A 141,484-nucleotide genomic window follows, 5' to 3' on the forward strand; every position below is an offset into this window, starting at 1 on the left:
GGAGGGTGCCAAGGCTTCAACTGACTATTGGAGGAAGCGGAGAAGGAGGGGCATCCTGGAGTCCTTCAGGTGAGATGCTTTGCTGTGACCCGTGGAGGGATCGCTGGAGGCCAGAACAGCCCTTCTGGGCACGTCACATTTTGGAAGGCAGAGAGTGAACCCAGGGAGGCTGCACCTCTGTCTGCTCCCGAGACTGGATTCACACATCAGACGTTGCGGAAAAGCTCACATTTTCCCGGCTTTTCTCAAGCAGAATCACCGCCTTTGTTTAGAGGAGGGGATGGGGGAGGAGACAGAGGGCCAGGAGGGAGGGGCCCGCGGGTGCAGCCGCCGCCCCCGCCCCCTCTGGGTGTGCGGAGCAGGATTGTCACTCAGCTCCCGCACCGGGGGCGACGGAGGTGCAGGGTGCCGGAGTAGAGTCCCAGCCAGCTGCCATCCCTCTGGACCTGACGGGCTGGTCCTGGATTCTCCAGGCATCCCCAGAGCGAGCGCCTGCTGAAGGCGTAGAGCGGGGAGGGCGCCTGGACAGACAGAGCCGTTCAGGTGGCTGGGAGCTCTGCCAGCTTTGGTGACCTTGGGTAAGTCTGTGCCTCAGTTCGCCTCCGGGACGTCTCGGTGGGGATGCAGCAAAGGGTTGAAAGAGGAAACCAGATTGCTCCCTTGGGGCGGGTGTGTGCGAGGGTCCCCGCAGAGCTGGACCGAGACCTGGGACTTCCAGAAAGCGGGCGCCAGCAGTGTGTCAGGTGGGCGGGCGCAGGGCACGTGTGGGCTGCACGCCGGGGAGGGGGACCCCGCGCCCTGGCCCGGTGCTGGGCTCAGTCCCCCAGACCCACGTCTGCCAGTCCGGTCCCAGGTGCGAAACAGGGGCACTACCTCTTTAAAAGCGTCCGGGCTGAGCCTCTGCCGCACCATGTGATTGCCTGAAAGGCCGGGCCGGGAGCGCTGCGGCGGGAGCCCAGAGGACCGAGAGCTGCCGCGCGCGGTGCCCAGAGCCCAGCCCTGCCTGGCGCGGCCTCGAGCCACCGGGCGGGCGGCACCAGGTGCCCGGAACTTTGGGCGCCGCCGCTGGGACCCCCCTAGCCACCGGCAGACAGGATGGTGAGCTCCCCGCATCCTGTTCTGTGGGCAGAGGTGGGCAGAGCCAGGCACGGGGGACCCCTGTGGGCTGTGTGTGTGCTGGGATCTGCCTCACACCTGATAAAAAAGCCAGCGGAGGAGCGAGTGCTGCTATTTTAAGTTGTTGAATGGATCCTCTGGGGATGATAAGGGGAGGGGACAAAGATTAGGCAGAGAAAGGGCCAGGGTACCCCACCAGCTTCGGCAGGCACTACATGTGCCAAGTGGGGCACCTCTCCAAAGGGCAGCTGGAGCTCCAGAGCTGCCTGGGCTCCCCTCCCCCTCCCAGGCAGGCCTTCCCAGCCCAGGCTTCCGTGACCACAGGTGCTTGCCTCCTGCCCCTTGGTGCCTGTCTGCTGATGTGCCCAGCCCGTGCCTACCATGCCGCCCTCCATCTCGGCCTTCCAGGCCGCCTATATTGGCATCGAGGTGCTCATCGCCCTGGTCTCCGTGCCTGGGAACGTGCTGGTGATCTGGGCAGTGAAGGTGAACCAGGCACTGCGGGATGCCACCTTCTGCTTCATCGTGTCACTGGCGGTGGCTGATGTGGCAGTGGGCGCTCTGGTCATCCCACTTGCCATCCTCATCAACATTGGGCCACAGACCTACTTCCACACCTGCCTCATGGTCGCCTGCCCTGTCCTCATCCTCACTCAGAGCTCCATCCTGGCCCTGCTGGCAATTGCTGTGGACCGCTACCTCCGTGTCAAGATCCCACTCAGGTGAGTCCAGAGCAGCTGAAGGTCCCCACTGCACCCCATCTTGGGTGGCCTGAAAGCCATCTAGAGAGGGTAAAAGGTAGAGCCTGAGACTCCAAGTGAGCCAGATATTCTCCGGGCCATTGTGCCCCAGCCCTCACTCTGCCATCCTGCCCTCTGCTCTGCAGGACTAGGCAGAACTGCAGTTGAAGCAGGACGGGGCTGGTTGGCTGGAGGAATGGGGTCCTGGGCATTGCCTGAACAGCGCTGAAACTGCTGTTGTTCTCCTGACGTGATCAGGGAACCTGAGGCTGCCTGTCCAGCCTAGAGTGGATTTGGTGGGGCCACTGAGACCAGAGCAGCGAGCCCTGGGTGGGAATGAGCTGAGCTCCACCAGTTGGAGGGAAGTGGGAGGGGCGGAGCAGATTGTTAGGCGGGGCTGAGGGCGTCACACCATGGGCAGGAGCGGTGCTCCTCCAGCCAGACCTGGGCAGGCTTCCTGAGGACACTCCTTAGCTCTTTTGTTCTCCAGACACCCTGTGCTAGCCAGCTCCGTGCTCCAGGGCTGTCCTGCTGAACCCAAGCAGTCTGATGACCTCTGCCCAGTTCCCACCTACGGGATCTCTGTTGCAGGCAGGAGGAGGGAGAAATACAGGCTCCCACTCTTAATGATTCTGTTCTGTTGCAAAAACCACAATGTCTTCCCAGTCACAGCAGAGATGCTTATGCTATGTCCAGGCAGCACCAGGGTGAGTGGCATAGGGGCAGTCCCCTCATGCAGGTGTCCAGTCCACACTGGGGCTCCTTCACTGGGTCTGCCAGGCCATAGTCTCATCACCAGGCAGTGCCTGGGCCACCAAGTGCCAGCAAATGCCTGGGCGCACTGCCAGGGCCAGCCTCACTGGGACAGTCTTGTGAGGCGTGCTTGCCTCCTCTTTAAATCTTCTCACCAGTAGATCCCCTTTCTCCTGGGGAGTTCTGGCCCCACTGGGGCATGGGGCCTCTGGCCCCACTGGGCATCTTGCCTGGGCAGGCCGAGTCACCCACGTTTCTCCTCTCTGCCTTACATTTGTGCACATTTAGTTTTTCAAAGCTTTTTAATGCACCCTCCCCTTCCCTTTCACCATGATCCTGCGAGCAATGTGAAGTAGGAGCTGGTAGAGGAGAAGCAGATCCAGAGAGTCTCCTAAAGCAGAGCCTTGATTCCACTGCCCTCTTCCTTCCGGATTCCCCCGTGTCCCGGCCCTGGATGCCAGTCTCTCCATCCTGTTTACCTCCCTCACAACTTCTAGGTTTCCCAGGGGAGGGGAGGTGAAGGCTGCTGGTAGGGGGAGAAGGGAAGGTAGGGGAGGCAGCCCAGAAGCCCTGTAACCTCAGCCACTGAGCGGCCTTCATGCTGCCATTAGTCCCGGGTCATGCCTGGGTTGTGCCGGTGAAGCCGGTTTCAGCCCATTAGAGTGGGCTGGGCCTCTGAGCCTGACCATTAGGCCACATTAGGAAATTCACTGCAGATATGTGGATACAGGAAGGCTGCTTAAGAAATTCAGTCTCCTGAGTGTGTGCCAAGGCGAACCAAAGGCCTGGTTATGATGTAACAGAGACCATAGGCCCACAGAATGTGCCCTGCTTGCCCTGTGGGGATGGAGGTGGCTGTGCTGGCAGGACCTGGAGGCTCATTCCTCCAGAAGCCAGCTTCTGTTGCTCCTTGCTCCAGTCTGGAGGAGCTAGGGGTCTTGAGGAGCTGTCTCTGGAGGGCCAAGGGTGTGCGTAGGGGCTGAGAGAACAGGCCGGGGTTCACATCCTTGCTATGAATTCCTAGCTGTAGGTCCTTGAGAAAATCACTTATTAACCTCCTTCAGTTTTCATTTCCACATCAATAAAAGGAGACATTACTTTCTTTCTAGGATGATTGGAAGATTATAATAAACTCCTGCATAAAAGCACTTAGTAATGTATAATACACTTAGTACTTTATGTAAGCCATAAATAGTAGGTTTATGTTTGTAGTCTTATTATCATTATTAATGTATTGCTCAGAGAGGGTCTGAATATGCAAGTCCTGCACCCCCACCCTACGCATACTCATTCTCTCATGTAGCCACACATATGCCCACACACACGTGCACAGCCCCCGTGGGCACACACAACACACCACATTTCCAGGGACACTGTTAAATCGTATTTATACATGTTTTTTCTCCCTTGCTGGATTGTCATGCCTCAAGGGCAGTGACCACATTTTGTTTGTTTCTGCAAATTCTTCAGAATGCCTAGTGTAGTGTCTGGCACATAGCAGACCCTTGGTAAATGTTGATTGAATTGGATGAGTCTTCAGAGCTCACACAGCTGAGCCTCAGGCGGGCCTTCCAGGAGTCTAACTTCCATCCATCCTGCTGTGGCCGATGCCTTCCCAGCATTCTACATCAGCGGCCCCCATCAGCTCAGGCCACACGTTGGCAGTGCCTGCGAGAGGAGGCTTTCTCCTGAGTCAGAGAAAGGTTCCTGGGACCTAGTTCCAAAGCTGGACTCCTGGAGGCTGGGCTGAGGTGATGGGCCGCCCCAAGCCCTTGCTGGTCACTGCCCAGGTGGCCCCTCAGGGGGAACAGCATGCATTGCTCCCCTCTGGGCTGCCAGAGTCAGCAGGCTGCTGGGTCTGGGAGAACACCTTTCAGCCAGAGGTCCCCAGGTGCCTGGCTCCTGGCCTTGACAAGCCAGTCAGGGATGGATGCAGCCCTGGGCACCAGGGAGTAACACTGATGAAGCATTGGTGAGACATAGGTGGGGCCTTCAGTGACAGGAGTCTGCTGGGCCCCTCACCAAGCAAGGCATCCTTTGGTCAGTCAACCACAAATTTTACTTCCTTCCACTTGGCAGACAGCCAAGAGGAAAAAAAGGTTGACATCATGTAGCGTGATCCAGTTACCAAAAACCCAAAAGCTTAAACTGTTGGTTAGTTCCATGTATTTTGCAGGTTACTTGCACAGCACCTCTGCGTGTTTGGTAATTGACACCCTGTTCCCCTCAGTGTCTACTCCTAGGGAATCTCCAGTGTTCATTGCATCACACCTCTCGCCCTGGGTCTTCATGGTGGCACCTACTCCAGGGGACTCATTATGAGAAAGGGTGCCCACAGTGGGCTCCCTGACCAAAGCCCACCCTGTGGGAAAGAGACCCCTGAGTAAGATCTGTCTGTAGCCAGATGGGTTGGGGTGGGGTGAAGGGGTGATGGGTATCGGGGAGTCAGGTCCAGGTCTGTCTAACAGATGCCTTTAACCAGTGAGCCCGTGTGCGTTTTAAATCAGCCCCAAGAAGCTGAATGGAGGAGTTTCCTTAAGACTGTCAGTGGGGGTGATCTTCTCTGACTTCTGCCAGTGGTGTCTGCGCTCTGCTCCAGCCCACGCTTGGTGCCTCTCCCTCCCTCCTCACCTTCCCTCCAGTGGGCATTTGAGCCACTGGCAGCCCTGCCTCTGTCCACAGCTGGAGGCCTGCCCAACTGGGCTGCTGACCAGGGAAGCAGAGCAGGGCGTGGGCGAGGCTGGCCTGCTGGACCAGAGCTCTGGCTGGGAAAGAAATCTGGTAGATTAAGATGTGTTTGCTTTTAGGCATCAATTTGGCCCCCCCTTAAACCTCATCCCCCCCCCCCCCCGCCAACTAGCCTGGGCTTTCCTTGACAACTAAAGTACTGGTACCCCAGCAGGTGACCGTCTGTGGCCTCAGGGTCCCAGAACATTTGCTCTCTGGTGGTGCCGTCTGCTTCCAGCAGAGGTAGGCCGTCTCTAGCTCCTCTGTCTAAGGATGGAGTGGTCATCCGCCTGGGGTGTCTGAGACAGGAGTGGTAGCCAGCCCTGAAGCCCAGCTCCCTCGCACCTGCAGGAGAGGAAGCAGGCCCAGGGTTCCAGCATGATCAAGGCCACTCCGCCACAGGCCCTTTCCTTCTCCCAGTTCTGACTCTTGCTCCCTAGCCTCCGATGTAACACCCCTCCGGGAACAGAGCAGGGAAATGCCGCCTCCGGAGGTTAAGTCAGCAAATTAGTGATGGGCTTGGAGGGGGAAGTGATGGAAGGATGTCAGCTTTGTGATTAAAAAGGTAACTTCTTGGTTTGAATTAGGGACGGCTTTCAGGTGGCTTATGGTAAAGAGTGCACCGAGCAATCTGGGTTAGTGTCAGCGGTGAAATCTCCCGGTTGGCACTGGAATGGCTTCCAGGAAGCCTCCAAGGGCTTGAGGAGCAAGATACCAGGTGTGAGTGCTGCCTGGAAGCAGGGAAATGGCCCGGACACCTGTCTGGAGAGCCCCTCTACTCAGAGATCATGGGGTGGGGCCGTAGAGGCTGTACCCCGACATTTGATATTTGTTTCTGAGTGTGAAAGCAGTCCAAGTTTATTGCTAAAAATTTGAGAAATATAGAAAAGAATAAAGATGGCAGAATCACCACTAATTCTATCGCCTGCAGATAACTACTGTTAACATTCTGGTGTTCCAGAAAAATTTTCCCAGATAGATAGATAAATTATTTTTACATAGTTGAATGCATCTATGATTTTTATATACCATTTTATAATACAACATAATTCACTCATGTTATATTATAAACATTTTCCCCCATGTCAATAAAAAATATTTCGTAAGGATTTTTATAATGGTATAATATTGGATTGTATTTTAAATTCATCTGTTAGGTCTGAGCTAAAACAGCCCCTTTTCAGGAGGCCTTCTGTGCCCCCCCTCCCCACCTGGACTAGGTTCATGTCCCGTGTTAAGTGCTCCAGTTGGATCTGTTTCTCCTTCCCCATCTCTCCTGGCCCAGGTGCATTTTTTTGGGCTTGGTGAACACTGAAAGGGCCAGGATCACACCTGCTCAGATACCTGCCCCCCAGGCCTGGCACAGAGTAGGCATGCTACAAACATTTTTTTTTTTTAAAGAAAAGATTACCATATTTTATTGACTCATACATCTTGACTGTTTAGAGTGTTACTAATTTTCAATTTTTATAAATAACACAGCAATGATTCCCACAATTAACATTAATTTGTAGGCTCAGGGCCAAGTCTGGATCTCTGGGTTGTGCCTCTTGGTAAACAGCACAGCTTCTATCTGTAAGGATTGTCTTATAAGGTTAAATATTTCCCAACTCCCTTTCCTCCAACTCTCCCTGCTCCTCCTGCCCAATTTCACCCGAACTGCAAACCCCAAGAGGTGCACCTGGCATCCCCCTGCCCATCTGCCCTGCTGGGCTAGGTAGGGCAGGGCTGTCTGGGCCCCAAGTCTAGTCCACACTGCCTCGTCTCTCTTCTCTGAGGCCTGAACATCCTATTTCTTTGCCTCTAAGTGAGGGGAGCAGTCCCCAGGGTAGGGAGCTTGGAGTGTGGGACTTCCTGATTGGCCCCACTTGGCAGGGTGAACACAGAACAGAGAGGAAGGCAGACACGCAGCTCCTTGAGCTGCATGAATTACCCCTTCAGCCTCAGCCTCCTTAACTCAAGCCCAAAGGAGGCTACCAGCCCCTTAGAACAAAGAAAATGCTGGCAGCCGGTGGTGGGAAGGGACAGGCAGAGGAGGGAGGGGGCTGAGCCTTGGCATTCATGTCCTTTTGGAAATACTGGCTTTGGGGGTGGGCAAGGAGATGGGGGCAGCTGGCAAGGGGCTTCCCTGCCCCCAAAGAAAAGGAGGTCGATCGGGCGTCTTGTCATGCAGTGCTCCTCACAGGTTTTTCTTCAGCAGGATTTAGTGGGGTTAGGGAGCTGGAGACATCTGTTTATCTATTTCATAAACTTGCTTTGAGCATTGATCGTGTCCCAGGCACTTTGTGGGGCCTGGGGATACAGAGATGGGCCGGCTGCTCTGGGCTCTGCCTCTGTCTGGGAGTTCTTAGCCACTGTTGAGATTGTGGATTCCTGCAGACCGAGGTGGCCAAGTATAAACCCCTAACCTGCCCCCGGTGGGAGAAAGGGTGGCCGGAGGTGCATCTGACACCTTATGGTACTTGGGCTGAGCAGCTGGCCCCAACTCCACACCCACTCTCTGCAGCCCTGGCTGTGTGGGAGAGGGCCTTTGGGACTGTCTTCTTGCCACCTGTCCCTTGGGAGAGGAGGGTAAGGAGTCACCCTGACTTGTCCCCACACAGGGCCCTAATATAGAAGATGCGTCCCTTCGGTCATGCAGCAGGACTCACTGAGTGCCTCCCACGTGCCAGGCATCGCTGCGGGTGCTTGGGGTACATTCAGTAGCAAGCAAAGATGTTCGCAGAGTCTGCGTGCTAACTGGCTGGCAGACAGACGCTAGCTAACAGACATGATGCCTAATACGTAGAGTATTTGAATGTAAGAAGAGCAGGGCACATGGGACTGGAAATGCCAGGAGAGGGTGGGGAGAAAGGTTTGCAATTTTCAGTGGGATAGTCAGTGAGGCTTCCTTGAGAAGTTGCCATTTGAGCAAAATCTTGGGGGTGAGGAGCTTTGCCATGCAGATACTGGGAGGACATTCCACACAGAAGGAACTCGCAGTGTGTGAGGACTAGCGAGGAGGTTTGTGTGGCTGGGATAAAGGGGGAGAGTGGTCGGAGACAGGCCTGGAAAGATAATGAGCTGCTGGCTTGGAGGCCACGGGAAGGACACTGGCTTTTACTTTGAGGAAAGTGGGGAGCCATTGCAGAGTTTAGAGCAAAGAAGTGGCGTGATCTGACTTAGGTTTTAAAGGCTCACTGTGGCTGCTGTGCTGACAATGTGCTGTAGGGGCAAGCAGAGGACTAGTTAGGAGCTGTGGCAGTAATTCAGGCAGGAGAAGAGGGAAGTGGCTTGAATCAGAAAGACAGCAAGCAGAGGAGGTGGTGAGACGTGATTAATTCTAGAAGTGCGTTTTCAAATGTTAACTTTTTATATCCTTTTAATGATGTAAAATGTTCATACAGTAAAGTGCGTAAGCCTTAAGTGTATATAGTTGAATAAATATTTGCACATGGGTGTATCTATGCCACCACCACCCAGATCAATATTTGGAACATGTTCAGCGCCCCAGAAGGCTCCCCTCTGTCTGTCTCCGTCAGTACTTTCCAAAAGGTAACCATTCTGACCTTTATCCCCTTAGATAGATTTTGCCTGTTCTTGAACTTTTATAAAGAGAATTGAGTAGTATGCGCTCTTTTGTGTCTGGCTCCTGAAGCTTAAAATTATGCCTGAGACTCATCCCTGTTATTGAGTGAAATAATAGGTTTTGTTTGTTTTTATTCTTTTCCTAATTGCTGTTAGAATTCATTCTATTGTATGAATGTGCCATGATTTTTTAAAATTTCAGATGTGTTTTGAAGAAAGAAAAAAATTGCTTATAGATTGGATGTAGGGTGTGGGAGAAAGAAGAGTCAAGTATGACCAAACTTTTAGTTCTAAGCAGCTGGAAGTGCAGAGTGGGCATTTCCCAAGGTTAGAAAGGCTGCAGGTGATACAAGCTTTGGGAGAAATAAAAGGAGTTGAGGTTTAGACACACTGAGTCTGGAGTATCTATTATATACCTCCATGGAATGTTGAGCAGGCAGTTGGATGGATACACAAGGATGGTGTTCAGGAGAGAGATCTGGGCAGGGGTTATAAATGTGAGAGCCACTGGCATGTAGATGGGGTTTCAATCCACAAGGTCAGATGAGATCCCCAAGAGAGAAAGTAGAAATAAAGCAGAGGATGCAGATGACACGATACTACACGTAGAAAATCCTAAAGACACCACCAAAAAACTGTTAGAGCTCATCAATGAATTTGGGAAAGTTGCAGGATACAGAATTAATATACAGAAATCTGTCACATTTCTATATATTAACAACGAAGTATCAGAAAGGAAAATTAAGAAAACAATCCCATTTACCATCACATCAAAAAGAATAAAACACCTGGGAATAAACCCAAGAAGGCAAAAGACCTGTACTCTGAAAACTGTAAGACATTGATCAAAGAAATTGAAGATAACACAAATGGATGGAAAAATATAGCCTGTTCTTGGATTCGAAGAATTAATATTGTTAAAACAACCATACTACCGAAGGCAATCTACAGATTCAATATAATTGCTATCAAAATACCAATGGCATTTTTCACAGACCTATGGCCAATAATTTTAAAATTTGTATGGAAATGCAAAAGACCCTGAATAATCAAAACAATCTTGAGAAAGAAGTAGAGAGCTAGAGGAATCACGCTTCCTGACTTCAGACTATACTACAAAACTACAGCAATCAAAACAGTATGGTTCTGGCACAAAAAAACAGACACATAGATCAATGGAACAGGATAGAGAGCCCAGAAATAAACCCACACACTTATGGTCAATTAACCTACAACTCAGAGGGCAAGAATACACAGTGGAAAAAAGACAGTCTCTTCATTAAGTGATGCTGGGAAAACTGGACAGCTACACCTGAAAAAAACGAAATTAGAACATTCTCTAACACCATACACAAACATAAACTCAAAATGGAGTGGAGAGGGTATAGCTCAAGTGGTAGAGCACATGTTTAGCATGCGTGAGGTCCTGGGTTCAATCCCCAGTACCTCCTCTAAAAATGGATAAACCTAATTACTCCCCTCCCACCAAAATAAAATAATACAATAGCAAAATGGATTAAAGACCTAAATGTAAGACTGGATATTAAAAAACTCCTTGAGGAAAGCTCAAGAATGCAGAATGCTCTTTGACATAAATTGCAGCAATATCTTTTTGGATCTGTCTCCTAAAGTAAAGGAAATTAAAGCAAAAATAAACAAATGGGACCTAATTAAACTTGAAAGCTTTTGTGCTGCAGAAGAAACCATTAACAAAATGAAAAGACAAGCACTGAATGGGAGAAAATATCTGCGAATGACGTGACTGATAAGGGATTAATACCCAACATATGTAAATAGCTCATGCAACTCAACATCAAAAACCAAGCAACCTCATTAAAAAAAAATAGAAGAACTGAACAGACATTTTCCCCGAGAGGAACTGCAGGTGGCCAACAGGCACATGAAAAGATGCTCGACATCACTCATCATCAGGGACATGCAAGTCAAAACCACAATGAGATATCACCTCACACCCATCCAAATGGTAGCATCAGAAAGAACACAAATAACAAATGCTCGAAAGGATGTGGAGAGAAAGGAACCTCACCCTGTACACTGTTGGTGGGAATGAAAATTGATACAGCCTCTGTTGAAAACAGTATGGAGGGTTCTCAAAAAATAAAAAATTGAACTACTGTATGAGCCAGCAATTCCAGTTCTAGGTATATATCCGGAAGAAAGACAAAACTGCTAATTCAAAAAGGTACATGCATCCCATTGTCTGTAGCAGCACTGTCTACAATTGCCAAGAATATGGAAACAACTTAAGTGTTCATCAACAGATGAATGGATAAAGAAGATGCAGTGTTATGTAGACAATGGAATACTTCTCAGCCATAAAAAAAGAGCAAAATTTTGCCATTTGCAGCAGCCTGGATGGACTTGGGGGGTCTTATGCTAAGTGAAATAAGTCAGGCAGAGAAAATTGTATGATGTCACTAATATGTGGAATCTAAAAAATACAACAGACTAGTGAATATAACAAAAAAGAAGAAGTCTCACAGAGTCACAGAGAATAAACTAGTGTTTACCAGTTATGGGGGGCAATATAGGGATGGGAGGGTGGGAGGTACAGACCAGTGGGTGTAAGATGGGTTTAGGGGTGTCTTACACAACACACGGAATATAGCCAATATTTTGTAGTAACTGTAAGTGGAAAATAACCTTTCAAAATTCTATAATTATTTTCACTTAAAAAAAGAAAGGAGAGGACCAAGGACTGAGCACTGAGGTCGGGGAAGAGGTGAGGCATTAGCCAGACGGACTGAAGGAGAGCCACAGGTACAGGAGGCACCCAGAGCCCATGTGTGGTGGCCTGGGAGCCAAGCACAGAGACCGGCGAGGAGAACCAGAGACTGCCCGTCACATGCTTCCAGCGGGTCAGGTGGACTGAGAATTCCCACTGGATTTAGCAAGAGCGATGTTAATGGGGTGGTGGGAGCAGAGAGCCTGATTGGAGGGGCTCAAGAGGGCGGAGGAGTGGACCTGAAGGCAGCTCTGGCGTAGATGACCCTTTTGAGGAATTTTGTGGCAGAGCGCAGTCACTGGGCAGGAGCTGTCAGGAGAAGTGGGCGCAGGGCATTTCGTTTTGTGTCGTTTGCTAAGTTAGGAAGGACATTGGTATGTCTGTGTGCTGACTGGGACTGCGTAGAGAGGGCAAAACCAATGATGGGGCAGAGGAGAGAACTTCTGGATTGACATCCTTGTTCAGGCACGCAGGGCAGGGACCTAGGACAAACGCGGAGGGACTTGCTTTGGAGGGCGTGGAGATCATCTCACAGGCAGGCAAGCAGAAGGTGTGGATGCAGAGGCTGGAAGGTGAAGTTCTCTTCCGAGTGTTTCGGTTTTCTTAGTGAAGTGGGAAGCAGGGTCATCAGCTGAGCGGGAGGAGGCGATAAGAGTAGCAGGTGTGAAATAAATCTTCAGGAAGTGGGAGAATGACTGCACTCAGAAAGGCGAGTGTAGCTGGCAGCACTGAGGACCCCCCTGAAGTTCATGGTGATAAACTTGAGTGTTCAACTGCAGGGTCGCAGGCACGGAGGAGGCGGAGAGTTCATTTCTTCACTAACTCAGAAGGGCCAGATTCTGTGCCAGGCGTTAGGGATCTCATCATGGTCAAGAAGGTGGCCCTGGTCCCTGCCCTCATGGAATTTAGAGAGTGGAAGTGAGCCAAGACATGGATAAACAAGCAGGTAGCTACAATTACAACTTCAGAAGAAGTCAAGGAAGGAAGCCATCCTGTCGTTCGCTGTGGCTGCCCCTTGTTGGCTCCTCCAGCCCCCTGTCCGTGTCCAGAGAGACCTGTGTGGCCCGAGGGCTATGGGAGGGCCTGTAAGCCTTGTTGTTAGCGGTGCTCAGTGAGGCCTTTGAGCATTTTAAGCAGGGAATGACACCATCGGAATTACATTTTAAAAATGTCAAATGTGCTTAACAAAATGTTAGCAAATCCAATACTGTGATACATAAAAAGGATAAAACCATCACAAAATAGGATTTATTCCATATATGCAAGTGTGGCTTTAACATTAAAAAAAAAAATCAAATCGGTGTATTCACCCCATTCACATAAGAGGGTCACCCTGCCTGCTGTGTGGAGGATGGCTTGGAGGGGGTAAGAGAAGACAGCAGGAGAGCGTGGCAGAGGCGGGGGCTGGGGCAGGCTGGGAGCTGAGGGAGGAGGCGGTGGAGATGGGGAGAACGGGAAAGATTCAGGTATGTAGAGGTAGAGCTAGCTGGTAACGAACTGGATGTGCCAAGTGGGAGAAGGACCAAGTGTGACTCCCCAGGATTAAGGCTGATGCTACGGGATGGATGGCGGTGCTGTTCTGGGGGACAGGGAAGGCTGGGGAAGGGAGGAATGGGGGAGATTCAGATCCTAGTAGGTACTTGAGTGGAAGTGATGTATTGGTAGCTCCACTGGTGGTCTTTCTCTTTTTAAAAAAAAAAATTTTTAGAGAGGAGGTAATTATGTTCATTTATTTATTATTGTTAATACTGTTTTTTAAAATGGAGGGACTGGGGATTGAACCCAGGACCTTGTGCATGCTAAGCACACGCTCTACCACTGAGCTACCCCCTTCCCGCAGTATGCCCTACCCTCTCTTACTCATTCCCCAGCTTCCGTCCTTTCATGTGGCCCAGTGGATGGGCCCCTTCTTGCCTCGCACAGCCTCAAGGAAGGAACCCCTCAAATACCCAGCAGGCTCCCTGGGTGCCTCCCGCTGCTCTGTCTGCTGTTCCCACCGCACTTCTCGGGAGGCTGCTGGCTCTCCTGGGCTGAAACCACAGCAGTGAGGACATGTGGCTTTGGGCTCCCCAAAGCTTCCAGAAGGAGACAGCAGAGTTGGGGTTTCGTCCTTCCCGCCAGGCTTTATTCAGAATGAGACACGGTAGCTTCTGTGGTACTAAGGCCCTCGAGTGCCCGCACATGCTCAGTCAGGGGGGCACTCTCCCTGGATTCTCCGTGTGCACCCACAGCCTCGTCTCCCGCCCTCGTTGCTGGGACCCACTGGGGCCTGGCCCTGTGGATTGAGTTAACCCCCAAACGGTGCTCATGCCTCCCCATCTCCTCACAGCTGCTATATTTGGCACCAAGTGGCCCTGTTTCAGCAAATGCAGCAGAGAAGATGGTCAACCAACAAGCAGGCAGTTGTCGGTATGGGCTCCAGCCTCGCCCTGAGGGGCAGAGCGGGCAGGATGGGGGAGCCCAAGGCTGGCACAGGGCACACAGGGACAGGGTCGCGGTTGAATGGGCTGCTTGGAGACACGCTGTCCGCTCTTCTACGCAGAAACAATCTTTCGCCTTGTGTAGCAGAGCACGCTTTGCAGTGCACTTGGCAGGGTTGGCGCCGGCCCTGCGAGCCAGACCTCCCAGTTGTCACCATGCCGCCTGCTCTCAGAGTCCACCGGCTTCCGACTCTGCTTCCAGCCCCTGGGAGAACAGGGGCCTCGACTGCAGCAGGGCAAGAGCTGCTTCTCAGCCCTTTCTTTCTATCCCGGTGTCACCGAGGGCTCTGCTGCACAAGCCACCCAGCTGGCATGGGAACTCAACAGGCGACATTCTCTTGGAAACACAAGAGGGGAAGCTCTATTGGATAAAAGGCCCTTCTGCCCCAGATTTTTTTCTTTTTTTTCTTTTTTAAATTGAAGTATAATTGATTTATAATATTATATTAGTTTTAGGTGTACATCATGGTGATTTGATATTTTTATACATTATAAGATAATCACCAGGATAAAGTCTAGCTATCTGTCACCATACAAAGTTATTACAGTAGTATGGACTGTATTCCCGGACATCCCGTGACTTATTTTCCCCAGATATTTGTAACAATCACCTTTTCAGGCGGCGCCTCTCCCCCTGCCGTTTGGGAGGTATACCAGAAGAATGAAGGGTAAGTGCAGTCTCCCCAGACAGAGCGCTCAGGCGCTTAGAACCGTGTCGTCTCGGAGTAGTTAACCCTTCTGAACTTCCATTTCCTCTTCTGCAGAAAACAGGCTTCTTAATGCCTCCTTTCAAAGGTTGTTAGGAGGCTTAGAGAGGAGGTACATTAAGGGGCTGTCACACGGCAGGCACTCAGTAAATGGGGGTGATTACTGCCATCCGATCATCCAGACTGGGTTTTCGTTTCCCGCTTGACGTTAGGTGGCTGCTGGAGTCCCACTGGGACCAGGTCCTCGTCGAGATGAGCTGCCTGCTCTGTGAAAGCGGGTTCTGCCCATCTGCCTCGCTCATTGGCCTTCAGTTCCTAACGACACACGCCTGGCTGGCACTTAATAGGTGGCCCAGTCAGTGTCTGTGATGGGAAAGAAGCCTTTGTGGGGGAGACTGAGCAGCCAGGCGGGGAAGAAGTCAGTTGCGTATTTCACATGTACCCATAGAGGGCAAACGCAGGTACTGGGCAGTGAAGGGTTAGTTCATCAAAACACCCCCAGGAGCTCAGAGGAGTAAAGGGTCTCACCTAAGCTTACCTGGCAAATTACAGGGGACTATTCTGGTCTCCTGACCCCCAGTTCAGCTCCTGTTGGTCCCTATGACCCTGCTTCTATGAGGAAAGGGTGTGAACAGCTTCTCCTGAGCTCTGCTTGTCCCCCCTGAGGGCCTCATCCTTTGTTCCTGGAGGGCTGGCATCTGAGGGAGCTGAGCAAGGGCTCCCCTGGGGGCTGGCATCTCCATAAATCCTCTCTGGGGAGGAAAACATTCAGTGTGTTTGCGGACTCACTGTGCTCAGGAGAAACACCTGCCACACTGGCCCATCCTCTGCAGAGTAAACACACCACCCCCAACCCCGCAGTACGGGCTCCCAGGGCCGCCTTGACGGGAATGGCCCAGCAAGGGCTGGGAGGGGCACAGGCACCACGCAGAGCCGTGGTGTCAGGCCCAGGGGCTGACCGCCTGGGAGCAGCCAGCAAGCCAGCGAGGGGTGTGACAGCACAGCGCCTTCCCTCTGCCCCCGTCACCTTTAATCATGACAGTGGCTGCGGAGGCCTCAGGCTCCTAGCGGGGGTATGTATGTGTCTGTGTCTGTGTGTGGCGGAAATAGCTTTTAACTTTTAGAAGTCAGAGAATTACATCCTGGGTTTCCCGACCTCCATTCAATTCTGCTTGCTCACGCCCGCCCCTCCCATCCCAGTCGTCCATCCAAGGCCCAGGGAAGAGTCCCGGCCAGGCTGATCTCTTTCCTGTTTGTGCTCCACCCAGTCCTCACGCCCCAGCCCCACCGTCAGTCCTCCTTGACACAGGACCACAGTTTATAAGTGCAAGTTGACAAGTATTTTCTGGCCACACAAGTCCTGCCCTCGAGGGCACAGACCCACAAACTGCTGGGCAAGATTGATGGTTTACCCGCTGCCAAGGAGCAGGAGGCCTGAGCAGGCCTGGCCCACATGCAGGCATGAGGCCAGGGTTACTTCCCCAGCCCGGGATGCTCAGCCCACCCCTCCTGTAACCTGTGCTCACCACTTGCTTTCCCTGCCTTCTGGCCGGTCACATCTTAACCTGTCCAGGCCTTGGAGTTTTGGAGAAGGATGAAAGTAGGCTATTTAACATCTAAGACGGTGTCTTAAACACACACACACCCCACTCAGGAAGCTGTTCCCTTCTTGTATCTAATTCCTATTAGGAATTCCTATTAATTCTTTAATACTCAGTTTAGGTGACACCTCCTCCAGGAAGCCTTCCTTGTTTTGTTGTGTTTACAGCTCCCCCACGCTCCCCTGTAAGACAGCCCTTGTCAGATTGCACTGACATAACCTCCCTCACTGGAGGGAGCAGTGAGCAACTGAAAGGTGAGATCCAAGCCGACTCATCCCTATCTTCACAGTGCCAGCATAGTTTCTGCCCATTTTTGATATCCAATGCCTGACCCAATGACTCAATAAATGAATGGTAATAGTAGCAAGTGACTTCTGAACACCTAAGATTTGCGAGGCCCTGTGCTGAATACTTTGTATGGAGTTTATTTAAATCCTTGCACAATTTTATGAAGAGGCACTCACAGTGTTTTATAGTAATAGTTATATTACTATGTTCTATATTTTCTGAGGAAGCTGAGACTCAGAGAGGACAAACAACTTGTTATTTGTCACACAGCAGCTAAGTATAACTGGAATTGCTGAATGAACAACTGAACGAATGAAAAGACCTGTATTAAAGCCTAGATTCCAACACCTACTGCTGGGCGATTTTTCAGTAAATTGCTTACCTTTTTGGATCTCAGTTTCCACATCTATAGAATGGGCACAATTCTGATCCCTACCGCAAAAGTTGTCTATAAGACAGTGCTCTCAGAACAGAAGAGAAGAATGGCTTCATTGTTTCAGGGTGAGTTGGTTCTGGGCGTGTATGTAGGGGGAGGAGGCAGGTACCCCCCCCCCCCCCGCCACCCCAATCTGTTTTCTGGCCTGTAGTTCAGAGTATGACCCAAGCACTGGCCTGCTCTGGCACTGAGGTGGCAGCAGGAGCTAATTTAGGCTGCAGGGCTGTGGGTATGTGAGTGGAGCAGAGACCGGAGGGACACACACAGCTGCTGCTGGGAGGTGAGAAGGATCGGGAAGTGGGCGCTGCCGCATGTTGGCAGAGCGGCCGAGTTAGCAGTTGGAGCTGACGACTAAGGAGAAAATGTCTTTCTTCTCGGATGTCCTGCCACACTGCCTCCCACCTGCTGGGAGCTGTGGACGGCTCCTGGCTGCGGGGAGAGGAGCGTGAGCCTCCAGGCACGCTCAGCAGGCAGCGGGCTGCCGACAGGATGGGGCCGCGCGCCACCAGCACCTCCCGGCCTCGCCCTGGGCTTGGCGGCGGTGGGCTGGCGGGGGTCGGCCGCGCAGCGGGTGCTGGGCCCAGGCCCTCCGGGGGTCTGCACAGGAGCGGGTGTCGCCTCCCCCCGCTGCAGCCCACGCAGGCGGGAGGGGCGTTCTCTGAGCCGCAGCCTTCCTGCCAGGACATGGCCTGAGTCTGAGCTCAGTCCACTGTCGAGATTTGAAGAAAAAAAAATGTTCCAGGGAAACACCTGGGAGGAGAATCAAGAACAGGGGCGCCCCCTCCCAAACCAGGGAGAAGTGATCCCCCAATTCGCTCAGTACCCAGGGAGGCTCAGAGCTGGGAACCAGGGGGCTGGAATCCGGGGCCTGGGCTGCCACCGTGCACACTGGGACAAGCCAGCTTGCTTCTCTGGCCCTGCGTCCTCATCCGTAAAGGGGACCCATGGTCCCTGCCCGACTTCTCAGGGTCGCTGCAAGGGCCCAGTGAGCGGTGTGCGTGCGGAGTCCGATGAAGGAGGGGACGCTGAGAGGCACGGAACCCCGAGTGCCTCAGGAGTCAGGCTGGCGGGGTTGGTCCCCAGTCCTGGCTCTGCTACTTGTTCTGTGATCTTGGCCCAATTCTCTGAGCCTCGGTTTCTTCATCTGTAAAACGGAAAGAATGATATCTACCTCATGGGATTGTTAAGAGGATTACATGTGAGAATAATGTAAACCTGCCATATATCCTGTATCATGCGATTTTATTTTATTTAAAAATTTTTTGATGTTTTTTCTTTTTTAACCATTTTTATTTACGTATTTTTATTTTACAATGTCATATTTTTAATTGCAGTATAGTTGATATACAATATCATGTTACAGGTGTACAATATAGTGATTCACAATTTTTAAAGGTTATACTCCATTTATAGTTACTGTACAATATTGGCTGTACTCCCCACAGTGTACAATGCATCCTTGTAGCTTACCTTATACCTGATCGTTTGTGCCTCTTCATCCTCCACCTCCGTCTCGCCCCTCCCCCTTCCCTCTCCCCACCAGTAACCACCAGTTCCTTCTCTACGTCTGTGAGTCTGTTTCTTTTCTGTCATATTCGCTAGCTTGTTGTAGTTTTTGAGATTGCACATGTAAGTGATATCTTACAGTAGTTGTCTTTCTCTGTCTGACTTACTTCACTTAGCAGAATGCCCTCCAAGTCCAGCCATGCTGTCCACCAGAAACTAATACATTTTAAGTCAGCTGTACTTCAGTTAAAAAAACAAACAGCCAACCCATTTAAAATATGAGCAGAAGAACTGAACATTTTTCCAAAAGAGGAAATGCAGATGGCCTAGAGGAGCGTGAAAAGCTGCCCCACATCACTAATATCAGGGAAATGCAAATCCAAACCACAACGAGACGCCATCCCACACCTGTCAGAACGGCCATCATCAAAAAGAACACAGATACCACATGTCGGCGAGGACGTGGGAATGGGAAGCCCTGAACACCGCTGGTGGGAATGTAAATTGGAGCAGCCATCATGGAAAATCACATGGAGGTTTCTCCAAAACCCAAAAACAGAGCCACCATATGGCCCAGCACTGCCACTCCTGGGTATATATCTGAGAAAGATTCAGTATCATAGGGTTTTAACTAGTTCTCTGGGGGCAAGGAAGAGTTATTAGCCTTATTTACTTAGTTATTTTTTTTAACTGGAGATATTGGGGACTGAACCCAGGACCTTGTGCCTGCTAGGCATGTGCCCTACCACTGAGCTACACCCTCCTGTCCTCTTCAGTGTCTTAGGGCTCCTTCTTCCCATTTCCTGCTGCTTTGTGGGAGGGAGGAGGGTGGGCGGAGAGCGGTGTGTGCGCATGTCTGGCTGTCTCTTGCGGTTGGGGTGGACAGTTGACACACCCGCCCACCAGTGTGGCTTGAAGGGTTCCTTTACATGCATGCCATGGCCTAATGGTGGCAAACTTGGCCTTGGGGAAGTGGCTGTGGCAGGGCTGGGAGGTGCATAGAGCCCTATACACAGGGACGGGTGTGCTGTGTCACGGGACAGCGCCCAGGGCACCTCCCTCCTGGCTTTAAGCTCCTCCCTTAGCCCAGGGGCTGCTGGCATGAGGGGACCCTGTGGGAGGGGACCCTGTGGGAGGGGACATGTGCTCTGGGCCACATGTAAATACCAGGGACAACTTTGGGGGCTTTCTTTGGTAGCATATTTAATTTTATTTGGCCCTGCGAGGCTAGTGTCAACACCATTTTATAAATAAAAATACAGAGAAACAGTGAGGGGGTTAAGGAACTTGAAAAGCGTCCTCCAGCTAGTTAAGTAGCAAAGCTGGGATTTGAACACCTGCCTGCCAGATACCAAAGTGAATATTGCTTGTGATACACACAGTCCCCTGGCCACTGTCCTCAGGGATTTACAGGCTGTGGGAAGCCACAGCCCTTGTCCTCAGAGAGCTTCTAGGCTGAGATGGAGGCAGAACGCAAGATTTTGGAGGTGAACAGGAGAAATCGACACAGGCCAAGCTAAGAGGGCTGAGACCTGGGGCAGAGGCTGCGGGCGCACACAGCCTGGTCTGCCAGCTGGCTTCCTTCAGGCCCTGCCTTCTTTCTCTTGGGTTCTGGGGCCTGCATGGGCTCATCTGCACATCTACCTCCATCACAGGTGCAGGGAAGCTAAATCAGGAGGTGTTGCTAGCATCACGGCTGCAGAAATAATCCCATGAGGTCCTTGGAAGTGAGAGTGATGAAGATGGGCTGGAGAGGCAGCTCTGCGGGCCCTGCGCTGGGTCCTAGGGCTGCGTGATGTGAGGGGTTCCGGGAGGCCTTCTCTGCCACCCACAGGTAGCATGTGTCCTGTAAAGAGCACTGGGCCAGAGCCAGGAACACTAGTCAGCCAAGCTGTGGCCTTGGGCAGGCACTGAACCTTCCTGGGCCTCAGTTTTCCAGTCTGTAAAATGACAACAAAATCTGCCCTTCCTGTCATGCTGGCTGATGTGTGTGAGAAGAAGGACCCTTGGTTGGAAGTTGGGTAGCGCTGTGCTGAGCCACTGTCGTTTCGCTGAGGTGGGGAGCCTCTCGCCCTCTCCCTTCTCCCATCCTGGCTCCCTGTCTTTCCTCTCTCCATACGGTGGAGATGGCTGTCCATTAAGACAAACAGGTCACACAAGTGGGCTTGCCAGGGACCTGGCACGGACTTGAGTTCTTATTTCCTGCAGAATCTGAGTCAACACCTTTCCTTTATTTCTGGGCTCCTCAGACAGCCTCCTCCCCAAACAAGGGTGGGGAGGGTGACTTTTGCGCCAGCCATCAGGCTGGTTGCCATTGAGCCTTGCCACTCACACACGGCAGTCTGAGAACTTGGACAATAAGGGGTACTGGGGAACGTAAGACTATAGTCCCCATCCTCAAGATCCTCACAGCCTCATGGGAATATCCTTGTGTGAAACACAAAACACTGGCTTGGGAGGTGGCTGACCTGAGTTACAATTCCAATTCCGGCCACCGGCTGTGTGACCTTGAGGGAGTTACCCAGGTTCCTCAACTGTAGAGATGCTGCCTTCCTCCTAGGATGACTGAAAAGAGGGAAGGAGAGACGATGTAAAGCTCAGTGCCAAATGGTTGCTATAGAAACGCCAGGAGGTGGGCTGGACAGACATCAGCTCCACGTTAGATGAGGAAGCTAAGAATCTGAGAAGTGACGCAATCTGCTAACACAGCAAGTTTGTCTAATTCGAACCTGGGGCCTCTAATGCGTGTGGAATGCCTGCCAGTGTTTTGTTCCTGGAGCCTCTTGCTTCCCTGGCCAACTGGTTTGACTCTGTCAGAGACGGCAGGCACCAGCTCTGGCGGCTGGGGGTGGGGAGAGTAGTGGGTGGTCAGGGCTTTGTGGGATTTAAAAGTTGGGGGCCCTTGGGTTGAACCTCCCAAAGATCCCAGATTATTGGTATTAATGTCATCTGGGGCAGGGAAGCCACTTCGATGTCCCTCCCTCCCCAGCTGACTGCAGTGCCCGTCCCACCTGAATGTCCCTCCCTCCCCAGCTGACTGCAGTGCCCGTCCCACCTGAATGTCCCTCCCTCCCCAACTGACAGCAGTGCCCGTCCCACCTGAATGTCCCTCCCTCCCCAGCTGACAGCAGTGCCTGCCCTGCCTGAGCCTTGCCTGGCTGAGTCCCCAAGGCCCATTATTGCCAGCTATCCACATTTTCTTTTTGCAGCTCTGAGCACAGCACTTTGAAGTTTTCGTGAATGGCGGATGGAGACAAAAAAAAAAGGCTTTGATTTAAAAGCTTCCTCCTCTCCCACACACATCATAATGTGAGAGTCCCTCACCCAGTGTTGTGGCAGATGTGAGTGGTTTACAAGGCTGGCAGAAGGGACTGAAAATGAGGTCACTGCTCAACCCTCAGAGAAGCTGCCTTGCCAGGCCCCTGCCCTGGGATTCCAGCAGCGGCTCCACGCTGTTCCATTATCCCGGGGCAAGGCCAGCTCCTTGCCGAGAACGAGACAGGCTGTTCCCTACTCCCACCCAGGGCCAGCAGCGAGGAGAGGGGCTAGGAGGAAGTGTGGAACCACCTAACTAAATGGCTTAATGTACTAAGCTGGGTGACACAAAGGGGCTGGGTGACTGAGGCAGAACCTTAGAATGGATATGAATCTGTTTTCTTTTCTAAAAATGTTATTGTCTGCCTACTGGGTGCCAGGTACCGTGGTAAGGGCTACGAATACAACACTGAATGAGACCCGCCTCCTGCCCTTGGGGAACTTGCAGTTACATGCTCAGGCAGGAAGACAAATAATTTTCCCACGTGTGGACGAGGAGGGCACCAGCCCCCTCCTTGATCCAGGAGAGCCTCCTGCATGCTGTCCCGGGAAGGGGTATCTATGCCTGACCTGCATCTAGCCGGGCAAGCCTGGGTGCTTCCCCACCTTCCTCTGCATCAGGACCCTCCTCCCTCCCAGCCTGTCTCTGGGGCTGGGGCAGAAAAGAGGGGGAAAACATGGAGCAAATGCAGGGGGTTTGAGGGGCAGGGTGGGCGGGGTTCAGGGCTGGCAGTGGTGGCTGAACTCTTCTGTGTGCTGCTGCCTGGGTGGCTGCCCGGTTTCCTGGATTGGGCCTGGCCTGAGGCTTCATGTAAATGTTCCTGCACATCGTGGGGCTCAGTGGATAAGGACATGGTGGACACAAGACAAAGAAACCATCAAGAGACACCAAAAAGGGACGATGGACACCGCTGGGGGCTGGGGCTCTTACCACTGACATTCAGACTCCAGACCACACTGACCTGGATGTGAGGTGGGAAGAAAGGCCAGGACCTAGGAGAATATGACTGCGTCTTCTTCCAGGTCCCAAGAGCAGTACTGCTTTGGGTTGTGATGCAGCAGGAGGGACTGAAGTTAGATCTTGGGTAGGAATTCCTGATGTAAAAGTACAAGCTATGGCATGGAGGCTTGAGGGTAAGGGTGGACCCTTTCTTTGGAAAGACTTCCAAGGTGGAGGAGTCTCCCTGTCCTCTCTGTCCTCCCCCCACATCCTGCCATCTGTTGCTTCTTTTCTATAGCAGAAGGCTAGATGCTCTGAACTTTAGGGAGCCCTGAAAGCCCAGGCAGCAAAAGCAGATAAAGAAGAACTGAAGCCCTGTGAGAGCAGTTGCCTCCTCAGGGCTAGATTCCCCATCTTGCAGAACAGGGAAGGTCTGGGCGGGGCAGTGACTGTGACTCCAGGCTCTGGCCACGACAGCGACAGCGCTGTGTCTGCTGCCTGGGGCTCCCCAGGCTGCTGCCTTTAGGCTGCTCCTGGAGTCTGCGTATTGTCTCTCCAGCAGAGCTGGGTCTTGGTCCCTTGCAGGAAACAGGCCTTTAGGGGGATGCTGAGTACCGGTTCCAGACAGGCCAGAAGATGAGATGCGCAGAAGGGAGGTGGGAGAAAGGTTTCTCCCGAGTCTGCCTCCCCTGTGTCAATGACAATAGTCAATAAACAGTCAGTAACAAGAATAGAACAGAGTTTTATTTGAGCCAAACTGAGGACTATATCCCGGAAGCCCGCTTCCCGGATTACTCTGAGAAACTCCCCCGGAGAAGCAGAGTTTCAGCACAGTTGGATATCTTGTCCGAGCAAAGGACATGAAACAAGTCAGGGATACATTTCCTCAAGGTTTCGAGGGGGGAAAAAAAACCAACCAGACCAGCACATACACTTGCAGCACGAACAGTGTGGCCTTGGCAGCTGGGAAGGGAGTCTTACCATCAAAGGAAGACCACAGTGGGTCCCGATACGAAGGACATTTAATCTTTATTTTTAACACGAGCATCCTTTACTTCTGGTCAGTGTGCCTTTTTCTTTTTCCAGTTAAAAGAATTAGCTATATTCAGGCACTGGAATTCCATGTCCCTATTTATCTATTGTGTGTATAGTAGTGTGTGTCTGTTAATCCCAACGTGCCCTCTTCTTTAATAATTAAAGCAGATGTACAATGCACGTTTAATAGGCCACGAACAGGCTGTTCTAGCTGGCATAAAATTCAAGTTAGCTCATGTATAAGCCAGAATGACTTCCCCATACCTCAATATGTGAAAATTTCTTTTATCATCTGTCTCCAGCCCCCATGCTGGCCACTTAACCCAAGAACGCGTTACTGGGCTTAGCCAGGAAGTGTGGCTTCATCAGGGCCCTGCATGGGGTTTGGTGCTGGCTCAGCAAGCTCCCACATCTTCACCCACACCCCACCTGCACCCCACCGCGGACTCAGACACTAGACATATCAGGGAACGCAGACTAATTCTGTACCGAGGTTGAGTTAGGTGGGAGAGCTGGCTGTAAAACAGATTCTAAAGCCATGTGACCATGTCAAGTGTTTCCAAAGTGAAACAAGTAACTTTTGTTTGTCCCTGCAACCTGTTTTGTATCTTTTCAGGAGCTGACTGTATTTTCTGGTGAAGTCAGGGATGTCCTTGGAGTGTGGGAGGTGGCAGGTGGGTAGATAGGAATGGGCACCAGTTGCCACTATTCACAGAGGGTCCGAGGTAAGTTAATGCACCAGCCTCATGGTCACAGTGAGCCAGCCAGGCAGGGCTTCTCGTCCTGTTGTGCTGAAGACAAAACCAAGGTGCAAAGAGTTGTTCTTGGTGAAAGCCGCAAGGTGTTAACTGGAGTCAGATCTAACTCCAGGGCACTTTTCATTCATTGATTCACTCACTCACTCACAACAAATATTTATGTCTCTTTCCATTCCACGTGGCTCCCCCATCTTCCTCGCCACGGGGTGCACGGCTGGAGTGCACTGTGAGGAGCATGCAGTCCTCAGCGAGGGGGCTCCCTCCTCGGGAGCTGTATGCTCCTCTCAGCTGCTGCCCCTGGGTTCCTCACCCGCAAACTGGTTTTCAGTGCTCCCTCCCTTCTGTTAGTGCCAAGCTTACCTCTCCACCTAAGACGATTTGACACGTTCCAAAAGAGGGGAATCTGACCTTTCAGAGCTCAGGAAACACCTCATTCAGTCTCACATTATCCAGGTGAGGATACAGATGCCCCAAATGGGAGGAGTTCCACGCAAGGCCAGCTCGCTCCCTCCTGGCAAAGCCTGGACCAGAACCTAGGTCTCCTGGCTCCCATCACAATGAGATACTCCAAGGGAGGACTACTTCTCTCCGGGAGGGTGGGGGGGCCTCACATTGCTGCTGTCCACGCAGAAACCTGGATGGGCAGTGGGGGACCCTGTGCTCTCGAGCCCTCACTTCCAGCTTCTCCCTGTTCTCGCCCTCCCAATGTGCCAGCTGGGCTGCAGGACTCCCTGCCACCTCTTGAAAGTGACCGCTCTCTACAAAGGCCAGAGAGGCCTGAGGGGGGTGATTCAGTCAGCTCCCTCCCTTTGTCGTGCCAGGCCTTTCCACTTCATTGGAAAAGGAATTTGACCCCCTTTACCACCACGGTCATCCCATAGGGCTCCACTGCACCAGCGACTCATAGGTCATTAAATCTATACTCAGACAGGAATGGATTTTTTCTGTCCCATCAAATGAGTCAGAAAGTCTCCCACGGCTGGCGGGGTCATTTGGCCGTGGTGTTTCAGCCATCCTGGCCTTACCCCAAGAGCTGGAGAGAATCAGATCTCAGGGCAAGACACGGCCGGGAATGCTGGGGTCTGGGTCCAACTTCCTGAGTTTATGGTTCAAGTCAGACACCCTCCTCCCTGAGGACCAGCCTGTCTCTGGGATGTGGGCTGTCAGAGGGCTGGGGGTGGGGAGGAGGTGGCTGCGTCTTAAAATTCCCCATGGGATTCTGTCAAAGCGCAGCCCCTGGGTCTCCCATTGTCTGTGGGGGGACATTCTGATGTGCTCTGACTGGGTGGAAGATTGAGGGACCAGAGGCAAGTCTACTTTGAAAATATGCCTTCCCCAAACCTGAGAACCTCCCTCCCGACACCCCACCCCTTGTAGCCTCCTGTGGATCAGATTCCCTGAGTAAGTCCCAACCCCCTCTTCGTAAGGATGAGGGACACCCCTGGTGATGAGAGGCACTTTGTCACAGGTGCACAGGCCTATGATGGAACTTGTGAGGTCAGTTACCTGTGCCACCGCTGAGCCTGTGGTGGACGCCAGGAACTTCGGCCTTGTGTGCTGTAGCTCGGGCTGCTCTCCCATCAGACTGGGCGCGCGCGCTGCTCAGGGGCTACACCCTCCCCGCCAGACAGCGCGTCCCTTTAGGGCAGGGGCCGCGTTTCTTCTGCTCACTCCCAGAGGCAAGGTGGGGCTCTGAATCTGAAACGGGGAGGGGAGGGGAGGTTGCTCAGAATACATACATAGACATCATTGTTTTTCTCAACAGGCCGGGGAGCTATTTGTCCTCAGAGCATGACCACGAGTTAATTTCAAGGCTCATTACACTAATAACCTAATTAATCAATCCAGATCTGTTCTTTCAAGGAGTTCAGTATCTGCCCACCCCCATCGCCTGTGGTGCTGCAGACTAGCCCTGAGGGTGTCAGACACACCCCGCTTTGGGGGATTAGGGACACTGATATGCAGAGATGACAGGTGATGCCACGTGGCCTGAAGCAAGCCAGATTCAAGGCAGGGTTATTAGGACCCAGACATCCTGGCCCCTCCCCAGGGGCCCTGATCCAGACTCCCCTGGGCAATGTTACTATTAAATCCGTGGCCTCTGGAGTGTGCCCAGCACCTTTGATTGTATCGTTTCCTGTTCTCCTCTGAGAGGAAGACTTTCTCTGCAGGAAGTAGTTTAATAGTCTGAACGCCTTACTCCCCTGGTCTTGAGATCCAAGTTCCAGTGAAAGTGGCTGAGGTCCTTGATAAGAATCAGGGCCAGGAAGGAGATGGCTAGAGGTGTAGACTATGGCTCCTTCTCAGACGTCAAGGAAGGGGGTAGGGGAGAGAGGAGTCAGCCCCCAAGTCTCCCAACGGCAGGTTGCGGAAAGAGGCAGACCCGCCTTGGGCCCCCACCCAGCCTGCACGCCCAGCACCTTGGCGAGGAGCAGGTGACAGGAGACAGGGACAGCTGGGCCCGAGCACCCTGCCCTGGTCTCAGCAGATCACAGGACACTTCATCACCCCTGCCTTCAAGCAGAACCATATTTAGCCTTTTTCAGACCCGCTCTGATTATCTCTTCCTCTGAGTCAACACATATTTATTGACAGTCTGGTCAGTTCTCTCGTCCCTCTGGCGGGGAGAGGGGGCCGATGAGCTGTGATGACTGACTTCAACTCTTCCTGCTGTAGCTTCACTCCATTGAGTCTAACCAGGAACACAGAAATCACTTAGGTATTTACAACTGAGAGCTTTTAATGCCAGGAATTGGTCACACAGTTGACGAAGCATCTGAGAAGCCAAACGGGATGGTGAGGTAGCTCAGATGGACAGGAAGCCACCCCTAGGCTGAAGGACAAAGGGAGCAGGTCATCCTGGAGCCCAGGGGCTGCAGGGGGCTAGTGAAAGCCGGAGCCATGGTGGGCCTGGCTGGTGGGACGCAAGAGAGGTACCCGCTGTCGGAGACCCACATGCTGCAGAGAGAGAGGGGTGGAAATATTCTTCCATTCTGCACCCCACCACCCCCACACTCCAATGCCTCGCGTGAACCTAGCTGACTCAGGAGCTTGGGAAATGCAGCCAACAGGGGTCGAGGTCAGCCCCCTTCCCAGTTACCCAGAGCAGCGCTGGGAAAGCTGAGGACAGACAGCTTCAGGACCAGCACGTTCCAGTCTTGCTTGTGCAGTGATGGAGCGGCTCCTCTGAGTACCTTCCTCTGTTGGTCAGTTCTCAGTCCACTGAGGAGAGTTTTTTAAGGAGCTCTAGACAGCCCCTTCTCTTTCCTCTGTCAAATGCTTCTTTCCAGCCTAGGTCCCCTGGTCTGTTCATCACCTGATGGCCTTCTGACCTGTTCCTGTTCTAAGGAGGCTTGTTGTTAATGTTCTCAGAGTCAGCCTAAAAATCAGTCCCCAGCGATGTCCGGGAAGGGTGCTCCTCTGAGGCTGTCGGCAAGGGGAGGCCACCCCTCCGTGCACAGTCAGGCCTCCGACTGGGAGTGATCTCATCCATGAAAGGGGCCTATTCATGAGGCCAAGAGCCAACGGAGAGCTCAGGCACACTCATGGCTGCTGCTTGAGTTGGAGACATGGCTTCTCTGGAAGACTCGGGGAGGCTAGTTCTGGCGGGGGGAGCCTCAGCTGGTATCACGGTGTGCAGGGACAGCTCTGGGGCCCAGGGCTGCCGTGGATGTGCTGGAGGCTGGCTGGCGGCCTGGTGGCACTCGCTCATACGCCTCATAAGAGGCCTTCATCAGAGCAACCTAACCTGTCACAGGGAGTAAGCAGGGGACCGGGAGCTGTCTGACTTAGCAGCAGGCGCCCCGCCCCTTCTAACTCAGTGGAGTATGGGCAAGAAAAAACTTTCTCCATCCAGGGCACTGTAATTGGCACTGTAATTGCTTATCTTTATGTATTTTATTTATTTTTATTTTTTATCCTATTGCGTTATAGTCAGATTACAATGTTATGTCAATTTCCAGTGTAGGGCACAATTTTTCAGTTATACATCAACATACATATATTCATTGTCACATAATTTTTCACTGTGAGCCACCACAAGATCTTGTATATATTTCCCTGTGCTATATAGTGTAATCTTGTTTATCTATTCTACATTTTGAAATCCCAGTCTGTCCCTTCCCACCCCCTTCCCCGCTGGCAACCACAAGTTTGTATTCTATGTCTATAAGTCTGTTTCTGTTTTGTATTTATGTTCATTTGTCTTTTTCTTTTCTTTCTTTCTTTTTAGATTCCACATATGAGCGATCTCATATGGTATTTTTCTTTCTCTTTCTGGCTTACTTCACTTACTTCACATTCTCCAGGGACATCCACGTTGCTGCAAATGGCATTATGTTGTCGGTTATTATGGCTGAATAGTATTCCATCATATAAATATACCACCTCTTCTTTATCCAGTCATCTGTTGATGGACATTTAGGCTGTTTCCATGTCTTGGCTATTAGTAAATAGTGCTGCTATGAACACTGGGGTGCAGGTGTCATCTTGAAGTAGGGTTCCTTCTGGATATATGCCCAGGAGTGGGATTCCTGGGTCATATGGTAAGGCTATTCCTAGTCTTTTGAGGAATCTCCACACTGTTTTCCACAGTGGCTGCACCAACCTGCATTCCCATCTGTAATTGCTTCTAAGACTACAGTTATGCCTTTCTAGTTTGACTGTCTCTAACTGAACACCTACCATGTAGTCATTATCTCTGCTTCCTGAGATGTACTCATATGGTAGGTCCTCAATCAGTGATGAGTGACTGAATAAGTCATTTTAATTTATCATTGAATAAAATGTGTTTATCATTGAATAAATAAATGTATGGATTTATGTATCCACTTTCAGATGTATTTATTCATTCATTCAACAAATGATTTTTTTCCTTTTTCAGTTTTATTAGGAAGAATTATTACAGTCTGCACATGCACATTATATTGCATGTAAATACATATACACAGTATACTGCACACTTTTTTTTTAGTTTACATATACGTACTGATCATTGTTTCAAGAACAGATTAGAGCTTTAGAATTTTTTTTTTTTAAATTTACATTAGGTTTACTCCTGATGTGCATTCTATGGGTTTTGGCAAATGCATAATGACATGTAGCCACCACTATGGTCTCATACAGAATAATTTCATTGCCCTAAAAATCCATTTTGCTCCATCTATTCATCCCTCCCTCCCTCCTTCTCCCCAAACCCCTGGAAACCACGACCTTTTTATTGTTTCCGTAGCTGTGCCTTTTCCAGAACGTCATTTGGTTGGAATCGTACAGTTTGTAACCTTTTCAGACTGGCTTCCTTCATTTAGTAGTATGTCTTTTAAGTTTCTTCTGTGTCTTTCATGGCTTGATAGATCGTTTTTCTTTTACTGCATATGTATTCTTAATTTACATATATGTACTCTTCATTGTTTCTAAGAACGTTTAGAGCTTTAGCTTTTTAAACTTACATAGTTATCAAAGAAATAAAGCCAACCACAAAATAAGAATCAACAGAATGCGGTAATCTGGTCATAAAGGACAGTCAAATGTGCTTACACATACTCAAGAGATCAGTCATCTAAGTTATAAATAATAAGTAGTTCATTTGTGTCCTTATTTAAAAAAATTTTTTAGAGTCCACTATAAGTGATATCATATGGCATTTTTCTTTCTCTTTCTGGGCAACTTCACTTAGAATGACGATCTTCAGGTCCATCCATGTTGCTGCAAATGGCATTATTTTATTCTTTTTTATGGCTGAGTAGTGTTCCATTGTATAAATATACCACAACTTCTTTATCCAGTCATCTGTTGATGGACATTTGGGTTCTTTCCATGTCTTGGCTATTGTCAATAGTGCTGCTATAAACATTGGGGTGCCTGTGTCTTTTTGAATTTTATTTTTCTCCAGATATACGCCCAGGAGTGGGATTGCTGGATAACATGGTAAGTCTATTTTCCATTTTTTGAGGAATCTCCATAGTGTCCTCCATAGTGGCTGCACCAATCTACACTCCCACCAACAGTGTAGGAGAGTTCCCTTTTCTCCACACCCTCTCTAACATCTATCGTTTGTAGACTTTTCAGTGATGGCCATTCTGGCTGGTGTGAGGTGATATCTCATTGTAGTTTTGATCTGCATTTCTCTGACAATTAGGGATGCTGAGTACTTTTTCATGTTCCTATTGGCCATTTGTATGTCTTCATTGGAGAATTGCTTATTTAGGTCTTTTGCCCATTTTGGATTGGGTTGCTTGTTTTCTTAATATTAAGGTGTATGAGATGCTTGTATATTTTGGAAATTAGTCCCATCAGTTGCATCATTTGCAAATATTTTCTCCCATTCTGTAGGTTGTCTTTTTGTTTTGTTGATGGTATCCTTAGCTGTGAAAAAGCTTTTAAGTTTAATTAGATCCCACTTGTTTATTTTTGCTTTTATTTCCATTACTCCAGGAGCTGGTTTAAAAAATATATTGCTGTAATGTATGTCCACGAGTGTTCTGCCTATGTTTTCTCCTAGGAGTCTTATGGTATCTGGTCTTACGTTTAGGTCTTTGATCCATTTTGCATTTATTTTTGTACATGGTGTTAGGGAATGTTCTAATTTCAGTCTTTTACAGGTGGCTGTCCCAGTTTTCCCAGCACCACTTATTGAAGAGACTGTCTTTTCTCCCTTGTGCATTCTTGCCTTCTTTGTCGTAGATTAATTGACCATAGTTTATGGGTTTATTTCTGGACTTTCTATCTTGTTCCACTGATCTATGTCTGTTTTTGTGTCAGTACCATACTGTTTTGATTACTGTAGCTTTGTAGTATAGTCTGAAGTCAGGGAGTGTGATTTTCCCCAGCTCTGTTTTTTCAAGATTGTTTTGGCTATTCAGGGTCTTTCGTGTTTCCATACAAATTGTAAAATTTTTTGTTCCAGCTCTGTGAAGAATGTCATTGGTAATTTGATAGGGACTGCATTGACTTTCTATAAATTGCCCTGGGCAGTATGGCCATTTTAACAATATTTATTCTTCCAATCTAAGAACACGGTACATCTTTCCATTTGTTTCTGTTGTCTTCAATTTCCTTCATCAGTGGCTTACAGTTTTCAGCATACAGGTCTTTTGCCTCCTTGGGTAGGTTTGTTCCTAGGTATTTTATTCTTTTTGGTATGATGGTAAATGGTATCGTTTCCTTAATTTCCCTTTCTGCTATTTCATTGTTAGTGTATAGCAATGCAACTGATTTCTGTATGTTAATTTTGTATCCTGCAACTTCCAAATTCATTGATGAGCTCTAGTAGTTTTCTGTCACTTCTTTAGGGTTTCCTATGTATAGTATCATGTCATCTGCAAACAGTGACAGTTTTACTTCTTTGTTTCCAATTTGGATTCCTTTTATTTCTTTTTCTTCTCTGATTGCTATGGCTAAGACTTCCACAACTATGTCAGTCAACAAATAATTATTGGTCACTGTTGTAGGTGTTGGGGATGCAGTGAAGAACTTGCAAAATAAAGCCTCTGTCCTAATGGAGCTTACATTCCACCGGGGAGAAATAGATAATAAATTCATGAAAAGCTGCCTGTCTGTACATACATCTATATAGAGAGAGGAAGAGAATGACAGGTGGATGGATGGATTCAGAGAGTCAAGAAGTGATAAGCTCGCTCAAGAAAATTAGAAACAGCAGGAGGCTACAGAGTGACAAGGGCTCCTTTTGCAGGGTGTTCAAGGCATCTCTGAGGAGGTGATATCTGAGCTGAGATCTGGATGTGGGGGAAGGAGCCTTCCCAGTCATCTCGGAGAGGTGAGCAGGAAGTGCAAAGGCCCTGAGGTGGGAGGTGCCTAGAGATGCACACAAAGGACTGCAGCAGCGCCGGGAGTGAGCTAGTAGGGGTTTGGGAGTAGGGGAAGGGCCCCTGGCAAGGGAGGAGTCAGCTTCCCCTCAGTAGTCAGGATCAAAACCTGAGCATCATCCTTGTGATTCTTTCTCTCACCCAGACATCCAAACTCAGCAGCAGGTCCCCTTGGCTCCGTCCCCAAATACATCTCAAAGCCATGCACTTCTCTCCACTTTCCACTGCCATCAGCCAGAGCAACCACCTTATCTCTTCCCTAAACAGCTGAAATGGGATCCCGTGGTGTTCTCGCTGCCCCTGGTACACACCACGCGTTCTCCACCTGCAGCCCTTTGAAAAACAGAAATTGGATTATATTAACTCCTTTGTTTAGGATGGCTTCCCCTGCACAAGAGTGAACCTTGAAACCTTTTTTTATATATAATTTTTTGTTGTTGCATTTCTGTTTGTTTTGGGGGTGAGGATTAGGTTTATTTATTTATCTTAATGGAGGTACTAGGGACTAAACCCAGGACCTCGTGCATGCTAAGCATGCGCTTTACCACTGAGCTATACCTTCCTCCCAGCCTCACCTCCAGCCTTGGAACTTTTCATGTGACCTGCCCAGCCCTGGGTGGCCGTCCCTGACCACATCTCTGACGGCCCCGCCCTGGCCCTTGCCTTCACTCCCGGGACGTCCCCTCTCGAGCTGCTCTGCTCCTTGAGCTCACACCGGCCTCAGGCTCTCACCTGCCAGTACCTTCCGCCTGGCTGTTCTGAGTGATCATCTCTCAGCTCGGCGTCTCCTGCCCAAAGAGGAGGACTGGTCCCGCCCACCCACCCAGTCCAAGCCAGCGGCACCCGTGCCCAGCCACTCGCTCTCAGGGCATCCTGTTTATTTCACTTGATAGGTCTTTTCACTCTCTGTAACGATCCGTCTGTTGGTTTATGATCTGTTTCCTATCCCCTGCTTCTAGAACATTCCTGTCTTGAAACCCTGTTCTCTTCAATATTCCTGAACCCCAACACTTAGACCTTAGCACGATGACTGAACGGCCAAGCAGACCATGAATAGACCAGTCTAAGGGCTGCAGAGAGGTCGGACTTGGAGGGCACTGGGAGGCTCCCGGGCAGGTCTGCCACCACTTTCAGAACCCGTCAGACTATGGAGGTTTCCTGAAGCAGGTGAGGCCCACCGTGACTCCCTTCCTCTACGCTGGACTCCCACCCTCAGAGCCCCCCTCCTGGACTGGAACAGCTGGGGCCCAGCATGGGCTTTGGATTTGAACAAATCTCAGTTGTAGAAATCCCATCCCTGCCTCTCACTAGCTGAGTGACCTTGGACATGTTTCATAATCTGAGGCTCATTTACTGCGATTTGAAAATGAGAATAATAATCATAATAGTAACTAACTACAGGGCTGTCTGTAAAGTCAGTGCCAGCACACGGAGAGCATCTGTAAATGCCAGCTGTCATTAGTATGGTTATTGTTATCAATCAGTTAACCATGATTTTTGAACCTCCCTCCACCCCTGGGACAGCCCTGCCGGGGTGTCCAGGGAAGTAGCAAAAGCCTCCTCATCTTGCCCTATTTAGGTGCAGGGTTTGTAGCCCCTTTCCTAATTTCTACCTCTAAACCACACTTACTTACTCCTGCTGTTATGTTATGAAATACTTGTCTGTTCGGCTTGGCCACCTCTTGGCAACAGTAGACTTTTCTACCTCTTTCCTTAAGCTCTCCCTTCCCCTCTCGGGGTCTCTGCCACCCCTGCCCTAGGTACCCAGTTTTTTTCACGTTATCATCATCAGTAAGAAGACACTGACTAATAGGGAGAAGGGTACATAGCTCGGTGGTAGAGCGTATGCTTAGCATGCACGAAGTCCTGGGTTCAATCCCCAGAGCCTGCATCTAAAAATAAATAAATAAACCTAATTATCTTACCCCCAAAAAACAAATAAATAAATTGTACAAAAAAAAGTATTCTAAAAAAAATAAAAGAAGATACTGACTAATAAAGTAATTCATACTATGGAGTTAGTGTTATCTTGGCTTTAAAAACAACACAGAGAAGATGATTCTTGACCCACAGGAACAGCTCACCAGTGGCTTGTGCACTGCCAGGGAGGTGTAGGGGGCCAGGGGGTGGGCTCTCCCGGGGCCCTTCCATGACACCTTTAAGGAGCTGCCTACCCTGCCTGCCTGAGGACCAGGCTCCGCTTGGTGTTTTGGTGCCTCCATTCTGTTGCCCGAGACTGCACACTCCTGAGAGCAGCCATCTCTCTGGCTGGTTCTCAGCATCGCCCAGGGAATGATGAGGCCTTAGACCGCGATTTGAGAGGGACATGCATTTAAGGCGCATTCAAGACGCCCTACCCCGTGCACCCCAGAACTGCTTCTCTTCCCCACGTGTAGGGAGAGGTGAGTTTCTCCCCCAGCCCTGGGAGGCAGCCCTTCCTGTGAGAGCCTGCCCCACCTCAGCCAAGGTCCTGGGTCCAGCCCTTTCCCACCATGGAGAAAATAGCAAAAAAAAAAACAAAAAAAAAAAAACAAAAAAAAACCCAACAAACAGATGAGAACTGATACCCTAAGCGGCAGGGTCTGCTGGGACCTGGCCCTGGAGGAGCCCCAGGAAAGCTTTAACCTCAGGGCTCCTGGCTGTTGGGGAGGGTGAGGGGAGGAGGGGAGGGGGGCACCTCTGGCTGCAAGTTGCCTCCTCCTCCTCTCCCACCTGAGACACTGTCAGTATTCGCCTCTTTTCTCGGTGGGTCGTCACGGCGGAGATGTGCGGCCTGGGCTAGGACCCCACTCCCCGCGTCCTCAGGCTGACCGGCAATACCAGAGGTCACCTTGCCCCGTCCCCTTTCTCTGGGCGGTACCACTTTTGTATTCTGACGGGGAGGGAATTAAGTTTCTTCATTGATTTCTGCTTGGAGGAGGTTCGGGGATTGGACCCAGGACCTCTTGCGTGCTGAGCACGCGCTCTCCCGCTTGAGCCGTACCCTCCCCGCGGCGGTACCACTTGCGAACGGGGGGGGGGGGGACTGGACATTCCCGTTTTAAAGCTTGTAAGAAAATGACATTCCTAACCTGCCATCCACCCACACCCGTTATCAGCCCGGGGCCGGAGGAGAGCTGGTCTTGGAGCCAGGAGACCTGGGCACGTTATTGCCCATTTCTGGACCTCACGTTCCTAGTCTGTGAAATGGGGATTCCACGGTGTGCTGTCCTGACCTCGCAGGGGGGCTACAGGGATTACCTGAGCTATGAGTGAAGAAGGGCTTTGTAAATGATAAACATGATGTAAAATACATGAATATGATGGGTCGTGATAGGGGGGTGCCTGGCCTCCCTTTTTCCTTCTGTAGCTGCAGCCCCATTTGGTCCTGCTGAGGCTCATCCTGGGGACGTGCCTTGGGAAGCTATGGCAGTGTGTCCCTTGGCCGTTTTCTCTTTTAACAGAATGAGCTGTGCTCCTTTGGTCTCGCTCCATAGACTCGCCCCGAGCTTCTTCCGCCACAGGACATGTGGGGAGCACTTTGAACTCATCAGAAACAAGCCCTGAGCCAGATGTTTGCAGAACCATTAGGCTGTGTTTGCTGAGCATCCAGAGATACCAGGGTTTCCCAGCTATGAGTGTTTCCCCGGGGCATGGAGGGGTGGGAAGTCAGGAATGTTGGTGGGGTGCTTACAGAGCATTTCACGTATGTTATCTCATCTGAAGTGGGTCCCACAGTCTCATTTTACAGAGGAAAAGCTGACCTCCTAGACTGCAGACCCAGAGCCCAGATATGGGTCTCTGACTCCAAAATATGCACCAGGCTGGCTGTCTTGCTAGGGAGCCAAGAGGCAGGGATGGGCTTTAGTTAGAGCAGGAGAGCAAGGATTAGATCCAAGACAACTTCAGGGAGGCGCAAGCAAACTGGGCAGCTTTCAAGGCTCCTTGGAGCTTTGGGGACACAAGGACCTTGTGATTGCAGAGGAGGGGGTGCACCACACCGAAGGTGCTGGAATCCTCTAGAAGCCTCAGTCTCCTCATGAGAATGCTGTGATTGGAAACACGGTTCCCAATGTCCCTTCTAGTGCTTGCTTTCTAGATGAGGAAGAGGTGGGGTCTGGTTGCTCTCAACCCCCAAGTCGTTCCCCTTCCCACCCCTGTAGAGCCTTCAAAAAGCAGTGGGTTTGAGGGGAGGCATTGAAAGATGTCCAGGATGAGAGGGACCTTAAGTGTTATTGCTGTGAAGGAGAGATCACAACAGATTCTGCAGGCTTGGGACCGAAGAGAACAGAGTCTGAAGGAGGTCTCCCTCTTCACACCCATGGGACTCAGTAGCTGTTTACATGCTTAGGAGGGCACCCATCCATCTCGGAAGCTGCACTGGAAAATAACTCACGGGCAAGCACAGAGCTGGGAGGGCTCTGCCCTTGGCACTCGCTCCAAGGCCAGTGTGTGGGCAGAGGAGTAGCTGGCTGCAGGCTGGATTGGCATAAAGGGAAGCGGGGAGCCCCCCGGGGCACCCCTTCAGCTCTGGGGAGGTGGGTGTGGGTGCCTCACCCCTCGCCCGAGGGCAGCCTCATCCATTCTCTATGTCACCCAAATGTTGTCGTCTTCTGTGTGTGTCATGACATTAGAAAAGATTGGAAGCTCTGTCGCTTGATACTGTCCTGTTTACATCCTTCAAAGGACATTTACCAGTCTCTAATTGTCTTGTTTATTTCTTTCCTTACTTTAGTGTTATCTGTTTTTCCCCCCAAAATGTAAGCTGTGTAGAGGTAGGGATTCTTTATCTTATCCCCAGCACAGAGACCAATGCTTGGCCCAGAAAGCGCTAAAAAACGAAGGAACGGACCCATGCAGGCAGGCATAAACGGGAGTCCCTTATGTGCAGTAAATGCTCAGCGAACGTCGGTTTTCTTTGCTGAGGATAATTTCCAACTAGCTTGGGGGTGGAGAGCTGGTTCTTGAGATGAACCCCTCAGGAGATAAGCACTTTGCAGTGACTGAAGCGGGGAGGGGAGGTGGGGATGGAGGTGGGAGATGGGGGCGCTGGCAGGGCTGGGACAGAGCCAAAGGGAGGAGGCTGTGGGAAGGTGTTTTATGGCAGTGCATTAGCTGGCCCAGGGAGGGGTGGGTTGTGAGTCACCCGGTGGTTGCGGTCACTGTCGACGTGTGCGAGGAAGCACAGGACAGCGTGGCCACCTTCCACGTGGTCTCGGGCAGGACCCGTGACTACGCTGAACCTCCGTCTCCTCAGCTGTCAAATTGGCACTCATTCCGCTGCTGCTTTTCTACCCTGTGGCGACAGTCACAAAGCAATGGTGAGGTCGCCAAATGGGGGTGTGCCAAGCTCACGTGAGGGGTTTGTACTTTGATGGTTTTATGAAAACTCTAAAAGGAGGTCATTGTGTTCATTTCTACTATGATTTTTATTATTAACCAGGCTTCCCACCCCCAGCAGGAGCCATGAGCCAGTGCCTTGCAAGCTCTGGCCTAAATTTTAGACCCCGAAGACTTGGTTCTCTAGTCAAAGACATGCCCCTCCCCACTCACTGGGCCGTGGTTAGGCAGAGGGCCTCCCCTCAGAGACCCCCAGAGGCTGGGTGAATGGAGGAGGGGCCTCACGCTCTGCCCTCCCCTCCGCTCCCCCAGGTACAAGACAGTGGTGACTCCCCGAAGGGCTGCGGTGGCCATCGCTGGCTGCTGGATTCTCTCCTTTGTGGTGGGCTTGACCCCCATGTTTGGCTGGAACAACCTGAATGCAGTGGAGCGGGCCTGGGCGGCCAACGGCAGCGTGGGCGAGCCCGTGATCAAGTGTGAGTTCGAGAAGGTCATTAGCATGGAGTACATGGTCTACTTCAACTTCTTCGTCTGGGTGCTGCCCCCGCTGCTGCTCATGGTCCTCATCTACCTGGAGGTCTTCTACCTGATCCGCAAGCAGCTCAACAAGAAGGTGTCGGCGTCCTCAGGCGACCCCCAGAAGTACTACGGGAAGGAGCTGAAGATCGCCAAGTCTCTGGCCCTCATCCTCTTCCTCTTCGCCCTCAGCTGGCTGCCGCTGCACATCTTTAACTGCATCACCCTCTTCTGCCCTTCCTGCCACAAGCCCACGATCCTCATCTACATCGCCATCTTCCTCACACATGGCAACTCGGCCATGAACCCCATCGTCTACGCCTTCCGCATCCAGAAGTTTCGGGTTACCTTCCTTAAGATTTGGAACAACCATTTCCGCTGCCAACCCGCACCCGCCGTTGACGAGGACCCTCCAGAAGAGAGACCCGATGACTAGACTCCAACTTCTGCTCCCACTGGCCTGCATCCGGGGCGTCATCTCAGCCCAAGTCCTCACCCCCCTGCTGTCCCACCTGTCTCCCTTGTGTCCCTGACCCTTCTCTGCTGGGCTGTGGGCTGGGGGCCCCCTGCCCCTCCGGGTCCTGGAGGACGTTTGGGAGGGCAGTCCACGGGGAGCGAACCGGGCGACCGGAGGGGAGGAGGAGAGAGGCTTGAGCCTCCCCACCTGCCTGCCCATCCCACGGGCAGCCCAGCGCACCAGGCTGGGGTGCCCTGGGAGACTGAGGCTGCCGATGGGCCAGGTAGGCCGGGGGGCAAGCCCAGCTCCCACAGTGGCCAGGGGGGTCTGCACGTCTTAGGTGGTGGTGGTACAGCCCTGGGACCACACTTAAGGAGGGGAGAAGATCCAGTCCGAGATGGAGGGAAGGAAAGAAACTGGCTCTCCTGGCCTTGCTTCCTCTCCTGTTCTGTGGGAGCAGGTGGCCAGAGCCATTGACGGGCAGAAATCAAGGAGCCTCAGTCCGCACCTCGTAGGACCCTATGTTCCCAGCTGTGCTGGGTGTCAGGTGCCTGCTCTCCATGCCCTGGGGACCCCAGGGTTATACTGGGAGAGGCAGAAAGAGCGGGTCCAGAAATAGTTTCCACTACTTGCTTTACTCTCTACTAACCCTTGGACCTTGAGTAGGGGCTCCCAGCCACCTGGGAGCCTGTGTGGAATTGTAGGTGTGGGCCTCAGACGGCCACTAGGCAGCAGCATTGGGCCCTCAGTCTTGTCCTGAGCATCCGAAGCAGGCAACTGGCGTGTAACTAACTACCTGTCATCTGGACCACCAGCTCTGCCAGCCTCCAGTGATGGGACGGTACCCTCCTAGGTGACACCCATCTCTGCTGCTTCTGAGACAGACAGAAAGCAAAAACTCTTGGGAGCGTTCCGCCTGCCTGGGGAGGGGACGGACAGAGGAAGGCGGGCTGCTGTGGGCACTCTGGGATGAGGTGTGGCAGGCTGGTCACGCCAGAGGCGACCCTCCTGTGCGTGGGCAGGAAGGGCTTACTGGCATTTAAGTGCCCTCAGGAGTCCTGGCGCTTAGCACAGTTTTCACGGGCTTTGGGGTTGCAAAGTCTAGGCCTTTAGACCCTTGGGGAAGGGGCCACTCCCTGCTAAGCCCGGAGCTCCAGATACAGAGGGGTGGGGGGCCAGCTTCTCAGTGCAAAGAGCAACTCCAGGCCTCGGTTCCAGGCCCTTCCCACTCTCGGGGGTGGGATGTCCCCTGGCTCCCGGGGAAGGCCACCTGACTAATAAAAATGGCTGTGAACCCTCTCGGAGAACACACCCCATCACTGTCTGAGAGCAGCAGACAACCTTGGCAGAAAAAAAGCAGTGGTGGGGGCGGGGGAGAAGCGAAGCGAGGGGGGCTGTGGAGGCGTTTGGAGCAAGGAGGGCTGCGGAGGAGGCCGTGTCTCTGCCTCGGTTCCCCTCTTGGGGTAGCAAACCCTAAATGTGAAAGCGAGGTCCTGAGAAGTGTCGTGCCGGGAAACCCCGATGCCTCGAGCCCCCTCCACTCGCCCCTTCCTCGGGTGTCATAGGTGGAGACGCCCTCATGGTGACACGTTCGACGCCCCCGGCAGGTGACGCAGTGCCGCCCCCATCTCGATGGTGCTCGCTGGCACAGAGGCCCCTGCACGCTTAACAACACACACCTTTATTCAAGTGTTTCTCGCCCAGCAGGGCACGCCAGTCTTTGTGGTCAGGAAGCCTGGCCTGGAGCCTGGGAAGCCCACCCCCGGGGGAAAGAGGGAGGCTAGGCAGGCACCAAGGAGCAAAGAAAGCCAGCAGCCGTCACTATGGAGACGGAGGTCTGGGGCATCCGCGGAGCTGGATTCTGGGCCCGGCTGCCCTGAAGTCTCAGGCCTATGGCACCTGGCAGAGAGCATGTCTCATGAGCCCCTGGTGTACAGCAGAGCTGGGCCACGCGTGCCCTGCCGAAGGCTGGGGTGGAGCAGCGGAAGCAGACCCGTTTCCCTTCCCAGGCCTCCCTCCCTAAGGGCCCGGTGCCCGGTCTGAGCTCTGCCCCCTGCAGCTCTAGGGTACGTTGTCCCTTATCCAGAGCCTCAGAATCCCCTGGGGAGGGTAGCTAGGGTGTGGTTGTTGTGCCCACCTCTTTGACTGTGGAAACAGGTCCAAAGGAGGGCCCTGGCCCAAGGTCACTCAGCCAGGACTAGACCCCGTCCTGTGTCCATCCTCTGAATCACCCCCTTCCAGGCCTCACCAGCGTCACCTGCCCTGCGGCGTTTCTGGAGCACCCCAGGGCAGTGCGTGTGCATTGCCTGGGACCGGGATTTGTACCGGAGCTGACTGCCACCTTCCCTTCTCCGCCCACCCCCAGGGGCAGCAGAGGGAGTGCACTGGGCCACTTACCTTTCTCCTCATCACAGCCACCTCCAGCCGCCCTTCAGTGTGTCGCTGAGGCTGCGAGAGATCCAAAGGTTAGAGCTCAGGGAGGGGGTGGGTGTCCGCCAGGGACCCGAGTGGGGAATGAAGGTGGGTGAGGGAGGCTGACTCCCTTACCCCAGTGATCCGTCTATCTGCAAGGCAGACTCGACCACCTTTTTTCCTGCACAGTGAGCCATCCTCCCTCTTGGGAAGTCCTTCTGACAGCCTGACCTCAATCTTCACTGTCTTGCTTGTCTTGCCTTGATTTTTCTGAGCTCAGCCTGGTCTAGTCCAGCAGGAGAAGTGGCTTCTGTTTTCCCAAAGGAGTGACCCCTCCCTAGCCCTCACCTTTGACCTCGAGCCGGCAGTCCACGGCTGCCTCCCCCAGCGCATTGACTGCCTTGCAGGTGTAGACTCCGGAGTCGAAGGGGCTGGGCTTCCGGATCTCCAGGGTGCAGACGCCTTGCTCAGAGAGGGCACGGTACCTGGGGTCGCCCTGGATGTCCATCTTGTTCTTCATCCAGATGATCTTGGGCTGGGGGAGCGAGGTCACAAGACAGCTGAGAAGGTTGAAGGCCGTCCTCAGGCATGAGCAGAGACTTCTGGAAAGGTTCTTCAACCCCGCTGCCCCCGCCCAGGGCACGGTAGGACCCTGCCCCTCACCTTGGGCGATGCTCGGACGCTGCAGAAGAGCTGAGTGCTGTAGCCAGGGGTGGAGGTGTGGTCAGCGAGGGGCTGGGTGAATGAGGGGGCTTCGGAGAAGTCTCGCTCAACAAAGCTTTTCGGCTTGGCCACAGTATCTGAGGAGACGATATTCAGGGGAGAAAGTGGGGTGAACTTGAGGTTTATAGGAGGAGGCCTCTTAGGACTGACTGAAATATTTCCCTAAAATAATCACTACAGCTTACACTTGGCTGTCTCATTTAAGCTACACAGCTTTCCTCTGCAAGGGTAGGCTTCTCTTCCCGGCTGACAGATGGGAAAGTGAGGCCCTTCACGGGTGAGTTAATTCCACTTGGTGAGTGTGGGGCGTAAGGTGTGGAAGGTCACATGATGACACAGAGCGGGTGGTCCAGAGGAAGATCTTAGCATCAGGAGGGTGGGTGACACTCCATTTCATCCACACCCCCTCCTCTGGAGCCCCAGGGCAGGACCCGGGGCTCCTGGGGTCTTTGGGAAGTCAGGCACAACCATCCCATGGGAACTTACAGGCAGAATGTCTCAGAGAGGCAGAGGAAAGCCGAGACCATGGCTGGGTGAGTCACGGAGGGGATCAAAGAGAGGAGTGGGCAGGAAAACCAATAGATGAGATGGCCAAGCAGCCGGAGGTACCACATGTCATTTCTGTTTGTCTTTGGAGACCTGGCTGGCTTTCCTCTGTTAAACAAAAATTTCTTCCTAATTCTGTGCAGCTCAGGCTAGCATCAGAAAGAATGTGCCTTCTGGAGCCCACACAGACTGCGTGGGGGAGGGCCTTGGAGACCGCAGGGTGACAGGGAGAAAGGGCCTGGAATTTCACATTTGACGCAAGAGGGTCATGTGCCTGCGTGGAGACAGTAAATACCCATATCTCTCTTGTCCATCTGTGTGGTGTTATTTTAGGGTCCGGAGGTTTGTGCTTTCAGCAAACTCGCCAGTCTACCTCTCCACGCACGTCGCCCTTCAGAGTAGCTCCCGTGGGACACTGCACATGCGAGTCAGTGACCACTGGGATGTTGGCAGCTACCCGACATCTTTAGAATAAGTGCGCAGCCTCCCTAGGGTGCTTCTCACTTGCATAGGTGTGCGCCGGTGTGTTCGTTGCAATCAGTCAACCACATCCATCTCTTTGCAGTCACTCCACATGACCATGTGTGTGTGGCTGTGAAGTTGGGTGTGGAGGGGCAGCAAAGGTTCCATCAAGGGGCCACCCACGAGAAGCCTAAAAGCAGGGATGCTGATGCCCCAAGGACAAGGCAGAGACAGGGAGAAGGGCCAGCTTGGCCAGGCCTGGCTTGGTTTCCGGTCCTGGCCCCGGACTCACCTGTCTTCTGGATGTGGGCCAGCTCCTTGGTGACGGCGGCCGACTCACTGAGTCCACACAGGTTTTCCGAGAAGACCCGGAAGGAGTAGGAGTTGCCCACGATGAGGTCGGAGACGGTGCAGGTGGTCGGGTGGTAGCGCTCCAGCACTGTGAACCATTGCTGCAGGGAGCCTGCCCTGTCAGCCTCACTTCTCGTCCCTGCCCCCATCCCTGCTCCCGTGTGGCCCCTTCCCCGGGGCAGCTTGCTCCATTCCCCGTCCCTGGGAGGCTGAGCCAACGAGTTTTGGGCCTGAGGGCCTTTGAATTGGGAGAAGGAGCCCCTATTGGAGCAGGTGACCTCTGGGGTCCTCAGAGAATTCTAGAGACTTATTGATCAGAGTGTGGCCCGAGGACCTGCAAACTAAGAATCTGGGAACTTCACAGGAAGTGCAGGATCTCAGCCCCCACCCGAGACCTACTGAATTAAGATCTGCATTTTAGCAAGATTCCCAGGTAATTCATATACACGTTACACTTCCAGAAGCACTGCTCTAAAGCGTGAAGGGCCAGAGGGGGAAACTGAAGCCCAGAGAGGAAAAAGATTCGCCAAAAGCCACCCAGGGAGTCAGGCTAGCAGTGGGTAGACCAGAACTCCTTGGTCCCTGCCCAGCCACCCAGGCCACTTCCTCCCACCCCACCCCGTCCACTCAGCCCTTGCTCCTCCCCGCGCTGGCTCCAGCGGGCCTCACCCCTGTCTTTTTGTCTGCCTTCTGCACTGTGTAGCCCAGGAGCTCTGTGCCGCCTGTGTCCTGGGGTGGTGTCCACTCAAGGGCAGCGTTGCAGCCCCAGACGTCCAGGAGCCTGATGGTGCCGGGGCATCCCGGTTTCTCTGCAGGACCAGAGTGTGAGGGAGAGTGAGGGTCGGGGAGGGGGCTGGGCTTGCTGCAAAATCCTCCTACCCACGATCTGGCTCCTGTCCTCCTCCCTCAGCCTGACCCCGCTGGCCATCAGCTCAGGGGTAGCAGGTGGACTCTGGGTCCCCAGCAAGTCAGCTTTGCCTCCCTGACCCCGTACCAATCACCAGGACGTTGATGGCTGCCTTGGCCTCCAGGCCTTCCAGCTGCGCAGTGAGCTCGTAGCAGCCCGAGTCGGAGCGCTGGGCTGAGCGGATGAAAAGGATGGAGTCCTGGTCCCCGGTGCGCACATTTACCCGCTGGCTGTCCAGGGCATGGCCGTTGTGGGTCCACGAGGCCTGAGGCTTAGGATTCCCCTGGGAGGGAGGAGCTGCTCAGGGTGGGTGCAGAAGGTGCCAGCACCCCCAACCCCACACAGATCCAGGGATTTCTGGAGGTGTGCCCAAGGGATCCAGTCCCATCGGCCCTTCCTAGGAGGGGCGTCAGAGGCTAGTGCCACAGGTGCTGCCTTGAACCTGATTTCCCAGGTGTCCATCCAGCCCCGGGACCACCTACTCTGTTCACAGGCTGGAGAATCACAACTGAGTCATGGTCACAACAGAGGAGAGCTGAGCCCATCTTAGTGGGTGGGACCCAGGCAGACCCCCCACAGGGACACTGACATTTCCTGGCTCCTCCAACACACCTCAGATGGGGGCCCTGATTTCCACACAAGCTCTTATCTTGGGCTGGGGGCGTACCCACCTGGAAGGGGATTTGCAGGTTAATCGTCTCTCCCACCTGACGGATGTAGGTCTGACGAAGGTGGCGGGGGACACGGATCTTGGGAGCCTCTGCATTAAAGAGAGAGGCTAGGCTTAGCACAGCAGGGGGAGCTGCGGACTGGAGGCTTCCCGGCAGGGGTAAGGGACAACTGCTGAGGCTGCTGGCTGGGTGGGAGGGCGCCCAGTTGTGCCCCGAGGCTGCCTCCTTGTGGGAAGGGCCAAGCTCACTCCTGAGATCCAGGGGCCCAGATACCCTAAGGCCCTTGGGGACTTGAGAGCCAGGAGGTTCCGGGAGGGCGGGGCCTCCGCGGTGTGAACCGGTAGGCATCCCGGGCACTCCCTTGGCGCCCCGACCCTGCCAGCCTGGGATTTGCCCCGCGGCCCAGGCATTCCTGGGCTCCAGCTGGGCCCCGGCTGGCTCCCTGGCTCCACCTAGCGGGGAGCAGGTGCTGCACCTGTCAGCCTGCATTCCCAGGGAGGGTGGCAAGGCTGTCTTCTTCCTACCCCTCTGCCCGCCTGCCCCGCACCAGGCCCAGGCCTTCAAGAAGCCCCTGGGAGACCCATTTGCCCATTGCTCTGGCTCCAGGCCATATGGGAGGATTGGGGGCTCTCCTTGCCTAAGTGAAGCCAGAGCAGACATATCCCCCTCCTCCTGTCCCCCTTTCCACTACCTTTCAGTCTCGCAGTTGGGAAGTCCTCCCTGACACCTCACTTCAGCCCCATGCTAGGGTAGAGAGCTACCTCCCTGATCATCACCTAGCCAGGTGCAACCGCCGAGGCTGCTGGGTGTTCCAAGGGAAGGGGCCAGAGCGCCTGCACTGTCCCCTGGGCAGGGGCGGGGTAGTGGCGGCTGAGGCTCTTCAGTGGCAAACAGGTGGCAGCAGTTGGTCAGTGGCATGCCGGGCGGAGAGGGAGGAGACAGTGAGAAGGAACACTGTGTCTCCGAGGATTAGCTGGGCAGGCACTTGGCCCTGGGAGCACGGGGCGTGGAATGTTCCAGGGGCAGCTGCGGGGGGCCAGGAATGCTTGGTAGCTCCAGGTGGCTGGGGAGGGACAGCTGAGCAGCCGAGGATTCTGGACAGGGTCCCCACCCTGCCCTGCCCTGAGGAGGGCCTGGCTGCTCCCTGCGTATTCTCGGCCTCCTCCCCATCTTCTCTCCAGGAAGGCCCCTTCTGTCCTGCCAGAGGAATTTTAACAGAGTAGTGGGTGCTGAGTCTGGCTGGCTCCTCCAGTGTGAGGCCTTGAAGCAGAGGCCGGCGCCTGCAGCCTCTCAGAGCCTGTGCTCTCTGTACCCAGGGAAGGTCCAGGATGCCTCCCTCACCAGGAGGACTTCCTGGCGCCTCCAGGCGAGAGTCAATGTGTCCATGTTGAGCTGCCAGGTGGGGCCACTTCTCACCCAGACTCAAAGGATGGGAATGACCCTCTGGTTCTGAAAACCCCCAGAGAAGACACCTCGTCGCCTGGTGGGACATGGACAGTCCTGTGTGGGAGTCAGGTCCTGGGACTGCCGCTAATAGGCTGGGTGACCTCAAGGAGGTCTCGGGGCGCCTTGGGACCTGCCTGGCTTGGACGGCTGAGCCATGACAGTCTACACATCTAAGATCCTAGCCCCGTGGCTCCCACATCTCTCAGGCCTTAGAGTTGAAAAGTATTTCCTTGAATCCAAACTTGACCCCTTCGGTGGCCATGAAACCCCCTTTTACTAGAGGCCTTGTCTGGAGCTTTGAGGTCCCCCTCTGGGTGCTGAGAAGGGGGAACAAGAAGGAAGGTGAAGAAGACCTCAGGCCACCTGCTGGCCTGTGTCTCTCTTCACCCTGGGGCTCTGGGCTGTCCCCAGAGACCTCGGATCAGCCCAAATGACTCATTGCCACTAACAGACTGAAACCTGATCAGTCCTGGGAAGGGAGCAAAGGCAGGCGTGAGGCTAATGCACCCTACAAATAGAAATCTTAGCAAGGGGACAGCAGCTGGTTCCCAGTGCGGCGCTGGCCTCTGGGGATGGAGAAACCTTCACGAGCTTTTGCAGGAATTTGCCTTCCTCCCACTAGGGACATGGGGCAACAGGAGGCAAGCAAAGACTTCTCTGTGTTCCAAAACCTTGGCGAGAATCTGGAAGCCAGGCCACATGAAATGAGCAGAAAATGAGCTGCCATGGCCGCTGGAGGGATTAAGATCAGATGGGAGGAAGGACGGAATGACTCCAAGCATTGGGCCTGAGGCAGGTGACCTGGGGGGCTTGAGCTTTCATTCTGGGGGGTCAGGAAGCCCCTCCCCACTATGCTTGGAGCTGGACCACTCAGGAAAATGGCCTCTTGGACGTCCAGAGGCCCCCTTGCTGCTGAGGAACCTGGACTTTTCTTAAGGCAAGGTGCAGACAGCAAGGTGTCATGTTCACGTGAGTGTGGGATGAGGGGACGACCTGCCCTGTTCGTTCTGCCCTTTGGCTTCCGTTTCTCCATCCATTAGGTAAGGTGCCTGAGGAGGGCTGGGGAGCAGGAGGTGAAGGGACAGGCTTTACCGATGGTCTCTTGGATGTGGACAGGCTGGTCCAGCACAGCTGGTGGGCCAGACCCTGCAGAGTTCACCGCAGCCACACGCACGAAGAACTTGTCACCCAGAGCCAGGTTCCGCACAGTCTGCTGGGTCACCATCATGGGCCGGGCATTCACAGGCACCCACTCCGAGGCTGAGGGAAATGAAGAGAGTACGCGTCCGTGGCCCCATGGCCGGAGGCAACCTTCTCAGCGGGGCTTCCCTGCTCGCTGGTGATCTGAGGAAGCTGACCTCCTTTTCCTGGGTTTTATTTCCCCCTTGCTCTTCCTTCCTGACTTCTCATTGTCAAATGGCATCAAAGACATCTGATGTTTGAGCCCCTGAGCGGTGGCCAAAGATGGGGTTGCTGAAGCCCAGAGAGGGTTGGACACATTTGCCAAGTCACACAGCAAGGTAGAGGCAAAGGCAGAGTCCAGGCTGAATTGGCTGCCATGGAGGTGGACCACAGGACAGTGGCATCAGGAATTTGGCCAGAGTCCTCGTCCCCTATTTCTCTTCACTGTCTCTTGCTCTGACTTACCCGCCACCCCACCTCAGCTTCCTGGCTTTGCACGTCCCCGCTTGCTCTCCCCAGGCAGGGCCCTCTGAGGGTCAGCACCTCCTTCCTTCTCATAGAGCACTGCCCCAGCAACTTCTGCCCTCTGTCCCTCACTCAGGGGCTCTCTGGAGCTGGAGGACAACGGGGCCTCCTGAGGTCACTTGGACCCCCCCTTTTCTCAGAGGGTGTGCTGGTGGAGCAGAAGCTGGGGTGAGTGGGTTGAGGGGGCTGCTTCCACCTCCTCTTTCTGTATATCCCCTTGGACTGAGCCAACTGCAGGGTCTGGGGGCTTGTCCCTGCCACCGTGCAAGCTCCCCTCTCCCTCTCCCCCATGTATATGCAGGGCTCAGCCCAGGGCTCACCTCCCTCTCGGCGGAGCTCCAGCACGTAGCCCTGGAACCCCAGCTTCCCTAGCCTCTCGGGGGGCTCCCAGCTCACAGCCACCGAGCTCTCGCTCACATCCTCCACGGCCAGCAGCAGCGGGGCGCTGGGGACATCTGAGGGAGAAGTAGCAGGAGGTGAAGTTCGGGGTCCATGGTGCAAAGCTCTACCCCGCCACTCCCTGCCGTGCCCACCTCCCTCCTCCACCTGCCCTGCCTCTTGTCACCTTCACTCGGAGGGGCAGGTTTAGTGGCTGCGGGGGCAGGTAGCCTGAGGGGCAGGCTCCTGTGGCTTGGGAGCCTGGTCTCCCCCAGTAGACTCCGGTGCTGCCACCTTTCCAGAGGGCTCTGGGGGGCCCACATCTGCAGACTCAGAGGCGGTCTCCCCCGGACCACGGGCGGGGGCCTCCGAGGTGGCTTTTCCTGTCATTCTGGGCTGGGGGGGTCAGGCTGGAGAGTGCAGGGATTAGCCGTGGAGGGTCTGTGCTGCCAGGGCGCCGGGACACCTAGGTCCTGGCTTATATAGTCAGGGGACTGCCCCACCCTCCCAAGCAAATGATTCCCAGCTGTGCGGTCAGGTCAGGCAGGGGGACTGGGGGGGGGGGCAGGGAGGCGCCTCTGAAGCCAGGAATAGCTCTAGGGGAGGAACTGCAAGGGTCCCTTGAGGAGCATGCAACCTCGTCCATCACCCTGACTGCATCTCAGCAGCCAGTGTTCTGGTGCCCAGATGGGAGGAGGGACAGACGGGAGAGACGGGACATTGCCGGGAGCCTGTGCCAGGGCTCAGAGCTTCCATCTGGAGAGTAAGCCCAGACCAGGCTGCGTGTTTGGTCTTTGTGAGGCCCAGGGCTTTTCAGCTTGGGTGCTGGGGTCCAGACAGCCTGAAACGGCCTTCCCTGGGGAGCACTCCCAGCTCCGTCCCTGAGGTCCCACCATCCCCTGGTCCTCACATTCCCTGGGGATTCTCACTTATGCTGTATGAGGTTGAGGGCCCTAGGGAGAGAGTGAATTGGGCTGCCCAAGATGGGGTTGGTTGGAGAAGGTCTTCCAGCAATGGGACTCCAGGGAGGACATCGAAGACCCCTGTTTACCCAGCTTCCGCAGTCCCTGCTCCGGGCCTCAGTTTCCCCACCTGTTACAGAGAGCACTGCCACAGTCCCCTCGTCCTTGGGGGTCAGATAAAGTCATAAGGCAGATCTGAAAGAGGCTTTGGAGGAGGACATCTCTCTGAGATGTTTAGACTCTTCGAAGTGAGACATGGTATGAATATTTGCTTGCCATGGGGGAAATGAGGCAGATCCAACCAAATTTCTGGCCTTTGATTCGTTCGTCCAATAAAACATTCAGATTGGTAATGACTGAATAAGTCTGAAAATAACATGTGTCAGGGAAGGGGGAAGTCAACAAGAACTCCCGTGGCTGGTGGGAGCATCGACCGGAGAAATCTCTTTGGAAAAAGTGAGACAGTATCTGGTCAAGTTAAAAATGTGCAAACGCTATGACCCAGCACTTACACCCCCAGAAACGCTCTCCGCTGTGCCCCAGGTGACGTGCTTGCCAGCGTTCACCGCAGTGGCGTTTGTAACAGCCGGATATGGAGAACGCAACTCTCCGTCCCCAGGGGACAATGAATAACCGTGGAGTATATACGCACCTATAAACCAAAAATGGAATAAAAGGGACAAGCTTCAGCGGCACAGATGATCCAATAGGCAACGCTGAGCGAAAGGAGGCGGTGGGGTCTCTCATTCGTGTTCAATTCAAACGCGGGCAACACCAGCTTTCTTCTTCCAGGGGCATCTCCAGGTGGCGCGACCACAGAAGAAGGCGGGAAAGTCGGGACAGTGCTTGTCTTCTGGCGGAGGGCCTGGGATGTACGTGACTGTGGAGTTTTGTGGGCACTAGTGAGGTCTCATTTCCTGTCCTGGGGTGGGGGTTGGTGGCTACACAGGCTTTCACTATACAGTAATTCTTTAAATTAAACAAATACATTTTATGCACACTTCAGCATGCATGACGTATCCCACAATTTAAAAATAAATACATGTGTAATCTATTTAGGGCTCACATGCTCACCCTCCCCCTTCCCCGGGGGCCAGGGGCACCACAGCGAGGCCACCTCTCATCCTAACTGTCCTTGTTAGGGAGAGGCAGTGGAAGGCCTGGGGAGCCTCCAGATCCTGCCCTGCTTGGGTGCTGTGCCCTCTGCTGTGTGACTCAGTGTCCTGCCGGGCAAGGGGCCGGCCCTGGAGACCCGATCCCCATCCCTGGCCTCTGACTCTGCAGCTATAAGTGACTGTGACTAAGTCTGCAGGACCCTGAGTCAGCCCTGCAGAACCTGTCCCAGGAGGATGGGGGAAGGGTGGCCAGGGGAGGCGTGATGAGGGTTGGCTGCCCTGGAGGACTCACAGCCCCTGGGGTTTCAAGCAAAGCCTCCTGTGTGGTGAGGTGGGGAGGAAACGCTTGGTCCACTGGCCAGCAGCAAAATGCCAGGTACGCCCCTGAGGCTCTGGCCAAGTTCTCGCTCTCTTTGCCTTTAGCAGGGTTCTGACCTTGGGATCAGCTGCATCTGCCGAGCTCCAGCTGGTTCAGATTTCAGGGACGCCAATAGGTATTTCCTTCCCCACACCTCAAACTAGTGTCACAAACCACTAGGCCAAGTCACAGATAATCCAAACACCAGGGAATCCACAAATAAATTCTCTTTGGGTTTGGAGTGTGCACCTGGACTCGCTTTGGACACACGGCATGTCCGGGGCTCTGGGAATTCACAGGGACTGGTGAGAACAGCTCCACTCCATCAAGGCTGGAAGGCGGGCTGGTCTTCTGAGCCCATCCGTGAGATCCGTCTCATCCCGTCTGCCCTCCACCTCCTGTCCCAGGCTGAGCCAAGGAGCCCGGGTCTCTGCATGGGCTGAGGGGGGCTGAGTGTGTTCGGAGAGGGGGGAGACGGAGGGCTGGGCCGCAGCCCTAGGACATCTGACAGACCCCAGCCCAGCAGTGGGAAGGGCTCCTTTAAGGCAGTGGGCTCCTGGTCACCGGGGGTGTCGGGGGAGGGGGCTGGAAGGCCACCTCTCAGGGCCCTGCAGAGACTCCAGGCCTGGGATGGAGGGAGGGTGTGTGAGAAATTGGTGTCTCCTTCTAGCCCCGAGAGTCCAGGGCGGGGCTCTCTCACCTGGCCCCTGTTGGCCCTTACACCTGCTCAGGGTGAGAGGAGATGAAGGGCTGGGATTAAAGGGCTCCCTCCCTCGTGCCTGCCGGCCTTCTGGAAACACAAAAGGCTTCTTTCAGCAAGTGACTGCGTCGTGAAGTCTGGACAACAATGACCTTTAAGATCTGAAGGTCACCAGCCCTCTTGGGTTAAGTCCACGGCAGATGGATCTGGGGGTGTGGGCCTCCTTGGGGGACTCCCTGGGGTCTGGCAGAGGACAAGGTGGCTTCACCTTCTGCAACTCAGGGCTTCCAAGCCTGAGAGGGAGGAATCCAGAAGAGATGCGGGCAGTGAGCTCAGCGGACCCACAAGAGACTGAATCAAACGTCAACACGCTGGTGAGCCGTGGTGCTTTATTGAGCAGCTGCAGAGTGAGGAAAGGGAAGTGGGATGGGGCAGGATTGTGTTCCTGGGGGGACGTGTCAAGTCGGGCTTTGCAGAGAGTATAGTCAGTGTGGCCACTGCTTCTTGTAAGATGTTTGGCCCTAGGGTGGTAGGGCTTGCCCAAACGGTGTCCCGAGGCAAGGGGGCCTGGGGGTGAGGGGATTGAAACAACTCCCCTTGCGTGGTGCTTGGAGTCACTGAGCAGTCTCACTGATCAGCAGGTATGCTGGCCCCACGGCCTCACCCCTACCTGCCTGTCCACCAGAGCAGGGCTCAGAAGGGACTGGCTGTGGCCCTCCGCACGGGCCCACGAGAGGGGACTCGGCAGGGCAGGGGATCAGGCTTCCGGCCAGTCAGAGCCAAGCCGCGAGGGGTGCCCTGGCCCCACCGTGCGCTGCAGGACAGAAGGCTAAGCCGTTGCAAGCGCGTCCTTGATGGCACTGGTGAGAGGGAAGTGCAGGTTCTGGCCACAGAAGGTGCCCTGGAAGTCGTCCAGGTCCAGGGCCCACACCATGGCGCCAGCCAGCTTCCTGCTCTTCAGGTACTTTGCCTGGTGGGGGGACCCGGAGGGGCAAGGCTGGGTTCCCTGGGCCACGGTCTGCATGGGGTGGGGGGGCATGCTCTCTGGACGCCTCCCCAGGGGAGAGCAGAGCAGGTGCCTGAGACCCCAAATGCCCCTGTAAACCAGGCCTGCCCTCAGAGTGGGGGGCTTCCCTCCCCCTTTTCTTGGGAACGCACCTTGTTTTTGACGCTCTCCTGATCATCATAACCCACCCACTGGTTGCCCTTGGTGGCATAGGGGACCTGCTGGTCCAGGAGTCTCTGGACCGTGGCGCCGTGGAGGAATTCACAGATCTGAGAAGAGAACAGGGCAGGGGTGGTGTGGGGAGCGGTGCTGAGCCTTTCAGGTCACTGGGGGATGCCACTCCCCAGGTCCCTTTCAGCCCCTTGCTGCAGCCTGTAGGCCACATCTGCCCCTGGAAACCGCAGGCTTTGTGTAACTTTCCTTAAAACACGCAGATATCCCAGGGTTCTGTGACTGCTGTACCCTGAAGGCATTAAGGGGGCTGGACAGACGCAGGAAATGGGGGGTTGACACTGAGGACTGGCCCAAGGCAGCACGGAGCAGCAGAGGCTGGGCTGATGCAAAAGAACCCGCCTCCTGGACATGGTTCTGCCCTGGGCTGGAAGGCAAGGTCCACTGGAACTTTTTTCATTCCCAAAAGAGTAAAAGTAGGGACAGGGTGGGAGGCTCACCTTCCCCGGGACTGCAGGTGCTGTGGGAACATTGACCTACTCCCCAGCTCATACCTCATAGTAAGCGAACATCCCTTCCTCCTTGGTGAACTGGCCTGGTGCTCCCGGCCCCGAGATCGGGGCTCCCACATCTGTCTTGGAAGAGGCCAGGGTGAAGGTCCTCCCAAAGGTGGGGATGCCCATCACCAGCTTATCGGCCGGGGCCCCCAGCCTCAGCACATAGCTCACGGCGTAGTCCTGGGTGTGGGTGGGGCAGGACGGGTCGGGCAGTTAGACACTTGGTGGTGCGAGAGGGAAAGATCGCGCAGAATTCCCACTGCTGCCTTGGGAAGTGGAGTTCCAGGTCGAGATGCGTCTGGAATTCCCTTCCTTCTAGGAACCTATAATGTCAGCCTGAAGTGCACTGTAGAGTTTCAATCTCGAAAAAAATCCTCTTAGGTATAGGAAGGGGCTGTTGCTATTTGATAGTTGCAGAAATCAAGTGATCGGCTCGGGCCACACAGCCGGCGAGTGGCAGGTCTAGACTAGACCCGCACCTCCTCAGCCCCTAGACCCCTTTGTGCTCTCTCCAATCTGCCCTCTGCCTTCGCTAGGTCCACCCTTCAGGCCCATTGGGAGATGTCCTGATCCTTTATGGAAGCACCACCTCCTCAGTTGTCGGAGATGTGGAGAACGCATAAACTTCTGGCCTCAGTTTCCTCATCTGTGAAGCGGGCTCCATGACCCCACCCTTGCAGGATTACTGAGGAGTGGAGAGGTGGGGTGTGAGCACTGGCAGGTGGCAGGTCTCTATGGGCCCCTCCTGGCCCTGCCTCCTTCAGGGCACTCACAGCATTGTTGAATCTGTCAGACCTTGGATCCTTCTGGCCTCGGAACAGGGGGCTGGGATGTCCTACGGTCTGGCGCCAGGCTCCATGAAAGTCGTAGGTCAAAAGGTTGATGAAGTCCAGGTGTCTGTGGAAGAGGGGATGGAGGGCGAGGCGGAAAGTTAGAAAAGCTCTTGGTCTCACATGCATCAGCCCAGTGGGACGGAGCAGGAGAAACAGGCAGCCAAGAGGCAAGGCATCAACCCCAAACCCAGGAGAAGCCGCTGATCTGCCATCCTGGTTGCTGCACCACCTTTCCCGAGCCACACCGGGGAGTGGGCTCAGGGCCCCACAAGAGCTTTTAAGGCAAGAATGGGGTTCTTCTGTTCTGCCCCCAGCACACAGTTGGAAGCTGGCCTCCATCTCACCTCACCCCCTCCACCCTGGCCATGTTCATCTTGGTGAAAGCAGATTAGAAGTGGCATCAACAGAGCCTGCGGGGAAAGAGCAGGACCAAAGGATGGCCTGAGCCTGAACCTATGATCCCTTGGGGTGCGGAGCAAGGTTTCCACACACACACAGGCGGGAAGTCTGCAGGTGTTCACTGCATGAACATGCACTCCAAGTGTTTGGGGCAAATGGTTGAGAGCCACCTCTTTCCCACCCTCTAAGGGATCAGTTGAAGCACTGAGTCGACACCTCCCGGAGACCCTAAAGACAATTCTAAAGTCAGAGTGAAGAAGAGCCTTTGTTTCTACTCTTGGGTTTCCTAAGCCCCGTGGCCGGGGACTGCTCATTCCCGCATGCATCTGGGGGCGGGGCAAGGAGGGGCGGGGCACCTTGAGGACTCTCAGCAGTTAGAAATGAAAGGTTGGTTGCTTCTGCAGAGACTGGTGCCCCTCGGCTCAGCCTGGCACGGAGAAGCGCCTGTTAGTGACTGGCTGGTTTGTATAACGTTTCCTACTTCCCTTTCCGCAAATACATACATTCATGGCAACTTTCTCAGCAGAGCAGCACGATACCCCTAGTGACAAGGAAGGACCGGGATTATTACGCCCATTTGCCAGAGGAGGAGGCTGAGGCACAGAGAGGACAAGTGACTTGCATCAAGTCTTTGGAGGAACAGGGACTGGAAACCCGGTCTTCTGAGTCTGCATGGAACACGGGGCAGAGCAGGTAGGGTGACTCACTGGGAAATCTGGGCGATGTCGTAGCCCGCGTCGATGGCCACCTTCCCCGCAGACACTGCTGCGCTGAGCAGGAGCTGCTCTCTTCCTCCCTGGGCTTCCCTTGCAAACTCAGCCTTCATTTCCTGGTTGGGGAGAGAGGCAGGTGCATGAGAGCAAGCCTCGTGCAGAAAGACTGAGCCTCCCACAGGCCTTCCGGGTCTGTTGCGATCCCCGGCCTGACCAGGGCTCGGCGGGAATGATAAAGTCGCCCATTCTCAGGCTCATCCGTCCTTTTCCTGGAAAACGGTTTAGATCAATCTCATCCCTACACCCCATGCGTACCCATCAACACTCAATTACTCTCTGTCCTGGAGGGGCCGTGAAGATAGAGGGCGATCCCACTTGGCCCACAGAGGATGCTGGGGGAACTTCGCCTGTTGTTCTGTGCTTTGTTCAAGCACGTACACGAGAACACAAAATTAAAGTGGTTTATATTGGTACCGTGAACAATTTGTTTAAATGGCCACTCTGCCCCTGGGGTAACTGGGGATGCTCGGGCTGCCCCGAGACGGGGCCGAGCACCCCCGAGCAGTGCATGCTGGGACGTGGGCAGCGCCAGTCTGGGAATGAATAGTGGCCAGTGATGCTCTACTAAGTGGGCAGTGAGGAGCGGGCATTCTGCTTAGCGACCTCTGCCTCTTAGAACCGCACCGCACTTCCCACTGTCGTCACAAGATATCATCCTTGCTGTGTAAGCTCTCAGGACACAGGCCAGTTCATCTTATCCCTGGTCCAGATCTCAGGATCTGCAGCAAGGGGGCTTCAGTCTCCCTTTGCCTGCCTCAGGAGAACATCCCTGAAGGCAGCTTCTACCCAACCCCCGACTCCCTGATACCCCCCTAATCTTCTGCCTTTTTCCCCGACCCAACCAGCACCTTGACCAGAGTGGTGAAATGCTGTTTGTCTCTCCATCCAGGGAAGAGCCAGGCTAGGTCCAGTCCATCAAAGCCATGGGTCCGCAGAAATGTTGGCACCGACTTAATGAAAGTTTTGAGACTCTCGGTGTTGGAGGCTATTCTGGAAAATCTAGAGCCAAAATCACCCCCAGAAAACTGCTCAGCACCAGTATGCTGGGTGCCTTGGCTCTCTGATGGGGTCCCTGGGGCACGTGGAGCTGGGAGCCTGAACCCACACAGCTCTAGGAGGGTGTGGTTGGAACAGGACCCACAGCCAGGCATCTTAGAAAGATGTGCTTTAGAACCAGTTATCCCTGGCTTTATCACCTACTAGCCAAGCCACTTTGAGCAGGTTGTAACCTGAGCCTCAGTTTTCTCATCTGTAAAATGGGCATAAATACATCTCCCAGTGCTGTTGTGAGGATCACATGTGATAATGGCTGGACAGAATGCCTGACATGCTCAACAAATGGGAGCAATCATGGCCATACTTTGTTCCCTTTTTAAAGCCTGGTCCAACTCTACCCACTCCAGGAAGTCCTTCCAGGGTCTCCACTCCCAAACTTTCCCATTCTTTCAGTCTCTCTCCTTCCAGACCTTAGGACAGTATCCCCCGGAGGATGTTTGTTGTCAGGTCTGAGAAGTAGTAAAAAAGAGCATTGACAAGAAATCAGAAGATCCGCTACCAATTTGCTGTGTGACTCTTGGCAAGTTCCTTTCCCTCTCTGGGCCCTGATTTCTTGATCGTACGTGAGGCAGGCCCCTGACAACCATTTAGGCCCCTGTGCCTGACCAGTGTAGAGTCCCTGTGACCCCCATAGAATGGGTGAGGAGAAACCCATGCCTCCTTCAATTCCATCATCCCCTGGGGAATGCGTCCTACCTTTGAGAACCAAAGTTCCACCCTCCAACAGACAGGAGGGTCTTCAGGTTGGGGTTCCTGTGGGGCACAGGGAGGCAGAAGGGCAGAGGTGGAGTGAAGCTGTTGTGATAAGGGGTAGCCCCATGTTTGGGAGGCTGTAGCAGGTTTCTGGCCAAATCAGGCCTCTGAGGTCCTTCCAATCCTGAGATTCAGTATTCTAAGAGGTAGAGACTTTGTGGCAGCTACTCTGAGGGATGCTGTCCATTTTTGTTCCCTCCAGTGGAGAAGCCAGGATATGGCAAAACAGAGTCATGAGCACTTTCCATGCGTTGTGGAGAGGGACCCTCAGGGATGGAGGGGGCTGCCTTTCTCAGGGGAGCTCAGCTGTGCCTTCTTCTCTGGTCTGCCTCTTCCAACACCCCAACACCTGCCCTCACCACGTTTTCCCACTTAAGCCAAGGCTCTCCTGTCCTCCACCCACAGGTGAGTACTGGGGGCCCCACCCATCCTCTTGAGCAGAGGCGCCCTGCCCTGACACCAGCCCTGCCATGCTCCCCACGCCTTCCTCCTGCCCTGGCCAGCCAGTGGCCCAACCTGCTCTTGAGCACGTTCAGTGTGTTGTAGAGCGTCACGTCATTCCACTCCCAGGTGTCAATCTCATTGTTGCTTATGTTGGCAAAGCTGTAGATGACGTGGGTGCAGAGGAAGGGGTCGATGGCGTCTGGGAAGCAGCTCCCATCGCCCTCCCGGTACTGGGACCAGCTGGTGTAGTAGCAGACTAGCTTGTATGCCAGGCCTGAAAGAGAAGCACAGGGTGGGGCCTGAGCCAGGACTGAGCCAGGGACCCTCCGGCTGGCCCCGATCTGGGCACCCACGGGGTGTTGGCGGTCTGGTGGGTGGGCGGAATTGCGAGCAAAAGTTAGAATTCTCAATGAAAAGGGCCGGCTCAGTTCCCTCTACCTCAGGGGGCATTCCTCGCCTAGTCTGAAAATGCTTAGAAAAAAATCAAAGGCGGTGCATGAACATACTGCAGACTAAGGACAAAACGCTGTGTAGGGGGAGGGTGGGGCTGAGGAACAGAGATGAAATGGGACTTGGCGCAACTAAAGAAGACTTCCTGGAGGCAGCGGCTTTGAAGGAGAGGAAGAACTGAGCCTAAAACAGAAGACCCTGGCCCTCAGGGGAGAGCCTTGCAGGACCTTTAGCGGAGCCTTGATCTGAGAGACATCAGCCCGTCTCTTCTCTGCCAAGCTGTAACCCACTCAGAAGGGCAGTCCTCAGGCCCCCCAAGTCCATCCCCCAAGCTGGGGCACAATATCACAATAGACCAGGAAGTTCTTCCTCTCCCCTCATCCTAATTTCTTCTGCGGCAAAGTTGGCCTTTCCTGACCTCTTGGTTATGGAGGACCAACAGCTGGCCTCACTCATCCACACGGCTCCTGGCCTCTGGCTGGTGGCTCCCACCAGGCCCTTAGTTGAAGCCTTCACTGAATCTGAGTCTTTGAAAGTTTTTCATTTTGAAAAATCTTAAATAGACAGAAAAGTTGCGCATAGTATAATAAACATATCTATATCCATCACCTTAGTTGAACAAATGCTAATATCTCAGTGTCATTTGGATCACAGGAGAAACGGGGAAGGTCTCCCTCACACAGCCCTCCCCACACCCCCACCTCCCAGGACGTAAAAAGGGGTTACTTACAGCTCTGGAGCAGCACCAGAACCACGAAACCTGAAGGGAAATCCAAGGTGAGACCCCTTGCAAGTACCTCCTGCCCTTCCTCCTGCTTCCTGCACCCCTCATCAAGGAATCAAGGGCCTCTCACACCAGCCCCTTCCCCTCTGCCTCCCCTGGCTCTGCTTCCCCCCCACCCGCCCCTCCCCGACAGCAGGTAGGAGTCCAGCAACTCTGTGCCGTGGCTCTGTGGCCAACCCTGAGACCTGCTGGAGCCACCCTCAGCCCCATCCTGGCTGCAGCAGAGGGGGACACGGTGTGGCCTCTGCCTGCGTCCTCAGGCTCCTGGTGTCCAGCTGTCTAGACCAGATGGCTTCCCCAGACCTCACACTTCCTCTTATACCTGTCCCGCTCCACTCCCCCGCGCCCCAGACCATCTCATTTAGGGGAAATGAGCTGTGTGTCAAGGAAGGAAATACCGGGCTGGAAAGTGGCGGGGGAGGAGCGCTGCCGGCCAGCCAGGGAGGATTGAGAAACCCTGGAGAGTTTTGAAAACTTGGGCCAGGTCTTCCTGAGGCACCTGCCATCAGAGCCACCATCAGGGTGCTGTCTGGGGGCTCCGGGTGAGTGACTCAGCCGCCCACTCTCTTTTCTCAAATTTTTTTCCACCGGCAGTTTCCCAGCTCTTCTGGCAGCCTCTGCCTTTGCCTCCCCAGCCCTCCATCCAGGCCCTTGGCCAGGTTGAAACAGGGCGCAATTGAGTTTGTGACCCACAGAGCCCCAGACAAGGCCATTATTTACTCTCTCCCTGAGAGCAGTGCCCTGTCTGGTCTCCTCTCCCCTCTCATGCTGTTTCCCATTGCCCGGGTCAAGTGGGAAACTGTCTGAGCTGTTTCACAGCAACTGATAAGCTGAGTATTTTAAGGACAAACTGGGACGGAGAGGGAAATTCCTGAGACCTCTCTGAGACCTGGTACCTGACATTTTTGGAATGTCAGCTAAAAAGAGCGAGAACGAATCTGCAGCAAGCCTGGGGGAGTAAATCCAGGAGAGTCTCAGTTTCCCCCAGGAGCAGATAATCTCAGAAGCTCAATAATCTCCATCAGCTCTGCTCTCAGCATCTCATAATCTACATCATCTCAGCTCCTCTCTTTTGAAACCCAAGCCTAATGATGTCACCCCTCCCTAAATCCCTCAGTGCCTTCTTAGCACTCTTCAGAGACGAGCAAAACTTCTTAACAAGGCTCTGCATGCTTTATTCTCTGTGAATGCTTTTTAAAACTTTTTGGCCAAAGATCCTGGACAACTCCACACTTTGCAGGCTATCCATTAATTAATAGGCAGTGAGTGAAAAGTTCAGAATTCCAATTCCCAGAATGGATCAGAGGGCTTCTCAACAGGTACCTTTAGTTTTACAAAAACATTAGGAAATAATCCGATATTAGCCTCGCTGGTTTCACAGCCCTCTCTTGAAAGGGCTCTCCCTCTGTCCCCCTTCTCTTCCTTTCTCTCCCTAGAAAATTGAAACAACTCCTCCTCTTTACTGTAAGAGAAATGGACAGAAATTGATTTGTCCAGAGCCAAACACGTGAACACTGTAAGGGTCGCTGCTTCTCCCGGTTGCAGCAGCTTCTCCCCGTTGCAGCGGCTTCTCCCCGTTGCAGCGGCTTCTCCCGGTTGCAGCGGCTTCTCCCGGTTGCAGCGGCTTCTCCCCGTTGCAGCAGCTTCTCCCCGTTGCAGCAGCTAGCCTGCTTTCATACCTAGATGACCTACAGCAATCGAAGTCTGTGATAACTTGCCCTTGTCCATGGGGGTGCTGGGAAGTGGAACTCCTCTCATCTCTAACAGAGGTATCACACAGTAGCATGCATGCAAAGATTTTCATAACGGTGAAGATGTTAAGAAAACCCCTATTTTCACTCTCTTTCTTTGTTAAATATTGTTTCACGGGGTCGGATTGGCCCAAGTCTTGTCCTGTGCTCACCCAAACCCAGTTTATTAATCCCACGTGTTCCGTGTGATGGTGGCATTGTCGTAACAAATGGCCAAGACATCCCACATGCCTCCCTCTGCAGGACTGGCGGAGGATCCCAAGGCATATCGCCTCCCTGCTCATCTCACGCCGTGCCCCCTTCACTCCCTGTCACCCCCGTGCATGCCTTCTTTCAGATCCTTGTCTTTGCTCTCTCCTGTCCCACCAAAGAGCCTTTTTATATGCCATCCCCTCACCTGTCCATAACTAGGAAAGGCCTGAAATTTTATAGTGCTTGCGAGCTAATGAGGTAGACAGCCGTAGTCTCACGGGTTCTGGTAGGAGATACGAGAATCCTAGGTCAGAGACAAAGCACTTACTTGTAACACAGCAAATGGCATGAATTTCATGTTGGCGTCACTTCCAGTGATAAGAAAACAGCCATTTTTGCCAGGGTTGCTGCTACGGCATTTGCTTTACATTTCCCAGGGCATCTTTTTTTTTTTTTTTAAATGTCTCTTTGTTCCTTTTATTTTACTTATGAATTATTTTGGGGAGGAAGTAATTAGGTTTATTTTCTTACTTATTCATTTTAACGGAGGTACTGGGGGTTGAACCCAGGACCTCGTGCGTGCTAGGTGTGCACTCTACCACTGAGCTACACCCTCCCGGCTCCCAGGGCACCTTTTAAAATAAACATTTAAAGTTGAGCCTTTGGAAACTTAGTGACTGCTCCCCAACCACCTTAAAAGTAAAAGGTGCTTGCTGTCTGTGTCCTACTGGTTTGTGACCTGGAACAGCGGACTGCCCCTCCCCGGTTCATTGTGCACAGCACCCCACACACAGAGTTTCTAGGATCTGTAAGTAATACATTTTGTTACTTTACTACCTTTGTGTGGGTGTATTGAAACTGTGCCTTCAATCAAAATGGCCCCGGGGATTTTTATTTTTATTTCCCCAAAGGGGAAGCTCGGACAGTGGGGGAGCTACTGGCCAGCCCTGTGCGATGGCTTCTGCCTCCTCATTCAGAGGGTCATAATCTCCGTATTCTTAACACACCAGCCGAAGCCCCGCCCCCAGCACACTTCCCTCGGCCTCAGGCTGCAGGGGGCGACGCCGCAGCAGCCCAGGAGGGTGCTGTGCATGCGGTGGGCCGCACCACAGCAGAGGCACTCTGAATGTAAGGAGCCCCAGTCTTCTGGACTGAGCTAAGCTGGCCTCTCCTTGACCTGGAAGGGAGACATTATCTTTGTTATACTGGACAGTAAACAAATCTGCCTTTTGCTCCAGAGAGAAATGCTCCTTCTATCTGCCAAGGCTGTTTGCTCTACAAATACCTTTGAAAAAGTAGCTTGGAACAAAGACAGCCAGAGCCTCTGGCCATACAATGTGCAGAAATGCAAGAGACCCATTGAGAGGTGTGTCTGGATCCCGCCCTTCTTTGGCCAGTTTACCCCTTTACAGCCCAGCAGGGTTCAGAAAGGGCGCTTACTTTATTAACATGAGTGAACTGATTTTCTGCATATTTAACAATGTATAAAATAACCAACAATTTTCAAATATATTACTTAACCAGCTATGCCTGATAGCAGAAATGACTTTTCACAGCCAATAGAATTTTTAAATGTTTCCATTAGATACCAAATAATATCATGTTCCATATAATAAACATTGTACTGCTGTAAATGACAGAATTAAATATATTTTTAGAAGCCAATTTGTGTTATTGACCCCAAAAAAGTTATTCCTTAAGTTGTATATAAATATATAATTCCACTTATGCCTTAGAGAATATGTCTAAAAAGCATTAAACAATTAGTCAAAGCAACTGATATTTCAAAGCCACTGTGGAGTAGATATATCTTAAATTATCAAAATCCCTTTGGTCCCAGTCTACCGGAAGCCAGTAACGGAAGCAAGGGTGGAACTGGATAGAGAAGGAGTCTTTGTTTAGTCAAATATCCATCAACTGCACTAAACCACATCCAAGTAAAATTATACGAGTCAAAGTATTGTTCCTGTTATGTGAACTTAATATCAAGGCAAGTGTCTCAGGTGCCCCTTTCTGACGACTGGGTCTGTCTTATTCACCTTTGTACCATCCCTAGTGGTTGACACATTGTAAGTGCTTAATAAAATACGGACTGAGTGGCTGAATAAATGAATGAATGATCTCAAGATGGTACACAGATCTTCTATCTCGAGTTCGGAATCTGATGTTCTAGAAATTTCATCGCTTTCAATAGTTCTTGTCACATGTAAATAACCAACCTAGGAGGTACCATGGGACCACAGAACAATCATCCTGACTTAGTTTTGCCCTGATCCAGTCTTTCTAAGCCCTCACACTGCCCTCATCATTCATCTACTCATTCAACCAATGCTTGCTGGGCACGTCCAGTTGCCTTGCACTGTAGGAAGTGGTGAGGCAGAAAGGTGAGTGAAAACAGGGAATCAGTGCCTGTCCTCATGAAGTATATGGTCTGGCAAAGAATATGGACATTAACTAAAGACTCACATAAATAAGTAATTTGTTACAACAGTGAGAAGTTCAACAAGGCAATTCTGAGGGTTGGGAGACTGTATAAAGGGGTGCAGGTGGTCAGGGAAGGCTTCCTTGGGGAGTGATGCTTTAGCCAAGGTCAGAAGGAATGGTAGATAGTAGCCTGGCAAAAGCATGTGAGGCAGGAGAAATGGAAAAAGCCTGGGGTGGGAAGAGGCTGCCATGTTCCAGGACCCAGAAGGATTCAAGGGTGGTTGAAGCACAGAGTGGGGGCAAGGAGGGTACAGATGAGGCTGGATCAGGAGCCTCTGGATGGACAAAACCACCTCAGAGTACAAGTTCCTGCATCCCAAGAGCAGCCTCTCAGGCATAACCGTTTTGAGGACCCCTTCCTTTTGCGTGGAGTGTCAGAGCAAACGAAGGTGGTGGCAACATCCTGCTAAATATTTGAGAAGTTCTTTATTTACAGGTAGATCTCTTCCTCCAAGTTCATTTCCAGCTCCTCTGCTCCAACATGATGTTGGTGTCAGCACATAGGAGATGCTGCCAAAGACTCAGCAATAGTTAGACATGAAAACAACTTATTGCAAAAAGGCAAAGGGAGTCAGTCCGACTTCAGAAAGAAAGATTGGTTTGCCAAATACAAAACATGAAGGGGAAAAGATGACCAGGGCTGCCGTGTTCGTGGTAGAAATCAATAGCTTTCTCATGTGTCCGTCATATTCACAGTTTATCTTCACTTGTTAGCAAGTAAAAATCAGGGAGAAAACGATCTTTGTCAGAGAGCCCACGTTTATAAGAAGTAGTCAAGGTTTATTATTTTGGTGTCCTGAACAGGGCAGGATAGCCCATTGCGTTTGGTTTCTCTCCAGATGCACAATGTCCGTATCCCCAAACCCCCAACCCTGAGTGGTACTTAGTCATGAATGAAGCAGAGCAAAGTGTCAGGTTTTGCTTCTGCAGTTTTTCTTTTCTCGTGGGCAAGTTCTTGCCACTGAGAAAACTTAAGTTGATTAACAGTATTCTGACTTGGTGTTACTAAACTGATAATTCGTTGTATTTGGCTTAAATTTATTTCCACAGGCGTAACAACAGCCTTAATGTAACACTTCCACTTTGAATGGCGAACAGAGCTAGAGACACATAATGTTGAGGCTTGACAGACAACTTCTGTCTGGAGGCTTGCAAAATTCCTGGGGTTGGGAATTTCTTTCATCTGTCAGAAGAATTTTTAGCATCCTCATTAGCACAGTTTTCTCTAAGATTCCCATATTTGTTAATATTTCTGGCCTGCCAGGAAATGAAATGTTTACTATCTGTAAGGCTGGAATTTCAAGTCATAAAGCCGTCCCACAGAAGTTTTCCTGGGAGGACTCCATAGATGTCATTCTCACATGTGAAATGTAGTCTTTGTTCCTTAATAAGGGGGTGATCACACCTAATCAGTGGAATTTTTGGCATAGTCAATAGTCCGTTATAGTCCGGTAGAAAAAAGGACATATTCTTACTGAACCCATACAAATAACCTACGTGCTCCCTTAGAGATGAATGAGCTGTATCAATTTGTTTGGTTACATTGCTTCAAATTTATAAAATAAGAAATTTGGCCATAAAAAGTATAGGACTACAGTAAATAGTGCTGCTTTGAACACTGGTGTGCAGGTGTCTTTTCGAATTAGAGTTCCCTCCAGATACACGCCCAGGAGTGGGATTGCTGGATCATAGGGTATGTCTATTTTTAGTTTTTTGCCGAATCTCCATACTGTTTTCCGTAGTGGCTGCACCAAACTGCATTCCCACCAGCAGTGTGGGAGGGTTCCCTTTCTCCACAGCCTCTCCAGCATTTATCGTTTGTGGACTATTTAGTGATGACCATTCTGACTGGTGTGAGGTGATATCTCATTGCAGTTTTGATTTGCATTTCTCTGATAGTTAGTGATATTGAGCATTTTTTTCATGTGCCTATTGGCCATTTGTATGTATTCACTGGAGAATCGCTTCTACCCATTTTTAGACTGGGTTGTTTGCTTTTTTCTTATTAAGTTGTACGTGCTGTTTATATATTCTGGAGATTAAACCCCTCTCAGTTTCATCTTTTGCAAATATTTTCTCCCTTTCTGCAGGTTTTCATTTTGTTTTGCTTATGGTTTCCTTTGCTGTGCAAAAGCTTATAAGTTTAATTAGATCCCATTTGTATACTTTTGCTTTTATTTCAGTTGCCTGGGTAAACTGTCCCAGGAGAACGTGAGCCAAGACATGGAAGCAACCTAACTGTCCATCAGCAGGTGAATAGATAAAGAAGTTGTGGTATATTTATACAATGGAATACTACTCAGCCATAAAAAATGATAAAATAATGCCATTTGCAGCAACATGGGTGGAGCTGGAGATCGTCATTGTAAGTGAAGTAAGCCAGAAAGAGAAAGAAAAATACCATATGACATCACTCATATGTGGAATCTTAAAAAAAAAAAAGAAAAAGAAAAAAGAGTACACTAATGAACTCATCTACAAAACAGAAACAGACTTGCAGACATAGTAAACAGTCTTATAGTTACTAGGGGAAAGCGGGTGGGAAGGGATAAATTCGGGAGCTTGAGATTTGCAAATGTTAACCACTATATATAACAACAGATAAAACAAATTTCTTCTGTATAGCTTGGGGAACTATATTCATATCTTGTAATAACCTTTAATGGAGAAATATGAAAATGAATATATGTATATATATGCATGACTGGGACATTTTGCTGTACACTAGAAGCTGACACATTGTAATTGACTATACTTCAATTTAAAAAAAGCATAGGAATTTAGAAAAGGCACTTTCTATATTATTTAACCTGTGTTATCATTATTTTGTAGACAAGGCTAATCAACGCATGTCATTATGATTTACAAAGTCATTCTTCTCAAATTGTCCTAATGATATATTAGCTTGTAACCTATATTAAGATCATTCACAGAATATTTTTTCCTTTTGAAATTTCAACATTCAACTGGGACAAAGTGACATACAAAATGTGTTCAATGGGCTGTAACTATAAAAATAAACACTGGATTTAAAATAAAACTGAAGATACAGAATGAAAAAATGTAAAATATCTCATTAATATTTTTAGATTGATTACATATTAGAATATTGATATTGTGGATATATTGGGTTAAATAAAATATATTATTAAAAAATTTTTAAAGGACTGCTTCATTTCAGTTGTCTAAGTTGAGGTCAAGAAACACATTTAAAAAGAAAAGGTTTTTTTTTAGCTCAATTAATATAAATAATCATTATGAAATCAATTCATTTAGTTCTAGGTAATTGATTTTTACTTAATGAAACTGGGGTTGGATACTCTACTTCTACAAATTTGTGTGCTTTTGGCTCAGCAGTGCACTCCGTGTGCAATCACTCAATCTGCAGCTGTAGTGGGAAGGCAGCCATAGATAATGCTGACTCTGTGGGTGTGGCTGTGTTCCAATAAAACTTTAGTTACAAAAACAAACAGCCGGTTGGATTTGTCCAGAGGACCATAGTTTGCTGACCCTTCTGAATCTAGACCAAAACCACTCTAGGGATTCTGGCCCACTCAACTGGTTTAGCCTAACAAGTCCATGGTCACAGTGTCCACTTGCACAGGGAGGTCTGCTCCTGTGGGCAGATAGCCCTTGGTGTCCAAGCCAAGAACGCCAGGGTCAACTCTTTACTCATGTTCTTTTGTTATTTCAGAAGACTGAATTCCTGATCTTCGGCTTTCATCAGGGGCCTTAGTAGATGCAAGAAAAAAGGAAATCTCATCTATAATTATAAGATTAGTTATCTTCTGTAATAATAAGATTAATTAGTTCCGATTAATCCACAGATTGGGGGAACATGGAGCTTTTTTATTAAAGTATAATGTGTGATCAGTTTGTATAAGAGAGAGTGAGGACAAGAGCAAATCTCCAGGGCCTTTATTTTATGCCATAAAGTAAGAATGTCACCAATTGACAGGGATATTTGAACCTAGGGAGAAAACTTAATATAAATAGATGTCTTGGCAATTATTGTGTCAGTTTCTGTATATGAACATCAAAATGTTTCTTTTCAAACTGCAATGTGAGTATGACTGTTTTCAATGGAATCACTGAAATGTTTAAATGAACACATTTTACTTATTAATACTTAGCTCTAGAAAGCGGAATGTTTCTTTTTGATGAGCAGAACGAACAGGATGGCTTTAACAACTATGTTGAGCTAATCAGTCGTCTGGAGAATGTCAGATATAATTATTTTTCATATCTCAACTTGTATAAGGTAAAAAGTAAATTCATTATTTTATTCTTTTTATGGCAGAGTAGTATTCCATTGTATAAATATACCACAGCTTCTTTATCCAGTCATCTGTCGATGGACATTTAGGTTGCTTCCAGGTCTTGGCTATCGTATATAGTGCTGCTATGAACACTGGGGTGTATATATCGCTTCAAATTAGAGTTCCCTTGGCTATAAACCCAGAAGTGGGATTGCTGGGTCATATGGTAAATCTATTTTTAGTTTTTGAGGAATCTCCATACTGTTTTCCATACATTCCCACCAGCAGTGTGGGAGGGTTCCCTTTTCTCCACAGCCTCTCCAGCTTTTATCGTTCATGGACTTTTGAATGATGGCCATTCTGACTGGTGTGAGGTGATACCTCATTGTAGTTTTGATTTGCATTTCTCTGATAATTAGCAATATTGAGCATTTTTTCATATGCCTATTGGCCATTTGTATGTCTTCATTGGAGAATTTCTTATTTAGGTCTTCTGCCCATTTTTGGATTGGGTTTTTTTGTTGTTGTTGTTGTTAAGTTGTATAAGCCATTTGCAGCAACATGGATAGAACTAGAGATCGTCATTCTAAGTGAAGTAAGCCAAAAAGAGAAAGTAAAATACCATATGATATCACTCATATGTGGAATCTTTAAAAAGAAAAGAAAAGGACACTATGAACTCATTTACAAAACAGAAACAGACTTGCAGACTTAGTAAACAATCTTATGGTTACCAGGAAAAGGAGGTGCGAAGGGATACATTTGGGAGTTTGAGATTTACAAATGTTAGCCACTATATATAAAAACAAATTTTAAAAAGTTTCTTTTGTATAGCACAGGGAACTATGTTCAATATCTTCTAATAACCTTTAATAGAAAAAAATATGAGAACGAATATATGTATGTATATACATGACTGGGACATTGTGCTGTACACCAGAAGTTGACACATTGTAATTGACTATACTTCAACTAAAAAAAAGTAAATTCATGTGTTACCCATGGCCATCTTAAAAAAAAATCTATAAATGATTTGGTGTAAAAGACATCTTAACAGTTTTACTATTCTGAATATGGGGCCTGAATTTGGGCAAGATAAAATTTGAAGGAGTTGTCAGAGGACACAGATATGAACTTATATCATAAGTATTAAAAGGCAAGAAATAATTACAAACAATGTTTTCTAAAAACACACAGAAATAGGTAGTAATAATGATTAGAAATGTTAACGTTTTCAAAAAGAAGGAATTTTTGTTAAAATGTAAAGACATGGTGAAAGAACAGAGAGTTAACAGCATATGTTGACAATAAAAAGAGACTTCTGTTGTTTTGGAGGACGTTAAATGGATTATATAAGCAGGCAGAACCATCTCAGTAGAGAATGCAATACTAATGAGTAGCTTAATTTACACTGGGCTAACTTCATTTTTGTTGTGGTGGTTGAAGTGTAGTCAGTTACAATGTGTCAATTTCTGGTGCACAGCGCAGTGTCCCAGTCACGCATATACATACTATGGGCTAACCTCATTTTCAAATTTAACACATACCATTATAGCTTTCAAACTCATTACTTGTAGGCATTTTAAACACAAGAAAATAAAGTTTCCTTCCCCTCAGATCATCCAAGCTTATGGCACAACCTCAACTTCATCTCTTATTATCTCCTTTTATGTCTTGCCACAGCAAGAACATTTTTAGTTAAAGATAAAATTTTATTCTTGTCGGGGGGTGTGGGTATAGCTCAGTGATAGAGCACATGCTTAGCATCCATGAGGTCCTGGATTCAATCTCCAGTACCTCCATTAAAAATAAATAACATGAATAAGAATTTTTAAAAATTATTCTTTTTCCCCCCTTGGTTAAAAACACATCCATTATCTTGCAAACACATCTCCCTACTGTCACAGACATTTTGTACCTTTCTTAAAAACTCAGTGTGTACATATCCCAAAGGCATTTATATAAGCTTTCAACCTCTTCCTGCTGGCTATGTTGGAATGTATTAAACAACAGTAAGAATATTTCAAAATTTGTTGTTCAAGTATCCAAAGATTGTTTATTACTAACTCAGATTAATACAGTATTAGTTGAAGGTCATAAAGTTAACTAAGGATCTGGAAATTACAATTTAAATTGACACATCAAGTCTGTCATCTTTTAGCATCATGTAAAATAATCTCCTTTTGCAAAGATATTACTTACTATCATCTATTCAGCTGAACTCTTTATTTTGCAATTTTATAACCTTAAATAAATTGACATTAATTTATACGACAAGGAAAAACAGTAGAGGAAATTCAGGCAATTCAAAATAATTGGGTTTTTCATGAGAAAATAAAACCAAGAGTTACAAATTAGAATATTGCGTTCACATTGTTTTCATAATGGTGGTAAAAACAGGAAGAAGTCATAGAGCTGTTTTAAATAAAAAATGTTAAGCCAGTTTAATTTTTCTAAAGAATCATCTTGAGAATATTATACAGATTCTTCTTCCTATACAGCTATATATTATATATTAAACCTTTCATCTTGTTTAACAGTAATGCTTTTGCTTCTTATTTTGTACACTAGTAACCAAGGTCATTAATTAAACCCATAGTCAAAATCTTTTTTTTTATTTCTTTTCCTGAATTACAGCTTTAGCAAAAAAAAAAAAAAAAAATCTGAACGAGTCAACAGATTTAAAGCATGAAAGTAGAAAATGCCTCCAAAATCTGGATTTTTTTACATTTATGTGATTACTTGATATGGTAGCATGTTTTTGTAAATAAGACATCTGGAACAGGAGCGTGCTCCATGAGATTTAAAAACCTTATAATTTGATAAATCTTCATTCTGATTTATCTCCAGAAGTGGAAAAACTATATCAGATTGTTTGCTCAACATTTTTCATATTTATAAAATAGATAATTTTATCAACTCTTGTTCAAGTTGGAGGAACTAACAGCATCTAAGGTAGAAACAGGGACTACCAACATCTCTTAAGAAGAGTGATCTAAGACATATAATTAAGCACCATTAGTTCTTGCTGGCTGGGGGGAAGCATCATTGTTGAAAATCTGAGTAATCTGGGGATTTCCTTCTGAATTTAGCTCTCTCTATTTTAATGTCCATTTCCCTTTTTAACCTTATATACAAATTGCGGAAGAGACATTAATTTTTGAATTACTTAATTGTTCAGAGAAATTAAAGAAAGCTGGTATGTTTCCTGTCACCGTCAGGACAGGCCTTCCCCCTTTGTAGCTGTCAACGGCTACTGGGACCATACTGAGTTATACACTCTAAAAGCCAGAATGTGGGGATGAGGAAAAAAGCTCTGAGTTAACAGAACCGCCACTGGCACCATCATGAAACACATGAACATAGAGAATCCTATCAGTGGTGACAGAAACACACACACACAGACACACACAGACACACACAGACACACACACAAACTTTTTCAGCTCTATATTCTCAGATGCCAGGACATATCAGAGTCCTCAGACAAACACATTTTTCCCAAAGAAGCCTACCAGGGAAATCAGATTCCAGAAACCCCATCTACTGCCCCCTGACAGAAAGCACTTAATGGCCAGTCCACATACCACCCCTCCTGCCACTGGTGTGGACACAGCTGGCTGTGCTCCATCAGAACCAGAATAAAAACTGGCTACGAATCAGCTTTAGCACTGTCACCTCACACAAGACTCCCCAGAGGAGTCGAGAGGTGAGCCAGGGACGCAAGGGGATTGGGACCGGATAAGGTGCACCGTAGGCTCCAAGCGTCTGTTGGCATCATTGGTGGAACGCCTAGGAATGTCAAAAGAGGACAAGAAACCAGTGCATTTAGAAAAGGGAGGAAAACATTCACTTGGAAAGACTGTGGATGGGCTGGCCTTCAGACAACTGGACTGGCTGGTCAAATATAAAACACAAGTATTTGAAGGAAAAAAATTTTAATGGCCAAGATGACCATATTCATGGTGGGAACGGCAGCTTTCTCACATAACCATCACAGACACATCACATCCTCAGGTTTCAGCATGGCGAAACTCAGGGATTGAGTTGGTTTTGTTAGGGAGATTAAATTTCCAGGAAATATTCAAGGCCTATTATTTGGGGGCCCAGAACCGGTTAGGCTAACCCTGTTGGTTTGTTTTTCCCTTTTTTCTGACTGTGGTACATGTGTGTGTTTAGTCATTTTGGAGACAGGGCAGGATCCGCTTTTGTTTCTATAGCACTCGACACACATTTGTTAAATCAACTGCAGCTGATGGTCCCTCACAAGACCGTGAAACCCATGGTCTCCCTGGAGAAGCCACATAAAGATGGCTGTTGGACAGGTGATGGTACAAGTTCTCCTTGGCCAACCTGAAATCAGTTTCTTGGTAAGCAGACAGGGTGGGAAGTGCCCCAGCCCCATGTCTCCTGGACAGGTGGGAAGCCAGGGGAGGGCCTTGGGGAAAGGCTTTCTCCGTAAGGGCTCCCTGTGGATCTGTGTTCTCTGAGGGGTGGGTGGGAAGAGAGAGCCAAATGAGGAACCACTCAAGAACTTGGGGCCAGCGGTCTGCATCCATCCAAGGATGTGTTTATTTTTCTGTAGGACCCATCTTGTTGAGTAAGTGATGACCACGCCGTGTGATTGCCCGTCCAGGGCCTCAGCGGGCTTGCCCCCACCTCTCTCCCCTTCACAGACCTCTCAGATTGCTGAGCTCCTGTCCCAACTCGCACACTCCGGTGCCAACTCCCTCCTTCAGTTCCCCTTTCTCTGCTTCCAGACTCACTTCCTCCTGGAACTTCCCTCTTTAAGCAAACTTGCATCTTATGGCTCCTTTCTATGACTCTGGCTTTACAACCATTGAACCGTGTGGATTGGGGAACCCCTACCTCTGTGGTGGTGTGTTGAGTGCCTGGTGTGTTACAGCTTTCCTCTCAGACTGGGAACACCCCGAGGGAAGGGGCTGTCTCTTTCTGTCTGCCACACATGGATCTCCCTGAACGTAGGAGCTCTTTCCTCCCTTCCTTCTCAGATCTGGTGCCTCCTGAGCACAGGAATTGTGTCTCTACCACCACGTCTGTTGCAGGAGAAAGGCTCTCAACAGACCTCTTTAGCTCAAGGACGAGTCTCTGACAGATGTCTTTGGACTGATGATGACAGTGATTTCAAGCCACTATTTTGGGGGGTTTCTGGCACCCATCCACAAAGTGAATACAGATGTGTCTTCAGTGGGCCTCCCTTCCTGTCCAGTTGACAGTCTTAATCTCCCAACCCCTAGGACATTCCCCCCCTCCTTTCCCTCTCCGTTTGGTTATCCAGAGGTAAGTAGGCGCTAATGTTTCTTTCTCTCTCTCCCTCCCTCCCTCTCTGCTCTGTAAGCTCTAAATCTCATCTACAAATGTATAGCTCTAGCCTGTCTAAATAGCCATTTTCACCATAAGAGACGGTCCTCTTATCGGGATTGCTTATAATGCCAAGAGAAAAGAATTGCTGGTAAAATATAAAACCAGGGCCCCAGTGACCCCAATCCCACACTGCGTTCAGGAAGACTCGAAAAGAACCCTTTTACTCCTATTCAGCTCTGCCATCCGCTTACCTTGGGAACATTATTCCACCCTTTTGAGCCTCAGTTTCTCCCCAGGATTAAGTGAAAGTTCTGAATGGAAGGGTCTGGTACAAAGCAGACGCTCGTCAGACGCTACTGATGCTAGCTACCTTCCTTCTCCACTCCCCACCTTAATTTCTGGCTCTTCCACAGGACTTCCATCTTTGGTAGCTGAGATATTTCTGTGGCTCTCCCACTAAGTAGTGAATTTTGTAGAGCAGAGCTACATGAATCTCTTATACCACAGCCAGGAGACGATTCAGAGAAGACTAAGAAGTTCCTTTAAGGGCCTTCAACACTAAACCAGGAAACTGGAGGCATCTACAGCCCCTCCATCCTTAGGGATCTTAAGCCAGTGATGAGACAAGAAGGGCCCTTCTGGAGCCTGAGAAATGGATGAGGTTTGAAGAAAGACACTTGTACAGTAGGAAGATGATGATAGACAGAATGATGGTCCCCCAAGGATAGTCACATCCTGATTCTTAGAACCTGGGAATATGGCACCTTACAGGGAAAGAGGCTTTGAAGATGTGTCTGAGCCAAAACTCTTTTTTTGTTGGTGATGACTTTTGTTTGTTTGTTTTTGAAAATTATTTTTTTAATGAAGAAGTTCTTGCTCAAATAATTTGTTGGGATACATCCATGCATCTTTGACAGTAGTCATTACTGAAATGTGGCAAAGTCTTAACTTTGACGATTAAAACCCCTTAAACTAAAAATACTAGGAAAAAAATCATAATATCCCCATGTCCTTATGTAACTGTCCTCAATGCTATATAAGAATTACTATATTAATTTTTAAGTTCCAGTTTCCAGATTCAATTTTATTTTTATTTTTTTAAACATTTTTTATTGAGTAATAGTCATTTTACAATGTTGTGTCAAATTCCAGAGTAGAGCACAATTTTTCAGTTATACAGGAACATACATATATTCATTGTCACATTTTTTTTCGCTGTGAGCTACCACAAGATCTTGTATGTATTTCCCTGTGCCATGCAGTATAATCTTGTTTATCTTTCTACATTTTAAAATCCCAGTCTGTCCCTTCCCACCCCCCACCCCCTTGGCAACCACAAGTTTCTGTTCTATGGGTGATGACTTTTTTTGACATTTCCATTTGATTTATTTTGAACATCTTTTTTTTAAATTGAAGTGTAATCAGTTGACAGTGTGTCAATTTTTGGTGTACAGCATAGTGTTTCTGTCATATATGTACTTACACATATTCCTTTTCATATTCTTTTTCATTATAGGTTACTATAAGATATTGAATCTAGTTCCCTGTGCTAGACAGTAGAAACTTATTGCTTATTTTATATATAGTAGCTAGTATCTGCAAATCTCGAACTCCCAATTTATCCCTTCTCACCCTCTTCCCTCCCAGTAACCATAAGTTTGTTTTCTGTGTCTGTGAGTCTGTTTCTATTTTGTAAATAAGTTTATTTGTCTTTTTTTTTTTTTTTTTTGGATTTCACATATGAGTGATCTTATATGGTGTTTTTCTTTCTCTTTCTGGCTTACTTCACTTAGAATGACAATCTCCAGGTCCATCCATGTTGCTGCAAATGGCATGATTTTATCCTTTTTATGGCTGAATAGTATTCCATTGTATAAATATACCACAGCTTCTTTCTCCAGTTGTCTGTCTTTAGACATTTAGGTTGTTTCCATGTCTTAAGTCAAGACTTGGGATGGGGAGATTACTTTGGATTATCTGAGTGGGCCTGGTATACCCACAAGAAAAGGGCACAGAAAAGGGGATATGATGATGGAAGCAGAGGTTGGAGTGATGTGCTTTGAAGATGGACGGAGAGGCCACAGGCCAAGGAATGCAGGTGGCTTCTTGAAGGTGAAAAAGGCAAGAAAATGGATTCCATCCTGGAGACTTTAGAAGGAATACAACCCTGCTGACACCTTGAATTTAGCCCCATAAAACTTATTTTGATTTCTTTCCTCCAAAACTGTAAGAGAATAAACATGAGTTGTCTTAAGCCACTAAAATCTCTGGTAATTTGTTACAGATACAGAGGTCATTTTCTCCATCTAGCAACGAGGAAGCTGAAGGCAGGTGACATTGCCTGGTCACTCGGCTGCTGGTGCAAAGCCTGCCCGAGAGCCCAGACTTGTTTTGTTTCACCAGGCACAGCCCAAAGCAGATCTGAGTTCAGGGACTGTGAGGACTCCCTGAAAGCGCATGTTTTCCTGCAAAGCAGAGGCCTTGGGGAGGTAAAACCTGCCTGGTGTGAAATGAAGCTCTCTTAACAAAACAAACTCCAGGCAGGAGCTGCCCTGGAAGAATTCCCACGTGGGAGGGGCGCCAAGCACTTGGCCCTTACTCTGTCCCAGGATTCACCAAGGTGCACCTTCTCGAGAGGTGATCACCAAGGTGGCCTTGGGGACACTGGCTGTCCTTTAACACTCAGGAGTCTGTGCCCAGGAAGGGGCACAGACTCCCTCTACAGAGCTCAGTCTGAGCCACAGCATGCAAATAAGACTTTCCGGAAGGCTCCGGGTATCAAAGGGGAGTGCACACTGAGAGGTGGGTACCGGAGAAGCAGACCTCCGGCTATGCTGGGCCCAAGACAATCAAGCCCAAGAGATGGGGGGCCCTCTCCCAGCTGCCTAAGACCAGTCCTGTGAGATCTGGGTTCCAACCAAGATTTGCCCTTTCCCCACTTAAGTGCAGCCCTTGGTCCCAAGCCAACTCCTCCTCACTTTCCTCTTCAGGGAGACCGAGCTGCTGCCCTACAGTCGTGACCTGGCTCACCATTCAGGCCACAAGAATGTACCAGTCACCCAACACCATATCAGTTACATGCGTACACTGTTTGGTTAAAGCACTAAGCTGTTCACTAGAGCCTAAGAGTCTTTTGGCTAAAAAAATCACACCATTTACCCATCCCAAGGGGGAAAAGGGCACTTTTTGATGGGTTTCAAATACTAGACATATGTTATGCCAGCCACCCCTTGGCAATTCCTGGAATGGACGTACCGTTCTTAGCCCTATTTTACAGATGAGCAAACTGAGGCTTGGAGAGGAGAAATAATTTGCTCAAAGTCGCACAGATTTTATGAGGCAAAGCAAATGCTTGAACCAGACTGTGGCCTTTCAACTACTAAGTGTGGGGGTGGTTCCAGAAAGGTTGCTCTCGTGGGGAGGGGAGAGGGAAGGGAAGGGCAGAGTGGCCATATGGGAAGAAAACTCATGGTACGTAGTCAGACAATAGAACATAACGGTGTAGTCGGGCCTGTCCTAGATCACTGGTAGGACCTTGCCAAGAAAGGCAGTCAGGAGCTAACTATAGAGCACGGCCATGTCTACAGGAACTCTGTCAGTCTCTGGGCTCAGCCGTCTCTCCCCGTTGGTGATTTTCCACTCTCCTCCCTTGTCCCCCTGCAGTGACTCAGTGACTAGCTTTTAAGCCCTGAAGCTGACGGCGACAGCCAGCAAACAGGTAGCCGAGGAGTCTTTGTCCAGCTCTGCAGCTAATTTTGGAGAGGAAAGAAACCCCTCCATCTGGTGCTTGTGTGGGCGGTTTTGAGAACATGTAAAACTGAGGGGAAGGTGCTGGATCTCTGATGGCGTGGAAGGAGGAAGAAACAGACCTCCCAGCAATCAGCCTGGGCCCTGCCTATTCCTTCAGGGAGCAGTGGCTGGGCCACTGTTAGGTGCCAAGTCCTGGGCCAAGCTGGGTGGGGTGAGGAGTGGGTGGGGCACTTACTTTAGTTTGGATGATCAGAAAGGCCTCTGGGAGACGAGCTCAAGCTGAAGTCTGAGGGATGAGAGGGAACTAGCCATGCCAAGAAGCAGGGAAGTGATAGAGAATGCCATATGCCAAGTCCCAGAGGTGAGAAAACAGCTTTGGGTATTAAAAAAAAAAAAAAGTGAGAGCAGGTCCGTGTGGCTGGAGTAGACCGAGCCAAGGGGGACAGAAGCAGGGGGCCCTGGAGGAGAGAGGGGAAGGTCTGGGTCGGGGGACCTGGTAAACCATGGAGGGGTTTTGCTTTTGTGGGCAAACAGATGCCACTGAATGCTTAAGCCAGGAGGTGCAAGATAGATTTATGTTTTGAAGAGCCGCTCTTGCTGCTCTGTAGAGACAGACATGGAGCAGGACAAAAGTAGAAGAAGTGAGCCCATAAAGAGCTATTAAAAGGCCCAGGCAGGAGACGCAGGGGCCTGGACCAGGCTGGTGGCCATGAAGATAAGTGAGCGGCTTCTAGACAATTCTGGGAGGGAAAATGAACAAACCTACCAATGAGTTGGATGTAAAGGGATGAGGGAAAAGGAGGAATCAGGAACCCCCTTGGGCTTCTCCCTTTAGCAACTTGGAGAGGACTGTGGTAATTTTGTAAAGTGAGGAACACTCAGGGTGAGGACAGACTTTAGAGTAAGGGGTTCTGCTTCAGGCATAGCTGTTTACACTTCATCTGAGTGGAGATAGCAAGTGGGTGAGTAGGTATATGTGTCTGGAGCTCAGAGGGGAGCCTTGGGTTGGAGATGCTTTGAGTGTGGGAGTCATTGACATAAAGATCCTATTTAAAGCCATGGGAATGTATCAGATCATGCAGGGACAGAAGGGCAAAAGGCCTCTGTCCAAACCCCGAGAACCCTGACGTTAAGAGATCAGCTGGAGGTGGAAGAGACCAAGAAGTTGCACCTCCAACTACTTTATTCAACCAAACATTTATTAAGCCTACAGACTGGGCTACACAGGCGACAAATGCTGGAGACCCCGGGGGACTAGGATGAGGCCCTTGCCCTGAAGGGGGTCACAGTGTCCAGGAGCAGGTGTACAAGCTGGTAATCACAGTGCAATGTAGTGAAGTATTTATAGAGATGGGCTCAGGAGAAGGGAGAAGGTCTCAGATCCCTGAAACTGGGGGTATGGCTGAGTCTATGGGAAGATTGTGGGCCTCAGAAAGATGACGAGAAGGGACGTAGAGGCTTGGAATTATTCCAGACCTGGTGGCTCTCCCTCAAGATTCCCCAAGTCTTCTTGAACCCAGCTTCACCTCTGCCCTGCCCTCCACATCCTGGTCTTCTTCCACCAGAATTCCCCCATCCACACCAGCACCACGGAGCCCTCCTCATTCTTCATTTCCATCCCCATCGCCAGGCCCCCAGGACTCCACCCCTTCCCAGACAGGCTCTCACCCTGAGGAGGAGAGCTGTTTTCTGAAAACAGAATTAACTTCATAGCAAAATGACCATAGCCTGGAGCCTTGCCCTCCATCAAGGCAGGACGCTGTCTCAAAAGCTGTTGCTTCATTTCCTGCTGTTGAGAAATGTGTGTTGACTGGTTTGTTTTTCACACTGCTTGGAGAAATGAGAGAAATCTGTCTCACTGAGCTTCGCAGAGGGAAGCCAGGTCAGCCCCTTACTGACTGCCAGTGAGGACCCTCCACCAACCAGTCTCCCTCTGAGGTGGGAAGCCCCATGAAAAGACCAGCAGGACCCCCAGGAAGGACCACTACTTTCCCGTGGGCACCATCCAGTTCCCCGGCCTAGGGGCATTATCTCGCTTTTGTGCTTCTGTAAAATGGCTTGCTTCTAGGAGAATGGAATTTACCCCTAAGATTCTATTGGTTCCCAAAGCTCTCTCCTGATTGGTCCACTTCTAACACCTCATTTGCATATGGTGCTAACCTAGCTCACTCCCAATTGGCCCATTTCTTACACCTACTCTGCATATGATGTTGCAAAATGTTGTAAAGTCTTGACTGGTAGCCTATAAAAGCCTGTGTAAACGTACAAACGGGGTCCAGAGCTTGGAGTGTTAAGTCTTCTGGGCCCGGTGGTGAAATAAACCTGAGTTCTCCAACCCTCTGAGTGTCGCCTGGTCTCTCACCTGGATCCAGGTTGCTGTCACACTCTGCTGTAACACCTCCTCCTCCCCTGCTGGGCCTGGGGCTGGGCTACCCTTGCTCAGTCTGCTGCCTGGGTCATGGTGCCCACGTGGCTCACTGTCCCATGGCTGTGATCAGTCCACAAACCCGAACAGTCTGGCCCCAACCTCTCCTATCCTGACCTCCTGCTGCCTCCTTCCTGGGCCGCATGTCCGGGGGATCCCGGCTGTCAGTCCTCGTCTGGGTACTGCTCTGTCTCTGAGACCAAGGAAGGTCTGAACTCACGTTCAAGGCTCTGTCTCAGTGCTGGGGACTATATCTGTTAACTTCCTTGCTGATTACCCAACCAAAAAGGACTTCTCCTTCCATTGAACATGTTTAGTTTTTTTTTTTCCCTCACTGCTTATGGCTCTTTTAACCTTGACTTATAATGCTTCACAGGCAGGCATATTGCCCCGTCTAGACTCTATAAACCACAGGAGATCAATGCCTTGAGTCTGGGGTCAAATCTCATTTATCTCCATCCACAGTCTCAGCAAAGAGCTTGGCCAGGCTTGTGGAATAAATGAGTTTTGATTAAAGTTGTTGTGGGAGGTGGGGGATTTGAGCTGATGTGGGACATGTAGCCAAGGGCTTGCTTTTATTGGTTCTCTGGGAAAAGGTACCTCTCTGCTAAAAGCAGAGCCTATAAAGGGATAGAGAGCACTTTGTCCATTCATTCATCCATCCATTCACTCAGCAAACACTTATTAAGCAACTGCTGTGTGCTGGAAGCTGGGTTAGATGCTGAAGACACAGTAAGAAGGCTGGTAAGTTCTTGCTCATGTGAAGATTCTGTTCTACCCTGGAAAGACAGGCGATAAACAAGGAAAACACCATGCAGCAGTAAGTGCCCTGGTGAAAAATAAGTCAAAGTGACGTGACAGTGTGCCTGGGAAGTGGTTGCAAGGGCGCCCCGAAGAAGTGACACTTAAGGAGAGACTTGAAGGATGAGCCCAGGTGGCCATGGAAAGCTCTGGGTATGAGCAGTCGGCAAAGAGGGACAGATTACACAAAGATTTGAGGTCAAGGAAGAGGGGGAGAGAGATGAGGTGAGTTTAATGGATGTAAGAAACAGAAAGAAGGAAAGAGTGACTGGGTCATGGGGAGCAAGGGGGTGATGAACAATGACGGATATGAACAAAAGTGGATAATCAGCAGTTCAACAGGGAGGTAATGGTGGGACAGCCAATAAGAGACGGCGCAGTGTGTACAGCTTTGGACCAAGGTATGAATCTGAGTCCTGATGCGAACCATTAGTGGTGTGGGACCTGGGGCAACTTTTCTGGGTCTTAGTTACTTGATTTATAAAATATCTAATTTTTCGAGTTCCTGTGAAGATGAAATGATAGAATAGAAATAAGCACCTACCATGTTTACTCTTTATAAATGGTGACTTGTAAGCCAGGAAATAACCTAAAAACCAGCACCACAAAGTCAGGGGTGACCAGGAACATGACCCAGGGGGGGAATGAGTTACCAGTTGTCCTAATGAGCCTTCCTCACTCTCTCCTAGCTTCATCTCTCTTTCTCCCTGATTTTTCTCTCTCCTTCACCTCTTTTCTTACATTTTTATCTTCCTTTCTTTTCTCGCAGCACAAATTTCTTACTTTTGCTTTCCTTCACATCATGTCAAGTCGTATCATCTCAACTGTCCAAAATTTGGAAAAAAGAGACACTTCAAAATACTGAAAACTTAGTACAGCTTTGTCTTCCTTTTCTAATCAGGTGTGTTTAATGCTCATACATCTCTCCTACTTAAAAAGAAGCACCAGCAGCATCAGCACCTAAATTAAGTCATTTTATATGATTCTGTGACCCTCGGATGGTTATTTTCTTCCCACTGAGGTCACTGTCTCTTAATAGAAAGTGGCTCGTACCTACTGGATTAAAGGATTGGAAAGAGATTGTCTCAAGGCATTTGAGGACTGGTGTGCCGAGAGGTCTCCCCACCGCTGGGGAGTGGAGGTCTGGATGCCCTCCAAAGGGAAGTGACCTCTGAATCACGCTCCAGGGATGCTCTGGAGCACAGCCAGGGTGTCATGCTCAGCTGCTGGCTGGCTTTGGCTCTGAGACCACCCCTGCAGTTGCGGAACAGGGCAGCTGGGGTCTGCTAGTGGAGGGGAAGGCCCTGAGTGTGTGTAAAGACAGACACTGGCTTGACGGGTAAGGTAAGGTGCCCCTGTTCCAGAGTCGCAGCTCCCTTTGCTTGGCCAAGAAAGGACAAGTTTCCCGTGCATGCACACGTGGGTGTGAGTGTTGTGTGTGTGTGAGGTAGAGGAGGGGGCCACAGGGCATGCTCCTTACATTCAGCTCAAGATTCACATTGAAAGGGACCTTTCAGGTGGGAGAGCAGATGGGAAGGTAATATTTAAGCCAAGTGGAGGCTCTGGCCATCCCTTGCTTTCTTTTCTCCTGGGACAGGGTGTTCAGTGGCTGGTGGTGGCTGGCTGTGGCCAGTAGGTCATCCAGTCCAAGCTGCCCCCTGTACAGTGGGACACCGAGGACTCAGGATGACAAGTGACTTGCCCAAGGCCACATGGGAGGCAAAGGTAAAGGCCTAGTGGACTTTCTTCCTTATCAAGTCACTTCTGAGTCTGAGTGATGGTGTTAGGAATACGATGGGGTGACGTTCCTCCTATACTCTGATTGTAGGGGTCCCAGGTGCCCAGCTTCAAGTCCTGCCCTGGCTCATATTACAGGGTATGAGCCTCTCACACTCAAAGTCTGCCTTTAAGTGGGCCAGGGCTGAGGGACGGAGCCCTGAGTCGTACACTGGAAGGCAGTCCAAGGCTCACCCATGGACGCAGATAAGCCACATGGGACAAATGAGACCTACCTTTAAAAACGAATAGGGTAGAGGTTTCCATCCTCACGGAGGCACAAATAAGGTCACATGAGCTATTGCTACAGCTCAAGGAGCTCAAATTTAATCTAGGAAGGAGCTTGGGAAAGCAAGACCAGGAGCTTGTGGTCTGGGCTGCGCTGGGCTGGCCCCTCAGATCCCAGCTGTTCTGCTTCAGAGGAAGGCGAAGGGCAAGTTGGGGTGATGATGGACGTTAGAGGCACTGAGTCCCGCGGCCCTTTTCCTCCAGACGCCTCCCCTTCTCACGTTGCCCCTTCAGTGTCCCTTCTTGGAGTGTGGTCTCTAAGAAGGGAAGGAGCTGAGGGGGTGGGGTGCCTGGGGGGCCTGGGAGGGTGTCCTCAGCTAAGCCTGGGCTCCTGGATGCCTGGTGTTGTCGGTTTATTTATTGGCCTGGGCAACAGCTGAGAATGGCAAGGGCACTGAGGAGGGAGCGGGGTGATGCCGGGGCCGTCCTAAGCTCCCAAGATCTCACATGCCATGTGGTGGGGGCCAAGGAGGCCGGGGGATGACAGGAATGCCTGTGTGTTCGCCCCTCCCTTACTCCCAAGTAAGAGCCAAGAGAAATTGAACAGTGGGCCTTTGAAAGTGATGTTTTTCCCCTCAACATGTACTTGAAAAACATATTTTTCACCTGAATGACTGAATGAATTGTTGGCTTAATTAGTTAATTTATGACTGGCTGCTTTCTCTTTGCACCAAGCTCTGAATCCTGGGGAAAGGGTTTTACTTACAGCCGAAGATGGTGGCATGAGCTCTAGGGGAACTCGTCAGCAGTGGTTCCAACTGAACCGGTGGTGGCATCTAGTGAAGATGCTTAGAAAAAGTAGCTGCCTGGACGACAGCATGACGTGGCTCAGGGCTGCCCAGGGATCCATGAGCAGCTCTCCACTCCTAACATGCCCTCCACAGACCTCTCAGATGCTCTGCCACCCTTCTCCATTTTGTACCTGATGGTGCTGCTCCCTCGGCCAAGATCCCTTCCAGTTTCCCCCAGAGTCAGAGACGGTGGGTCCCAGAGTCAAGAGAAATGCATGTTATCTCCCAGGCGAGAGCCTTACAGTGCAGGAGAGTGACATTCTGAGACTTTTGCCTTGTGGGGTTGGGGCAGGGATCAGGGCAGAGGAAGGAAGCAGAGAGGCGTGGAGGAAGCTGGTCACTGAGCCTGCACCCTCTGGAGATTTGGGGGAAATCTGTGAACCCTCCCAGTGGGTGGAAGTAAGGATGGCGCCTCTAGGTGAGCAAACTTTCCAGGAGGTTCGTAACTGTCCACAGGACCCTTCCACAATCTGAGTCCACTCCAGCGACCTATGAGAAAATTGACCCAACCATCTCCTGACCAGCCCTCTCCGGGGCCACTTGGGAGGGACAGATGGGAAGGAGAGATAACCGCCAACTCATCTCAGATAAGGGCTCTACCCAGGGAACACAGGGATGCTGAGTTCTGAGTAAAACAAGAAGCAAGCTCTAATGCCACCAGCTGTCACCCTTAGACCTACTGGGGAGGAAGGGGAAGCTCTTTGGCCTAGGAGGGGATAAAGAGTTTCAGCTCTCAACCTACTTAAGGAAAAATAAGAAATGTTGGGAAGGGTATAGCCCAGGGGTAGAGTGCATGCTTAGCCTGCACGAGGTCCTGGGTTAAATACTACAGTACCTCCACTAAAAAATAAATACATACATAAATAAAAATGTAATTATCCCCTCCTTGAAAAAAAAATGCAATGGTCCTGTAACTACTAAGAGATATGGAGTCAGCAGTTACAAATTATCCTCAAAAGAAGTGTGGTGCCAAGACGGTGTTCCCGGGGACTGCTCCCAAACATGCAAGGAACAGATAAGTCCTTTGACACAACTCTTTCAGAAAGTGGAAAGAGAGAACCTCCCCAACACATTTTATGAGGTTGGCAAGATCTTGAGACCCTGAATTAGTTTATTATAAGCCTGGATGACAGCCAGAGATGGCAAGGACATCTTAGAATGTAAGAAAGAAGACATGCAGGGTCACCTTACTCATTTTACTCATCTTACTCATAAGCACAAAAATGTGAGACACAATATCAACCAGGTCCAGCAATGTACACAAACAATAATCTATCATGACCCAGTTGGATTAACCTTGGGAAAGCAAGATGAATTTAACAGAGGAAAATTGATGAATATAATTTACCTCATTAACAGAATAAAACCATTTGACAAAACTCACAGCCCTTCTTTTTATTTTTTAGAGCCTCACAGTGTTGCAGCTTCATTCCCTAGATATTTTTCTTCTAGTTTTGTTGAGATAAAATTTACATACAGCACTGTATGATTTGACTTACCTGCACCATGAAGTGATTATCACAAGTTTAGTGACCATCCATATAGATACAAAATTAAAGAAATAGGAAAAATATTTCGCTTGTGATAAGGCCTCAGGATTTATTCCCTACACTTTCATGTATAGCATACAGCAGTATTAATTATATTTATCATGTTGTACATTACATTTCTGTTACATATTGATCTCACAACTGGAAATTTACACCTTTGGACTGCCTTCTTCCAATCCCCTCTTCCCCCTCATCAGCCTCTGGTAACCACAAATCTGATCTCTTTCTATTAGTTTGTGTTTTTTGGAAGTATAATTGACCTCCAGCACTATGTTAGTTCCTTCCTGTTACACAACACAGTAATTAGATATTCCCATAATACATTTCAAAATGATCACCACGATAAGCCTAGTTATCATATGTCCCCATACAAAAATATTACATAGTTGCTGACTATATTCCCCAGCTGTGAATTTCATATGCATGACTCATTTATTTTGCATCATAGCCCTTCTTATGAAGACTCTCAGCAAACTAGGAATAGAAGGAAACTTCTTTAGTCTTATAAAATACATCTACAAGAAACCTGCAATGAACAGCCCACTTAAGGATGAATGTTGCGAACACCCTCTTTCAGGCCAAGAACAAGGTGAAGATGCCTACTGTGACTGTGTTTATTCACCGCTGTACTGGAGGTCAGCTAGCGCAGTGGAAAAAAAAAAGTGATAGAGTTTGGAAAGAAAGAAACAAAACATTCATGAAGATGATACGATTATCTACATAGAAACTTTTGCAGAATAATTACTGAAATTAAGAGGGTTGGAAAAGTTTGTGGGCACAACATCAGTACTCAAGCCTCAATGACATTATTATACACTAGCAACAATTAGTGCTAAAATTTAATTTTTGAAAGGATAAAATTTATCAAAATTTAAAAAAAATTAGGAATAATATCATAAGAGGTATATGAGAGCTTTAAGAAGAAAATTATAATTTCTATTAAGTTATATTTTAGGAAATATAACTAAATAAAGAGATAGACCATGTTTTTAGATTGGGACATTCAATATCATAAAAATGTCAGTTCTCAGATGACTGGATAAAGAAGCTGTGGTATATTTATACAATGGAATACTATTCAGCCATAAAAATGATAAAAATAATGCCATTTGCAGAAACATGGATGGCCTTGGAGGATGTCTTTCTAAGTGAAGTAAGACAGAAAGAGAAAGAAAAATACCACATGATATCACTCATGCATGGGATCTAAAAAAAAGAAGAAGAAGAAGAAGACAAATGATGAACTTAAATATAAAACAGAAACAGACTCACAGACAGAATACAGACTTGTGGTTGCCAGAGGGGAGGAGGGTGGGAAGGTATAAACTGGGAGTTCTAGATTTGCAGATACTGACTGGTATGTATAAAACAGATAAACAAATTTATACTGTGTAGCACAGGGAACGATGGTGAAAAAGAATATGAAAATGAATATATGTATATTCATGTATGACTGAAGATTGTGCTGTACACCAGAAATTGACACAACATTGTAAACTGACTATACCTCATAAAATAAAAAAAAAAGCAAAAAAAAAATTGGAAGCCAAATCTTTAATAACAAGAATAAAACAATCCTCAGGGCTAGGTTATTTCCTTTTGCTCCTGAGAATAATTCCTTTCTACTCTATATATGCTTCCACTTCTCAGGGGAGCACGATGACAGCCACTCGCATGTGATCAGCATGAATCCTTTTCAGCTGGAGCCAAATATCACAGAATAGCCAACTTCTAATGGGATTTGGCCCTCTCCTATGGGAAAAGTATTTCTTCTTACTGGAAACCAAACCTGTTCTTTTTGAATGGAATAAATGTATCCATCTCCAAAAAAAGAAAAAAGAAAAAAAAAAAAAAAAAGAAGTCAATTCTCTACAAATTGACCTGTAGATTCAATGCAATTCTTATAAAAAGCTAAAAAGAATTTTTAATGGAACTTGACAAAATGATTCTAACACGTACATGGAAAAGTAAGTGCTAAGAATAGTCAAGACATTCTTGAAACAGGCAAAACATTATCTCACATACATCTCAGCAATGTTCACCTAGGGCAGCCTACCCAAGCAATAGAAATAAAAGCAAGAATAAACAAATGGGACCTAATTAAACTTACAAGCTTTTGCACAGCAAAGGAAACCATACGCAAAACAAAATGACAACCTACGGAATGGGAGAAAATATTTGCAAAAGATGAAACTGATAAAGGCTTGGTCTCCAGAATATATAAACAGCTCATACAACTTAATAAGAAAAAAACAAACAACCCAAAAATGGGCAGAAGATTTAATCAAGCAATTCTCCAATGAAGACATACAAATGACCAATAGGCACATGAAAAAATGCTCAGTATCACTAATTATTAGACAAATGCAGATCAAAACTACAAGGAGGTATCACCTCACACCAGTCAGAACGGCCATCATTCAAAAGTCCACAAATGATAAATGCTAGAGAGGCTGTGGAGAAAAGGGAACCCTCCTACACTGCTCATGGGAATGTTGTTTGGTGCAGTCATTGTGGAAAACAGTATGGAGATTCCTCAAAGACTAAAAATAGACCTACTATATGACCCAGAAATCCCACTCCTGGGCATATATCCAGAAGGAACCCTAATTCAAAAAGACACTTGCACCCCAATGTTCATAGCAGCACTATTTACAATAGCCAAGACATGGAAACAACCTAAATGTCCATTGACAGATGACTGGATAAAGAAGTTGCAGTATATTTATACAATGGAATACTATTTGGCCATAAAAATGACAACATAACGCCATTTGCAACAACATGGATGGACCTGGAGATTGTCACTCTAAGTGAAGTAAGCCAGAAAGAGAAAGAAAAATACCACATGATATCACTCATATATGGAATCTAAAAAAAAAAAGAAGAAGACAAATGAACTTAAATATAAAACAGAAACAAACTCACAGACATAGAATACAAACTTGTGATTGCCAGTGGGGGAGAGGGGTGGAAAGGGACAGACTGGGAGTTCGAGATCTGTAGATACTGACAGGTATATATATACAGAATAGATAAACAAGTTTATACTGTATAGCACAGGGAAATGTATTCAAGATCTTGTATTAGCTCACGGTGAAAAAGAATATGAAAATGAATATATGTATATTCATGTATGACTGAAATATTGTGCTGTACACTGGAAATTGACACAACATTGTAAAATGACAATAACTCAAAAAAACAAAAAAGACATTCCTGAAACAAAGAGCATAGTAGAAGGATTTGCCCTCCCATATACCAGAATTCATCATGAAGCTTCAGTAATTAAGTCAGTGAGTTACTGAGGCAGGGGTGGAGAAATAGATCAAGGAACAGAAAGATACCCATGCATATATAGAAACCTGGTTTATTAGTATCAAAATGATAGATTATGTAATAAATGACACTGGGACAACTGGTTATCCAAATGGGGAAAAAAAATTGAATCCTACCTCAAAGCAGACTCAAATGTGAGTTTCAGAAGGATTGAAGATGTAAAGAAAAAGAGCTATACAAATTTTAGACGACAATTTGGGAAAATACATTTTTAACCTCAGACTACAGAAAGATTTGTTAACCAAGAAGCAGGAAGCACAAACCATAAAGGGTATAAGATTGGTAAATTTGACATTAAACAACACATAAAAAAATAAAAAGCCAAGCCTCAAATGGGAGCAAATAGAACCAAACTTGTAACTATCAAAGGATTTGTGTTCAGAAGATAAAAAAAACTCCTACATTTCAATCAGAAAGAGACAAACAACCCAACAGAAAAATGGGCAAGAGACACACACTCTAGTCACAAAAGAACAAATACATACAAAAAAAAAAAAAAAAAAAAGAACAAATACAAATAGCTTATGACATAGGAAAGGATGCTAAAATAATGAGTAATTATAGAAATGCATCTTTAAATCGTAACAACACACCACTTTGCACCTTTTTGATTGGTATAAAGTAGGGTGTAGTAATGGTGAGGATGGAGTGCAGTGATAACTCTGCAATGGGAGGGAAACCGTGCACCACCACTTTGCGCCTAGTAAAACTGAACTTGCATGCGCCCCCCCATCCTATCAAGTCCACCCCTGTACACATTCTGCACACTTACCAACAGTCATCATGCTGAAGAGTGTTCACACACTATTGTCCACACTAGCCAAACACTGGGAACAACCCAAATGCCTACTGAGAGCAGACTACAAATTGTGGTACAGTCACGTGATGGAATACCATACAGCAGTGAGTTCAGCTATGTGAAACACACGAGGTGGATCACAGAAGATCCCACACAGCATATTTCTATTCATTTAAGGCTCAAAAACAGGCCTAGACTAAATAATATCTTGTTTAGGAATGTACACATAGTTGGTAAAACTATCAGAAAAAAGACGGAATGAATAACCAAAGCCTGGCTAGAAGGGTGTGGGGTTAGTGAAGGGGCACGTGAGAAGCCTCAGAGCTGCTGGTAAGGTTCTGTTTCCTGACCTGGGTGAAGGGTTCCTGGGAGATACTGAAACATACAAATTTTAAACACTCTTCTGTCCATGTGGTAGATTTCATAATTGAAACAAACAAAATCGAATTTCACTTCCCCGGGCTCCAGGGAAGATGCAGCAGATTTGGAAGCGGTTGGTGTGGGGGCAGAAGACTGTGGGCCCACCAGGAGGGCTGGGTCCTGGGGCAGGGTGGGAGCCGAGGAGTTGCCTGGTGTTCCAGCAGGAGTCTTAGACGTGGTGGTGGGTGCTCTGAGCGTGCTCAGAGAGACGGCCAGAAGAACCGCTCCTCCGTGGGGCTGAGTGTGGTCATTGTTGATAGGGACAGCGGGTTGAGCCACCAAAGCATAAGTGACCCCAAAATTCCTTTGTGAAGCAAACTCTAACAATTCAAGCAGTGTTTGCTCCTGACTTCAAAGGCCTGCTCCATACAAGGGGGTATCACCTGGTTTGCAAAGCCAAGTGTGTGAGGACAGTGGGGCAGCCTGTGGGTAAAGGGAGATAGTCTTGTTTCAAAAGCAGTATTTGCTTTCAGGCAGGGGCTCAAACCTCACAGGAGTGATGGCAGACATCTGGGGGTCCCACATGAGAAGCTGGCGTGTCCAGTGCCGATAGCTGGGGCGCCTGGCAACCGAACTGGGGTGGGGTGACAGGAGGTGAGAACAGTAGAGGGGACTGGGGTCTGGCAGAGCATCTGTGCTGAGGACAGAGACTTTATCTTTAGGCCGGAGGAAGCTGTTGGTAGTTCTCAGGCGTGGGAAATGACAGAGTTTGACTCCTAATTTACAAAGATCAAGCTGCTCACAGTGTGGAGGTTAGACTGGATGAAGGAGGTGCAGGAAGCAGAGAGACTGGCCTCTGCTGAGGCAGGGACCACACGTTTGAAGAGGGACAGGGGTGTGCAGACCAGGGAGGGGCCGGGGACAACCCCACCCTGAGGATAAAGCCAGCACAGAGTTAGTACTTAGGAAGCCAGTAGCAGAGCTCATCCTGCTAAAAGGAGACTGCTAAATTCTTGTTTTATCTGGCCCACAGAAGGTAAAGAAAGGACTGAGAAGAGGGGAGGGAGGGTGGCTTGGTGCTGGTCGCATTAGGTGGGAGCGAATGTGCAGTCCTTCACCCAGTCCTCACCCACCCTGACGGGAAGAGGTCGTCCCCATCTAACAGATGAGGAGACTGAGGTTCCATCTTTGCCCAAAGTCACAGCTAGGAGGTGGTGGGGCCGAAAGTCAGCTCTGAGCCTGTCTGGGGCTCAGGTACCGACCCCACCAGCCCCGCCACCGTAAGGAAACTTCCAACCTAGACTCCACTCTGAGCAGACGGAAAGCTCCTGTGGGTTGAGACCTCCAAGGAAGGAGCATGGGCTGAAGGAGACCTGTGTTCTGCACTGAAGAGCAGATCTCCAAAGGCCTGAGCACAGGCAGCGTGTAGAAGTGGGGAGCCACTGTCAGAGGGCTCTGGGACTGGCTGCACTCCTGCGAAGGGCCAGCTCATCCCCTCTGTCTCTACCTGTCCCCATCCCCAGCTGCCTGCCCCTGTCCCACCCCCAAAACCAGCCTGGGGTGAGGGCATGTTCGGCTGGACCATTAGGTTACGTGCAGGTTTTCTTCAAATAGAATGACCAAGATTCAGCCCAAAGCTTCCAGGACTGTTTGGGTTACTCTGTTCGTCCAGGATGCTCCGGGGGCATCTTCTGGCCTATCATGACCCATTCAGAGGCCTCGGTTCTGGTCTCGGAACTGGGTTAGAATTAGTCTTCAGTTTAAATACCTGTGAAATGGGGATAATAACTGTCCCTGCCTCGTCTGGTAAATGGGTGCTTAGCAGCAGGGGTTTGGATTGTCTCTCTTTTTTCCATTAAAGATAGTCAGTTACCGCTTGTCAACTTCTGGCACACAGCCTCATGTTTCAGTCACACATACACGTACATATGTTTGCTTTCATATTCTTTTTCATTATAGGTTATTACGAGATATTGAATATAGTTCCCTGTGCTATACAGAAGAAATCTGGTTTTTATCTATTTTACATATAGTAGTTAGCATTTGCTGAATTCTCTTTTTAATGCAGAATGGCTGTGAGCAGAGGCCTTAAGGCAGGGAAAAGCTCTTCTCTGCTACCATCTGGTGTGCATTTTGGGGATAACACCTGAGTGGAGGCCACTAGAAGTTCTCTCCAAAGGCTTCTGAGCCAGTGAAGAATGTGTCAGATCCAGGGCCATGCCCCAGATGCAGCTGTGTGCCCACTGGAATGTGGGGTCCTCGAGGCGAGAGCTGGTGCAGCGGTGGACCACCTTCTCCCCTGGTTCTGACCTAGGCATGCCTTATGCCACCCTCCCCTCTTGGAGCCCTACCTTCCTCAGGACAGTTTTTGAACTAACAGTGTGCTTAGAGAGCCTCTCTGTAAGTCACTACGTCCAGGAGCAGTGTGGTACCAACCAAAGATTTATTCTGCAAGAAAAATAGGCAGCCCAGAAAGACCAGAACAAAAGGAACCCAAGGCTGAGACAGAAAGTTTGATTGTGGAAAGACGCGAGGAGCCAGATTGCAGCCACCAGGGACAGCTGGGGAGGTGGGCCGTGGGAGTGATGGGCTGGAGGGGTCTTGGAGACTCAACTCCAAGTGCAGCATTTGCAAGAAGTGCTGAACACCAGGCTCCTCGGGCAGCTTTGCTGGAACAGCCACCCCCTTGAACAAGTGAAGTAGCTGGTCCGGTCCAGGGGGTTGGGGTAGAGCCCGTCAGCTTTGCCCTGGCAGAAAGCATCTTGTCCAAGGCTGGAGTCATGCTCAGGTTCAGAGGGCTGGCCTGGTGCGGGAGCTTCAGGCTCTGGGGGGCCCAGAGGCACACGTGAAAGACCTGGGAAAACAGCGATCAGTGATGCAGCCAAGTCTCCCCCCAGGGGTCTCAAACCCACAGGCCAAGCACACAGGCAGCAGCCATCGGCAGGCAGCAGCCCAGCACCCGCACCCTGCAGGAGGGCGCAGTCAGGGACCCAGGCTGAGGGCAGCCCGGCACCAGCCACGCCTGCAGCCCGAGCACAGCTCAGCGGGAAGTGCCAGGGCTACACGTGCACGAGGCGGTCAGTGACCATCCACCTTCTGCAAAACCCAACCAAGCAATGGTGAGGGCCAGTGGGGTCTCACACTAGCGGCCCAGGGCAGGCTTCCTCCTTGAGAAGGGAGGGGCCAGCTGCTGCTGCCAAGCTGAGGGCCCTCGGGAGGGAAGTCCTGGTTACCCACACCCTGAGCAGGCATTGGAACAATCAGAAAGGGGAAGAAGAGTGTGAAGAGAGAATCATTTCAACAGCTTCCTTAGCTCCTGGGGGAGTGGGGTGGGGGCATGAAATTTGGGAAATCACAGTATTGGGACAAAGCCATTTCCTCAGAAGGAGGCTGGACCTGAGGAAGGGGACTTCATGCCCTGCCCTGAATTCTGCCTCTGGTCCCTGGGCCCTTACTCACTCAGCTCCAATGACAGCATCTTGATGAGGGGGTATTGGCCCTGGTTACAGAAGAAGCCAGCAAAGTCATCCATGTCCAGTGTCCAGACCATGGCCCCGCCCAGTCCCTTCTGCTTCAGATAGCTGACCTGTGTGGGGCGTGAGATGGGGGTGGAGGAGCCCAGGGAAGCCCGGGCAGGCAGCCCCAGAGCCGGCTTTCCTCATCCAGGCAGGGCCCGCTTTCCTCCATCACCGCCGGGCCTGCGAGTCCCGATCCCTGCCAGGCACGATTCATTCTGGAATCCTCCTGTCCTAATATTAGCATGGCCCGGGGTGGGCGTGGGGAGGAGGTATGAGGAAGACATAGACGTGGGGACTTCCCTAGGCTGGAAGCCTTAACATCTCAGCCTTTTTTGAGCTGAGCTGCTGTGTTTGGGGGAGCTGCCTGCTGGTTGCGATGAGGTAAGTTGCCCTAGGGAATGACTGAGCTGCCCCAGGGATCTGAATCAACTCCCTGACTTCACATCTTTGTCTTCCTTGAGGGTCTTCTCTCCTCCACCAGATCCCTGAGGCTTCCTCAGGGCACGGCTGTGTGTTCCCTCTGAGTGGGCGTCTCTGTCCCCTAACCCTGCCAAAGGGCCACGGCTCACCTCTGTAGTGAGGCGAGGTTGGAGGGCAGGGGTGTTCTGGAACCCTTGCTGGCCCCAATCTCCCTCCCAGCTATCTCCCTTCCTACATCAGTCCCCATTCAGGGCTCCAGCCGTGTGGGCCAGCATCTTGTTCTCAGAGGCTGCTCTCCCCTTTCTTCTCCATCACGTCTTTGCTCCTGCAGTTTCCACCCAAGAATGCCCACCTTTTCTGCTTTAAGACTTTCTCAAAACCCCTTCCACCATGATCTGTTCTCTCATCTCCCCCAGCCAGGACCATGCTCCCTCCTCAATCCTCCAGAACGCTTTGTCTACCCCTTCAGAAGAACCTGCCTCTGTCTGCTCGCATGATAACCAACATGAGACAAGCAGATGGGCAAATGCAGGTCCCTCTGCAGATGCCAACGGCCTCATGGGGGAGAGAGGGATGGAAACTCAAGTTGTGAGCCGCCAGCATCGGGCAGGAGCTGGTGGCGGGGGGCACATAAGTAAATTAAAAGTTCTCTAATTTGAACATGCGCCAAATATTGTCAATGGGCTCACTAAAGTGATACATCTCCCTGTATGTACTTCTCCTCTTCATATGTCTGGAGAATTTGTATTTAATAAAATACGCATTTTGTATTTATATTTAATAAAATACAAATACTTTCAAGAGTGCTACTCAATGTAGAGCAATTTTTTGTCATTGTGTCTTTTCTCAGTCAATAGGTGACGGGGGTACAACATGCTGTCCCACGGAGCTCTGTGAGATGCTCAGAGAGGTTCTGGACGCTGTCACTGAATGCTATTGACAGGCCTTGGGCCCACCCAGGACCAACCCCTCCCAGCCACGCTGAGCCTCACCTTGGCTTTGAAGCTCTCCACGTCATCAAAACCCACCCACTGGTTGCCCTGGAAGGCATAGGGCACCTTCTGGTCCTCAATTCTGTGCTCAGTAGCCCCCTTCCAGGAACAGATCTGTAGGACAGAGGGCAGAGCTGAGGAGGAAGGTGGGAGGATCCAACAAGCATCTTCTTCCTGCCAGGAAGAGACTAGGGATTGGAAAACTCCTGTCTGAGAAGCCCGGGGAACCCAGGAGCCACAGATTCAATGAGGCACCTGGGCTTAAGGCTAAATCCAAGGTGATAGGCAGGGGACGGAGCTCAGCTGGCCAGAATGCGCGATGCCCGGCATCCTTGCTCAGAAACTGTGGGAGAGGGAGCCTTCTTCCCCACAGCACTTGGGGTGACTGGGTTTTCCTACCTCATAATAAGCCAGCAGTCCCCGCTCTTTGGTGAAGGGACCAGGAGTTCCAGGCCCTGTGGCTAGGGCCCCCACTCCAGTGTCCAGGGAGGAGGCCAGAGTGAAGGATCGTCCATAGGTGGGCATGCCAAGGATCAGTTTGTTGGCGGGGGTCCCCTTCTGCAGCCACCGTTGCACAGCAGAGTCCTGGAGAAGCAGAGGAGGAGGGTCAGGGCTAACTGTCTGTGCCTTCAGCCTGGTTCTGATCGTCCAAGCCTAGGGGCTTCAGAGGAGTTTCACAGACACTTACTAATGCTCAAACCTTGCCCCATCTTCTTTAGATCCCATCTTAGACCCTCAACCCCAGTGAGAGAAGCTGCATGGCCCTACAGCCACGAGCCTGAGCTCTGGGGTCAGGCAGCAATTCACCGAGTGAATTTTTACTGCTGGCCCGCTGTGTGCTGGGCACTGTCCCAGATGCTTGGGGTGTCTCAGTGAGCACAGATCCCGGCCTCACTCAGCAACTTATTTAACCTTGGGCTTCCTGTCTATAAAATGGAAGTAATAAAAATATCTGTCTCTACGGGTGTTGTGAGAATTAAAGGGTATAACGCACGGATAAGGCCCAGCACAGCGCAGCGGAGGGGAGCCAGGATGGTCACCACTACCTCCCTGCTGCGGCATCCTCGGCATGAGAGCAGGGAGTTGGGTCTATTTTATTTATTCCTGGGTCCTTGGAGCCTAGAACAACGCCTGACACTTAGATGCTCAAATAGAGAGAACAGATGTGCACAGGGCTTCCTCACGGTCTCTGCACGAGACCTTCCCCCATCACACACTACTTGACACGATGCCCTAGGCTTGTGATGTGAGGAGGTAGCCAGTACAACTATGTGGAATAAACAAATAATGCAGATTCCTCCCTCCAGCCAAGATCACAGGCTCACTGTTCCCAAGAAGCCGCCCCTGCTTGAGTCCAGGTTTTTTACTCACTCTGCAACCTTTTAGGACCGAGGTAAGGAGCAATTTTCACTCTATTATGTGTATTTCTTTTTGCTGGTCTACGTGATTTATCTTTGATCAAACTGGAGCTTTCTGAGGACAGAGGTCAGAGCACTCTGCTAAGCTCTGCGGCATTTTTGTGCAGATTTGGGAAAGTCTCTGCTCCGTCCGGAAGCCAGCCAGCAGGGCACACAATGTGGGGAGCAGAAGGCTTCTTTGCAGGGGGAGAAAGGCCTCCCTCTCCCTGCATGGACCCAGGGCATGCGGCGCGGAGAGCACCGTGCTGGGGGGACTTCAACCCCCTCGCTTCGCACTGAATGTCCTTGTGTGCCTCCCCACTTGAACGGGCTGGCTCCTCCTGGGACCCACATGGCTTTCCAGATGTGGGTGGAGGAGTTGGGCTCGGTGAGAGATACGGGTGCTTGGCTCCAGTGTTCTAAGGAGCAGGCTTTATTTGTGAAAGAGACAGAGGTCCAGGATGCTCCACCCAGTGCACGCACACAGATGTGGGCTCCTCAGAATTAGCAAACGTCCTCATTTAGGCCTTTTTGTTGTTGTTTATATTAAGAAGGAGAAGTGACATGGTCAGTCTTGCTTTGAAATATAGAATGGGCTTATAAAAAAGTGTCTAGCCTGCTCAATGAGGGAGAGTTGGGCAGGAAACCCCCACCCACCTCCGTCTAAAACCAAACCCACCCTTTCCAGGGACCGAGGCAGGATAGGGGTGGTTCTGCCCTGATTGACAGCCCCTGAGATGGTATTAACCTGGGAAAGCTCTCACCTCTGAAAGCACCTTCCAGAAGGTCAATCAGGGACCAGGAGCAAAAGTTATCCATCGTCAGACAGAGGAAACCCTCCTACACTGTTGGTGGGAATGTAAGTTGGTGCAACCACTGTGGAAGACAGTATGGAGGTTCTAAAAACTAAAAATAAACTTACTGTATGATCTAGCAATCCAACTCCTGGGCATATATCTGGAGAAAACTCTAATTCAAAAAGACACATGCACCCCAATGTTCATAGCAGCACTATTTACAATAGCCAAAACATGGAAACAACACAAATGTCCATTGAAAGGTGACTGGATAAGGAAGTTGTGGTTTATATATATAATGGAATACTACTCAGCCATAAAAAGAATAAAAATAATGCCATTTGCAACAACATGGATGGACCTGGAGATTGTCACTCTAAGTGAAGTAAGCCAGAAAGAGAAAGAAAAATACCATATGATATCACTTATATGTGGAATCCAATAAAAGGGGATACAAATGGACTTACCTACAAAACAGAAACAGAATCACGGACATAGAGAACAAACTTATGGTTACCAGCGGGTAAAGGGGGTGGGAGGGGATAAATTGGGAATTTGAAGGTTGCACCTCTTAGGGAGTGATGAAAATGTTAGCTGTCTTGATTGTGGTGGTAGTTTCATGGGTGTATACACCTATCAAAATTCATTAAATTATACATCTGAAATATGTGCAGTTTACTGTACAGGAATTATACCATAATACAATGTTAAAAAAGAAGTTATCCATTGTCTTGAAGGAAATGGAATGGGGGTGTAAAGGGAGCAGGAGACATTTTGGCTGGAAACTCTAGCTCAAAGACGGCCTCCCAGTGAGTCACTGACGTCGTGGGATTGGCTTGCTGTGTCTAACACCAGCCAAGATGCTACACAGAAGAGAGGTTTGTACTCTGCAGTGGCATGAGACAGGAAAATAACAAACAAACAAACAAACAGGAAAGAAACAAAAACTCCTGGCTCCCCGGGCCCTGCTCGGTACCCTGCTTTCCTTTCCCATAGGTTCCTACACGCTCAGAAGGGCCGTGCCCCTTAAGCAAGGGAGGTCGAGCCACACGCCTTCTGCTCTCACCACGTTCAGCTCAGCTGCGGCGCCGCTCGCTCCCTGCCTCTGGTAGAGGGGGCTGTTATGGCCTGTGGTCTTCTCCCAAGAGCCATGGAAGTCGTAAGCCATAAGGCTGATGAAATCCAGGTTCCTGCAGGAGGCAAGGGAAGGGGGGTGAGGAGTCCCCCCGCCCAGTGTGTGGCCCGGGGAGAGACCCTCATGGGAAGCAGGGGGCAGGAGGCAGAGGGCAGGCCCACTTCCGGCTCTGGGAAAGGTGATGTAGACAGCACTCCCCAGTCCCCCCCGTTATCCAGGCCATTCTCGTGTCTTTAGTGGCCTCCCCCCCGGCTGTCCCCTCAGCACCCTCAAGACGCGGTCCACTCGGGACACCTTGTGCTATTTTGCTATTTGGAAGGAAATGTCACTCAGTGTTTCTCCCACTTCAGTTGTGCACATCAGTGACCTGGGAATCCCATTAAGGTGCAGGTTCTGATCCAGCAGCCATTGGCTGGGAAGGATCTAAACAGCTTCCCCTCTGGGAGATGCCAAAGGCTTCACCGTTCCCCATCTCAAGGGTGTTTCATGTTAAGACTGAGCTCTTAAGGGAAAGGGCGAGGCGCCAAAGAGAGGGACCCTGGAGTGGTGGAGAAGCAGACGCAGTGGGCGCACCCTTCCTGGGTCTGCTGGCCGTGCAGGTGAGCCCTCCTCCCTCCCTGGGGATGCTCAGCCTGTCCCCGGTCTCTCTCCCCTACAGGGAACACAGGGTCCATGCCACCTGCTTGACACTCACTGAGCAATTTTGTCCACCTCGTATCCAGCTTCCATGCAGCGCCGCCCGGCTGGGACGGCTGCGCTCAGCAGGAGGCGTGCCTTCCCTGCTGTCTGGGCTTCCTGCCGAAAGGCGCTGGCCAGGTCCTGCAGGGGCAGCTCAGAGTGAACACACAGGCAGGGGCCAGGCAGCCCTGTGAGCCCCAAGCAGACAGATGTTTTAGCTCAGGAGTCTGAAAACTGACCCCAGGGCTGGTCTGCGCTCTGTGTGGCCCCCTGGCTAAAGAGGTGACCCCGTCCCACGCAGCCATACCTGCACCAGGGCTGTGAAGCGCTGCTTATCCGAGGGAGGGCTCCCCCGGCTCCCTGGGTACTCCCAGTCAAGGTCAAGGCCATCGAAGCCATATTTGCGAAGAAACTTGATGGTCGAGTTGACAAAAGTCTGTCGGTTGTTGGCTGTAGCCACCATATCCGTAAACCTGCGGGGTGGCAGGGCGGTATGAGCCTGTCTTACACTGGACAGTGGGTCACGGTCCCTCATGGGCAAGTGAGAAACTGCTCAGGAGGTCGGCGCTCAGCTGTATAGGCCAGGAAGGCACTGGGAGGGCTGCTGCAGAGGCTCCCGGGACATTTGCTGGTGACTTATGGGCCTGGCTAGGGGCAAGGGGTCATCTAGAAGTGCGTCCTTCCGCCCACACATTGACCTCACTGGGGGCACATGGACTCACTGGAGCTCCGCTCCCCAAATGCCCTCCAGAAGCCGGCCGCCATGTCCCTGCCCAGGGGTGTGTCCTGCCCTGACTCAGAGCTGGCTGTCAACCCACATGGAGGTTGAAAAAAGCACTATTAATGGTCCAGAGCTCATCAGAATCCCTGAGGTGCCCCAGGAGCCACCTCCCCACATCTTACTTTCTCATTGTTTCTGTAAGAAGTCCCTGGACATCTTTAGGGGTCTTGAGTTTTTTTGAATAGACTCCTCCTATTTGACCTTATTTTTTAATTTAATTTAGTTAATAACAGCAGTTCTTAAGTGGGGTTCACGTGCCTGGGAACCCCAGGCTAAGAATCCCTGCATTTCAATGAAAAAATCTGCGTGTAAGCAGCGTTTCGGGAAGGTGACGCATGCATTTCACCAGGTTCTCAAAAGGGCTCTTGGTCTAGAAAAATATTAGAATGACTAGGTTAACTTTGGGGACCATATAGTCAGGGCTTTCTAGGAAAAGTCTGGTTCCAAAATATACCATTTTACTGTCTCCACAAATTATCAAAAATGTCCTGGAAATTCTGGCAGCCAAGTTCAATCTCACAGGCTGCCCTTGACATCCAGAAGGGGAACAGAAGTGCTCAGAGAAGATACTCTGTTTCAGAGCTCAGAAAATATGGACTTTTTACGTGGCCCAGGATTAGTTGAGAACTTCCATCTACCCATTTCATGAAGGAAGAGACTGAGGCCTGAAAAGAGGTCAGTATCTCTGTGCTGCATTTAAAACAAGACTGGATTAGTAACAGCCTGGAGCTAAGCCCACTCCGCTGCCTCCCGATGAGGCACCAAGAACCGAGAAGAAAGGTCAACCCCCCAAGTCCACTCTTCCCTCCCGTCCCCCCCACCCCCAGGCCACACGTCCGCCTGGCTGATTCCCTGACCAGGGGTCTCTCTGGCCAGTGAGCCTGTTCCCCACCAGTGGCCTGGCTCCACGGGCGCCCATGGTCAACTCACTTCTGCGTGCCGAAGTTCCAACCCCCAATGGCCAGCAGCATCTTCAGCTCCGCATTGCTGGGAAAGACAAGGGAAGCGCTGAAACTTACCCAGCCGGCTCCCAGGCTCACCTCACTAACGGGGACGGAAGGAGCCCAGCAGGGCTGATGGGCCAGGTGGAGGGCATATAAAGCCCTGTGCCGGGAAGGCTCTAGGATAGGAAGGAAAAGTCATGATCCTAAATCAAGGAGGAAGACATGGGACACCGAAAATTAGGGATGCTGCATGGGAGAGGATTAAAAGCCGTCCTATAATTAATTACGCTCATGCTGGGACGCCTGTTCCATCTGGAACGTTCTGGGAAAGAGACAGCTCGACTGCTGATCTCATATAATGAAATAATTTTTTTAAAATGAAGATAAATGAAGACACTAGAGAGAAAAAGAAAGACAGAAACTCTAAGGAAGTGGGAGAGCTGACTAAGAAAGGAAATTTATCATAATATTGGCATTTAAAATTCTTGGATTTACAAAGTCTTTTTATGTAACCAATTTATGTTTTTAAAAAAATGTTTTCTGCTGACCTCATGCTTCAAAAGGCCATCCCAGCTCAATGTTAAACACATACTTACTTTAAAAAAAAAAAAAGACATGTTCCTGCCTTTGAGGACCTCTTATCTGGCTGCGGAGATGTATAATTAAGGAATCTGGGAAGCGAGAGATCAGGGTAGATCCTAGGAGAGGCTTTATTAAGGCAGTGATAATGTGAGCTGAAGGACAGATAAATTTTAGGAGAAAGGACATTGATTCCCAGCAGAGGGAAACAGTGTCACAATCCGGATTCCACTTAGACCTGAACTGAAAGGGCCCTTAAGGAGTCTCTGTCTGCCCTCACCTCTTCCACATAAGCACAGGGAAGCCCAGAGAGGTGATGAGACTTGCCCAAAGCCACACAGCGGGTCTGCAGCCAGACTGCGGTGCCGGGGAAGGTTCTCCAGCTCCCATCCCCACCCGCCTCCCTTGCTGCTCACATCTTCTTCAGCCCATTGAATTCCTTGTAGAGCGTCTCGTCGTCCCACTCTGTGGAGCTGAGCTGATGGCCGTTCATGCCAGCAAAAGCATAGATGAGGTGCGTGCACAGATTGGGGTCCACATCTTTGGGCAAGAAGCGAGCGGCCCCTTCTCTGTACTGGGCCCAGTTAGTGAAGTAGCAGACCAGTTTTGCAGCAGAACCTGGCCAGTTGTGGCAAAGAAAAGAAATGGCAATCATCAGGGCCCGCTGCGGACTGGTGGCCTCCGCCCGGGGGCAGAGCACGTCCGGCCAGAGTGTTAAACCTGGCCCTTCATCTGCTGGAGTCAGAGGGGCCGTACTTTCAAAACACAGCTTGGAATACTTCAGGGGGTTAATTAAAATGCATATATGAAGTAGCAGAGAGGGGGCCCCAGTTACAGGCCTGGGTTTATATTTCTTTGGGCTGGTTTTAAAGAGGTTTGCATTTACTATAATCTCTCGTAGAGAATCTGTTAATATCACTGACAAGGTTCTACAAAAAGAGCGCATTTTCTCTAGGAAAAGGCAGCTAGTCCCCGGCCTGCCCACACGTGGGATGGTTTCGCAGGTAAGGCCTCCCCTCCCAGGGAAGGGGTTGTCCAACAGTGATGATCCCACCCAGGGCAGCGTTGTACTAGGTTGACTGAACACCAGAAAGCAAGGGTGCTCATCTCCATTCCCACATCTGGCAGAAATGTACTCTCCAGCCTTGGCACTGGGGGCCCCATCTGAAAATGCTGGGGTGGTCTCTGAGGTCTCTCCCAGCCTCGCTGTCTGCAGTGGTGTGGTTTGTGCACACCAACATGTCACGCCAGGGACTTGGCAGAATGGTGAGGCTGGACTGGAGCATATCTGTAGCTGTTGTCTGGACCCTGGGATTTCCTTTTGCCCAGACAGGGTCTCTCCACACCCTGCTCCAGCCCCCATGCAGCCAGTGAGAGGATAGGGGTGGGGGTGAGCACAGCAAGGTGGCTATAGGAGGGAACCCCAAGCACGAAGGGCTGCCTGAGACGCCCCTGGGCCCACGGATGGCTCTCAGAATGGAGGAGTCAGAGCGCTTGGGTAGTCACTGGTTATAATCAGAGGTCACCCAGAAGTGAGGCTTGCTGATGGGGGTGTAGCCTGCAGTGACAAAGGAGGATTGGTAAACTTCCCAAAGCAAAAGAAGGAAGGGGGGCAGATTAACCCAGAGAACACCCCCCGGGATCATCTAGAGAGGAGCCAGGAGGTTCTTTTTATTTTATGTCATGTCCTGCCATAGCATATCAAATACTGTGCATGGATTTGGTCCTATAGAGGCAAGAAAGTGTGGTGGTTCAGAGCAGGGACTCTGGAATTTCAATGCCTGGGTTGAAATCCCAACTTGGCAACTTTTTAGCCGGGTAGTTCAGCTTTTTCCTTCATAAAAAGGGAATGACCATTGCTCCTATCTCAAGGACCATCATGTGGATGAAAAGTTAACATATGGGAGATACTCAGAGCAGTGCTGGCCGACAGTAAGCTCTGTTCAAAGGGCTTTACGTGTATTAACCCTTTGTCCACACAAAATTCTACTGTCATAAGTATATACCATACCATAGCATTCATATCCCCAGAAGTAGCTTGGACTAAAGCTTTTAGGAAATCTTCAACCTTTCTCTCCTTCCCATGTTTGTTTTTTCTCTGGGCCTTGGCTGTTCCCTCCTGTGAGACCAAGAAGGGAAATGTGTGTCCAGTGCCACAGCCCAGCCTCAGGGCAAGGGTCTGGGTACAGGGACTGGGGCAGGATGAGAAGGGAGACTAGGAGTCTGAACTGCTAAATGTCACCCAGAGAACTCTTTCCTGTCTCACACAAGAAGGAGCCCCTCCTGAACTCTAATTCAAAAAGATACATGCACCCCAATGCTAATAGCAGCACTACTTACAATAGCCAAGACATGGAAACAACCTAAGTGTCCATCAATAGAGGACAGGGTAAAGAATCTGTGGTATATTTATACAATGGAATATTACTCAGCCATAAAAAAGAATAAAATAATGCCATTTGCGGCAACATGGATGGACCTGGAGATCGTTACACTAAGCAAAGTAAGCCAGAAAGAAAAAGAAAAGTACAATGTGGTATCACTCATATGTGGAATCTAAACAACAAGAAAAAGAAAAAAAGAGGACACTAATGAAGTCGTCTAACTACAAAACAGAAACAGATTTACAGACATAGTAAACAATCTTCTGGTTAATGGGGAAAACAGGGTAGGAAGGGATAAATTTGGGAGTCTGAGATTTGCAAATGTTTACCACCTTATATAAAAACAGATTAAAAAACAAATTTCTTCTGTATAGCACAGGGAACTATATTCAAGATCTTATAATAACCTTTAATGAAAAAGAATATAAAAATGAATATATATATGCATGGCTGTACACCAGAAATTGACACATTGTAATTGACTGTATTTCAATTAAAAAAAAATACGCTAAGGAACCCTGTTGGAGGTGAAAAAAAAACTCATAGAGGATTGAAGTTTATCAACCCAAAAAAAAGGAGGAGTCCCCCTGGCTCTCCTAAGCTCCACAGGTGATCAGCTCAACAGACAGAATGAGTGTGCTGTCCTTGCTGAGCCAAGGGGCTGGGACGTGGAGCTGGACAAGGCTTAGGTTTCCCAGCTCAGAGCCTGGTCGGGGAGACACTTCAGCCAAACATTAGAAACACTGGGATTTACACTGTAAAATGTGTTCAGGTGTTTTGAGAGCACGCAGGTTGGAGCAAGTGACATCAGAAATGACCTGAGCGAGGCTGACATTTAAGCTGGCCCCATGGGCGCACAGGAGTTCAGCTAGTGGGTGAGGAAGCCAGAACCTTCCGAGAAGAGGGAACGGCTGGGCCACAAAGGGGACGGGGACACTTGCAGGGGGCTGAGCTTCGGAGAGGAGTCCCCACTGAAATCTGGCAAGAGCTCTTGGGGTGGGAGTAAAGTTGGGGGCAGTGAGTGGAGGAGGGTAGTGGAGCGCAGGGAAGGGGCTGAGAGGATCCAGGGCTGGCCTCAGGAAAGGCGCCACTTACCCCACTGGATCGTCAGCAGAACCATCAGACCTGAACAGCACAAAAGAGAAGGCAGATGTTAAGGTGTTGCTCTCACTTTCCCAGGCCCTGTGCAGCTACTGAGGCGCAGCGGGGAGAGGTGGTCAGGGAAGGTGGACTCAGGGTGCTTTCCTACACATTGAGCCTCCTCTGCCCAGAAAGGACCCAGGAGGGCACTGTGTCCATCCTTACAACCCGGCCAGACAGCAGGGCCCCTGCCCTGGCCTGGGCTGGTCCTGCAACTGATGGAAGTTTCCACGAGCTGAGGCTGCTCCTCCCTAGAGCATCAGTTGGGGGAGGTGTGGATTTAGGAAGATTCTAGGAAAACCACTCACTTTTATGGTTTTTAGAGAGAACGTTTCTCTTTTGGAACAAGCAGAAAACCTGTACTGGGGCTAGAAAGAGCCAGTTTGAAAGGGCTGGGCCAGAGATCTCACCTCTTGGTCAGGCCTCTGTACCTCTGCTCACAGCCACTATTTCCTACGTTCTGCTGCTTTTTGACCACATCCCCCGAGAGGCTGGCTGAGTTACCAACATCCTGGGAGATGTACGGGTCAGCAGGACTCCTTTAAAAATATGTATTTCACCCTCCTGGTGACCTTGGATTTTCCCATTAACCTAATAAAACCTGCATGAGTATCTGCAAGGACAACCAGGGTCATGGCCCCTGGGCTGCCCTTTGCAGGACAACCAGCACCAGGTTCGGGGGAGAATCCTTTGGCAGTGGGCACCTCTTGGAAAGGCCCAAAAGTAGGGACCAGAGAACACAGAAAAGACAAAACCACCCAATGTCGAGGTGTTCACTGACTCTGGGCTTCCAGGACGGGAGAAGAAGTCATTTTCAGCCTGTTGAGAAAAGCTTTTCCTGGCAACACAAAGGCTTTGGGGCTGAAAGACCCCAGGGGGGTGGGGAGCCCACAGGAGTGGCGATCAATGACTGCAAGCCAGACAGAGGGAGGAACCGACTGACCCGCCCAAGTTCTCCCGAAAGCTCCTTGCTTCCTTGCAGGCAGCACCAGGGAGCTGTTTCACGAACACAGGCCCCCTTCCCCACAGCTCCCAGGGCCCAGCCCACTCACCTGTGCAGGCCGCAGACCGCACCATGGTGCTGGCTCAGTGACGGACACCAGCCTGTCCACCAGCTCCCAGGCCCCTTTTATCAGGCCTCCCCGTCCCATGGCAGCCAGGGGTGTGGAAATCAGGAGAGGGCAGAGGGAGGAGATGAGGGGGAGGGCAGGGGATGTGGTGTGGAGGGCCAGGCTGTCAAGTGGCAAGGATTGGGCAAACGTGACACAATGGCCTTTAGCAATCCTTGGTTTTCTGGAACAATCACAGGGCGGAAACTGGACTTTTCTCATTGCCAAACCAGGAGGCCAAGGGAGGGAAGCAGGAAATATTTCTAAACCTTCTGCTGGACAAGCATGATTCTGATTTTCTCTGTGTGGACTGGCGAGGACCATGAGCAGCCCTGGAGTGGGTGGGCTTTGGGGGAAGAGAAGCACCTTAGGAGTCAGGGGAGCTGGCTTCCGGAGTAGCCTGCCTGCCTGTTCGCCACGGCCCTCTCTGGAACTCAGGTACCTTCTCTGTAAGATGGCGGTGTTGCAAATATAATCTATATTTCACTACAGTGATTTTTTTTTATTACTATCCATTTGAGAGTAATATTTGTATATCCACTGGGAAAAAGACATGACGAGAAATAGTGACTACGAGCTTGGTAGCATTTTTAAATGCATGTGTCTTTTAGAAAGAATTGTTTCCTGTGGCTGCTGTAAGAAGCTACCACCAGCGAGGTGGCTAAAACAACAGAAGTTTATTCTCACAGTTCTGGAAGCCGAAAGTCTGAAGCCAAGGTGTTGGTAAGGCCATGCTTCCTTCAAAACTTCTAGGGAAGACTCTTCCCTTCCCTCTTCCGGCTTCTGGCGGCTCCTGGTGTCCTTGGCTTGTGGCTGCATTACTCCAGTGTCTGCCTCTGCTTTCACGTGGCTTTTCCCTCTGTGTGTCTTCTCCTTTTCTGACTCTTATAAAGACCCTTACCAATGGATTTAGGGTCCATCCTAACCCAGGAGGATCTCATCTTGAGATGCCTACCCTCATTACATCTGCGAAGTCCCTTATCCAAGTAGGGTCACATTCTGAGGTTCTGGGTGGAGATATCTTTTGAGGGGAGGAGGAGGGGGTGGGAGGGACACCATTCAACCCACTGCAGGACCTAACTGGTACATACTACTTACTCTGTCTGCAGACTGTGTCGGGTGCATGCATGGACCTCAGGGTCCCGGCAAAACTTTGCAGCTTCTAGGGGACCCGATCCTTGGTCCTTGGCCTTAATGTAAGTGGCCTGGATGGCTTAGTGGGAACGTCCAGGGGCAGCAGACCCCGAAGTCAGGTTGCCTGGGCTTGAACCCCAGTTCTGCCACTTACTGCCTGTGTAACCTGAGGCACATTTGTTAATTTCTTGGGGCTCCAGTTGCTCCATCTGTAAAGGGAAGTCCTCAGAGGACTGTTGTGAAGGCACTGCCTGCTGGCTGCTGCTGTCCCCGGTGCTGCCCGGCCCTGCCACTTTGGCCTGCTCTCTGTGGCTGTCAGGGATCAGGGCCCCAGTAACCTCTGTGAGGTCCCTGAGAGGGTCAGACCTCCGTGCCCACATGGACAGTCCCTGCGTCCTCGCCTTCCCTTTCACCTGGGAATCCTGCCTGGGATTCTGTTCCGGGTCACCTGAGATCTGGAGATGCCTCAGGTCCCAGGATGTGGGCAGGAGAAGGGTGAATGTGGGGGGCCTTGAGGGGCTTCTCTGCAGAGGTGGGTGGCCACTTTATCTTGCTCCCTACCCCCATCTAAGGAACTGACCTGTCAGCTTTGAGCTTTCTGACCCAGCTTCATGTCACCAAAAGAACCCTACGCTGTGTGCCCAGGATTCTGAGTCACTCCAGATTCTGCCCTGCCCCGGGTCATCCAGCCTCCCCACCATGAGCATCACGACTTTGGTTGATGCAGCTGTTTCTTTTCTTCCCCCTTCCTGCCTTGTTCTTGCTACTCCCTCTTGAAGCAGCCTGCTGTCTTCCTAGCCCTCATCCTGATTTGCAATTACATACTTATTTTGCATTTAACGTGTGTCTCTCTCACTAGACTGGAAGCCCCAAGAGCGGGAACTGTGTCTGTCCACTACTGTGCACTGACAGCCCCAGTGGCTGGCACATTGAATAGGCCTCAACAAATATCTGAAAATATTGAGTGAGTTGATTATTGAATGTTATTTCCTCCATCCCCTCACCACTCAATGTCAAGTACTAAGTAGCTGCTTGATGTGAGAAGTGCAAAGCTCTCCATCAAACCTACCCATCATTAGCAGAAACTATCCTCCCATATTGCAGTTGATGAAAGGGAAGCCAGAGAACTTGCAAACTTGCCCACAACTGGATAAAACAGGAGTCAGGGCTGGAGCAGAGGTTCCCAGGTGCTTTCCTTTCCTACCTGGGCATCTTCAGATGGGCCTGAGCCCCAGGCAGTCATGCTGAAACCCACATCTGCGGGTCCCCACCACCCTCTGGGGACAAAAGGCACACTGAGCCCTCTCTGATCGTGCAGGTTGTGGTCTCACCTGTCCAAACGTCAGCTTGTTTCCTGAATCTGATGGGCCATGTCTCAGTGGAAACTGCTTCTCTTACTAATAATCATAGGTTTGAGCCTGAGGCAGTTGGTATGCAGTGGGTATCAGAACCGAGAGGGGAAGACGGGGCGTGGGTGGTGTGGCCCGAGACCAGAGCTACAGCCTGCGCATCCCACAAGCCCCCTCCAGCACCTGCCCTCCATATAGGCCCCTTTCCTTCTCTTTCTTTTCTTCTCTTTCTCACTCTTTTTCTCTCTTTCCCTCTGTTCTTCTCTCCTTTATTTGTTTCTACGCATAATTATTGGTGTAAAATAATGTTCATTGTATTCATTGAAGTATTAAAAGAGAACATAAACATAAAAGTACTAAAAGAGAAAAATAAGCTTATGTGTTGCCTATTGGAGCCTAGAATTCCACACCCCATTGAAAAGAAATAAAGGTTTCCTCAATATACTGTTAAAGGGGAGAAAAAGCACAGTGTACCCATCGCACATGGCAGGTTGAATGCAGATACAGGTATCTATCTCCACTCTCTTCTGAATCCCCCCACCAAAATAGCAGTTAAAGGAATAAAATGGTATAAATCAACTTGCACAAAGTAAATAGAAGAAGGGAACAAAATAGGTGAGATATTGTCAACAAATGTTTGGGAGATGAACCAGAATGAACAAGTGGAGCTGGCTCAGCAGACCTGGAAAGAGCTGAGACCTCAGACTTCAGGTGGGGAATGCACAGGAGCAGGGGACTCATGCCAAGGCACCCTGAGAAGGCACAGGAGTTAGCAGAAAATTGTGAAGTGGGGTGGAGCTGCCAGCAGGAAGTGTGAGTGAACTGTTAGACCCTCAGATCTTCTTCTCCATGCCCACAAAACACAAGGTGAACCAGAGTAACTGTGAACTTGGGAACACGTTGCCCAGCAGAGAGTGGAATGGGGATGGGATGGGGAGGATGCCAGACTGAAGACTGAGACTGACAACCAGGGAATTAAATGGAAGTTTCTGACCATGAGATGCTCAGGCCAACCAGCCCTTCCCTCCACAAGAGCCCCAAACAGAGCATTTAAGAAACTCTCCCCAGGAAAACAAGCCAGCCCAAGAGAAAAGTTACCAAAACTCAAACGACATCTTGGAGTCCCCAGTGAAACAGCCATGTCCCTATCCCATCTCCCCAAGGTGGGGCCCTTAGAGAAGACGCCACCAAGCCCCGGGACTCCTAGTCTTGAAGACTCACTACTGTGCGCGGTGTGTGCGCGGAATAAACACCGGGATCACCAGGCATTTGAGGAAAGATCCCCCACGTGGAAGACAGATCAAAATCAGCAGGAAGAAGGAAGTTGGAGAGATCAGAGTAAGTGAGGGCTGCTGATTTTCTAACCTCAAACAGGTGTGTTCCAATGGTTAACAACGAGCATAAGTCACTTTTACTTTTATTATTAGAAATGTAATATGCTTGTTTGCTGTACACCTTCTGGACACCAGGGACTGTGCCAGGCACTGGGGATGGAGTCACAGCCCCTGACCGTGCGACTTGCAGCCTACAGGCTTCAGCACCGCTTCTCACCGGGGACGGTTCTCAGAATGAAAATCCCCTCGAGAGTCACTCACCCTTCAGCCTCTTCTCACGGGTGCAGAGAATTTTCAGTCCCTACTGTGGCCCCTCAGCCTTTCCCTGTCTTTCCCCAAACTTGCTGAAGCTGAGACTCCTTGTAACTCAAGGTTTTAAACGTGCAAGGGGCAATCGACTTTAGCTTGGGGCCTTGGACCAGGGCCTGCTGGGCCCCCTGAGACGGCTCCTACCTGCTTCTGGAGAGCCTGGCAGAGAGGACTGGTCAAAAAATGCTCCCTGTGGGAGCATCTTGGCTCTGGCCATTGCCCCATGAATATGAAATCTCAGCTCCCACTCAGGGGCTGTGCACAGTCTTCTATTTTGGGTGCTTCCGCCCACTCACTGCCTGCTAACTCAGCGACTCTAAGAATCTGCTTCCACTCCTGTCATCTCCTCAAGGTCATCATAGGATGCTTCATCACAGGCTCTGGGCTGGGCCTGGCAAGACACATCGGATGATGGTCCCTTACAAACTTGTTTATAATTCTCCCTCCTATTTCTAGGCATTTGAGTTTTCCTTTTTAAAATTATCATTGCCAAATCTTTGTGGATATCATTCATCTTTTAAAGGAAACAAAGAACATATGCTTCCTAACTGAGTCTATGATTTTAATAAACCAGTAGAAACCCTTAAACAGTGATTGTGATGAATTATTGGAGACTCAGTAGGAATTAGCTTGAGAGCTAGAAACTCTTGGAACCCCAGTCCAAGGTGGAGAACACTGTGTGGGAGCATACTGTAGAGCATACTGTGTGTTTTCACTTCCAGAAGCTCCAACCAGTTCTCATATTAAAGATTGGAAAAAAATCCTGTGTTCCCTACAGAGGAAGAGGAAAAGCAATTGTTTGGAAATATGCCTGGAGAATAACAAAGGCTTGTCTTCTGAGGGAAACTGCTTTACCAGAGTCTTATCTGCGCTGGGGAAAATCGATTAGCCAGCGTCAGCCCCCTGTAGCCTTCCTGTGTCATGTAAGGGGAGTAAACCAAAGGCTAAGAAATCCTTTCAAGGGCACAGCTCAGAGACTGAGATCCAATTAAAACGCTGAGATTTAATCATAGAATGCTTCCCTTACCAACAATTTGCCCACACATCAACAAAGTTCTAGTGGACTCCAATAATAGTGGATTACAAATGAGAAAGCTTCAAGACACAGTCTCTCTTTAAGAAGAGTTCTAAAGGAAACCCAAAGGCAACAGGGAAAGAAGGCAGAAAACAAACAAGCAAGGAAACTAGAGGACACTGAAGCCTCTGGCACTTATAGGTACATCAAGTATAAAACTCAGTCCAGCTCCTTGCCCCATTAATATAAAATCTCATGTTAAACGCCTAATTATTTTGGCTTCTATTACGTGGTTCATCATAGCCAGCTTTCAACAAAAAATTACAAGGTGTGATAAAAGGCAAATAGAAACACAATTTGAAAAGAACCAAATTCAGACAAGACAGATTTTTGAATGATCAGATATGGAAGTTAACATTACTATGATTAATACATTAAAGGCACTAATAAAAAAGTAGACAACAGGCAAGAACAGATGGGTAATGTAAGCAGAGAGGTGGAAATCCTAAGGAAGAATCAGGAGAAAATGCTAGAAATCAAGAACACTGTAACAGAAAGAAGAATGTGTTTGATAGTCTCACCAGAAACTGGACACAGTCAAGGAAAGAATCAGTGAACTTGAAGATATGTCAGTAGAAACTACCTGAACTGAAATGTTAAGAGAAAAAAAGAATTAAAAAAAAAAAAAAAGGACAGAATACCCAAGAAGTGCAGAATAATTGCAAGAGATATAACATATATGTAATGGGAATATCCAAAGGGGAAGAAAAAAAGAAGCTGAAGAAATATTTGAAGTAATAATGACTGAAAAATCCCCAAATTAATGACAGACACCAAAATCACAGATCCAGCAATCTCAGAGAACACCAAACAGGATAAGTGTAGGAAACAAAGAAACAAACAAAAAAACACCCAAGCATATCATAGTCAAACTATAGAACATCAAAGACAAAGAAAGATCTTGAAAGAAGTCAGAAGGAAAATATATCTTACCTTTAGAGGAATGAGTTTAAGAATTACATCAGGCTTCTTATCAGAATCCACACAATCAATAAGAAACTGGAATAAAATATTGAATGTGTTAAAAGAAAAAAAAACCTATCAACTTAGAATTCTGGATCTAGAAAAATTATCCTTCAAGTGAAGAAACAATAAAGACTTTCAGCCAAACAAAAACTGAGGAAATCTGTTGCTTGTAAGAAATTTTAAAGAAGCTCTTTAGAGAGAAGGAAAATGATATAGGTCTAAAACTCAGATCTCTATAACAAAAGGAACAGTATCAAAGAAGGAATGAATAAAGATAAGTTAAAATCTTGTATTTTTCTTATTCTTAGTTAATATAATAGATAACTGTTCAAAATAATAATAACAATGATATATTGGGTGATTAGAGCATATGGACAAGTGAAATAAATGACAGCAATGCTAGAAGAGACAGGAGGGAGGAATTGGGAATCCTCTGTTATAAGGCACCCATACTATTCACAAAGTGGTATAATGCTCTTTGAAGCTGGACTTATGTTAGTTGTAAATGTATATTGGGACAACCACTAAAAATATTTAAAAGAAGAACAGCTGATATAATAAAAAGAGAAAATATATCCTGTGGAATGTTCAGTTATAACTAGAGAAGGCAGAAAAAAAGGGGAAGATAAAAAAGAACAGTGTGACCAGTAGATCACATGTACAAACAACTCCATCAATAGTCATTTTAAATGTGAATAGTCTAAACATACAAATTAAAAGACAGAAACTGTCAGAATTGATTAAAAACAAGACCCACCTATATGTTGTTTATAAGAAATCCACTTTAAATATAAAGATATAGATATGTTAAAAGTAAAAGAATGGAGAAAAAATAACATGTCAATACTAATCAAACAAAGCTGGAATAGATATATCAATTTCAGACAAAGAAGATTTCAGAACAAGGAAAATTATCAGAGATAAAGATGGGCATTACATAACAATAAAGGGGTCAATTCTTCAAGAATACATAGCAATTATTAATGTGTATATACCTAACAACAGGGCCTCAAAATATGTGAGGCAGACACTGAGAACTTCAAGGAGAAATAGACAAATCCACTATTACAGTTGGAGACTTCAATACCCCAACAGTAATTGACAGGTATAGAAGGCATAAAATAAGTAAGAATACAATTGAACTCAACAGCACCATTAACCAACTGGATCTAATTGACATTTATACTTTGTTCAACAACAACTTAATCCACAATCTCTTCAAACTTATGTGGAACATTCACCAAGACAGAGCACATTCTAGGCAGTAAAATGCATCTTAACATATTTAAAAGAATAATGGTCATGCAAACTATTCTCTTAGACTACAGTGCACTTAAACTAGAAGTCAATAGCAGAAATATAGCTGGAAAATCACAAAATATTTGAAGATTAAACTTCTAAATAATGCATAAGTTGAAGAAGTCTCAAGAGAAATGAAAAAAATAGTTTGAGCAATGTGAAAATGAAAATACATCAAAATTTGTGTGATGCAGGGAAAAGCAGAGATTAGAGGAAAATTTATAGCACTGTATGTATCTATCAGAAAAAAATAAAGCTCTAAAATCACTACTCTAAGTGTTCACCTTAGGAAACTAGAGAAATAAGGGCAGTATTAGCCTAAAGCAAGTAGAAGAAAATAAATTGAAAAATTAAGGCTGAAACCAATAAAACTGAAAACAAGTAATCAATAGAGGAAATCAATGAAACCAAAATCTGGTTCTTTGAAAAGATCAATAAAATCGATAAACCTTTAGCCAGGCTAACTGAAAAAAGAAGAGAAGACAGAAATTACTAATATCAGACATGAAAAGAAGGATCATCACTACTTATCCCATGGACATTAAAAGGATAATAAAGGAATATTATGAACAAATCTATGCCCACAAATTTGATGACTTAGACTAGGTGGATCAATTCCTTGAGAGACACAAACTACCAAAACACACATAAGGAAAAATAGATAATCTGAATAGGCCTTTATCAATTAAAGAAATTGAATCTATAATTAATAACCTTCAAAAACAGAAAGCACCAGGCCCAAAGGGTGCACAGGTGAATTTTACTAAACAATTATACAAGCAACAAACAATTGAAATCTGAAATGTAAAACATAGTACTCTGTTATATTAGCACACATGCGCACGCACACACACACACACACACACACACACACACACACACACAGAAATCCTTAGGTATAAATCTAACCATATATGGGGGAGGTGCCAAGATGGTGGAGTAGAGAGACTTACAGCTCACCCTCTCCCACAAATACACCAAGAATTACACGTGTAGGCCCACTGAACCGCACAGAACACCTACCAAACTCTGGCAGAGTGTCTCTCGCTTCGAAATACGGGAGGATTCTCACAAAATCCAGTCAGAGAAAAAAAAAAAAAAAAAAGAAAGAAAGAGAAAATCAACCACCCAAAATCTATGGGATGCAGCAAAAGCAGCCCTAGAGGGAAGTTAACAGTGATGCAGGCCTTCCTCAAAAAACAAGAACAAGCTTAAATAAACAACCTAACCTACCACCTAAAAGAATTAGAAAAAGAAGAACAAACAAAACCTAAAGTCAGCAGAAGGAAAGAAATAATAAAGATTAGGGAGGAAAGAAATAAAATAGAGATTTAAAAAAATAGAAAAAAAATCAATCAAACCAAGAGCTGGCTTTTAAAAAGAGTCAACAATATTGACAAACCTCTGGCCAGGCTTACCAAGAAGATGAGAGCACAAACAAACAAAAAAAGAAAGAAAAATGGAGAAATTATAACCAACACCACAGAAATACAAAAAAAAAATCATATGAGAATACTATGAACAACTATATGGAATAAATTGGACAACTTAAAAGAAATGGACAAGTTTCTGGAAACATACAGCCCACCAAAACTGAATCAAGAAGAAACAGATCATTTGAACAGACTCATCACTAGAAGTGAAATAGAATCAGTAATTGAAAAAAAAAAAACCTCCCTGCAAACAAAAGTCTAGCACCAGATGGCTTCACAGGGGAATTCTATCAAATCTACAAAGACGACCTCATACTGATCCTTCTCAAACTCTTCCGAAAGATTGAAGGGGAGGGAATACTCCCAAACTAATTCTATGAAGCCACTATCATCCTGATACCAAAGCCAGAAAAAGACACTATCAAAAAAGAAAACTATAGGCCAATACCATTGATGAACATAGATGCAAAAATCCTCAACAAAATATTAACACACAGAATCTAACACCACCAAAAAAGCTCTTACACCATGATCAACTTGGGTTCATCCCAGGGACACAAGGATGTTTCAACATATGCAAATCAATCAATGTGACACACCACATCAACAAGAGAAAGGACAAAAATCATATGATCACCTCAATAGATTCAGAAAAAGCATTCGATAAAATTCAACACTTCATTTATGATTAAAAACTCTAACCAAAGTGGATATAGAGGGAACATATCTCAACGTAATAAAAGCTATTTATGACAAACCTACAGACAGCATAGTACTGAATGGTGAAAAGCTGATAGCCTTCCTGCTAAAATCTGGATCAAGACAAAGATGCCCACTCTCATCACTCTTATTCAATATAGTATTGGAAGTCCTAGCCATAGCAATCAGACATGAAAAAGAAAGAAAAGGGGTCCAAATAGGAAGAGAAGAGGTAAAATTGTCACTATATGCAGATGACATAACAATATATATAAAACAACTATATATATATATATATAAAAAAAACCTCTAAAGTCTCCACACAAAAACTACTAGAGTTGATAAAAGAATTTGGCAAGGTAGCAGGATACACGATTAACGTGCAGAAATCAGTTGCATTTCTTTATACTAACAATGAAATATCAGAAAAGGAAAGTAAAGAAACAATTCCTTTTAAAATTGCAACCAAAAATAAAATACTTAGGAATAAATCTGACCAAGGAAGTGAAAGACATATGTGGAGAACCACAAAACATTGACTAAGGAAATTAAAGATGACTTAGAGAAATGGAATGACTTGGATTGGAAGAATTAATATTGTTAAAATGGCCATACTACCCAAAGCCATGTACAGATTTAATGCAATCCCTATCAAATTACCAAGGACATTTTTCGCAGAACTAGAGCAAGTAATCCTAAAATTCATATGGAATCACAAAACCCCCAGAATTACCAAAACATTACTGAAGAAAAAGAATGAAGCTGGAGGAATAACCCTCCCAGACTTCAGACAATACTACAAAGCTACAGTAATCAAAGCAGTGTGGTATTGTTACAAAAACAGACATATGGATCAATAGAACAGAATAAAGAGCCCAGAAATAAACCCACAGACTTTTGGTCAATTAATCTTTGACAAAGGAGGCAAGAATATACAATAGAGTAAAAACAGTCTCTTCAGCAAATGGTGTAGGGAAACTGAACAGCTGCATGTAAATCAATAAAATTAGATGACTCCCTCACACCACACACAAAAATAAACTCAAAATGGATTAAAGACTTAAACATAAGACAAGACACTATAAACCTCTCAGAAGAAAACATAGTCAAAATATTCTCTGACATACATCTCAGCAATGTTCGCCTAGGGCAGTCTACCCAAGCAATAGAAATAAAAACAAAAATAAACAAATGGGACCTAATTAAACTTATAAGCTTCTGCATAGCAAAGGAAATCATATGCAAAACAAAACAACAACTTAGGAATCGGAGAAAATATTTGCAAAAGATGCGACTAACAAAGGTTTAATTTCCAGAATATATAAACAGGTCATACAACTTGATAAGAAAAAAACAAACAACCTACTCCAAAAATGGGCAGAAGACCTAAACAAGCAATTCTCCAATGAAGACATACAAATGATCAATACGCACATGAAAAAAGGATCAATATCGCTAATTATGAGAGAAATGCAAATCAAAACTACAATGAGGTATCACCTCACACCAGTCAGAATGGCCATCATTCAAAATTCCACAAATGATAAATGCTGGAGAGGCTGTGGAGAAAGGGGAATCCTCCAGCACTGCTGGTGGGAATGTAGTTTGATGTAGCCATCATGGAAAACAGTATGGAGATTCCTCAAAAAACTGAAAATAGACTTACACTATGATTCAGCAATCCCACTCCTGGGCATATATCTAGAGGGACCCTTAATTCAAAAAGATACCTGCACCCCAATGTTCATAGCAGCACTATATACAATAGCCAAGACACAGACACAACCTAAATGCCCATTGACTGATGACTAGATAAAGAAGTTGTGGTATATTTATACAAAGAAAGACTACTCAGCCATAAAAAAATAATAAAATAATGCCATTTGCAGCAACATGGATGGACCTGGAGATTCTCATTCTAAGTGAAGTAAGACAGAAAAAGAAAGAAAATACCATATGATATCGCTTATATGTCGAATCTAAAAAAAAAAAAAAAGACAAGGGAAATTATTTACAAAACAGAAATAGACTCACAGATGTAGAAAATAAACTTACAGTTACCAGGAGGGGAAGGGGCTGGGAAGGGATGAATTGGGAGTTTAAGATTTGCAGATACAAGTTTATATTGTACAGCAGAGGGAGCTATATTCAATATCTTGTAGTAACTTATGGTGAAAAAGAATATGAAAACAAATATATGTATGTTCATGTATGACTGAAGCATTACGCTATAAACCAGAAATTGACACAACATTGTAAACGGATTATACTTCTATAAATATATATATGTATATAAAGTTAAAAAAATACATACAGGATGTTCATGAGGAAAACTACAAAATTCCAATGAAAGAAATCAAGAGATCTAAATATATAGAGAGATAGTTTATGTTAATAAACAGAAAGAATTCATATTGTTAAGATGCATATTCTTACCAACTTGACTGTCAATACATACAATCCCAGTCAAAATCCTAGCAAGCTATTTTATGAATATTAACAAACTGATTCCAAGGTTTACATGGAAAAACAAGAAGCCAATACTGAAAAAAAGAACCAAGTTCGAACGCTGACTTTATATGACTTCAACAGTTACTATGAAGCTATAGTAATCAAGACAGCGTGATATCAGTGAAAGAATAGACAAATACATAAATGTAACAGAATAGAAAGCACAGAAATACATTCACCCAAGTATTGTCAACTGATCTTTGACAAAGGAGCAAAGGCAATTCCATGGAGACAAAATAGTCTTTCCCACAAATGGTGTTGAAGCAATTGGACACTCTGTCAAGTGTCCCCAAAATCACCCTCACATTTAATGATTCACTAGAAGATCTCAAAGGACTCAGAAAAGTTGTTATGCTCATGGTAACAGTTTACTACAGTGAAAGAACACAGATTAAAATCAGCAAAGGAGGAAGACACATGGGATGGAGTACTGAGAAGACTGGGAGCTAGCTGCCACTTGTCCTCTCCCAGTGGAGCTGTACAGATGGTGCTTAATTCTCCCAGCCATGACATGTGACGACATATACAAGCATTGTCAACCAGGGAAGCTCACCTGAGCTTTGGTGTCAGTCACAGAGGCATGGAACATTTGTGTGATTAACCTTAGTTACTCCGTCTCCAGCCCCTCCAGGGGTCAAATTGATACAGCATCACACAAGACCCCCAACATAAATCACATCGTAGAATACACTATCCGGCATGACCCAAGACCCCAGGTGTGCAAAAACAGGTAGGATATTTCGAGAATTTAAAGGTTATCTTCCAGGAGCAGTTCAGGAACAAATCCCTTCTTTTGAATGTGTGGGGCTTGAATACACCCCAAGCCTGCTGAGTTAACTCTTTGCTGAAGAGACATCCATATGCAAACAAATAAAATGAATCCACACACAGACCTAATACCTTTCACAAAAATTAACTCAATATGGACCATGGATCTAAATGCAAAACACAAAACTATAAAATTTTTAGAAAACAGTGTAGGAGAAAATCCAGGTGACCTTGGGTCTGACAGTAAATTTTTAGACAAATCCCAAAAAAGCACAAATCATGAAAGAAAAAATTGCTAAGTTGAACTCTATTAAAATCAAAAAGTTCTCTGTGAAAGACACTGTTAAGAGAATGAAAATAGAAGCTATAGACTGGGAGAGAATATTTCGCCAAAAGATACAAAGAATCCTAAAATTCAGCAATAAGAAAACAGATAACCCCATTAAAAATGGGCAAAAGATCTGAACAGACACTTTACAAAAGAAGACATACAGGTGGCATAATAGGCATGTGAAAAAATGTTAGCATCGTATGTCATTAGGGAATTGCAAAGTAAAACGGCAATACAGACAAATTAGAATGGCTAAAGCAACGCAAACAAACAAAAAACTGACAACATGAAATGCTGGTGAGGATTTGGAACTTCAAGAACCCTCATTCCTTACTGGTGAGAATTCAACATAGTACAATCACGTTGGAAGACAGTTTGGTTGTTTCTTACAAAGGAGAATATAGACTAAACTTACCAGTCATGCTCCTAGGTGTTTCCCAATTAAGATGAGAACTTCTGTATACACAGAAACATCTACATGAGTGTTTATAGCAGGTTATTCACAACTGCCCCAAACTGGAAGCGATCAAGATGCCCTTCAATAGGTGAATCGATAAGCTGTGGTACAGTGCACGTCCATAAAAATGAGACATGATTTAGCAATAAACAGAAATGAGCCAACAACCTATAGAACTGGACCATTAATGTAAACTATGTACTTTAGTTAACAGTGAAATACCAACATTGGTTCCTGAATTATAACAACTATACCACACAAATGCAAGATATTAATAATAGGGGGAAATGTGACAGGGGAGGTTTTCTGAGGATTCTATTGTACTATTAGCTCACTTTTTCTTTAAACCTAAAATGATTCTCAAACTATTACGTATCAAATAAATAAGCAGCAAAGATATATTGTAGAGCAGAGGGAAATACAACCAGTATTTTGCAATAATTTTAAATGGAGTATGATCTATAAAAATATTGAATCACTATGTTGTACACCTGAAACTAATGTGATATTGTAAATCAAATACACTTCAATAAAAATAAAAGAATAAAATTATTCTAAAAATAAAGTTTACTAATTTTTAAAAAATCAGTGGGAAATGGAAGTGGTCACATAGGGTATCCGGCTGTGCTCACAATATTAAATCTTAAATCTTTCAACATTGCACCATTGAGAATGATGTTTTGAAGATACACTTACGAGATTAATGATGTTTCCCTAGTTTTCTAGGTTGTCAAAACTTTTTTCCCCAAATGATAGACTCTGAATTTTATCAAATGCGTTTTCTTGTCCACTGAGACGATCACACTCGGCTTCCCCTCCACGCTGTAACTGCGGCGCATCATACTGGCCAGTTTTTAGAGCTGAGCTCACATCACTGCGATACAGCAGCCCAGGCAGGAGTGCGCTCGCTTGGTTGCCTGGTGCATTTGTGGATATTTTGTTACTACTCTTGCTTCTGTGCTCTTGAGTGAGATTAAACTGTAACTTTCTTTTCTTGTAATACCTTGCCAGGTCATGCCAGCAGGACCAGGCTAGCCTCATAACATGAGTTGGGATGAGTTTCCTATTTTGTATTCCTTGGGAGAAATGGAGAAGTTTGCCATTTTGTATCATTTGCCTGTGAAGCCACTTAGATTTTTTTTGAGAAAGAAATTTTCATTACAGAATTTTTTATTTTCTGTTAGTTATAAAACTACTTATCATTCTTATTTCTTTCTGTGTCAGTTGTGAGGTTTTGTCAAGGAATTTACTCATTTCACCTAAATTTTCAAATGCATTGGCGCAGAAATTGTTTCTATCTTCCGAAGTTTTTAGTGGCTTTATGATCTGTAGTGATGTGTCCTTTCACATTGCTGACTTGTATTATCTGTGTCATTTCCCTCTTTATCTTGTGGAGTTTTGCCAGAGGTTTGTTAATCTTTTTAGTCTTTATAAGGAAACAACTTTTTGCCCTTGTTGACTATTTATATTTTCTCTGTTTTATAATTTTCAACTTTTTATCATTTTCTTCTACTTTGGGTTTATTTGATTTCTAACTGCTCGAGCTGGATGCAGTATCATTAATTTGCAGCCGTTCTGCTATGTTCAAACAGTGTTAACATCCCTCTAAGCCTGTTTAGCTCTATCCCCAAGTCTTTACACACAGTTTTTGCTATGTTTCACTTCAAAATACTTCCTAATTGCCATTATGATTTCTTCTCTGCTCCATAAGGTTTTTCTTTTTTTAGAATTATAGTTTTTATTTTCTAAAAATAGGGGATTTTCTTATCATCTTTTTTTGTTGTTGTTGTTAATAATTCCCGGCTTAACTGCCTTGTGGTTAGGAACATTCTCTGCATGATTTCAATTCTCTCAACTTTGCTGAGGCTCACTTTACGGCTCAGTGTGTAGGTAACTTTTGTAAATGCTTTATGGGTGTTTGAAACAATGCGCATTCTGTGTTGTTGGGTGTAGTGTCCTATGTGTATCAGCTAGGTCAAGTTTGTTCATTGCATTCTTCAGCATTTTATAATTCTTACTGACTTTTTGTTAGCTTAAATCTTTTACTGAAAGCAGTGAGTTTAAGCTTTCAATTATGATTGTAAATTAACCTATTTTCCTTGCAGTTCAGTTATTTTTAGAAAATTAACTAAATCCTGGGGGGAGGGTATAGCTCAGTGGTAGAGTGCATGCCTAGCATGCATGGGGTCCTGGGTCCATTCTCAGTACCTCCATTAAAATAAGGGAAGGAAGGAAGGAAGGAAAGAAGGAAGGTAGCTAATTACTTCCTCCCAGAAAATAAATAAATAAATAAATAAATAAATAAATAAATAAATAAATAAATAAATAAATAAATAGTAAACATTAAAAAATTGACTAAATTCCATACTTTTTTCCATAATTTTTCCAGTCTTTCCCTAAAGTGACTTTCCTGTTTCAGGATCTCACTGAGGATACCACCTTGTATTTCGTTGTCATGGCTCCTTAGCCTTCTCTGATCTATGATGGTTTCTCAGGCTGCTTTGTGTATGTGATGATCCTAACAGTTTTTGAGAGGACTGGCCAGGTATTTTTTAGAATGTCCTTCAATCTGGGTTTGTCTGATTCTCTTCTTAGGGTGAGAGGCGGTGGACCTGGGAAGGCAGGGCACAGTGGTGAGGGGCCAGTCTTGTCACATCATGTCACTTTCCTGTACATCCTTTGCTTCTAGGCCCTCTCGGTGGACAATATGTATGAACTGACCCGCAAGATCAGCCAGTTTTGGTTTTATCTATTTTTAGGCTTTGAATAAATAAGATAAACACATACTTACAATTACTATACTTTCCTAGTGAATCAGTTTATCATTATGAAGCATCCCTCTGTATCTGTAGAAATATTATTGCTTTAGCATCTATTTTGTTTGATGTTAATACAGTGACACAAGTTTTGAAGAGGTTCGTGTTTGCCTAGTGTATTTTATCCATGCTTTTTCTTTCTGCTATATCCTCAGGTTTTAGATGTATTCTAATAAACAGAAAATTGTTCTTTTAAGATCTAGTTCAAAAATCTCCTTACATTTAATATGATTATTGATGTATGTGGACTTGTACTTACCATGTTAACAATGGGCTTTCTTTCTGTCCCATTTATTTCATGTTCCTTTCCCCTCCTTTTGATTGAGCATTTTTATCATTTCATTTTTTCTTCTGTTAGTTTAGAAATTATATGCTCTTTTCCAATTCTTAGAAATTACGGTAGTCATCCTATAGGTAGCACTTTTACCTCTTACCAGTAATGCATGGATAACAATTTAACTCCATTTAACCCCCTCCCAACTTAGTGATTTTAATTCTCTCTGTATTTTATACCCTAAAAATTATTGTTGCTGTCTTACATATACAATATTAATTTAGATTTACCTATGAATTTAGACTTTTTGCTGCTTTTAAATCCTTTCATAATCTCTGATCTTCCATCTGGGATTATTTTTCTCCTGTCTCAAGAATGTCTGTTAGTATTTCCTTTAGTACAAGCATGAGGATAAAAAATCTTCTCATTTTCCCTTTATCTGAAAATGTCTTTATTTCATGTTTATTCTTGAAGCATATGTTTGCTGGGAATAGAATGTTTCTTTTAGAACGCTGAGTACATAATTCCATTGTTCTTCTCACTTCCGTGTTCCTGTTGAGACTTTGATCATCTATATTTTTACTTCTTCGGATGGTTTCAAGATTATATCTTTCTCTTTTGTCTTCAGCAGTTTACTCTGATATGTATCTAAGAGTGGAATTCCTTTTATTTATCCTTCTTGGTGTTTATGAGGCTTCTTAAATCTGTGGATCATATCTTTCAACTATTTTTGAAAGTTTCACATTGTTTTTCTCTTCATATATTTCCTTCCATTCTTTTTCTCCTCTCCTTCTAAATATACACTTAAATATATGTTAAAACTTTCACTCGCTATGTTCTCTATATTTCTGACATCACTGTTTTATCCCAACTTTTTTGCCTCTCTATGCTTTTATTCTGGACATTTTCTTCTGATCTGTCTTCCTGCTCACTAATTCTCTTCAACTGCATCTAACCAGCTGTTGAATTCTCTCTCTTTTTTTTTTTTTTTGAGTTTTGATGTTCAGTTATTTTATTTTTTTCAGTTTTATAATTTACATTTGAATCTTTAAAAAAATAAGTTAGTTCATTTTAGTTTTCAGTTTTCTGCAAAAGAAAAAAAATTCCACCTCATGACTTTACTCACCTCCCAAAGGCCCCACTTTCTAATACCATCATTTGGAGGTTAGGATTTCAACACATAAATTAGGGAGGAACACAAACACTCAACCCACAACAGTTGAATAAATGCATAGGTGTCAAATTACAGAGTCATTAGGTAAATGGGAGGCTGCCAAACAGCCTCCCAAAGTAGTTGTACCATTTTACACATCTAAGGGCAATGTGTGAGAGTTTCAGTTATGCCAATTACTTACCAACATGTGTTGTTTTCTGTTTTTAAATTGTAAATATTCTGGTGGGCGTATAGTGGTAACTCATTGTGCTTGGTTTTTCCTTGCTGACTAATGATATTGAGCACTTTCTCATGTGTTTACTGTCCATATGTATGTCTTCCTTTATAAAAGTGTCTGTTTGAGTCTGTCGTCCACATTTGCACTGAGTTGCTTGGTTTTATTACTGAGTTAAGAGAGTCCTTCATATGTGCTGGACCAAAGTCCGTTTTCAGATATACGTACTGCAACTGTTTTCTACCAGTATGTGGTTTTGTCTATTTCTAATCTTAGTCGAGTCTTTTGATGAATAGTCTTTAATTTTGAGTAAGTCATATTTCATGTTGATTAAGACTTCACCAAAGAAGAATTTCTTTCATGATTAGTGTTTTTGTATCCTATGTACGACATCATTTGACCATATGTGTGTGGGTCTATTTCAGAACTCTGTTCTGTTTCATTCTGTTTCACTTCCATTGACCTGTCTTCAAATTCACAGCCTGCTTTCTTTCAATGTTTCCAGTCTGCTGATATGGCCATCATATGAATTCTTCATCTCTGACATAATATTTATCATTTCTAGAATTTTCTTTGGACTCTTTTTTATAGTTTTTATATCTCTGCTGAAATTCTCCATGTGATTATGTATATTGTCCACATTTTCCACTAGATTCTTTAACATACTTAAAATAGTTTCATAATTTCAACATTTGAGCCATCTTTGGGTCTGCTTCCATGGACTATTTTCTCTCCTAATGATGGGTCACGTTTTTTTCTTCTTTGAATGGCTCATTTTTAAAAAAAAGTTCCAGACATTGTGTGTGAAAGAACAGTAGACTTAATTATATAAAATATTCGCTTAGGACAGGACATGCCCCTTCCTCTGTCAGGCTGTTAGAGGGATGGACAGAGTTAATCTGACATGTATTTGAACTAGGTCTAAGCTAGTTACAGCTTTAGTTTGACTCAGCTCACCACTGGTTTCAAAGGGTTAGAAGGCAGAATTAGACCCTTCCCTTCAGTGAGTATCAGGGAGATTTCAGAAATTTCTTTGTGCTTCACAGTCCAACAAAGTAGTTTTTGAACTGCGGGAATATATCATGCAATTTTTTTAAATGGCCACTAGGTTTTGGATCTTTATAGAGTTTTCTTTGCTCTGCACTGCAGTCTCCAGCTTTCTAAGCTTCAGGAGAACTTTCTCTGTCCTGATCCCCCGCCACCCCGCCGCCGCCCAGCTTTGGAGTACTGAGGCAGTACATTCAGTGAAAGACCAGACCGCTTGTGAGCCATTTACTTCAGTTGTTCCCTGATCCCAGCTAATTTGCTTCTTCCAAGCCTAGAAAGCCTAGGAGTCCAGAATAACTATAATCTAGTTTCTGAAATTGAAAATGCTTTGAGTCACTCAGATGACTTAGAGCTGGACTGCAATATACAAGGACTAGATGACTTCCACCTCTCATGCAGCACTTTTGGATTCCAACTCAAAGTAAGTGTGTGTGTGTGTGTGTGTGTGTGTGTGTGTGTGTGTGTTGGGAGGAAAGCAATGTTACCAAGGTCCCCGCCCTTGGTAACCCACCCTTGGTGGGTTCTAGACTTGAACTTCTGTCCCACAGACCATGAAGCTGTCAGAAAGAACGCTTAGCCTCTCACGTGCATTTTCTTGATTGGTAGACATCCCTAGGGCAAAAGTGGCCCCAGTGCAGGGCTCAGCTCTCAGCACATGGGTTTTCTTCTAGATCTGGACCCATGATTCTTTGACCCAGTACTTTGTTAGTGTTCCTGAGCTTTCAAAGTGTTATGTTATTTTGCTCAGCTCTTCTAGTTATTCTCAGTGACAGGACTGGTCTAAAACCTAATTTGCACTAGCAGAAGCTGCTTGCTCTATATCTTAGTTTATTCCTCATTCAATCTTCGAAAGATAAGAGCAGTGTTTTTATTTTTACTTTTTAAAATTGAAGTACAGTTAATGTGCAAAACCATGTAAGCTACAGGTGTACAATAGAGTAATTCACAATTTTTAAAGGTTATACTCCATTTATAGTTATTATAAAATATTGGCTATATTCCCCGTGTTGTACAATGTATCCTTGTAGCTTATTTATATCTAATAGTTTGTTCATGTCAACCCTTACGCCTCTGTTTCCCCTCCTCACTTCCTTCTCCTCACTGGTAGCACTAGTTTGTTCTCTGTATCTGTGAGTCTACTGCTTTTCTGTTATAGTCACTAGTTTGTGGTATTTTTTATAGTTCACATAAAAGTGATATCATACAGTATTCGTCTTTCTCCATCTGACTTATTTCATTCACATAATACCCTCCAAGTCCATCCATGTTGCTGCAAATGACAAATTTTTATTCTTTTTTATGGCTGAGTAGTATTCCTGTGTGTGTGTGTGTGTGTGTGTGTGTGTGTGTGTGTGTGTGTGTGTGCGCGTGTACTTGTGTGTGTGTTTATCACGCCTTCTTTGTGCATTCATCTGTTGATGGACACTTAGATTGTTTCCATATACTTGGCAATTGTAAATAATGCTACTCTGAACATGAGGGGTGCATGTGTCTTTTTGAATTTGTGTTTTTGTTTTTGGATATATACCCAGGAGTGAAACTGCTGGGTCATATGGTAGTTCTATTTTTGGTTTTTGAAAATCCTCCATACTGTTTTCCACAGAGGCTGCAACAATTTATATTCCCACCAAGTGTATGAAGGTTCCCTTTTCTCCACATCCTCACCAACATTTGTTATTTGTGTTCTTTTTGATAACAGCCATTCTGACAGGTGTGCAGTGATAGTCATTGTAGTTTTCATCTGCATTTCCTTGATGATGAACAATGCTGAGCATCTTTTCATGTGCCTGTTGACTGTCTGTATTTCCTCTTTGGAAAAATGTCTATTCAGTTCTTCTGCCCATTTTTTAAAATCGGGTTGTTTGGTTCTTTGATGTTGAGTTGTATGACCTATTTTATATATGTTGGATATTAACCCCTTATTTGTCATGTCATTTACAAATATCTTCTCCCATTCAGAGGTTGTCTTTTTGTTTTGTCTATGGTTTCCTTTGCTGTGCAAAAGCTTTTAAGCTTAATTAGGTCCCTTTTGTTTATTTTCGCTTCTGTTTCCTTTGCTCTAGAAGACAGATCCAAAAAAAACCTATTGCTGCATTACATCTTCCTCTAGGAGTTTTACAGTATTTGGTCTTACATTTAGGTCTATAATCCAGTTTGAGTTTATTTTTGTATATGGTGTTAAAAATGTTCCAATTTCATTCTTTTACAGGTGGCTGTCCAGTTTTCCCAGCGCCACTTATTGAAGAGACTGTCTTTTCACCATTGTGTAGACTTGCCTCCTTTGTCATAGATTACTTGACCATAAATGTGTGACTTTATTCCTGGGCTCTCTATTCTGTTCCATCAATCTATATGTCTGTTTTTGTGCCAGTACCATACTGTTTTGATTACTATAGTTTGTAGTATAGTCTGAAGTCAGGGTGTGGAATTCCTCTGGCTCTGTTCTTTCTCAAGATTGTTTTGGCTGTTCAGGGTCCTTTGTGGCTCCATACAAACTAGGATTATTGTTCTAGTTCTGTGGAAAAATGCCATTGGTATTTTGATAGGGACTGCATTGAATCTGTAGATTGCTTTGGGTACTATGGTCATTCTAACAATATTAATTCTTCCAATCCAAAAACATGATATAGCTTTCCATCTGTTTGTGTCATCTTCAATTTCTTTCATCAATGTCTTATAGTTTTCCGAGTAGGTTTACTCCCAGGTATTTTGTTTTTTTTATGCGATTGTAAAAGAAATTATTTCCTTAATTTATCTTTCTGATAATTCATTGTTAGTGTGTAGAAATACAGCACATCTCTGTATATTAATTTCACATCCTGCACATTTACCAAATTCACTGATGAGCTCTAGTGACTTTCTAGTGGTACCTTTAGGATTCTCTACATACAGCATCATGTCATCTTCAACGAGCTGACAGTTTTACTTCTTCCTTTCCAATTTGGATTCCCTTTATTTCTTTTTCTTCTCTGATTGCTGTGGCCAGGGCTTCCACAACTAAGTTAAATAAAAGTGATGAGAGTGGGCATCCTTGTCTAGTTCCTGATCTTAGAGGAAATGCTTCCAGCTTTTCACTACAAAGTATGATGTTAGCTGTGGTTTTATCTTATATGGCCTCTATTATGGTGAGGTATTTTCCCTCTATGCACACTTTCTGGAGAGGTTTTTTTTTTAAATCACAAATGGATGTTGAATTTTGTTTAACGTTTTTCTGTATCTGTTGAGATGATCATATGGTTTTCATTCTTCAGTTTATTAATGCAATGTATCACATTTGCAGATACTGAAAAATCCTTGCATCCCTGGGATAAATCTCACTTGGTTATGATGCATGATCTTTTTAATGTGTTGTTGGATTCAGTTTACGAATACTTTGTTGAGGGTTTTTGCATCTATGTTCAGAGATCTTGGCCTGTAACTTTCTATTTTTGTGTGATATCTGTGTCTGGTTTTGGCATCAGGATGGCGCTGGCCTCATGGAAAGAGTTCAGAAGTGTTCCTTCCTCTGCAATTCTTTGGAATAGTTTGAGAAGGATAGGTGTTAACTCTTCTCTAAATGTTTGGTAAAATTCACTTTAAAGCCGTCTGGTCCTGGACTTTTGCTTATTTCAAGTTTTTAAATTACTGATTCAATTTCATTACTGATAATTGGCCTGTTCATATTTTCTATTTCTTCCTGGTTCAGTCTTGGGAGATGGTACCTTTCTAAGAACTTGTCCGTTTCTTCTAGGTTGTCCACTTTATTGGCATATAGTTGTTCATAGTAGTAAAGAGCAGTGTTTTAAAATTTCTCTTCTCCTGTACCATTTTCAATGTTATAACTTTCTGAATTTTAATATATTTCATATTATAGATTTTGATGTAATACTATTCAATGCCTTAACATTTATGACTATTATCTACAAATGATGAATATCTTTATGCCTTCTATTCCCAGTCCTTGCTTTTTTGCCTTTTCTACTTTCTCTGAGTTTTTAAAAAATACTTTCATTTATTTCATATATTTTTGCCTACTCTCTTATTTTTTAACCGATGAGAAACATTTTTTCTTTAAGTGTGTCTTACAAAAAACATTTACATTTACTATGATGACTAGTATGATGGAGCTACTGTAATCTTTTATAATTTATATATTTTTGTTTATTCCTTTTCATCCTTTTCTTGTTTTTTTGCTGCATTTTTCCTTGGTCTTTCTCTCTCTAGTTACTTAGAAATTTTCCATTCAACTTTTATTCTACTAGTGGACAGATACTTCTTATTTTTAAAATTTCTTAAATGTATTAACTTCAAGAATAAAACCATAGCAACAGACAACTCTATGATAGGTGAAAAATTGAACACACTCTCCTTTGCCACCACCCAGTTTTAAAAATATTTATTTATTTATTTATGCATTTATTTTATAATATATTTTTAAAAATTGAAGTATAGTTGATGTACAATATTATATGTTACAGGTATACAAAATAGTAATTCACAATTTAAAAAGTACTCCACTTACAATTGTAAAATATTAGCTATATCTATATGTTGTACACTAATCCTTGTAGCTTGATTTATACCTGACAGTTTGTACCTCGCCCCTCCGCCTTCCCTCTCCCCACGGTGACCACTAGCGCCTTCTCTATGGCTGTGAGTCTGTTTCTTTTCTGTTACTTTCACTAGTTGTTGTATTTTTTTAGATTCCACGTGGCAGTGATATCTTACATTATTTGTCTTTCTCTGTCTGACTTACTTCACTGAGTGTAAGTCCATCCATTGCTGTCCACCAGAAATTAATACATTTTAAATCAATGGTACTTCAATTAAAAAGCAAGTAAACAAGCAACCAACCCATTTAAAATACGGGCAGAAGAACTGAACAGACGTTTTCCCAAAAGAGGAAATGCAGCTGTCCGAGAGGAACATGAAGATTTGCTCAGCATCACTTACATCAGGGAACTGCAATCAAAATCACAATGAGACACCATCCCATACCTGTCAGAATGGCCATCAACTACCATCCAGCTTTTGTCAAAGTAATTTATGATATAAAACTCCTAGTTCATAACTATGAAAACTTTATTATATACAATTGTAGAATTATTTTTATCTCATTTTTCTTGCATTTCATATATTAATCACAACAATTTGGCTTACATAGTTTTATTAGTTCGATTTAATTATTTTTGCCTTTTACAGTATTTTTTTCTTTTAAGTTTTTCACTTTGATTCATTTCTCAGCTGGCAGGAATATTTCCTAAAAATGATATTTTTCAAAAAGATTTTATGGAAAAGACCCCCAGCCTCCCAAAGATGCCCACAATGTCCTGTGCCAGTTATCAGTTCATTACATTCCAGCTACAGATGCATCTGGAACGTGTCCCGCTTGCCAGCCGGCACCAGTTACATGCTGCACTCTATCAGCAGAGGGTGCTGGAGGGGCGGGGCAAGGTGAACATCCTCCTGGTTCCCTTGCACTTTCCTTCAGACGCGCTCCTAGGACTCTGACCTCTGGAGGCTTACCCCAGCACGTTTAAGCAGCACTCCTGCTGGCGTATCCATGACTACTTTTGTGGGTGTCCCACCTGGTTTTCCAGCCGTGAGTTTAGCTGCACCCTCGTGGGTGGATTCCTGACGAAAGGCAGGAGTGACTCAGCCAGTTTGCGGGGAAGTCCAGCTGCAACGCTCTCCCAAGGAGGCTTCTCAGCAAGTTCTGTTCCCTCAAAACAACCTCCTGGGGAATTTTGTGGGCACGTAGTGGGAAGTTTCTGCTGGCAGTCCCAGCCTGCAGTTCTCTGCTCATCAGCCTTGAACTCTGACTGTGGACCAGTTTGTTCCAAAGACAACCCAGAGAACTTCTCTGCCATCCAGTAGGCTGCAACCACACCTCCAGCAAGGGCTGAACCCCAGCCTTAGGGGTTCCCCTCCCCTTCTTTGTGTATTTCCCATCAGCCTTAGGAGACTCTTTAACATTCTCTTTAATTCCCATTGTGTAGTTAATTCCCTGAAGCTAATTTTTATATCAAAACTTCCCTGTTCAAATGCTTATGTAAGGGAAAGCTGTGGGGAATTTCTTGCCTTATTTACTCAGAATGGAAAAAAACCAATGGAATCTTTTGCTATTAGCATTTCTGGGTTTTGTACTTGTTTCTGGAATCTGTACAGAGCAGGAATCCTGCAAAATTATGACTTGCTGGAAAGGTGCTATGTAGGGCAAGGTCACTGCTGTTGGAGCCATAACAGGAAGCCAAGGCAGTTGGAGAAAGGGCTGTCAAGTGTTCCATAAAAATTATGTCCCCTCTGACTTCTGCCCCGTGTCAGTGGACCCACTGTTCTCCTAAGATCCCTTGGCTGGAATCATAGTCCTCTTTCCCTCTTTGGTGTCCTGCACAGGCTCCCTTAGCCACCCTTGCTGCCCCTGCTCTGTCCGCGAGCTGATCACCCAGCCTAGGAGTTCCTCTGGGAATGCTGTCTCCCTTGACCCCATGCGTTCCTGAGTGCCCAGCCTAAACTTCACCTCCCAGAAAGCTTCCCCACCAGCTTGACTCAGTGTTTCTTCCTGTTCTGCCTTCTCCCATTATCTGTGCAGGTCTTAAAGCACTTCCTTAAGTCTACTCGGCAGGAAATGGATCTCCCCTACCGTCCTGGGCTGCCTTGATCAAACCCTGTTCAGATCAGCAGAGGAAAAGCACAGTATTTGTGTGGAAATTGCGCCCTCTGTTGGTAAGTGTATATAATGGCTGAATTTTTGTCCTCAGCTGTGTAAGGACCCTCACTGTCCAAAGCTGAGAGAATCAAGACAGTCCAGCTGCCCCTCTCTGCTCATCCCACCTTTTTAGGAGGTAAAATTCAATCCACTGACCAGGCCACCAGATTTATACCCCGTTACCATCATACTAAGAGGTTCTGATGTTGAGGCCCCTTAGATAACGATCTGTAACATTTATTGAACACCGGCTATAAGCCAGACATGGGACTAATTCCTTTATCTATATTACATCACTTTATCCTCAGAGAAACTTTATGAGGTAGACACTTGGGTCAGTTTCCCTAAAGGCAGATTTCAGTACACACTATCTAGTAAGGAAAACCGCTCAGGAGAAAGAGAAGGAAGCAGGCTAAGGCAGGGAGCTAAGCGAGGCCATGGTCGCAGCTGCGGCTTAGCCCCTGTGCAATCCACAGGGAGCTCTCGGGCATGGATTGCGTCAGGGTTAATCCCATCTTGAGGTAAGTGGGGCTGGCCTTTCCTACCCCAGTGTCAGGCAATTACTGGCTGCGGACTCCCAAGCAAAGCAGCTCCCATTCAGCTGAGGGAATTTTCTGGGGCGAGGGTATAGCTGTCGGCTGTCAGCACCAGTCTCTACACAGCTGAGGGGTGTGTGCACCAGCCTGGAAAAGGGGGGTCTCTGGTTGGGCACAACGTGACAACAAGTAGTATTTTTATTTCTACTACACAAATGCAGAATCGTAATATTTTGCATTCGTAGGTGCTTTGCAGATTTTGGAATGATTTTATATTCAATATCTCATTCAACGTGGCAATAACCTTGAGAGGTGGTAATTGTCATCACTAGTATATGAACCAGGAGCGTGACAAGGTGGGAGACTTCCTCAAGATCAACCAGCCAGTTAAATACGCCTCCACTGTTCCGGAACAGCACCTTCCCAGATACACGGCCAGCTGCTGTGGGTTCTGGCTCAGACCCTCCTCTGTGATGGAAAGGCTCTGATGGTTTACCAGTAGGATCTTACAGCCCTTTAACTCAAACTTCAACACAGCCCAGGAGCTAGCAACCACCCCTTCTGAGATCGGGTAAGAGAAAATGTACCTCCTTACCAGAAGGGGGCCAGGCCTTGCCGGGCTCATAAAAGTCCTGCAAGATTCCCCCACGAAAGAGGGTGCTCCTAGGGCATTGCTCCCCTGACTCAGCAGGTTCCCTTAGCAAAGTTTTGTTAGAGATGTCCCAGGAGACCGGAGTCTGTCAGAGGAGACTGGGGGTCCCTGGGCTGCCTGAGTGCAAGCTTCACCTGCCACAAAGGGTGGCTGTGTGGCAAAACCTGTGGCAGAAAGCTGGAGCTTCCTGGATCTTAGGTCAGGGGTGTCATCTCCACCACTCTCTCAAAGTCCTGGGCTTTGGCCCCCAAGGTGCCTCTGGACCCATCAAAGACCCCTGAATTGTCTTTGGATTAAACTAGTATAAAGAATCACATTAGGCACCCCCCCTCCCCCGTCACAGCTCCGAGCAATGCTTCGCGCCTAAGCGCTGATGGAGGTACAGCAGGAACACATGCAGGGGCCCAAGAAACATCACATCATGGTGGGAAAGTGTGGGTTTAAGATCCCATTTTCTGGGGTTCAAATCCCCCACTCCAGCAGTTACTAGGTTAGGTATGTCATCAGAATGAGGTGCAAATGAAGGTTACAGCAAATCTACACCAACAGCTTTAACAAGGTAGAAGTTTATTTTCCTCTCACATGATAGCCCAGAGGTAGGAGTCTGGGGCTGGTACGATGTCCCGGTCTCCTTCCAGCTCACTGCTCCGCTGTTCCTAGTGGGTGGACCCCGTCCTCATGGTTCAAGGTGGCACCTACCTACCAAATAGCAAAAACGGGGGAGGAACAAAGAAGGAGCAGAGAGATGAACACAAGCTGTGTCTTACAGAAGGGTCCTCGAAACTACCATGTGACACTCCACGTACTTCTCATTTGGCCGGAACTCAGTCCCGTGACCGCACCTAACTACACAGGAGGCTGGGAAATGTAGACTTCTTGCTAGGCAGTCGTATTTCCAGCTAAAACTATGATAAAGTTACTGGGAACCACTAGTAGCTTCTACCAGAAGTCTCCTGACCTCTCTGGGCAGGGGTATAATGCTGTCTTACTGTTAGGCAGTTAGACAAGTGGGGGCACCGGGCAGATGGGCGGAGGAGAGGGAGGAGGGTCCAGAAGATGGTGTTATTCCCGCCTCCTGCATAAAGGGGCTTTACTTCTTCTAAAAGAGTACCAGCAAAAACAAACAAACAAACAAACAGCAAACAAAACCCCACACACACAAAAAGGTTAAATCCCAACAGCCACAGCCGCGCGGCAGCTGGAAGGGCCTGGCCGGACGGGGCGCGGTGCTCGCTGTCATGTAATTAACATTGGGGTTCGGGCACTGCCCCCATGGGCCCTTCTGTGCACGCCATGGTAAGGACATGCACAAAAGGGCCAAACATGGCCAAGCACTCCTGGGGCAAGGGCTGTCAATCAATCAAAAGATCACCTCTAAGCGAGGGTGCAAGAGAAGGGATCAGAGACCACCACCTGCCCCCTTGGGTCACCCCGCCTCCCATTCTTGGAGTGTACTTTTCTTTTCCTAAAGAAATCTTCGAAAACCTTTCGATGCAGAACACTCTCTGTCTCCTGTCTGTAATCTTGTCTATTGGGTAAGAGAAAGACTGGGGTCTTTTCTCTTTTTTGGGGGGGGGGGTGGGTAACATTACCGTATGCAAATTGTTGTATTAACTGAAACCTCATATGCAAATCATCTCAGCCCAGAGCCTGGTCTGTGCTGTGCACACTGTCCCTTGTTCCTCCTCCCCACTTCCAGGATTCCGGGATGTATGGCAGTAGCTCAGATCCTCTCAGATGTGGCCAGAGCTCTCGCAGCCAGTGCCTAAGCACTGTCCCCAGCCAGACTCTCAGAGTCAGCCTGCAGCTTACCAGGGCTTTGAGCTGGTCCTCAGAGTACCACCGTCAGCCATGGGCACTCACCTTACCTCCACGCCCACCACTCTGGAATCTGTAAAAAGAGACGCTCCTCGCTCATCTTTCTGATATTGCTACTACTTTTGCACAAGAGAACCCCTGCCCCAACCACTCACCGGAGCCCCAGACCCGATTCTTGTCCTGGTGCTGGTGGCTGAAGCCGAGGACAGCCCAGGACTTAAGGAAATATCCCAGGTGTACAAAAGCCTGAGGAAAAGCTGAGATGGCTCGGCTTCCCCGAAGAGGGCTTGTGGGCAGGACCCAGCCTCTCACACGAAGCAGTTTCAGATTCTTCCATCAAAAGAACTTTCTTGTTTGGATCTGAACGCTTCTGTCTTGTGTGTATATGATCCCCAGGCTAAAGTGAAACAGAACTGTTAATGTATTTTTGATGACTATTAAAAATTCAAGAAAAAAATAAAAGTATGATAAATAAAAAAAAGAACTTTCTAAGGAAAGAAAAATGCCATATGATCTCCCTTATATGTAGAATCTTAAAAAAAAGACACAAATGAACTACTTATTGTTTATAACTTAGATGAGTGATTTCTTGAATATGTGTAAGCACATTTGACTGTCCTTTATGACTGGATCACTGTATTTTGTTAATTCTTATTTTGTGGTTGGCTTTATTCCTTGGATAACAACGTCAGTTTAAAAAGCTAAAGCTCTGAAAAGCTCTAAACGGTCCTTAGAAACAATAAATAGTACATATATGTAAATTTTAAGATGGTTTTCTCTCTCAATGAGTTGCTCTTCCTAGAATAAACTTTGTTTACCAAAAAAAAAAAAAATGTAGTACTAATCCATTGGCAGATGTGGGAGAGAAGAGAAAATAAAGCACACGTGGCGGTAACAGGAAATGTGGGCGAAGGATATACTGGAGTTCTCTGTTCTGTCCTTGCCCCTTTCCTGTAAGTTTGAGATTGTTTCACAACAAAAAGTCTTAAAAACAAGAAAACAAAAAACTCTCTGAGGCAGAGAAAACCACTGACCCCCAAGATGAGAGAACAACCCAGAGCAAGTGACCATTGATAAAAACCCTTCTAGTGGTCGTCTCTTTCTTCTTTAAAATTTGTTCAAATTTTAGATTTTAATAGTTTGCTTCAAAATATATTTCCCTAAATGCTTCTAGTAAAATTAACACTCCAGCAAGATGTACCATGTCTCTCCTTTCCCTGCGCTTGTCCTTGGCCCAGGGTTCATGCCCCTTGGAGTCACGGCACAGCCCCCTGCAAACTACAGGCTGTTACACCGACTGACAAATTCGGAAGCTGAGGGGGGGAGGTTACCCAGATTGCCCAAGGCCACGCGGAGAGGAACTGATGGAACCGGGATTCAGGGCCCAGTGCATCTGGCTCTAAATCCTTGTCCCGCAATCGTCATGTGAACAAGTGAGGGGCGCCCGCCACCTAGTGATGGGACCTGTTACTAAGGGGATCTCAGTCACACAGGGGGGCTGGCGAGGAGGGGGCACCAGAAGGAAGCCCTCTCCTAGGCGAGGAGACTGAGCTCTGGGGGCCGTGGGCCTTTGACCCTGGGAGTTACCACCAAGCCGACCTAGCAAGACGCCTGGAGGCTGGGGAGGTGCTGCGAGTAATAGCGTGGGGCCGGCTTGTGGCTCCTTCTCTATTGCCCTGGCCCCGAGGGCAGAGAGCCAGGGCCAGGCAGGAGTGGGGAGACCGCCTGGCCCCAAGCAACAGCCCTGGAAAGGGAAAGCAACTTGGTGAGCGGAAGTCGGTTGTGAGGACCGACTTCAGCCTGAAATCCAGGGGTGTCCAGGAGAACTGGGCCACGGTGGCCCGGGCCCAGGAGAAGTGGGACGTCTCAACTTGCGTGTCCTCCAGAAGAGAGAACGAGGCGCCCCTACGCAGGAGGCCACGCAAGTGTCCCTTACCGTGCTGGAGACGATGAGCATGGAGGAGAGAATGACACCGGAGGCCCCGACAAGGGAGCCCTGACCCAGGCCTGGGCACCCGCTCCCGGCTGGAGGCCCCGGCCCAGCCTTCGGAAGTCCTCCAGCTCCGTCTTGTAAACTCAGTGCTGCACCCTGCTTGGGCGGGGGTGTGACTTCTTGGTAGTCCCCTCCAGCCTGTCTGTCCCGCCAGTAGGAGGTCCCCAGTGGAAGGGTGCGACAGGCCCCTTCTCCTGGGCCCCCAGTTCCTACAGCAGGACCCCCCCCCCCCGCCAGGCACTTACCCCACAGGCTGGGCACTTCCCGTGTCACCTGAGGCCACCTGAGGACTGTTCCTACCCTAGAGTCTGCGTGTTCAGATGCGTCACGCGTCGCCCAATGGTGTCAGCAGTCCAGGGTCAGCCACTGTCTGGCCAGGGAGATGACACGGTGAGGAGGAGGAGGCCTTGGCCCATGAGGACACAGTGCTGTTCCCCTGCAGGAGTCCAGTGGTCCTGGTGACAGTCGGTGGCCTGTCTGCCTCCTCACTGGGTCTGCAGTGGAGGAGGCTACTTTCGGTGCCAGCTCCAACATGCTGCGTGACCCTGGGAGAATCACTTAAACTCTCTGACCCTCATCTTCCCTTCCACACTACAGGGAGGTGAATCCTGCCTTTGGGAGAATGAACGGAGGTAAATCACTCTGGTTCCTGGAAGAAAAGGAGACAGGGGGAGGCAGGAACTGTTCTCAGGTGTCTCTGTTTCCCTGCTAGAATCCAGTACAGAGAGGTTATTTGCTATCACCAAACCTGGTGTGGGTACCCAGGCTCGTCAGCAGGGGGAGCCAGGCCTCTGTTTTGGTCCTTGAACCGCACTGGCTGGGAGGGAACTGGGGTTGGGAAAGTCGGGTCTCTACACGTGTGGCTCCAGGCAAGGTGTGTCCTTTGCAGCCCAGAAAAGACACCTGGTCGCCAGAGATCTGAAATAGCTGACTGTGTTTATTTCAAGCCAGTCACCATGTCTCACCGTCTGACTGCCTCTGTGGGGGTGTGTGTGGAACTACATGAGCGCAGAGAAGTCTGGGGGATTGCTTCGTCCCCAGCCCCGGGACGAGGCTTCTCCCATCAGCTCCTGTCCTGGGCTCCAGGCCGCTGGCCAGGCCAGGCACTTCCTACACTTGGGGAGGGTGCCGCTGGTGATGCCAAAGAGTCCAGAACCACTCGCCTCCTCGTTCAGCCTAGAAAGGAGTCGTCCGTAGGTCCTAAAATAGGGAGGACCCACTTGAGCAGCCCCGCGAGTCAGTCCCTGGGGGTGGCCCAGCTCCTGACCTCTGCAGCATCCCCACCCACTCTCCCCCACCCTCTGCTCCTTCCCGCTCTCCCCGTCAGCTTGGGCCCAGGACTGAGAAGTCAATCTCCCTTGCTTCTCTGGCCAGAGGAAAGAAGCCAAGGGGTTGCAAAATAGCCCTGAGGCTCTTGGACAAGAAGGCAAAACAAAACAAAACAAAACACAAAACTCAGCGAGATCACCGTCTTATCCAGAGGCGTGTCATTGTTCAAGTCAAGACAGCCAGCCTGGCCTCGTCACCTGCTGAGCCCTGGGAACCAACCCGCCCAGACAGGTGGTTTGATGGGGGCCCTGGAGCTCCTGGCCTGAGCTGGAGATGCGGTCCTCCCCTCTGGAAACCGCAGGAGAGAAGAGCTTGCAGGATGGCATCCCGCCAAGGAGCACTCAGACTGTTTCCAGAGGGGCCTGTGGCCACACAGGGCAGAGGAAATGAATTCAAACACCAAGTGGACGAATCGCTAAGTCCCTTCACCGGCTGGTCCAGGCAGAAGCTCTCTTCCCGACAGCCCAGGGTACACCCTTTGAAACACTTATGGAAGGGCCACCATGGGACCATCCCTCCAAAGTTGGAGGACCAGACAGGAGCTTACAGAGCAGGGTGGGTGCTGGACGATCACCAGGGCGTGACAAGCCCAGAAGGAGCCTCCTGGCGGGGAGCCTGCCTCCCAGAGCCCGAAGGAGGCGACACTCACACTGACTCTTAAGGAAGCAGAGAAGTGGCCTAGGTAGATGACAGGAGTGAGGCCCCACTGCAGTTCCTGCCCTGAAGGGGCCTGGGACAAGTGGGCCAGGCAGGCACACCCAGTTGGCAGTGATAATTCGGGCAAGACCACAAAGCACTTTAGTTTACTGAGTTATTTCACATGCCTTTATTCTGTGACTTAGATCAGAAAATGAAGTTCAGAGAAGTGAAGTGACTTACCCCAGGACACACAGCAAGGAGCTCTGATACCACATTCCCAGCCTGGACTGGGTCTTTCGGTAGCTTCTGCCGCACCACTGCTCCCACTCCCAGAGGCAGAACCTTGGTGAAAACAAGGCCTCTCTTAGCTTGACAGGTGTAGAACCTGTTTTTGTTTGTTTGTTTGTTTGTTTCCAGGTCACCAGAGCTGGTTAATATTTGAAGGTCCAGCTCATGCCAACCAAACACACAGGAGGTGGTTGGGCAAACAGAAAGCCAGTGTGTTCGACTACAGGGAGTGCGGGTTTGTCATTAAGGCTGGTGCTGGGAATTTGCTGGAACCACCCATTTCCTCCTGGTGATGCCCACGGACGCGAGCCAGAACAGAGGGAGCCAGCCCATCTTGAAGGCCTTCTCGCTCCACCAGACTTACGCGAGGGATGCGTGATGCTCTGGGAAGGGTCAAGGAAATGTGGCTCAGGAGCGACCTGGATTGGAATCTCAGCTCTGCCGGTTTCTGACTGTGTGTTCCTGGCAGGTTGCTTAAGGCTCAGCTCTTCATCTGCGAGTGGGGAATAATCACAGAACGACCACTCAGAATCGCTGGGAGGAGGGAGAGAGGAAACGTGAAGGGAGACCCAGAATAACTGGTAGCTCTTGTTATTTAGGGTGGCTGGGCCACTTCCCTGTCCCTGCAGAAGGTGTGTTCGCAGCAGCTGTCCCCTACAAGCAGAGCTTCCTCGCCCCAGGCAGCGCTGGGTCTGCTCACAAAGTCCTGCTCTCCCCCGAGCCTTTTCCACCTGGCGTCTCTCCAGACAGGCAGCAGCCTGCACAGGTCGCCAGGCTCCTTTACCCAGTGAGTCTCCTGCTGGTGCTCGCCACTCAGCTTGACGGAGCAGTCTCTATTCTTCAAGGGTACCTGAAGACACTTGTACCTCCCTTATGGGGTCGTCATCCAAGAACACAGGCTTCCAAGCCCAGGACCTGGCTGACACGACCCTGTGTGAGCCTCCCCTTATGGGATCCAGGTTCCTCACCTGTCAGCTGTGGGGATTAGACTCGGAATGTATCAGACACCTTGCCCAGCCTGCACGGGCGCTTAGTAAGTGGTAACTGTCTTGTTATTACGACAGGGCTGCGGGTTTTACAGGCTCCAAGTTCGGAGCTCCTGTCCGTATACCTATGCTGTGACTGGGGGGTACTGATGACAAGACCTTGTAAACGGATTGCTGTTAGAGCTCACGGGCAGGAAAGAGCAACTTCGCAAACAGGATGCTAGGGGAGCTTTCCTGTGGCCATTTGAACCGGCTCTGCTCATGCCTGTTGCCTCCCAGGTCCTCCTGGCATCAGCGTCCGGATGGTTCTCATCCCTCTTTCTGAGCGTCCACTCGGCAGAACACAGTGTGGGATCTGAGGAAAAGGGAGAGGGAGGGCGCCCCCTGTGGGCATCTGGAGGTTGGGGTGAGTGGGTGAAGAGGATGTGGGTAGTCTGGCTGGGCAGGGAGACTAGCATCTTTCTTAAGAGCCTTTCTTCTCCCCGATGGCCCCCTCCCTGACTCTACCCCCACCTCACGCTCTCTGTGCACAAACCCCTGAGGGAGGCAGGCAGTCCCCAAACAGGTCTTCTCAGGGACACCCACTTCAGGCACACCCTCCAAGAAGGCACACTCAAGCCTGCTCCCATCCAGGCTGTGGTTTGGACCCTGTTTGGGCGGGGAGGGGAGCACATGCTGGCCTAGATCAGACAGGACATCAATGTTTCTATGTGTCTGGGTTGCACACAGCATCTTACAAAGTTCTGTCGGAGCCGCCCCCTCAGTCCCTGCTCAGAGCAGTCCCCAGAGGCAAGCGGAGCAGATGTTGGGGGTTTTTTTTGGTTTGTTTTTCCGCATTTCAGAGACTTTTATTAATAGTCCCTAAACCGCAAGAGTCAAAGGGGTTTTTTTTAAAAGTACTAAATATATAATGACATATCTTGAGCATTTAATTAAAATTCTATCAAATTCTAGACTGTGTTCAACCACCTCCATTTCCTAAGGCTGTGAGTCTCACCACCTCAGCGCTGTGAGGTGCAGCGCTCTGGCTTGGGGGAAGGGGACTCTGTACACACTGTGGTGTAGACCCTGCCCTTGCACAGTTGGGTAACAAAGATTTGCACTACACCAACCTCCACATAGAGGCAACTGTGTTCCAACCCCCAAGCCAATGTAAACGAAGGAGTTGGAATTTAAACTTAGTGTTAAAGTGAACGGTCCTGTTCAGCTAGTGAAGCCACATCCTTGAGCAAAAGTTCTCATTCCACTGTAGCAGCCCCTCCCTGATGCTGGGAATGTAAAGAAGCAGCAAAGAAGTGTGGTTAGAGGCAGGGGTTGTAGAGCCCGACTGCGTGGGTCCAAACCCTGGGTAGGAGAGTGGCTTGGGGCACCTCCCTGTGTCTCAGCTTCACCTTCTGTAAAATGGGAGAGCAGAGTTTTTAACATTCTAATTTTAATTTTTTATTGAGGTGCCACTGACATATAACCTGCTAGTTTCAGGTGTACAACATAATGACTTGGTATCTGTATACGTTGTGAACCACCACCACGTCCTTCACCATATATAGTTACAACAAATGTTTTTCTCTGTGGGGAGGGTACAGGTCAGAGGTAGAGTGTGTGCTTAGCATGCATGAGGTACCAGGTTCAATCCCCAGTATCTCCACTGAAAGAAAAAAAATTTTTTAAATGTTTTTCTTGAGATGAGAACACAAGATCTACTCTCTTAGCAACTTTCAAATATGCAATACAGTATTAGTAACTGTAGTCAGCATGCCATGCATCACATCCCCATGGCTTATTTATTTTATAACTCGAAGTTTTTACACCCATTTTGCCCACCGCCCATGCCTACCTCTGGCAAACACCGACCTGTTCCCCGTGTCTATGAGCTTGGGTTTTGGTTGTTGTTTTGTTTTTTTTAGATTCCACATATAAGTGAGACAACACAGGAGCAGATGTTTTTATTCCCATTTTACAGATGAGACTGTAGAGGAAAGGGATTGTATCCCTCACTCTATAAAGTCATGCGGAGGACACGACTCAGCTGTCCCCCTGCTGGCCCCTGACGCCCTGCATGGCTAAGGAGGGCGGCCTGGCTGACACAGGCCAAGCCCTAGTGCCGCAGAGGGCAGGCAGGTGGCCAGCCCCGTCCCCCCCAGGACCTGGGCACTGGGACAGGGCTCAGCCTCAGGAAGAGCTGGCAGAAACCTGGGTTCCCCCTTGGCCTGGAGCAGAGGGGGTCAGTAGGCCTTGGGAGGGACCTTCACACTATGAGAATCCCTGGGGGTCAGTTTTCCCTGTTTCACTGTCCCTCTGGGTTTTTGTTTTTCTCCAGGGCTGACAAGAAGTGGGAGAATCTGACACAAATTTCTGAGCTGGGGATGCAGAGGGGGTACTGGGCCGGACTCCACTGCGTATCAACATGAATTCTGTGTATCAGTTTTAGCAGGTCTGCCCTAGCTGGGGCCTTGAAGATCGTCACGGTTAAAAACATTGGTTGCCCTGTTGTCTCTGTCTCTGTCTGTCTCTCTCTGTCCCTGCTTCCTGTGTCTGTCTTTGTCTCTCTCCATAATATATAAATATACATCTGTGTGGCTATCTGTATGTATATACTTATATACATATGTGTATATACACATATACATGAGTGTACATATTTCTCTGTCTCTGTCTCTCTCCACTAATCTGACTTGAAGGATCTAGGAGGTGGATGGGACAGGGGTCTTCTCTTATATTCACTGTCTCTGACCAGAATGGTCCTTGAGCCATTGGATATAGGTCAGGCTTTCAAACAAGCTCCCACTTCTCACCCTGGAGAGTCAGTC

General features: G+C 48.2%; 4 protein-coding genes and 2 long non-coding RNA genes across 19 annotated transcripts; 2 read left to right on the forward strand and 4 right to left on the reverse strand.

Annotated features, from left to right (window-relative positions):
* The first annotated feature begins 381 nt into the window (after positions 1 to 381).
* On the forward strand, positions 382 to 40,134 carry ADORA1 (adenosine A1 receptor). Of its 6 annotated transcripts, none has more exons than XM_006178178.3 (3): positions 382 to 578; positions 1,441 to 1,838; positions 38,170 to 40,134. In XM_006178178.3, the coding sequence occupies exons 2-3, from the start codon at positions 1,498 to 1,500 to the stop codon at positions 38,807 to 38,809; spliced, it is 981 nt and encodes a 326-aa protein (XP_006178240.1). In that variant the 5' UTR covers positions 382 to 578; positions 1,441 to 1,497; the 3' UTR covers positions 38,810 to 40,134. The 6 variants fall into 6 exon arrangements, with proteins under 6 accessions (XP_006178240.1, XP_014409214.1, XP_014409215.1 ...); XM_014553729.2 differs by lacking the exon at positions 382 to 578 and adding an exon at positions 941 to 1,098; XM_032466724.1 differs by lacking the exon at positions 382 to 578 and adding an exon at positions 945 to 1,098 and having other exon boundaries at positions 1,486 to 1,838.
* A 356-nt stretch (positions 40,135 to 40,490) lies between these two features.
* On the reverse strand, positions 40,491 to 48,894 carry MYBPH (myosin binding protein H). The gene is given in 12 exon segments (XM_006178179.3): positions 40,491 to 40,729; positions 41,228 to 41,278; positions 41,591 to 41,777; positions 41,906 to 42,042; positions 43,266 to 43,425; positions 43,994 to 44,133; positions 44,319 to 44,514; positions 44,903 to 44,991; positions 47,441 to 47,608; positions 48,376 to 48,510; positions 48,621 to 48,661; positions 48,663 to 48,894. Coding segments are annotated over 11 exon segments (1,431 nt in total). The 5' UTR covers positions 48,824 to 48,894; the 3' UTR covers positions 40,491 to 40,729; positions 41,228 to 41,261.
* A 3,043-nt stretch (positions 48,895 to 51,937) lies between these two features.
* Positions 51,938 to 59,115, reverse strand: CHI3L1 (chitinase 3 like 1). Its single transcript, XM_006178180.3, has 10 exons — positions 58,980 to 59,115; positions 58,741 to 58,770; positions 57,633 to 57,834; positions 57,060 to 57,116; positions 56,156 to 56,306; positions 55,242 to 55,363; positions 54,076 to 54,199; positions 53,300 to 53,482; positions 52,727 to 52,843; positions 51,938 to 52,538 (listed from the first exon to the last, which is right to left on the reverse strand). The coding sequence occupies exons 1-10, from the start codon at positions 59,002 to 59,004 to the stop codon at positions 52,398 to 52,400; spliced, it is 1,152 nt and encodes a 383-aa protein (XP_006178242.1). The 5' UTR covers positions 59,005 to 59,115; the 3' UTR covers positions 51,938 to 52,397.
* LOC116659294 lies at positions 54,151 to 59,022 on the forward strand. Its single transcript, XR_004314613.1, has 3 exons — positions 54,151 to 55,227; positions 57,319 to 57,521; positions 58,665 to 59,022. It is a non-coding gene; the product is annotated as an uncharacterized LOC116659294 (long non-coding RNA).
* A 31,999-nt stretch (positions 59,116 to 91,114) lies between the features above and the next one.
* Positions 91,115 to 104,631, reverse strand: CHIT1 (chitinase 1). Of its 5 annotated transcripts, none has more exons than XM_014553720.2 (11): positions 104,502 to 104,631; positions 103,405 to 103,434; positions 100,342 to 100,543; positions 99,333 to 99,389; positions 97,929 to 98,094; positions 97,638 to 97,762; positions 96,875 to 96,998; positions 94,014 to 94,199; positions 93,615 to 93,728; positions 92,144 to 92,270; positions 91,168 to 91,538 (listed from the first exon to the last, which is right to left on the reverse strand). In XM_014553720.2, exons 1-11 carry the CDS (start codon positions 104,524 to 104,526, stop codon positions 91,294 to 91,296), a joined length of 1,401 nt encoding a protein of 466 aa, XP_014409206.2. In that variant the 5' UTR covers positions 104,527 to 104,631; the 3' UTR covers positions 91,168 to 91,293. The 5 variants fall into 5 exon arrangements, 4 of the variants coding, with proteins under 4 accessions (XP_032322582.1, XP_032322583.1, XP_032322585.1 ...); XR_004314563.1 differs by having other exon boundaries at positions 91,400 to 91,538; positions 92,144 to 92,398; XM_032466691.1 differs by lacking the exon at positions 92,144 to 92,270 and having other exon boundaries at positions 91,115 to 91,538.
* Positions 104,632 to 132,174: 27,543 nt separating this feature from the next.
* LOC116659291 lies at positions 132,175 to 138,048 on the reverse strand. 5 transcript variants are annotated; one of them, XR_004314604.1, is made up of 4 exons: positions 137,644 to 138,048; positions 135,681 to 137,126; positions 133,598 to 133,839; positions 132,175 to 133,515 (listed from the first exon to the last, which is right to left on the reverse strand). It is a non-coding gene; the product is annotated as an uncharacterized LOC116659291 (long non-coding RNA). The 5 variants fall into 5 exon arrangements; XR_004314605.1 differs by having other exon boundaries at positions 132,175 to 133,839; positions 135,681 to 136,635; positions 136,904 to 137,126; positions 137,644 to 138,047; XR_004314607.1 differs by having other exon boundaries at positions 132,175 to 133,839; positions 135,681 to 136,635; positions 136,962 to 137,126; positions 137,644 to 138,046.
* Positions 138,049 to 141,484: the final 3,436 nt, after the last annotated feature.

This window comes from Camelus ferus, chromosome 23 (assembly GCF_009834535.1).
Source record: "Camelus ferus isolate YT-003-E chromosome 23, BCGSAC_Cfer_1.0, whole genome shotgun sequence".
Taxonomy (NCBI): domain Eukaryota; kingdom Metazoa; phylum Chordata; class Mammalia; order Artiodactyla; family Camelidae; genus Camelus; species Camelus ferus.

Coding starts and splice junctions, on each gene's coding strand:
- ADORA1 (XM_032466724.1), top strand. Junction 1,839..38,169: donor CGTGTCAAGATCCCACTCAG/GTGAGTCCAGAG, acceptor CCGCTCCCCCAG/GTACAAGACAGTGGTGACTC.
- CHI3L1 (XM_006178180.3), bottom strand. CDS start 59,004: ATGGGGCTGAGGGTGGCTCCAGCAG. Junction 57,835..58,740: donor TCTGGTGCTGCTCCAGAGCT/GTAAGTAACCCC, acceptor CTTCTCTTTCAG/GCCTGGCATACAAGCTAGTC. Junction 52,844..53,299: donor GGATGTTCGCTTACTATGAG/GTATGAGCTGGG, acceptor TTCTCTTCTCAG/ATCTGTGAATTCCTCCACGG.
- CHIT1 (XM_032466691.1), bottom strand. CDS start 104,526: ATGGTGCGGTCTGCGGCCTGCACAG. Junction 103,435..104,501: donor GCGGTCTGCGGCCTGCACAG/GTGAGTGGGCTG, acceptor TGTGCTGTTCAG/GTCTGATGGTTCTGCTGACG. Junction 96,999..97,637: donor GAGGTGGACAAAATTGCTCA/GTGAGTGTCAAG, acceptor TGCCTCCTGCAG/GAACCTGGATTTCATCAGCC.